At 35.1% G+C, this 141,531-nt stretch overlaps 15 protein-coding genes across 26 annotated transcripts; 6 read left to right on the top strand and 9 right to left on the bottom strand.

Moving 5' to 3' along the window:
- Positions 1-5,941: 5,941 nt before the first annotated feature.
- Positions 5,942-13,547, bottom strand: LOC120333363 (uncharacterized). Of its 2 annotated transcripts, none has more exons than XM_078119353.1 (6): positions 8,845-9,097; positions 8,422-8,541; positions 7,584-7,767; positions 7,052-7,240; positions 6,583-6,693; positions 5,942-6,209 (listed from the first exon to the last, which is right to left on the bottom strand). In XM_078119353.1, the coding sequence occupies exons 1-6, from the start codon at positions 8,991-8,993 to the stop codon at positions 6,183-6,185; spliced, it is 780 nt and encodes a 259-aa protein (XP_077975479.1). In that variant the 5' UTR covers positions 8,994-9,097; the 3' UTR covers positions 5,942-6,182. The 2 variants fall into 2 exon arrangements, with proteins under 2 accessions (XP_077975479.1, XP_039256708.1); XM_039400774.2 differs by lacking the exon at positions 5,942-6,209 and adding an exon at positions 12,800-13,547 and having other exon boundaries at positions 6,260-6,693.
- A 684-nt stretch (positions 13,548-14,231) lies between these two features.
- Positions 14,232-16,437, top strand: LOC144431369 (uncharacterized; the record flags this gene model as incomplete). Its single annotated transcript, XM_078119416.1, has 1 exon — positions 14,232-16,437. A coding segment is annotated over one exon (1,341 nt), but the record flags the coding sequence as incomplete, so codon positions are not given.
- Positions 16,438-23,408: 6,971 nt separating this feature from the next.
- Positions 23,409-29,155, top strand: LOC120333359 (ornithine decarboxylase-like). 4 transcript variants are annotated; one of them, XM_039400766.2, is made up of 11 exons: positions 23,409-23,866; positions 24,647-24,730; positions 24,967-25,140; positions 25,482-25,654; positions 25,727-25,861; positions 26,195-26,354; positions 26,675-26,813; positions 27,262-27,365; positions 27,494-27,617; positions 28,578-28,665; positions 28,782-29,155. In XM_039400766.2, the coding sequence occupies exons 1-11, from the start codon at positions 23,855-23,857 to the stop codon at positions 28,852-28,854; spliced, it is 1,266 nt and encodes a 421-aa protein (XP_039256700.1). In that variant the 5' UTR covers positions 23,409-23,854; the 3' UTR covers positions 28,855-29,155. The 4 variants fall into 4 exon arrangements, with proteins under 4 accessions (XP_039256700.1, XP_039256699.1, XP_039256702.1 ...); XM_039400765.2 differs by having other exon boundaries at positions 23,417-23,866; positions 27,253-27,365; XM_039400768.2 differs by lacking the exon at positions 27,494-27,617 and having other exon boundaries at positions 23,417-23,866.
- Positions 29,156-31,228: 2,073 nt separating this feature from the next.
- LOC120333350 (ornithine decarboxylase-like) lies at positions 31,229-37,299 on the bottom strand. Its single transcript, XM_078119632.1, has 11 exons — positions 37,178-37,299; positions 35,392-35,478; positions 34,988-35,161; positions 33,995-34,167; positions 33,775-33,909; positions 33,308-33,467; positions 32,881-33,019; positions 32,569-32,681; positions 32,083-32,206; positions 31,704-31,791; positions 31,229-31,592 (listed from the first exon to the last, which is right to left on the bottom strand). The coding sequence occupies exons 1-11, from the start codon at positions 37,193-37,195 to the stop codon at positions 31,520-31,522; spliced, it is 1,284 nt and encodes a 427-aa protein (XP_077975758.1). The 5' UTR covers positions 37,196-37,299; the 3' UTR covers positions 31,229-31,519.
- A 1,643-nt stretch (positions 37,300-38,942) lies between these two features.
- On the top strand, positions 38,943-45,905 carry LOC120333369 (ornithine decarboxylase-like). Of its 2 annotated transcripts, XM_039400782.2 has the most exons (11): positions 38,960-39,196; positions 40,482-40,568; positions 40,800-40,973; positions 41,959-42,131; positions 42,205-42,339; positions 42,673-42,832; positions 43,444-43,582; positions 44,020-44,132; positions 44,261-44,384; positions 45,445-45,532; positions 45,649-45,905. In XM_039400782.2, the coding sequence occupies exons 1-11, from the start codon at positions 39,179-39,181 to the stop codon at positions 45,719-45,721; spliced, it is 1,284 nt and encodes a 427-aa protein (XP_039256716.2). In that variant the 5' UTR covers positions 38,960-39,178; the 3' UTR covers positions 45,722-45,905. The 2 variants fall into 2 exon arrangements, with proteins under 2 accessions (XP_077975745.1, XP_039256716.2); XM_078119619.1 differs by lacking the exon at positions 44,261-44,384 and having other exon boundaries at positions 38,943-39,196.
- Positions 45,906-47,461: 1,556 nt separating this feature from the next.
- LOC120333372 (ornithine decarboxylase-like) lies at positions 47,462-55,273 on the bottom strand. Of its 2 annotated transcripts, none has more exons than XM_078119634.1 (10): positions 55,091-55,273; positions 52,011-52,097; positions 50,632-51,780; positions 50,412-50,546; positions 49,945-50,104; positions 49,518-49,656; positions 49,206-49,318; positions 48,720-48,843; positions 48,341-48,428; positions 47,462-48,228 (listed from the first exon to the last, which is right to left on the bottom strand). In XM_078119634.1, the coding sequence occupies exons 3-10, from the start codon at positions 50,751-50,753 to the stop codon at positions 48,156-48,158; spliced, it is 954 nt and encodes a 317-aa protein (XP_077975760.1). In that variant the 5' UTR covers positions 50,754-51,780; positions 52,011-52,097; positions 55,091-55,273; the 3' UTR covers positions 47,462-48,155. The 2 variants fall into 2 exon arrangements, with proteins under 2 accessions (XP_077975760.1, XP_077975759.1); XM_078119633.1 differs by having other exon boundaries at positions 50,632-50,804.
- Positions 55,274-57,341: 2,068 nt separating this feature from the next.
- Positions 57,342-65,081, top strand: LOC120333121 (ornithine decarboxylase-like). 2 transcript variants are annotated; one of them, XM_078119596.1, is made up of 9 exons: positions 57,342-57,374; positions 60,652-60,824; positions 60,898-61,032; positions 61,366-61,525; positions 62,137-62,275; positions 62,713-62,825; positions 62,954-63,077; positions 64,138-64,225; positions 64,342-65,081. In XM_078119596.1, exons 1-9 carry the CDS (start codon positions 57,357-57,359, stop codon positions 64,412-64,414), a joined length of 1,023 nt encoding a protein of 340 aa, XP_077975722.1. In that variant the 5' UTR covers positions 57,342-57,356; the 3' UTR covers positions 64,415-65,081. The 2 variants fall into 2 exon arrangements, with proteins under 2 accessions (XP_077975722.1, XP_077975723.1); XM_078119597.1 differs by lacking the exon at positions 62,954-63,077.
- A 685-nt stretch (positions 65,082-65,766) lies between these two features.
- On the bottom strand, positions 65,767-67,853 carry LOC120333371 (ornithine decarboxylase-like). The gene is made up of 6 exons (XM_039400784.2): positions 67,734-67,853; positions 67,311-67,449; positions 66,998-67,110; positions 66,512-66,635; positions 66,175-66,262; positions 65,767-66,065 (listed from the first exon to the last, which is right to left on the bottom strand). The coding sequence occupies exons 1-6, from the start codon at positions 67,755-67,757 to the stop codon at positions 65,993-65,995; spliced, it is 561 nt and encodes a 186-aa protein (XP_039256718.2). The 5' UTR covers positions 67,758-67,853; the 3' UTR covers positions 65,767-65,992.
- Positions 67,854-68,396: 543 nt separating this feature from the next.
- LOC120333374 (ornithine decarboxylase-like) lies at positions 68,397-70,340 on the bottom strand. The gene is made up of 4 exons (XM_078119415.1): positions 70,245-70,340; positions 69,340-69,423; positions 68,938-69,111; positions 68,397-68,585 (listed from the first exon to the last, which is right to left on the bottom strand). Exons 1-4 carry the CDS (start codon positions 70,254-70,256, stop codon positions 68,397-68,399), a joined length of 459 nt encoding a protein of 152 aa, XP_077975541.1. The 5' UTR covers positions 70,257-70,340.
- Positions 70,341-85,715: 15,375 nt separating this feature from the next.
- LOC120333352 (nuclear pore complex protein Nup54-like) lies at positions 85,716-93,739 on the bottom strand. Of its 3 annotated transcripts, none has more exons than XM_078119293.1 (12): positions 93,676-93,739; positions 92,812-93,029; positions 92,106-92,174; positions 91,103-91,159; positions 90,839-90,892; positions 89,675-89,955; positions 88,859-89,049; positions 88,477-88,679; positions 87,631-87,779; positions 87,386-87,493; positions 86,700-86,819; positions 85,716-86,421 (listed from the first exon to the last, which is right to left on the bottom strand). In XM_078119293.1, the coding sequence occupies exons 2-12, from the start codon at positions 92,879-92,881 to the stop codon at positions 86,101-86,103; spliced, it is 1,623 nt and encodes a 540-aa protein (XP_077975419.1). In that variant the 5' UTR covers positions 92,882-93,029; positions 93,676-93,739; the 3' UTR covers positions 85,716-86,100. The 3 variants fall into 3 exon arrangements, with proteins under 3 accessions (XP_077975419.1, XP_039256690.1, XP_039256691.1); XM_039400756.2 differs by lacking the exon at positions 93,676-93,739 and adding an exon at positions 93,353-93,489; XM_039400757.2 differs by lacking the exon at positions 93,676-93,739 and adding an exon at positions 93,353-93,371 and having other exon boundaries at positions 92,812-92,928.
- Positions 93,740-94,768: 1,029 nt separating this feature from the next.
- On the top strand, positions 94,769-99,647 carry LOC120333356 (F-box and leucine-rich repeat protein 13-like). The gene is made up of 7 exons (XM_039400763.2): positions 94,769-95,368; positions 95,743-95,907; positions 96,626-96,808; positions 97,409-97,561; positions 98,145-98,228; positions 98,736-98,888; positions 99,288-99,647. The coding sequence occupies exons 1-7, from the start codon at positions 94,848-94,850 to the stop codon at positions 99,430-99,432; spliced, it is 1,404 nt and encodes a 467-aa protein (XP_039256697.1). The 5' UTR covers positions 94,769-94,847; the 3' UTR covers positions 99,433-99,647.
- An 849-nt stretch (positions 99,648-100,496) lies between these two features.
- Positions 100,497-108,489, bottom strand: LOC120333354 (lipid scramblase CLPTM1L-like). The gene is made up of 14 exons (XM_039400760.2): positions 108,288-108,489; positions 107,781-107,881; positions 107,168-107,345; positions 106,518-106,639; positions 105,830-105,902; positions 105,181-105,298; positions 104,403-104,497; positions 103,757-103,851; positions 102,815-103,025; positions 102,376-102,458; positions 101,889-101,923; positions 101,613-101,713; positions 101,381-101,496; positions 100,497-100,979 (listed from the first exon to the last, which is right to left on the bottom strand). Exons 1-14 carry the CDS (start codon positions 108,447-108,449, stop codon positions 100,907-100,909), a joined length of 1,563 nt encoding a protein of 520 aa, XP_039256694.1. The 5' UTR covers positions 108,450-108,489; the 3' UTR covers positions 100,497-100,906.
- Positions 108,490-112,243: 3,754 nt separating this feature from the next.
- Positions 112,244-124,020, bottom strand: LOC120333355 (protein disulfide-isomerase 2-like). Of its 3 annotated transcripts, XM_078119563.1 has the most exons (12): positions 123,761-124,020; positions 122,182-122,379; positions 121,477-121,610; positions 120,914-121,051; positions 119,948-120,061; positions 119,158-119,283; positions 118,454-118,654; positions 118,137-118,257; positions 116,935-117,116; positions 116,408-116,476; positions 114,503-114,952; positions 112,590-114,202 (listed from the first exon to the last, which is right to left on the bottom strand). In XM_078119563.1, the coding sequence occupies exons 1-12, from the start codon at positions 123,912-123,914 to the stop codon at positions 114,023-114,025; spliced, it is 2,067 nt and encodes a 688-aa protein (XP_077975689.1). In that variant the 5' UTR covers positions 123,915-124,020; the 3' UTR covers positions 112,590-114,022. The 3 variants fall into 3 exon arrangements, with proteins under 3 accessions (XP_077975690.1, XP_039256695.1, XP_077975689.1); XM_078119564.1 differs by lacking the exon at positions 114,503-114,952 and having other exon boundaries at positions 112,244-112,680; positions 123,761-124,014; XM_039400761.2 differs by lacking the exon at positions 114,503-114,952 and having other exon boundaries at positions 112,244-112,680; positions 116,366-116,476; positions 123,761-124,012.
- A 4,637-nt stretch (positions 124,021-128,657) lies between these two features.
- On the top strand, positions 128,658-133,387 carry LOC120333365 (transmembrane emp24 domain-containing protein 5-like). Its single transcript, XM_039400777.2, has 6 exons — positions 128,658-129,004; positions 129,707-129,867; positions 130,042-130,174; positions 130,829-130,971; positions 131,457-131,624; positions 132,012-133,387. The coding sequence occupies exons 1-6, from the start codon at positions 128,890-128,892 to the stop codon at positions 132,057-132,059; spliced, it is 768 nt and encodes a 255-aa protein (XP_039256711.1). The 5' UTR covers positions 128,658-128,889; the 3' UTR covers positions 132,060-133,387.
- A 4,584-nt stretch (positions 133,388-137,971) lies between these two features.
- Positions 137,972-140,361, bottom strand: LOC120333360 (dynein axonemal assembly factor 10-like). The gene is made up of 2 exons (XM_039400769.2): positions 139,983-140,361; positions 137,972-139,608 (listed from the first exon to the last, which is right to left on the bottom strand). Exons 1-2 carry the CDS (start codon positions 140,208-140,210, stop codon positions 138,778-138,780), a joined length of 1,059 nt encoding a protein of 352 aa, XP_039256703.1. The 5' UTR covers positions 140,211-140,361; the 3' UTR covers positions 137,972-138,777.
- Positions 140,362-141,531: the final 1,170 nt, after the last annotated feature.

Below are 141,531 nucleotides of genomic sequence, written 5' to 3'. Positions count from 1 at the left end.
CTGAATTTCAAAGACGAGTAATTTTCAATCTCTTGTAATATGTCAAGACGTTCAGGTTCCCTGATTCGCCGATACGAACAATATCTAAAATACAGGCGAGTTCTCGTTGGACACGGCCTAGTGCATTTATAGATTGCTCCACTAAATTGCTGATGCTTACAGCTTTCAGGTTGCTGTTATAACACAAATATGAAAAAACATAGAATTTTAGATTTTATTATTCTGATACCGATTCTTTACACTTAACAGTTTGAAATGTTGACTAAAAGTATGAAATTTTGACCCTTGCTTCGACAGATTAAACTGAATGGTTCCGTTTTCATACAATCATGAACGTCTCGATATCTGGACATCAATTTCAAAGGCATGTGCAAAGCATGGGTATCTGGTTTAATGAATCTAGTAATGAGGATTATTTGTACAAAGCCCCCGCCAAAAAAAAAAAAACCTCCGCCGCCGCTCAAAATAAGAAAATTAGTAATCATTCAGGGTTAGGTTTAGAAATGCAGATTGTGCTTGAATTTCAAATTTACAAATCTTACCTAACCCGAAACTTAACCGAACTTGATAAGTACTAAATTGGTATTTTAAAGAGATTCAAAATTACCATATATTTCATATTAATAACGACTAATTCAGGCTCAAAAGTAGAGGTTTAATGACAATATCATAGCAGTTGTTGTAAGCCAGTATTATCCATGGCAATGACGTTTGGGAGAAATACATTGTATTTTTCAAAACCCTTAAAGCACGACAAATTTTTTGGAAACACTCCGCAAGATTTTTCATCGCTATGAATAGCAAAGCGTTCCTATTTTTGAACCAAGCACGTGCGCTATTTCCGATCTAATGGGTGTGTTATGCTTTTTAGTGTTTAGTTGTACCTATACATTCCATATTTATTTAACAAATGAAACGATTTCAAACCACAAACTAAAGTTGTAAATAGTACAATAAAAATGGTTACAATAAAGCGTTAACTAAATTATAAAGATCAATGATAAGAAATTCAGTGCAAGTTCTGAGAAATAATTTGTCTTAGAAATTTCATTGGCGGTCAATTGTACAGAGTATGAATGAGAAGTTTTCAAATAGTTTCATAATGTCTATAAAATCAGCTATTGAGAGCGCAAGGTAAACAAACTGTTGGGAAGTCTGATGAGCAGATTCTTTACAGATTACCAACTTGAGTGTCTTTGTATAAATCCAATGTTTGTGAATGAAGCATAACACATTTAACCTAATGTAAGTCTAACTGTTAACAAAGATCCTTAATACAACCAAATACTCCAATCAGTTAAATAGAAAATAACACAATCATGTATGATACAGGTAGAGACAAATGGCATAGAAACAGGATGGCAGAAATGGCATATCCCAATATCTCCCCTTCGTAAAGGAAAAAGATATTTGTTTTTCAAAATATCACAAAATGACAAAGTGAATAAATAACGAAATAGCAACAGGTAAAGAAACATTTGAACAGCAATAAACAAAGAAATAAAAATTGTTCAGTATTCATTATCAAATGTCTTATTTTATCACATAGAACAGTCAGTATAGTCATGTTCATTCAGACAGCCCTGGCTTGTTGTAAGGCTGTAGGCGGCTCAATGCCAGAGGTAATCTTGGTGGGTGCGTGGCTGGACGAGAAATAGCTGAGGGATTAGTTTGGTTTGACAAAGGGCGAAAAGGTGGGGGCCCCGAATTTGGAGGGTGGTTAGCCCTGGAGATATGGCTAGAATGTGGCAGATTGGGTGATATAGGAATTGTAGCTTGGGGTTCGAACAAAATAGGCTTTAGGAATCTCCGGTTTCGTGTGACTGTTCTCCCAGATCCATCCATTCTAATCAAGTATTTACGGTGTTTGAAGCATTTCACAACTTTTCCTGACCTGTCCCATCTTATGTTGATGGGATTTTGGATTGAACCGTTTGTTCCTTCTTCTAAAAAGGTAGGTCGTGTGCATGTTTGTTGTATTCAGTTTGTAGGTCAATATATTCCTGAGAAAGAGTTTTTTCTCTAGCTTTGGCTGCTTGTGTCCACAGTGGATTGAGCCGTAGGTTTGATGGGTGAATAGGTAAGAAGTCCTTCAGATGCCGAGAAAACAAAAGTTGTGCTGGACTGAGTCCAATATCACGGAGAGGGGTGTTTCGATATTGAAGAAGTGCTTTGCCGAATGAACGACTTTTTGGGGAACCGTCTGGCAGTAAATTGTCCCGGATGAGTCGTTTGGCTGTTTTTACGGCAAGTTCAGCTCGCCCATTTGATTGTGGATAGTGTGCTGACGAGATTCGACCTTTCACACCCCAAATTTCCAGAAATTTCTTGAATTCCTCTGAAGCTCTGAAGTTCTTCAGCACAGCCAAAGCGCGTGAAAAGTTGTTCGAAAACAGGAATGATGCGGTTTGTGGAAGGTGATCGGTGAAAGTGGGCAATTTCAATCCATCCACTGAATCTGTCTGTGATTGCTAAGTAATCGTTACCATTTAGATAAGATAGGGCACAGATTTGTTGAAAAGGCCATTGGGGTGGAGGTGTTGGTATGATAGTTTCTTGAACTTGAGATGGTGCAATATAGGAGCAAGTGGAGCAAGAAGATTTGAAGTTGAGAATGCATTTGTTCATTCCCGGCCAGTACACACAATCTTTTTCCCTAGCGACCATATTTGTGCAGCCCTGGTGGGCACTGTGTAGTGTATGAAGCACAGATGATCTGAGCTGTCGAGGGATAACGAATCTTTTGTTATCTAAAACAATGATCTTGTTGTCGAAACAAGATAGTCTGTTACGTAGTTCCCAATAGGAGCGAACCTCTGGTAAAGTGGCACTTCTTGTGGGAGGGAATCCAGAAGAAATAGTTTCATGTAACAGCTGATGTGATTTGTCAGCTTGACAAGCGTTTTGAAGCCTATCGATAGTTATTGCCCGATCCGTAAGAGGTCCATTCTCGTTTTCAATGTAACAATTTAAGGCTTGTATTGTCTCGTGCATGAGAGACCAAGTGGTGTCGTCCTCTAGTTCAGCAGCAAAGAGGTCTTCATCAGTTGGATTAGAGGCAGAAAGTACTGGATTCCTTGAAAGCGCATCTGGCCCTCTGTGCCTTTTTCCACAACAGTGGTGTATGGAGAAATCGTATTGAGAAACTTTTGATCTGAATCTCAGCACACGTGGGTTGCTGATGTCAGATAGTTGTCGGTTGCTGAACAATGAGATGAGGGGTTTGTGATCGGTTACTACAATGAGATCTTTACAGCCGAGGATGAAAGACTTGGCATGGTCTAAGCTCCAAGCAACCGCAAGCGCTTCGCCTTCGATGGGTGCATAGTTTCTTTCAGCTTGTGAAGTGTGCCGAGAGCCGGCGTATACGAGATGCCAACCATCAGGACAACAATTTGGGGCTTCATTTGTACCGCAGGTACAATATTTCTGTAGAAGTAGGTAGCCAATGCCGTCCTTGCTCCAGTCGCATTGAATCAAAGATGGTCGATGAAGGTCAAATGATTTAATCCCTTCTTCACATAGAGTGATAAGTTTCGCTTTCGATTTCTCAAATATAGATTGAAGAGTGTCGTCCCATATGCATTTGGATCCCTTTTTTATTAGGTCGCGAAATGGGAGCATAATGGGGGAGATGGCGTAAGCCCATGATATTTGGTTTACCAAGCCGTGCCAACTTCGAGCGTCGTGAATGTTTGTCGGAGGTGGAAAGTTTTTGATGGAGTCAAGAAGCGCTGGGGCAGGTGCAATCCCAGCAGGGGTTATTTTAAGGCCAGCAAATATGATGGTATCTTGACAGAATTTGAATTTATCAGGATTGAATACTATCCCCTTTTGAACGCTCAGTGTGAGAAAATCCCAAACTTGATAGAAGGATGATTGAATGTCACTCTCATATAGGCATAGGTCATCCACTACATGCTGTACTTTTTCAATGTTTGACTCTTCTAGAATGAGATCAAGGTTGCGATTGAAAATATCTCCTGCAGATTTAAAACCTTGAATAAGGCGTGTGTTCATAAATCTTCCCCATGGTGTGATGAACGTTGTCAGTGGTTGACTTTCCTCATCTAGTGGAACGCTATGATAGCCATCAGTGAAGTCCAAAATAGACTTTTTCGTGTTAGGAGGAATTTTGCAGGCAGCTTTGAATGGAGATGGATTATAGTGAGCTTCTCGTATGCACTGGGCGTTCAATTTCTGTAAATCAATAGTTCGCCGGATAGATCCATTTTTCTTCAAGAGTGTGTGAACACCCTGGTGTGATCATGCCTGGAGGTACGGGCTTTACCTTTTTCGACATCGTCCAGTAGTTTTTGCTTTGCTGGTTTCTCCATATGTATGGGTATTGGAATCGGTGTGTGGCGTGCATATGGGATAGCCTTCGGTTTGAGGTAGATGTGTGCAGGTGGTCCCTGCATTGTGGGGAATGGTGGAGATCGGTCGAAGGCGGAAGCCTTGAAACTATCCAAAATGTACTGTTTCAGTCTAGTTATGTTGTCCTCAGTCGGAGGAAAAGGAATATACATAGGTCTGGTCGGTAGTGATTGAACCCGTTGATTTGTGATTGAGGGTTTCGAATCGAATATGAAAATATTCGAATCGGTTCAGAGCAAAATTTTGAATCGCCGCCATCTTGTTTTTTTCTCTCCGCCAATGGTCGAGCTAAATTTTTCATTTTTTTGTATTGAAGCCATATTTTTTCAACGCAATTCTGACATATGACTCTTTTCTGTAGCGAGTTATTGATGAAAACGTGTTTTTTATTGTATGTGAACGCTCAGCAATCTGCCTGAGTGATGTATTCTATGTTTTCAGTAATTTATGTGTCTGGGGGCCTAATACAATAAAAAAGTTACATACAATTTTAGGTGCTCCCGAAGTATGCGAACCAAGATGACTGACATCGAAACGTAACATGGGTAACAGGTTAGGGTTAGGCGATAATTTTTTTCCAAGTTTCCTTATTTTAGTCCTATCAGTTTGAAGACTAGCCAAGAGCCTCCCGTAGTATTTATACCTAAAATTATGGCCTAACCCTAACCTAGTACACATATTACATGCCGATGACCGCCATCTTGGTTCGCATACTTCGGGAGCCCCCTCTAAAGTATTCGAGGTTCGATTCGAAAAAATTATTCGATTCGATTCTGAAATCATCAGGTATTCGAAAATGCCCAGCCCTACTTGAGACACTTTAAACCAGTCATATTTATTTATACATACCTCTCTTTATGCTTTCTGAGTGGCATATGGGGTAATATAGGCTAGGGATGGGCAGATGTTGCATATTGCACATACTAGCGAGCAATATCGGAAATTGTTCGCATACTTTTCCTACACACCATTGAAAATCAATAATTTACTGCTTCCCCAGCATTATTCTTTACAATATTATACAAAACATATTGACGCCCAATGATAAGAAGCCGAAGACAAAGAGCTTTTATATTCTGAAAACAGGTTGCCAAACTTTAAATTATGCTTGGTTAAGGTTCTTGTGGGTGACACTTCATATTTTTCCATCTTGTTGTATCGGTTTTCTAATTCAGATATGCTTACAATATGGTTGGTACCGTCGGTTTGAGAGGTTCTTAGGGGCCTGCAAAGATTCTCGATCACAGGTCCAAAAATCGGACTGTTGTACACTACAGGTATACAATTGAAAAATAGTTGCAGTTTATGAACAGAATTGTTTACAATTCTACCTCTGAAGGCAGAAAGCATTAGTCTTTAATTAGATTTACTTTAAATAGTAAGACTGTGTTTTAGCTAAACATTGGAATTCTACGATAGTTTCGATGTTGTATTTAGATTATAAGCGCTTATTTTTAAATTAGTCAAAACAACAGTAATAAATTGTACAAGATGTTGAATCGAGGCGTTTGAGTGTAACAATCAAAATAGCATGATGTAAAGCATTTTTATCACTCATTTTACACACGTTTTATCAATCATTTATAATAGTAACAAGCAATTGCGTAATAAATCATTAAATCTACAGATTGAGTCAATAATAAGTTTCTTTAAAGCGCTTTGCAACAAATTCGTCTGAAGACATTGGTACATCGGTGATTGATATGCTGCCGTCTTCAAATTCTAATTTATCCAACATGACTTCTTTGTCTATTTGAAAGAAAAAGGCCAGCGATCTTCTGGATTGTAACCTTTTATCTCTGTCCTCAGGAATAACGAACGACACGATGCATCTGAAGTGTTTTTTTAATGCTTTCGTTAGAGGAGAAAAAATATGAAAATGCACCGGTAAAATTAGAAAATGCCTGAGATTAGGAAATACAATTGAACAGTGCACATACTATGAATATTCTCTTCTAATATTTGAGTTAAATAATACACACTTAAGTGGTCATCGGATGTGGGATTAACACCATAAATTGTAGCTTTTCACTCAATTGATTAAGAAACATTGGGAATTATTTATCATCAGCAATTTGGTGTGAAATTTTGTCATTGCTTGTTTTGCAGGCAAGAATAAGTATAACTAAACAACCACGTAAGTAAAATCAGATGTAAATATACTGAGTAAATAAATCAGCAGTGATATAAAAACAGGTAAAATACCGTTGATTTAAGTCGTCCACCTGTCCAATATTGCAGTTCATCACCAACGTTGACAAGAATCGAATTCGGAACTTCAGATATATTTTTGTACTCTCCCTCGGAATTCTTTATCTAGTATAGGAATAAGTGACAAGTGAGATAAAATATTACATGTCAATTTCGGCAATACAACGCGAAATAGTCAATTTTTTGAAACGTTCCCACTAATTTTAATGCATTATTATTCTAATACAGTCAACAGTTGGCGCTATACAAAACTGACTGACTACCTATCATTCATTTGTGATTTTTAGCTCGTGGATTCGTATGCTTATAATGCTGCAGTAAAAATATGACTATTCGAATGGATTTGAGAGTTTTGCTGCACACTGCTACAAATGCAATTTTGTTACGTTTCGCTTGATCAAGGTTCCAAATATGTCAAAAATGAATTAATTTTTTCTGATTTATTTGATATATTTATACCAACCTGCAGTCCGCTCAAATCATCGCCGAATAAAAACGTCAAAGATCCAAAATCAGTATGCTCAGGAAACCTAATTTGAACTCCTTCCGATATGACGTCATCATTCACAGGAGGATAATGGAGAAGTTTCAGTATAGACGGATTCTTTTCACAATTAACCGAAAGATGAGATTTGAGGAATTTATCTTTATCCTGTAAAAGGGCAATGCTTGACAAATTTTACGATAAACAATTTTGCCAGGTTTGTGAATAACTGTTAATACGATTCATCAAGTTTATGTATCTTAACATATCGTCTGAGCAATTCAGAGAAAAGAGAATTTAAAAAAAAATTTGTGGTTTGAGATTAAAACGAAAGCACAGTTGGAAGTAATTAGATACATAAAATTAATTTTTAATGAATACACTCTCTTAAAATTTACTCGGTGCAAAAGGATTCATTGGTGCCAAAGCATAGAAAAACTCAGTTAAATGTGTCTCTAAAACAACATATCTATTATCTACAGTTTAAATCTGGAAGTACGCATTCACTTGCCTTTAACTTCATAGCGAGGCCCAGTGACTTGAAAACTTGTAATCCAATAACTTTACATTTTTCTTCAAACTTCTGTATTTTTTCTCGGAATCCAGGTAAATCAGGCCAATACTCGGCTTCGATGAAATATGGAAGCTGCAGACCTTCTACATAATCTGGTTTCTTCACACTTTTCGAATGAGATCTGATTTAATATAAATATGGTGTTCTGTAAATTCATCTTTGAGGGGGTGCAAAACTATTTATGGAAGCTCTGAAATTGTTTTACGTGAACGTAAGTAACTTACCGTGAACGGTATTATATGGCATTTTACGATGTAGTTCTTCTCCGATTAAACTAATCATTCTAAATAATTATTACGGTGATCAAATCAAATTGTCAAAACTTTATGCATTCGAGTTTTTTTAAAACCCGCCAAATTTTTGATTGATTGCCATTGACAGGATTGATTTATTAATGGTCACATGGTACAAGAGGGCAGTTTTTTTACAGCTTGTGTGAAGTAATATAAATTAGAAGCTATCTTTTTGCGGTCAATGCAGATAATTTATTTTTGTTGTTATTTTGTTTTGTTGATTACTTTTTAGTGTGTCGTATTAACCACTATTTCATGAACTGAAACAACTATTTTTGATTACGGCTTGGCATTTATATTGGAACATTTAGGAATGATGTGTGGACCAAATTCAAAATATAAATTCAACTCTATAAAAGAAATCTTATCTGAGGAATCAATCCATCAACCCATGCGCCATTTTATCTATTGTTACTTCTATCCGATCAACGTAACATTTGAATGCAGTTTCTCGCATAATAATAACGCTCGGTAAAAATTACTTCCTCGTTCCAATTGGAACGTAGGTTAATCCAGTGCGTCCGTTGTTGAAAGTCTTCTTCTTTTCTGTCGGCAGTGAGAAAAATTTCTGGGATAAAGTGTCAACTTCCAAAACTTCCTCTCTGTGAATGTAAAAGGGATTCGAGTATTTCAATTATAAACCTCGAAATGGCGATTCATTTTCAAGCAAACTAGCCTACATCTACTTTCAGCACACAGCTTAGCTCTTAAATCATTATGAAACAATGTACATTGTAGTATATTTCGCACTATAAGTTCTAAGGAGATTAAAAAAATTAAACTTTCGATTCATTAGACTCATCAACACGGCAATTGTGCGCTTACCAAAGATGTTCGATATATATAGACTGAACACTTTGAGCTATCGCCCATATGTCAACTGGCATATATACCTGCTTACATACCTCGTTATCACGCTGGTAGTGATGTATGCAAAACCATCTTTGGAGAATGTTTCACATAACTTCGTCCCAGCCTCAGTCAGAGCCGTATCGCCACTTTCATTTTCACCTTTTCTAAAACAATCTTCAAAATCAACAACCTGTATTTCCATATCAATTGCCTTTGCCAAATTACCACATAGCTTGACAATCTATCTTTGCGTACACTGAACGGCCAATGCAAACCTTTCGTAGTATTTAGCGCCGTTCCGCTTTGCTGATAAAGAGTACATATACAAATAAAAAGAACAGGTCAGTTCTCGCTGGATACTGAGTGACGACATTGCAAAATTATAGATGTGCGTAGCTATCCTGTTGCTGCTGGGACGAACTTCGAACTTTGCATAAAATACTGACTCAAATAATTTTAGATTTTTTAGAAACCAAAGAATTATAGTTTTTTTATTCTCCACTTTCAAAAGTATAAAAATTTTGACTATAGCTCTAGGCAGAATTCAATTCTAAAATCATGTGAATAACACGAACTTGTATTTTTGAAATAACTGATAGAACTTGCGATGTATAAATAATACTCACTTGCGCTATAAAAATATTCGAATTACATACTTCACAGTTGATTTGTGGAACTAATTCTGTATCAAAATTCAAAAAGACATTCTAGGCGATATGCATAACAGCTGTTTAGCAGTTTGAGTCAAGGGAACTGTTTTTCGAAGCAATATAATGTTGTAGTCTGAATGGATTTTTGAACTAGGAACATGCCGTATATGCATTACCTAATGTACCTATTCGATGTACCAAGTGAAAATGAAATGTCGTGTAAGACAAAGCATATTTATTTGTGTTTTTCGTGACTGAAGAATTGATCTTTTTACTTGAGCAGAGTATCCAAGGTGCCAAGTAGGAAGTAGTACTGATAAGTGTTGCAAGCTTCCTTCCTAACATAAGCTATATATATATATATATATATATTAATGATTGAATATTGGATGACACGGAAATAGTAACGTCTAAAAAATACTCTGGTGTATAATCAGTGGAAATGGGTTATGGAACACTTTTTCCTAAGTAATGTAGTTGGCAAACAGCAACTTATAATATGCATGGACAAAATTTCGCTAGCCTGTAGCCTTACAGCGTTATACACGTGAGGCAATACTAACACTAATACCCGAGCGTTAACTTATTTACACGAGAGCAGAGAGATTCCACCTTATAGTAAGTAAATAATGAGAATATTGTGAAAACTTTTTTTTTAAATAATACATGCTTATTGGTCCAAAGGCTATATATAACTTCAAATATATACTAAAAAATTGTTAAACCTTGGTAACACCGGTGACGAATTTTAACTCGGTTAGTTAATATTAAGTTTCTATAAAGCGCTTTCAATGAACTGCTCTGACGACATTGGTGTCCAACCATTGGTAGTGACTATGTTTATGCCACGACTGGCTAAAATCCCGCGAATTTGCTATGAATATGGGGTATCTATCGATCTTTTAGAGCAGTGATTCCCAACCACTATGCCGCGGCACATTAGTGTGCCGAGAAGAGATTTGATTTTTGAATTTATTTCATGTAATTCCAATTCCCAATCCCTTGAGTTCCGCAAGAATTACCCCACGGCTCTTGCTAACAAACACAAACGAGAAATTTGAGGAGTCGTATTTGGGTATTGTTTCAATTCTAAGGTTTGCATAAAGCGCGCCAACACCGTTTCGTAAAATTAAAAATGTCAAACAAGGTAACAAATTATTGTGCGAGAATTTCCCCAAATTTTACCAAGGAATTATTATTTGACTAGTAAAATTGCCATCATAGCCGATTTATTAAATCATCATTTGAACTCAAAATAACATTTAGAATTCACACAATGACTTTGCAGTTTTTTTTTACTACTCAATAGGAAAATAAAACAGGCACGAAAGAAAAGTAAAATCATAAGAATGTCAACTATCGTCATAGATATCCGCATTCCGGTGTCAGAAATGGTAATATTGTTAGCTTAAAATTGGGACAGGTAATTTACAAACGGCGGGGAAAAGATCAAAGCCGGCGCATAAGATAGAAATCGGAATAAAATTCCGAATTTACTCCTTATTATATGTCGCCGATATGAACGCATAGTTCTTCCAGGAATATAAAGCCAAACTTCGACGTTCGCCGTTGTGTTATAATTGGTCCTTGTAAAAAAAGAGTACGGGCGGAAATAGCTCACAAACATTAGAATGTCTGTTGTATATATACCAAAAATACCCGATATTCGACAATTCGTTAAAAGTATTCCGAATATTCGATTTGATAAGACGATTCTATTTTACCCTCCCTTGCGACCTTTAATCACGCCAGTAATTTGGCGAAACGCGTGGTAGTCCAAAAACTGTTGCAATCAAACTTCATAAAAACTTCATTTAATTTAGTAAATTGCACTACTTCACAAAAGCGTGGTAGAATTGACGATTATTTCATATCTCGAACACAAAAACGGTTACCTTTTTCGAATAGTTTCTGCGGTCTGAATAGTCGAATAAGCGTTTCGACATAGTAAATGATATGATCATCGCCATCAATATATGCTCGGGCACGAAATTCATAACGTGAAAAGATACGTCCAGCGGTTTATAACAACTTTAAACCAATTTAGTGTTTTTAGCAATAATAATTAATTGTTGTAATAAAATACAGTTTGTTTGCCCTTTTATTTCTCTCGCAAGTGCCGACAATAACACTATTGAATGATTTTGGCAATGGGAGAAACATATCAAACTGTAACAAAAAAAATTTAGGTTTTGCAAAAGGGAGAATAACTGTGATAATAATAAGGCCGAAACTCTATTTGATATCTCGGATAAACATTCCGGGTAAAATCTTATGACTTTTGTGGAGATACGAAAGTCGCGATAAATGTACGCAATAGATGTAAGAGTCAAAATAGGAATTTTTGCTTACATTTTTGAAACTATAATTCCGGCTGCGTGTACAGCTGCCCGAATGCAACGTTTTGGCGTAGTTTCGCGGCGATGCAGGGGGTATTTCAATAAAAAATACAAAAAAAAAATTTGATTCAAAACAAGCCCTTGTTTTAAAACACGATGTTTTTTAGAATTGATAAAAAACAAAACCCCTAAATCAATGTGAACGCTTCACTGACAATATTTCTTTCACAGCGGCGACGCAAGGTTAAGTTAAATATTATTAAACAAAGGATTGATTGTCACGATAAATTGTAGTTACGGCCAATATTCGCTGCAATACTACTTGCTCCCGGCCTATAATATGAAAAGAAAAGGCTCCAATTTTTCCTGCTTGTTCTACGAGGAAATTAAACAATGATACTCCTAACTTGTATAAAAGGACACACGACACCCTAATCCGAAGTAAAGCGATGTTTATCAATAATAAGCACCGCCTTTAATAAAAAAAAGGTTTAACATTTAATTAGTCTTGTCAGAGTTGAGATTAACATGAGGGCGTTATATTACGGCAGTGTTGTCGTGATTAGAAATTACGCTACAATAAGATAATTCTAGTTTTCGCGTGTAGTTGTTAGGTCGGTTTATAGATGTGCTCATAGTCCTAATACAGTAGTTCTTGTCAAGAACCGTTCATTGGATCATCTGGTAAATCAGACATACATAACTTCATAAAAATTTCGAAGACATTGGTTTGTTCTAACAGGAAAGTGGAGAGAGATTCAATTGTGGGATTGACCTAAATCTTGTCAGACTTCAGATCGAGTAAATTGATTTAGCGAGTTTCAATATATAATTGAGTTATTTATATTCTTTGGTAGGAATTCTATTGTCTAAATTTTAAAACGAGTCATCGAAATCGGAAAACATTCGAAAAAGAAACAAATTTTCGAGATGGGTAGAAGCTATTCCTATCAAAGACATTACATCTGAAACGGTAGTTAAAACATTTTTTTTGTTCTGGATTTCTAAATATGGCGTACCTGCAATCATCACCAGTGACCGTGGAGGTTGTTTTCAAAGTGTTCTATGGCAAGAAGCAATGCAATTTCTCGGTTCTCAACACATTTCAACAACTAGCTATCACGCAGCCTCAAACGCAGCTGTTGAAAGACAAATACGACAATTAAAAGCATCTCTGATGACTCACTGCCGGAATACTGCAGATTGGTAGCAAAACTTGGGTTTAGTTCCACTTGGCATGCGAACTGCAATTAAACAGGACTTATGATACAGTAGCGCCGAACTACTTTATGGAACATCATTGAAATTGCCTGGAGAATTTTTCTCGACTAACCAACCGGGTATCAACACTAACCCTCAGGCGTTTATGAAACGCTTGAGCAATTTCATCAATAAGTTGAAACCAATCACACCAAGAACACCTCAAAATAGAAAGACATTCTTATCACCAGAATTGAATACTTGCAGTCACATATTTCTACGTGTTGACGCAGTTAGAAGACCACTGGTACCACCTTATCAAGGACCTTTTCGTGTTATACAAAAATACGACAAGTTTTTTTTAAATTGATTTTGAAGGCAAACCTGCCACTGTTTCTATTGGTAGAGTTAAGCCGGCTCATGAAGAGATTTTTACTCCCGATACTCAGGACATTTCTAATTCAAATACCCCAACTACTGAATCTGACGTACTATATATAGACACAGGTATAACGTACCAATATCAACCGATATTGACGACTCTTTACTTATTACGCAGAACGAGGAAACTAATAGCAATCAACAAGGTTCGAGATCTTTACAATCAAGGACTCGACACGGAAGGACAACTAGACCACCGCAGAGAGACGATTATGTTTACTATTAAATGCCTCGCAATCTGTGTGTATCTTTTTGTTTGTTCGTCTAGTCTGCCATTTAAATGTGCTTTACCCACTCCAACAGTTACAGTAAACCTGTGCCACCCCAATAGACCCAAAGCTGAATACTTTATTCAAAAGCCCAATAATTGGACTAAGCCTAAGGAGACACCCCAAACTATTAAGCAATGCGCTGTTACGGTACATGAATTATCTTCTAGCTATACAAATATTACTTTATATGTGTGTCAGAAGTCTGCTACTAAATGGTCTAGTCATTAATTTTTCTTTGGTGCACATTCGAGTAAACTGACTTCTACCATGATAGAACCACCCACCTCTTTATATTGTGAAGATTGGGTACACACGTTAAAAGCTGGTAATATTGGAGATTTAGAACCCACTTCCCCAAATACCTGGTCCACCCAAAACAAGGCAAAAGTTACTTATAGTTGGCCATCCTCTAGACACGGACAAGTGATCAATGCTCATTTGTCTCGTATTCAAATTTCCTATGATTCTTTCCATGGGGTAATGTTAGGTGCTTTCCCTTCAATTTCCACCTGCTACATATTATTAACTGGGTCATGCACGTCAAACTTTAATTTGGAAACATCACCCTTTAATTGATTGTCCTCAATACCAAACAACTGTTACTGAACTTATTTTACATTATAATTCTTCTAATCAGATTTACCGCTTAGATTTTCCAAGACTCGGGCAATCAATCCATAATTGGGGTTCATGTGGCAAGTTAGTTAAAAGATGTTTTAAGACTGATACTTTTTGTACCAATCATGGTTTGTTATTTGAAACGCAATATTGCATTGCACTTGATGGTTCATCCCTTTTTACTCTTAAATATCCCGCCTTTAATTACGATTATACTGTAAAGAATTTTTCAGAATCTTCTCATCTAGTTGGGTTTATTCAAGAAAGCACTGATAGGGTTTCCGAGGTAATAAACAAATTGACAGCAGATATTAATTATTTGGAATGCCAAATTGAAAGCATTCTAACTAATATTAAACTCCTGTCTAAACAATACCCCGGTAAGATCCTAAGTCAGTTACTAGGTGGGAACAGAACAGCCGTGGGTGATATATTGACCGAAATTGAATGCCAACGTATTAACGTTACCGTTCTTAGGAACCTCTTTTTACATGGTAAATATGCTACCCGACCTTCAGTGCACTTTATTAATAATAGCAATGAAACGATCATTGCACAAATATTCCCTGATTCTAACTCTTATGTGGGTATTCATTTTCTTGAAAACTATATGCCTGGTCGTATATCTACGTTTCAAATTGACGGTCGGTTCTATAACTACGTCAATTATACTTTAAATCATGCGGATATGCATGTAAAATTTCTGAGACCCACATTCAAGCCTTTTGTCGACAATTTTAATCCCATCGATTACAATGAAGCATATAACGAATTACCAAGGGGACACCAGGGTTATGATGATATAAATAATATGTTATTATCAATCATTCACATTATCCTTATTCGAGAACGAATATTAATTGAGCAAACCCTACCTAATGCAGATAGCACATCAGACACTGATACTGATGTTATCTCACATGAAGTGCAAGACACTTTTGTTCATGCCCTCTCCTTCTTTAAGACGTCAATTTTATCGGGTATTTATATGCTCTTATTCCATTTATCTCTCATTTGGGCCACTATTTGGACCGTTTGTTTTATCAAGAAACTTTGCCCGAAACTGAGAGATGAAGGACTTCCTAGAATACAACGGCTTCGGCAATACTTGGCTGCTCGCAGGGAACAAGTGAACCCTGTTGAACCACCCCAACCTCTTGTGCAAAACAATAGACAAGATCAGAGGGGTCAAATCTATCAACCTAGACCAAATCCCAATAATAGATCCAATTCGAATTTATACCCTAGTCTGGCAGACTAGTCGAATAGCAATGCTCATATTGTACATATTATATTTTAATATGATTTCTTTCTAGCATTGTGTTTTACAAAGAATTACTTTGTGCAATTACATCAATACCTATAACACTAAAATATCTCATGTATCACTATCTCAGGAATAACTATATTTACTCTACCTTCATACAGCTTAAAATATTATTCTTTATTTTTAGTTGAATTTCATGAAAACAGCACGTCATTTCCGCCTTCACAGCCCAAATTGCAACCTTAGAATTCTCCGAACTCCTGCGGGGGAGTTATGTAGCCAATTAGTTGTTATATAACTACAAAACTACACCAAATTGGCCCAATTCGTGAGAAACTCAAAAACAGAAACTCAAAAACAGAATTAATTATTCCCGTTATAGCAATTATCAATTTCTCAAAATCCAATTTCAAGTTTTAATAGCTTTTCGGTGGCATCCCATGTAAAAATAAAATTTATTTCCAGTAATATTCCAATAACGTAAATTCGAAATATCATAATTTGGTTAAAACCAAATTATCCACTTGAAAACAACTTTTTACATCTCATAATTGGAGTAAGTACGTGACCAGGAACACGGTGACTTGGCAATAACAAGTTAATTGCTAGTAATGAACTTTAAGAAAACACTTTTTATAATGTTCAATTATAGTGAACCGAAAGCTAACCAGAAACCGGAATGACGCGTGATTCTTTAATTGTTAATTTAAAAATCTGTTTCTTTATTATATTTTAATTGCTTGGTAGAAAGCTATATATTCAGCAATGTGTTTTGTGTTAATCAGACTAGATTTGATCTAATTGTGTGTGCATTGTATTTCTCTATATTTTGTCGGAATCGCAATAAACTCATAAGGTGTTTTCAAACGTCTCTTTACTACAGCCGAAGGCTATCGATAAGGTGTTTTTAAACGTCTCTTTACTACAGCCGAAGGCTATCGACAGATAGACAGTTTGAGTTAATGAACGCAAGACCAAATTATTGTCAATCAATGCTGGGATTATAATATACAAACCAGACCAATCTACAAACAATCTATGTGTAGTGATAACTAATCCCTATAGAGTTACGTTAAATCTATATTAAAAAAAGTTTTCTGCTCATGAGCTCAAAATATATCTGAAAAGACTAAAATGTGCGTGAAAAGGTCCAATTGACTTGAGTTTCTAGTGAAGAACGGCGCAATAAGTACGGTGGGTTTCATTCTGCGACACAGGTATTCAACGAGCAATAAAAATATAATGCATAATTCAAATTGGACCTGTTGATTTACTTTGATTAGTTTTGTGAAAAAAGATTATATGCGATGCGATGTTTGCAGAAATAACTTTTTTCAACTTTTTATAGTAGAACGAATTATATATATATACACTCACGATGTTATATTTTCGCTTTTATTCGGCCTTCTTCCATGCAATATATATTCGATTGTGCCGCTTATCGCTTGTGGATAGTTGTGATAAAAATATAAAACAAAAATGTTGAAACTGAGATAGGTATCCGATATAGATTAGGGGGAATATCATTAAACTTTTGCACTATTTCGATTAACCTTTTCAACTATTGTTGAATGTTTCGAGTTAGGGTTGGTTTTGACTTTTGTATTTGAAGTTGCACACCATCAAGTTTACAGTTTTTTCTTACGTATGAAATGTAGAGTGAATGTAGATTACTATTCCTAAAAAATGTATTTGATTCAAAATTAAATCTTCATTTTTATAGAAAAATTTAGTGCAATTTTAACGACTTTCTTCATTGCTTGTTTTCATTTGTATTCAATTTTGTTTTTCAAAAAAAAAGCGGAAAGACGTTTTTATTTTACACCGTTGCTGAAATAATACCCTGTACAAATAAGTAAAAATAGTTATCAAACAAAACTATAGCGCTTATAGCTACATTGAAAAGATAGACAATAGATTGATAAATGACTTTATTAACTTCATTGAAATAATTACAAATTTTCTTTTGAAATGACATCATAAAATATCATCGCAAATAAAGATGAACTGCATCCAGGTAGACATTATGTCGGTAGTTCCCATGCGATATCAGAACCAACCAACCGTATTGATCATATCAACTTTTGGGTGAAATGCACTTGAGTTTTACTTGTGGTCTTCACTCCCATATGTTCGCTGTGGCGCAAAACCCAGCAAAGGTAAACCGGCGACATGATGAAGATATAACACAAAATAGGTTGCGATTTTTATCAACGATCAATGTAAGTTCTCAGGTAACATGCAATGGTTGCTATTTATGATATACAATGCCAAAAAAAAATTAAGCATTATGAACTAAAACAAACACACTTTGTTTGCTTTATTTAAGAATAGTGTTTACTTTGAAATAATACCCACATAAATAGTAAGTTTTTTCCAATTCCAAGTACAGTATCGTAATAATTCTGATAAAAAAATCGATAAAAAAGGATTCTCAATGATATGATTTGTGCACAGAAAGAATAATATATTGATCACGGTATAAAAATAACACTAGTGTTGAGCACACAGATATATTATTTTATACAACAGAGCAATGTTCGTATATGCACACAATGGCCAAAACTAACTATCAATTTTTTTTACAATACCGGTAGTTCGAATTCAAAGTGAAACACGAACCCCATAGAGTCCACAGAAATTTTGGAAATAAATAAAAGTAATAGCTTTTTAGCGACAACAGCAACCTTCAATCACTATATCGAAGCAATTAGTCAGCAAGCAAATTACGCTCACTTTACCTCGAGGATAGAAAGGGCACAAGCAACTTTAAATTTGATTCTGTAATACGGAAGTTACAGTACGATTTTTCCTCCCGTTTTGCTGACTTTCGTTCTCTTGAAAACGAATTCAGGCTGCTTGATACTCTGTTTGATGTCAACGTGGAGACGGTTGCAGAAAATTTTGTTCGGTTGCAGAAAATGTAGCTTCTTGAGATGCAATACAGTAGGGGAATAAAGTTCAATTTTTATCCGAGAGATGTGCCACCGCTTGATTTTTATAAAAAAGTATCTTCTTTGAAGAAATCTCTATCCAAATTTGACAAACCATGCAAAAAAATTCACATCGATGTTTGTAAGTACATATGCGTGCGAACAATTATTTTCGAAAATGAACATTACTAAGAACGAGCGGAGTACTAAGATTAGTGAAATGTTCTAATCTTGACTTCATTCAGTGTGTCACCTGCGGTTGAAAAGCTATCAAGCGTAATGCAACAACAAGTGTACCACTAAATGTCATCTGCAAATTTTTTGCCTAGTAAGACAACTTGAATCCACGAGTCGTCGCATTGTTCGCTCGCTATTTAAAGTCTAAAATTTCAGCTCCCGATCTGCGTAAAAAATGTGATTCATTAACCACCCGTTCGGTTTTTAACTTTCTTCAAAAAAATATGTGCGGCCCGCCTAGATTTACAGGCCTTAAATTTGGCCCTCGATTGGCAAGAGGTTGCCGAACCTTGCCCTAAATTAATCGCGACGCAAATGTTTCAGTGCAGATAATTTCTTCAGCTTAAAATTTCTAAAAATATATTTTTGTACGCATTGCCCAAACCGACTCTAAACAAGCACTGAAATGAGTATTTTATATTTTATGAATAAAATTCCTTGAAAATAGAAGAATTTCTGCTAATTTTGCCAGGTTTGATATGCAATCTTAAACTCAATAGCAACGAGGTAGAATGGTATTAATGACGATTTCTGGGCGTTGGCACTCTTATGAACTTCTTGTAATACTCGAAGTCGTTAAATTCTAGATGCTCTAAGTCTAAGATATTCATTCTCTACTTGTGACAAACATCTCTGGTCGTTTTTACATAGGGATAATATTATAAAAGTATGCCACGGGTATATCATTTTCGTTTTATTTGTAATTGATATTTACGGAATTTATTCGTTTTGCTCCATTCTAAATATTGTGCACTTTGCTCTATATAAATTGGGCCGATGCTCTTATTCAAAACGCAGAAGCTCCAGTTGCAATGACATTAAATTAACACAGATTTTTTTTGGAATATCATTTCTCATTCACCCCGTGCATTCAGGCAAGAGAAAAAATAGCTTGCTCGTTAAATGTCAAGATACTGAAAGATTGAAGGGTGCATTGAGTATTTTGATAATTGTGCAAATGCATCTATATTGTAATGTAAATAAACGCACCGTACTTTGACAGATGGAATGTTTCAGTACTAGGCAGACAATCCCTAACGTCAAATCAAGTTTATTTATTATTATTGAGCACAAATCACGAGAATGTGGTAATTACCCAGTTTCAATGGGGAAGGGTTGATAGAATCCCAAGACTATCGACCAGCGACATTCAAAAAGTGTATTCATCTACTTCAAAAAGTATATAATTTTTGAGTTTTAAAACGGCGCTCCGGAAGTGTTTGTACCGATATGGGGGTAACTAATTCTTTTCCGCTTATTTACATCAAGTAGTGTGAAGGGCCTGGAACCTATGGCCAGAAGGATATTCACTTGGCTAACACAGACAGTCCCCGAACTCGTAATAGAACTAAAATAAGGAAAATTGGAATAAAATTATACTCTAGCCCCTCCAAGTATTGGAGGTGAGTATCCGTACGAATAATTCAACAAACGGATATACGGGAATTAGTTTGGGGAATTTCGAAGGTGAACTAGCCGTCCACGTAGTTACGATGTGAAGTGTTAGGCCGCGTGCACTGATAAAGCGAGTCAGGTGTAATAAATCAAATTGACACAATAGGTTTCATAATGAAAATAGTTACATTTGACCATTACCGGGAAACGGTAGCCTACCGGTATCTCTTGTACAGGTTACAGTAGATGATACCGTATATAAATATATTTGAACATTAAACAGTGTTTCAGATATAAATTGACCTTTAAGTTTAGTGGCAAGCAGATGTCCGGGATATAAAATAGCATCGGGAGAAATAATTGAAGTGTTCAGTGAAAAAGTGAGGCAGAAAGTACGAAGAACAAATGCATATAAATTAGAAGAAAACAACGAATGAAAAATCTTGACATCAGGTAAAGCGAAATTGTAATAACAAAATCGTATATCAGTGCTTGTTAGAAGAAAACAGCTTTTGAATCTTTTTTAAATGGCTGTATTTTACGAAATCTTCTATGCTTCGTCATCGACCACCAAAGCCTACAAAATAATATTGATATAATTGTGTTTGTATTTTGATGAGTATCATTTTTTGCATGTCGCTGTCTTTGTTGTATTTAAATATATTAGGTATATTTTGGTTGATAATACAAAACTCTGTGTTCTGCCAGTTTCATGTGACTGGTAAATGTGGGTGTCTCAAAAATGCCGTTCTAATTCTATCATCATGCGTAATTAGACGAAGACAAAAGAACAGCAAATTAGATTAAAGATAGTAAATTACATTTTCCGGTACATCAAATTTAAATTCAGCCATCAATAGAGACAATGCCTTTTGTCAAAGTAGCATGCTGGGCCTTTTCTTTCTCATTTTGCTTATCCCACAAAATCGAATATATTCTTCCCTTCACTTACCCCAGGAAACTATATTATTCAATTGTGATTTTAATTCATTTTGGGCAATCCTTGACATGGAAACAATGCTTATCTTTTTACACATTTCTTTCTTTTGGCAAAAATGCAATCATGATAGGTTTTGTTGAAATACTTTTCACTGAGTTTATTTTTCTTTAATTTTTACCACATTTGGCTTTAATTTTTAAATAGAACAAGAATACCTAAGAATTTGATACGCAACACTGCAATATTTAACCAAAACCCGTATGGTTCACATTTTGGCAAAATAAGCCATATTCTATCAAAGACACTATTATCACCCTTGAGTGACACATACCATACAGGCATAAGAACCGCACATTTACCTCTTATATTTCGCCCATTCATATGATATGGTCTCACCACTCAAGGGTGTGCTGTATTTAAGCCTAAATTTTTATTTCTTCAATATGTATATGTGTATTTGGTGTTGTGTTTTTATATATACCGGTATTGTCTTGTCTTATAAACAACTTTGTATACTTCTCCCTTACCACTCTCTCCACACCAACCCATCGCCTCACTTCGCACAACTGTCTGTATAAGGGACCATATGATACGTATTTTTTCTAATAATTTATGTTTTATATTTGTCTCAAGGGGTGCATGCCGCTCGTTTGTGCTTTAGGCCAGCACGGTCTTGTGCGTGCATCCCGTCTCCAATATTATTACTTGTCAATTTATTTATATTGCTCACTATTGCGGGACAAATAAACATACATGGAGTTGATTAATTGTTTAGGAGTGAGCTTAGAGCTTTTTGCCGTGGAACGCGGCGAAGCTATTGCTAAAAGTCAGGTACCGAACATAATTTGTTCACAAAAGCTATTGGCGCCAAATGTGTTCAGATTACACCAAGCTTTTGTTTGCTAATTTACACACGCGGACGAGAATAATTAACCCCAATATTAAATTAATGAGTAGTTACGGCCTTCATTCTAGACGAAGATAACGTATAATTACTGCCGTTTAACTAGGCCCAATTGCTTTCTTTTGTCAGTATTTAAATGATTAAACAAATCGTATTACCCATAATATGGCCGAGTCACTGTTACTTGACTGCAACACGTAGAGTGTATTGTTCGTATATACAGCAGCGCAATAGTCTTCCACGGCAACGAATGGATCAGATATAGTAAAGAGATAAGATAAGTTTATTTCGACTCCATAATCAGCAAAAAGGCGATAAAATGGTTGGTAAAAACAAATAAATAAAAACTGATTATAAAATCAGGAGAGTAATAGACTAGATAGACAGATAGACTATATAGAATAGACAGTGTTATTCAACCGAGTGTATACCAAATCAGATCATGGGTATATAAAAAAAATGGTTCGATTTGGTGAAGGGAAACCAATGACACATGCTCGATACAAAACAATTGGTATACGAGGGTTTACAGCTATGGTCAGGTCGAATAACTCTTCACCACCATCTGAGGTGAGCAAACTGCGGCCCATGGGTCAAGTGCGGTTCGCAAAGAAAAATTGTGCGGCCTGCGGAGACGTGCCAATTTTGAATAATGTGCCTGCGAAACGAGTTTTTCGTTTAGGTAATCTGGTACGCGCGAGCAATTACAATCTCTTTGCGTCTCAAAGCCTATACCAGTCACCCAATGCCACTGTCGTATTAGTTTTGCGATGATTAGCCATTGCTGTGTTCTGTGTTATGTCTTAAAAAAACAAAATAAAATAAAATAACGTCAATGGGTCGCCATAAGCTTTGGTAATAAATAGTGGGTCCCAACTCTAAAAAGTTTGGAAACCACTGATCCGTTCTAAGCCCAGACAAATCTTGGACATAATATTTGTCTAAATTATAATAATGGTTGAAATACCGAATAGAATAATAGATTTCAATTGATTCCAAACCCTAATACTAATTATACGGTTGAAATCCAAATAAGAAATAATGAAAACTATGAAAAACACTATATTATCAACTCTCGGATGTAGGCCGGAAAACACGGCACAGATCGGTCGATACAAGGGAGCATTGCTAAGACTTCATAAACGGGGAAATAGGGCACTGACCTATTTAATTAAGTTACATATTTTTAAACAAGTCAAACAACAATTCAAGTTACGGCCAATATTCGCTACTAGTATTTGCTCCAGGCCTATAATATATATGAAAAGAAAAGGCTCCAATTTTTCCTGCTTCTTCTACAAGGAAATTAAACAATGATACTTCTAACTTGTATAAAAGGACACACGACACCCTAATCCGAAGTAAAGTGATGTTTATCAATAATAAGCACCGCCTTTAATAAAAAAAAAAGGTTTAACATTTAATTAAAGTCTTGTCAGAGTTGAGATTAACATGAGGGCGTTATATTACGGCAGTGTTGTCGTGATTAGAAATTACGCTACAATAAGATAATTCTAGTTTTCGCGTGTAGTTGTTAGGTCGGTTTATAGATGTGCTCATAGTCCTAATACAGTAGTTCTTGTCAAGAACCGTTCATTGGATCATCTGGTAATTCAGACATACATAACTTCAAAAAATTTTCGAAGACATTGGTTTGTTCTAACAAGAAAGTGGAGAGAGATTCAATTGTGGGATTGACCTAAACCTTGTCATACTTCAGATCGAGTAAATTGATTTAGCGAGTTTCAATATATAATTGAGTTATTTATATTTGTATATTTGGTAGGAATTGTCTAACTGTCTTCTATTGTCTAAATCTTAAAACGAGTCATCGAAATCGGAAAACATTAGAAAAAGAAAGGGGATAATGGATTCAAAGGTGGGTGATACTGTGTACTATTGTGACTTTTTATTTCTTAGTTTGACTTTAGTACCAAAGAATGAACTATCAAAGTTGATTAACATATCTTTAAGATATTTGCGCGTTGCACATATTAGATATATCTGAAATACTGTTGATTTTTCGAAATTTTCAGTGCAGTTGTCATCGATACCCCGGATTATTACCGTGATACATTTTTAACTGCTGAATGATAGTCGTTTTTTTGCTGAAATTTGTCATATGATACTCCATGTTAATACCACGATTGTGAATTAGGAGGTTTGCATATTTTCACTGGGATCGGAGCCGGATTCGTATTTTTGAACTTCAACGCATTCAATTAATGATTCAGTCAGATTTCTCACAGAAACTCAAAAGGAAATCCGTTTAATGATCGACTTGCATATGCAAAAAATTTTTTTGTTTTGTATTTGTCGAAGTTGGGAGATATAATCGATTTATCAACCCATATTCGGAGTCAACTCACAGTCCATATAGCCACTACCCGTTTTTTTAGGGAAATAACAAAAAAATATATAATTTGTACACATATATATAAAACAAACCTACCAATTTAGGCGTTCGCGCTTTTGTTTTAAAATTCTTGATTGCAATCATACCAAGACTGCAAAAACGGGATAAGCCGCTACTGTGCTTGCCAAGCCATTTTTTTAGTTTGTTATTAATTCAGCCATGTTGAAGCAACGACCTCGAAATGAACAAGAATCAAATTCAAGACTCCTTTTAGATTATTAATCGTTAGCTCTTTTCATTAAGATTGTTCACATATTTCAAAAAGACAGTGGCTCAACACGTGATGACGTTTGCAGATATTTAACGAAAAATGTAAACGGACGACAGGTCTGTGGGAATTATTGTGTTTGTCCAACAAAACTGAATAGTTTTATGCACATTATACTATACTGTTCTATGTAAGCACTTTTTATAGTAACAGAAAAGGCATATGCTCAAACCTCAATATCCTCAAACTTACAAGCATGATATAAAAGTGGATTTTATCGTAAATGACAACATCAAAAATCCCCAACATAATTTACATATCTCTTGACTACACTGACAGCCAAACTATTTTCCAGAACATTGATGATAGCTTTTACGTATTTGACCTTGGAGAATTAACAAAGCTGTACGCTCTGTTGGTAGAACTGCTTCCCCGAGTAAAACCATTCTATGCAGTAAAAGCTTCTCCTTATGATACAGTGATCAGTGCGTTGATGGAACTAGGTACAGGATTTTATTGTGGAAGCCAGGTAATTAGTGTTTTGTATATAACTTTCTTCAAATATTATTGTTGACGTGGACCCTAAAAAACATTGTTTTTATTAATGCGCTATCTCTAAAGTATACGCTGAGTAGAAGACTGAATCATTTATTTTCGCAATTTCTTTACATCCATATGTGAATTATTGGTGCCGTATTAGGTTGAAAACTTGAAGCAAGAATGATAAGTGTGTTCAGATACAAAGTACTTTGATAAAATATATACTTTAATGAAATTCTAGGAAAATCGTTTCGTTTGGCTCAATCATAATTTTGTGTAAGTGTACTTACCAAGCAATACAACTTTTATCGTTCGCTTCTGTATCTATAGGATGAACTTCTTCAAGCAAAAAGACTTGGTGTGAATTCCAAAAAAATAATCATGGCAAATCCCTGTAAGCAAATTTCACATTTGCAGACAGCAAAGAAACATGGAGTAAAAATGATGGTTTTCGACAACGAAGATGAATTGAAAAAACTGAAAAAATATCATCCAACGTCACGGTATGTACAGCATTAGTGTTATTTTTCTGTATATGTTATTGTATACCTATTACAAGTCTGAGATTTTTTTAGATTGGTTCTGAGAATTCACGTTCAAGAGGATGGCAAGAAAAATTATTTTAGTTTAAAATATGGAGTTACGTCCAAAAAAGCAAGGGATCTTATACTAATGGCGAAAGAATTTCACATGGACGTCGTCGGCATCAGGTTCGTATTTTCACTCAGATTAGATTATTTCTAAATCAGAATGGTCGTTAGTTTTGCAAAAATTGCACTTATAAGATATGTGATAATTAGATGACTATCTCGTTGATTATGTTACAATAATGTTACTATTTTAGCAGTTTAATCATTGATTATGATAATGTCATCACATTGGTATTAATTAAAACCACGAGTTTGATACGGAGTAATACTGCCGACGTTTCGAACATATACCATGCACAATTCTTTATGAAAACAAATAAAAAACGAATGATGAATCGCATCTGGATAACTAATATAAACGTTTACAGAATTATGTACTTTACTTGTTCACAGTTTCCATGTCGGCGCTTTACTGGGAGATAAATCAGATCAGTATAAACGAGCGTTGTTAGACGCAAAAGAGTTATTCGATTTCGCTGAGAAGAATAATATATCGTTCAGTTTGCTTGATATCGGCGGGGGTTTTAGAGTGACGGATCCTTTCTTACAACAGGTATGGTAATGGTTAAGTACGAATAACGATTTATGTAGGAATGTATGCTCACGATAGAAAAGCATTATTCAAAATTTGTCCATAGTTTACAGTATATTCATTTCTATTTCAAAAAACAAATCGTGACATTTTGATGTGGCCGTTTTCCTTGACATTCGTGAATGATTAAGCCTTTATATAACTTTCTTACTCGCATGCGTTTATAAGTTATTTCCATGTTCCCTGACTACGTTGATCTGAATTGTATCTATCGCGGACGTACTGTCGAAACAAACTATACGACTTGATCTATGCGACCAAACAGATGTTTTCTTGTTAAGACTACGTCTTCGATCAACATTATTCTTGAAGAGCTGTTTCCAGTTTCAAAACATCCCGATTTGGAGATAATATCTGAACCAGGAGCTTTTCTTACTGACACTGCTTTCACACTGGCAACGAATGTAATAGGGAGAAGAGGTGAATGCCGTTTTTAAAATTGATTTAGGTTATGCGTTCGCATAAGTGAAATCTACGACTCGAAACGTAACAATTTATCTCCTCATATATGGATATAGACTTCTATTTATACTAAATACGGAGTAAACATTTTTGATTTAAGTTTTGGGGCCTGAGCGCATATTGAATATATGATGCCAAATTCACTTTCAACCTTAATTTTTATTAAGATACAAATGAATACTCATATTACGTTGTACAATTTAGATCCTGTAAAAGAATTGAAATAGCCCAAAATGAAAACTCGTTTAATGAAAATTTAAACGAGTATTGTGCGCTGGTATTAAAAACTACATATTTTCCATCTATTGTTAAAACTTCAATCATTTTTTGTTAATTTCAAATGTATGCTTGGTATTGATTTATTGCACACAAAAAATAGTGTTTTTTTTTTAACCAGAAATTGAAGATCTCGAAAGTACTTACCACTATTATGTGAATGATGGAAAATTTGGATCTTTTCTCAGTCAGTTCATGTTGAATAGAGACATGGGATATTTTTTCATATCTGAGGTAGGCACCCTGTATTTTCAAGTTTTGATAGGATAAATCAACACAGCTGTAATATATACACTGCTATATTCACGATGTACTGTACTGATATAGTCGAATATATCATTTATTTATTATATGTCGTACAGTCAATGAAGCAAAAATCAACATTCAAGTCCAGAGTTTGGGGTCCAGTATTGACATCTATGGATGAAGTGATAGACAATGTTTTTCTTCCCCAACTTGACATAGGAGATTGGATATTCTGGAGAAGTGAGTTTGATGTATTTACTTTAAAGCAGGAGTGAACTGCGGCTCTCACCCGGTGCATTCAATGAGAATGTCATTTGCAGTTGACTTGCTTTCATTTATGTTTACAATTTTTCGGCATTATCCGTTGGATGGGATTAAACCATTATTGTTTTTACAATCCTGGATATACAAGTAATCGCGGTTCTACCTATTATGCATCCGCTGTTAACTGAACATAATTAAACTTGTTACTGGAAATGTAACAGATCTAAGACCTTTACTGACAACATGCGTGAATGGTGATTGATCAGTTGCCAGATTCCTCCAACCGAGTATAGCCACAAACCTTACTTAAATTCATCATTGCTGGTTTTCAATTTATTGTATGTATAGAAAAAAAATTCAACACAAATAAAATATTAAACCTTCCTTGATAGGGTTAATACAAGGTAGAAATAAATCTAAATTTTGCAGATGAGTTACATTAACGATGTAAATTTGACACTTGTTAAACGTATTAATAAAGTAGTGTCAAAAACAAGAAGGGAATCAAATTATAATTGTACTGCATATTCAGTATACAACTATATGATTGAATATGGCATTTTTATCTGTGGGAACTTATAATGTTATATTTAGATTATCGCGTTGTCGACCCTACCGTTATCGAATTTTACTAATGCCGGTATTGCTTTTTTGTACAGTTAAAAAACTTATCAGTCTTTTAAGTACGAATAGCTCACAGAGCTACTAGATTTCACTTACGAAGCTTTGAAGCTCCGTATGAGCCAATTTTTGAAACTTTTCGAAGTTTTTGAAGTATATAGGCTACGGGTCAAGAATAAATAATTTAAACTAACAACAACCATGGTTTTTTATGCTTGTAGTTTCGTAACGTGTCGTTCATTAGATCACTTTTATTATGCAAAAATATCGGATAGTGTATCTGCCAATGATTATATTTTCGTTTTCATTTTTTAGATATGGGAGCATATTCTTTTGCATTCAATTCTAGTTTCAATGGATATAGAACAAAAACATTTTATGATGTCATTTCAAAAGAAGATTTGTGAGTATCATAGTGAAGCCAATACAATTATTTATAAATCTTTCATTTAATTTATCTGTTTAGTAATCATTTCTAGTAATATTTTATTTGCTAATCATTTTTGATTTTTTGTACAGGATACTTTTTCAGCAATTGCGCAAGAAGGAAACGTCTTCCCGTTTTTGTTTCCAAAACTTAGAATATAAATGAAGAAGGAGAGTAACGAGGAACTCGCTCGATTTATTGTTACAAATATATGATCCGCATAGATTTAAAGTGACATATAAGGAAGCTAGAACTCGTTGCAGTAACTTTTGATAAATACATCATTATTTATTTGCAACTGCTTTTTATTATGGAAGAGTTTTAAAAATAATAAATTACACCTACTTAACATTCAGTGCTTTATTGGCTATAGTAATTATGTAGATACGAGTATGTGCATTTCACATTTTCTCGACTGTTCTCGAAAAAAATATAGAAATACAGTTGTTTTGATTTCATCTGCAAATTCTCATCCTTCACTATGTTAATTCAGGCATGAGAAAAAAATAGATGTTTGCTCGTTAAGTTAAGTTGAGTCACGATGTTATAGATCGAAAAGTTCATTGAGTATTATAATAATTGTACAAATGCATTTATATTGTAATGTAATTGAAGGTACCGTACGTTAGCAGCTGGAATGTTTCAGTGCTAGGCAGACAATCCCTAACGTCAAATTAAGTTTATTTTTTGGGCACAAATCACGAGAAAATGACAATTACACAGTTTTACTGTTCTATCCAAGGTTCTAATATCTACTTCAAAAAGTGTAGAATTTTAAAACTGTTGATATTAGCGGTGAGTATCCGTACGAATAATTCAACTAACACTTCTTACCAGATAAGGATAATCAGTAGAGATTATTTTAGAATCATAAGATCAACTGGTGTACTGGGAATTAGTTTGGGAAATTTCGAAGGCGACCTAGCCGGATTTATTGGCAACTCAGCCAGCATACGCCCGAGATCCAAAATAGCATTGGGAAAATAACTGAAGTGTCCAGTGAAAAAACTGAGGCAGAATAACAAAAAAAACAAATGTGTATGCATTACAAGAAAACAATGGATGGAAAATCTTGACATCAGGTAAGGCGAAATTGTAATAACGCAATCCTATATCTGTGCATTATAGAAAAAGGCAGCTTTAGAATTTTTTTAAATTGCTCAATTATATAGAAATCTTCTGTGCTTCGTCATCTAAAAACCGTCATCCAAAACCTGCATAATGAAATTGATGCAATTGTGTGTATTTTGATGAGTATCATTACTCCATGTCGCTGTCTTTGTAATCAATTATATTTGTCTTGGTAGCCAATTATATTTTAGTTGCTAATACAAACTCTGTGTTCTACCTATCTTTTTCATTTGTCTGGTAAAATTAACCGGTTAACCGCAGCGTGACGTTTGACGTAATAATTTTAGTCCATTACGTAATAATGGTTACAAAGCAATTTGCCTGATCTTATTCCGGTATCTCTTAAAATTATTCACGAATTGAGATAGTTTCGAGATAGTTAGTTTCGTGATCGCTCTGCTGCAAGAGATATGCAGCGTTCTTCGGACATATGGAAGTATTTTAGTAAAACCCGATTCCGTTACTAAATGTCAACCATGTGAAAAAAATTTTAGTGCTTGATGTGCAAATTCTACTTCGAGATATCATATAGAAAACAGCATTGACTACGTACATTAAATGGACGATTTTTAAATAAAATCGTGAACAATAATATATTTTTACCGAAAACCGATTCTGAATTCATCATTGTCAAATTTTCATAATCAGCAATTTTGGTACTTCAAATATTTTCCACATTTATTGGGTCCTTAGCAATACAGTTGGTGGTATTCTTTTGGATTAAACGTCACAGGAGATAAATTTGCGATGACGTAATCCTTTTAGAAGAAACGTACATTATAGAGATGATTTGTACCTGAAATGTCAGTCAACGGTTAAAATGAATCGTAATCGTTCACCATCTAAAATCGTTTAACCGATTAACCATTCCCAGCCCTAGTGTCTGGTTAAAGTTGCCACGTCAGAAAGCGCCGACACTATATTTCGTCCATTCCTATTCTAAATTGATTTGCGGCAGTTTTGCCCTTACTAACGCTAAACTGTAACCTGACGACGAAATGACCACTGAGTTCCCTCATTGTCTCGTTTCGTGCAGGTATTCAGTCACTCAATGTCAATCAGTCAATGTCAAAACATATAGTTGCATGAAACGTGACATGACTGAATTATTGTTTTCTGACATGAAGGTTGCAACTTAAATAGATATGTAACAATTGTACAATTAGTATTTCATATGGAGAAAAATAAAAATTCAATAGCGTATTTAGTATTTTTTGTAATCACTCCTAGTGGTTCATCAGTAAACATACTCCATGATGACCTTTTTCACAAAAATAAGTTATTCTCCAAGCCCAAGAGTAGTAAAGGGGTAGGATACATTAAACATAAAAGCCTTTTTTTTAAATACGGAAGGGTAAAGCGTCCCATTATAAAGTACAATAACATTGTAATACATATGTAGACATACATATGTGACATAAAAACAACTCTATTTCCGTATTATTTTCGAGAACAGTCGGATAAATGTGAAATTCACATATCTACATAAATATTATATCCAATAGGGCACAAAATGTAAAGTAGGTGTAATTTAATATTTCTAAATTTCTTCTATAATACAAAGCAATAATAATATTAAATGGTGCATTTATCAAAAGTTACTGCAACTTGTTCTATCTTCCTTATATGTCACTTTAAATCTATGTGAATAATATATTTGTAACAATAAATAGAGCGAGTTCCTCGTTACTCCCCCTTTTCATTTATATTCTAAGTTTTTGAAACAAAAACGGGAAGACGTTTTCTTCTTGCACAATTGCTGAAAAAGTAACCTGTACGAAGAATTAAGAAGAATTACCAAAAAACTATAGCAATGATTACTATACAGACAAATCAAACAAAATATTTATAAATAATTGTATTAGCTTTATTATAATACTCACAAATCTTCTTTTGAAATGACATCATAAAATGTTTTTGTTTTATACCCATTGAAACTAGAATTGAATGCGAAAGAATATGCTCCCATATCTAAAAAATCAAAACACAAAAATAGTCAGTGACATACGATACCTGATGCATAATAGAATGAACTAATAAACGACACGTTAACAAACTACAAGCGAGCAACCATGGTTGTTGTTAGTTTAAATTATTTATTTTTGATGAATCTTTCCTTGGAGACCGGGAGGTCCACACTATCTCAAGACATTCAGTGGTTAGTTTGAGTATAGACAAGTTACTGGATGCATCGACATCTGTTTTCCATATACTTTGAAGTATCAATGCTATTATTGTCCCTCTACAGTAAATAGAACTCACTTCTCCAGAATATCCAATCTCCTATATCAAGTTTGGGAAGAAAAACCTTGTCCATCACTTCATCATCAGATGTCAATACCGGACCCCAAACTCTGGACTTGAATGTTGATTTTTGCTTCATTGACTGTACGACATATGATAAATTAATGATATATTCAACTATATCAGTACAGTACATCCTTAGTATAGGGTTGCTTGATTTTACTAATCATATAAAAACAATTTCGATATCTAGAGAGCACAAAAATAGATGTTTTGGGTAAAGAACGTTTTTTAAATCATTATCCAACCTCGTGAATATAAAAATTTGAAAATTGTTCAGTCTACTATTTGATATTTGGAAATTCTCAAATTTTGCATTAGATTTCATGTAAGTATTGTACATGGTATTCTTCATATCTGATGTTCTGTGACTACGCTTTGCAGTGTATATATTACAGCAGTTTTACATTATCTTACTAAAACTTGAAATTACGTGGTGCCTACCTCAGATATAAAAAAATATCTCATGTCTCTATTCAACGTAAACAGGGAGAAAAAAGATCCAAATTTTCCATCATTCACATAGTAGTCGTATGTACTTTCGGGATTTTTGATTTCTGGTTGAAAAAAACACAATATTTTTTGTGTGCAATAAAGCAATACTGTACCATGTAAAAATTTAAAATCAACAAAAAATGATCGAAGTTTCAACAATGAATGATAAATATATTGTTTCAAATAACAGCGCACAATACTCAAGCCGTTTGTTTCATTTGCGAACGTATCACCTAAGTCAGTTTTAATAACAGAATTCACCTCTTCTTCCTATTACATTCGTCGCCAGTGTAAAAGCAGTGTCAGTCAGAAAAGCTCCTGGTTCAGATATTACTTCCAAGCCGGGATGTTTTGAAACTGGAAATAACTCTTCGAGAATAGTGTTAATCGAAGACATAGTCTTAAAATATGAAAATATCTGTTTAATCACAATGGTTGACGAATTTGAACCTTACGAATTACGTATTTTAGTGTAGGTACAACTTCTGAACGCATGCGAAGGAGACAATAATATAAAGGATTATCTATTTATGGATGTCAAGGTAACGGCCACACCGAAATGACACAATCTGCCCTTTGAAATATTAATGAATAGACTGTAAACAATAGAGATTTGTAAAATAATGCTTTTCAATCGCGAGAATACATTCCTGCATGAATCGTGATCCGTACTTAAACATTACCATACCTGTCGCAAGTAAGGATCCGTCATTCTAAAACCCCCGCCGATATCAAGCAAACTGAACGATATATTATTCTTCTCTGCAAAATCGAATAACCCTTTTGCATCTAACAAGGCTCGTTTAAACTGATCTGATTTATCTCCTGGTAATGCGCCGACATGGAAACTGTAAAATAGTAAAATACGTAATTTTGTAAACGCTTTTATTGTTTATCCTGATGCGATTCATTTTTCGTTTTTTATTTGTTGTCAAAAGACTTGGATAGATATTCAAAACGTTAGCAATATTACTCCGTATTAAACTTGACATCACCATCATCAACGAATAATCTTGCTGAAATGCCAAAATTAATATAACATAAACAAAGAGATATTCATCTAATTATCATCTATCTTATGGTGCATTTTTGCAAAACTTTTGACCATTCTGTTTTACTAACAGAAATAATCCAATCTCAGTAAAAAATTCGAACCTGATGCCGACGACGTCCATGTAGAATTCTTTTGCCATAAGTATAAGATCCCTAGCTTGTTTGGCCGTAGCTCCATACTTTAAACTGTAAACATTTCTCTTACCATCCTCTTGGACATAAATCCTCAAAACCAATCTAAAGAAAATCTCTCTCTTGTAATACAATACCATACAAGTATACAACACCATACACAGCAAAAAAACACTAATGATATACATACCTTGATGTTGGATGATATTTTTTCAGTTTTTTTAATTCATCTTCGTTGTCGAAAACCGTCGTTTTTACGCCATGTTCCTTTGCTGTCTGCAAATGTGAAATTTGCTTACAAGGATTCGCCATGATTATTTCATCCGAATCAACTCCAAGTCGTTTTGCTTGAAGAAGTTCATCCTATAGAAACAGCAGAGAGGAGAAAGACTAATATTGCTTGATAGGGACTCAAGAATACTATTGTGTCGAATGAATTAGAATCAAAAATTTAGAGAATACATTTTTATACTTCTTTCTTATGCAAACACCATACTGTAATCAATAAACACAGTAGCCAATTTACTGATATACCGGTAACGATTTACAGAATCATTTTTTAACAAGTTTGACAAGTCATATAAAATACATGATTTCGATTGACAAATGCAGCGCCGGTGTTGTTGACTGACTTCCATCATAGCATATAGTATAACGAATGTTTGTCCAAATGTGTGGTAGGTACCGCTTCTTCCACTATTTCTAGTTAGGGTGTATTGTGGGGCGAATGGCTAAAAAAAGTGGGATTCATGCAATGACCTGGGTTGGGATAAATATACTACTATGATTAGGTTAGAGCAGCGTATTTTATACAATTCAGACAACAAAAGAAAATTAAACTGTTTCACAGGGATTCCTCGAGATTCTGGAATGATGCATTGGGTTTAATCTCCAACAAAAGGTTGAAAACCACTTGGGTAGAGTAAGCGTTTATGTGAGCATCATGCAAGCAGGTTTTTACAGACATCCGCATTATCTGCTGCAAATTTGTAATCTGATAATCTGTAATAACGCTAACCATTCGCATACCACAGATATATATAGAATGTAAGCGGAAACACGCGATCTACTACCCATCTCGTATATTCGAGGTAACGTATAAACAAGAAAACAAGATTTGTAGCCCTCACGGTTTTACATCAACGATAATAAAATAAATAAAGTTATATAAAGAAATATTTGCCTGGCTTCCACAATAAAAGCCTGTTCCTAGTTCCACCAACGCATTGATTACTTGATCATAAGGAGCAACTTTTACTGCATAGAATGGTTTTACTCGGGGGAGCAGTTCTACCAACAGAGCGTACAACTTTGTCAATTCTCCGAGGTCGAACACGTAAAAGCTGTCATCAATGTTCTGAAAAAGATATCCGGTTTGTCAGAGTATTCAGGACAGTTTTTTTTTCGGAATTTTGTTGGGTACGTTTGTTATCTTTAGTTTTTACTGATTTAAGCTGCCTCAGTTTTGTTATTATGTTTACAAGCTGTTTGGGAATATGCCACTTTTTCTCCATAAAAATCTTGGGCATCCAACAATCAAAGTACTGTTTAACGGCGACACAGAAAATCACAAAAAATTTTACAGACCTGTCGTCCGTTCACGTTTTTCGTAAAGTATCTGCAAACATCATCGCAGGTTGAGTCACTGAATTTTTGAATGGTGTGGTGTACAATCTTAAAAAAAATTAATTCAGCTGGTCTTATATTTGAAGGAAAATCATTCCGGTAATTTTGCTTCATTAGCAGCAGCACATCAACATAACATGATACACTATAAACTGAAACCGCATTTCCAACCCATCCAATGTCGATGATATAATAATTTTACCACTTTCTCGTTGTAATATCTTATATACACCATGTTTCGTTAATCACTCAAAGGTGGAGAAAAGGTACAATCATAGGGTGTGTTATCCAATAATTTTCTTACTCCACTCGGTGGAAAATTGCCTATTCTGAGTATCATAAATTCCCAACCAAACGTTGTTTTTCTTGTTTATTTCCATCTACAGACAGGAAAACGCCAAATCTCAACATATCGATTTATTCATCACAGCGTCGTTTTCGTATATACCCAACCAAAAACTAGGAACATCAATTTTTCACACATGTGAATCCAAAATTGATATAAACAAATATATATCTTACCCATTAGTAATTATGAGATTATTGATTTTTGAAACGGTGAAATTCAGTGTTCAAAAATAAATTGCGCAATTTTGACACCGAAATAATAAAAAAAAGTCACTTTCTGTGCCTGCGACATCTTGTAGGCCTACAGTAACAATGAGCATCTTTCTGATGAACCAATGAGATATTCTGATTGAAAGTAGCGAGAAGAAATCAATGTAGACACGTGTCATGTCACGTGATATCAAAGTAGTTTATGACGTAGAGTTAGCGCTGAACGCAACTGGCTGACACGTTAGACATCGATTAGGCAGGGATGGCGAAGCACTGGCCCGCGGGTCACCAAGTGACCCACTGCATTTTATTCGTGACCTGCCAAGGCACGAATAAAATAAAATGCTAACATATTAGTGATAAAAATTAATAAAACCGTCTTTAAATTATTCTAACGATGACTAACCTATTATATTGTACCGTCATTCATATTCAAATTGTTAATTTATCGTTATCGGCCGGTATGGTAATTTTCAAAACCCATAATCTTGGACGTATGTATGCACCGCTGTGTACCGTTGTTCAGCTATTGGCTCTGACATAGTTTATGACATAACAATGCAACTGAACTGGTCATTTCTCGCAACGTCTTGTCCCTTTCGGAAGTGCGTCTGTGGACTGTTTTTTGGGGTTATACGTGAACTAGGTGCTACTTTGCATTTTATTAGTTTCTCACATACAATGCCGTTAAGAAAACAAAAACTTTGAGACTTGAATTAAAAATCTAGAAATTACAATGGGGCAGTGTGAAAGTGCCTTAATGTGGTTGAAAGCTGATGGAAAAATATCACTTTCAGAGTGGAATTCCCTCCAAACTATTTGGAACTGTAAAATAATTTACCTAAACGTTTCTTTGTAATTTTTGACCCATTCATTGAAAAAGGTTCGCCATCTCTGGCTTAGGGTAACACAAGCCAGATCACAGTACTAATGTGAACTCCTATTGCATTTGTGACTCTGGATCTGCGTTGCGGACAAATCCATCTTATAGATCTTTCCGGCCCAATCCCGAAGCCAACCCTACTATAGGTTACATGCAATACCGGTACTGCGGTTGCCAATCAAAGTCGTGTATTTCATCTGATTTGCCAACTTGTCAAAGGAATTCTGCAAATCGTTACCGGTATATCAACAGTATGATGTTTGCACTATATTCCCGTCATTAGCTCTGTTGCATAGCATAACCCACCTTAGAATCCATTGCCATCACTCTGACTGCTTTAAATATTTATCGATGTGGATATTTCGATAGCTCTAGTTTTTCGATTACTAACGCTAAACTATAATCCTTTCGAAGACAAAATAACCATTGAGTCACGTGTAGGGGGTGGTTGCTACCATCAAAAAGTGCCGTCGCAGAAGTTTTTTTGATTACTAACGCTAAACTACAATCCTTCTGAGACAAAATAATCACTGAGTTCCCTCATTTATACTTCAATTTTGTAAACATAACTAAAAACTGTTGAATAAGATGCCGAATTGGCATAAATATGTCAATGTTTTCACGCAATCGTGGTGAAAAGTGGATGGATGGCGACTTAAATCAGATCATTACCTGGCATTCGTTTTATTAGTGCGATGACTGATCACACACCACATCGTTAACGTCACGTTACGTGCAAGTATTTGTCTTGTCCATCAGTCAATGTCAAGACAAATAGCCTACTCGCATGAAACGTGACATGACTAAATTGTCTGCTGACTTATAGCTGCAATATTAAATAGATATGTAACAATTATATATACATGTGTTATTTCATATAAAGAAAGATTCAAGAGCTCATTAAGTATTTTTTGTAGCCACTTCGAGTTGTTCATCAATATACATACTCCATGACGACCTTTTTCGCAAAAATAAGTTATGCTCCAAGCCTTTGGGTAGTACTAGTAAAGTGATTAGACTGCATTAAACATAAAATTCATACGGTAACAAAATGTGGAAGGGTATTGCGTCTCAGTTCGAAAGGTACAAGAACATATTACTAGATTTGCAAATATAATCAAAACATCTATATTGTCGTACTATTTTCGAGAACAATCGATCGTACGTGAAGCGCAAATATCTACATGAATATTACTTTTTTTAACCTAGCCTTTTTTTTTTTTCGGAATGATTACCGAGTTCGATTTTGTAGACTTCGATTAAGTTCTATCCCGTTGTAATATTTTCTAGCTTCGATGGTTGCAAAAAGGACCTGCTTTTGCAACTTTTTATCGTGCGTATACGGCGATCGATCATGTATATATGTATAGCCAATAAAATACACCAATATAGCCAATACAATATTATTATTTTTACGTTGTTGTGTGAAGGCAGATGGGAGCAGTCCAATTTTAAACTCGATCGTCATTGCACCCGCTTTCCGAGATTACCTGATCTTCGCTTCCAACAACAAATACACAGACCCACCATCACACAATTGGTATATTATTGCCAACTTGATCGACACAATTCTACAGTATCTTAGGAATATATACCCCCCCCCCCCTCCCCCGATTTTTCAATACAAACCGTGACGTGCTTATATATAATAAATTGGGTCCTCATGTTGATATACTATCGAGCACGGCAGGAGATCTAATCTTGATTGTCCGATCAAAACTATCGCATGCGACGAGAATGATGCGCAACAACTATGGTTAGAAAAATGATTAACTTGTTTTGTCCTAATTCGAAGAATCTGAGTTAAACTCGATTTACAACTAATAATAATACTTTTGCTCGAATACCCAAAATTCAAGCGGGTGCAATGACGATCGAGTTAAAGACTGGACTGCTCCCATCTGCCTTTACACAACAACGTAAAAATAATAATATTGTATTGGCTATATTCTTGTATTTTATTGGCTATACATATATACATGATCGATCGCCGTATACGCACGATAAAAAGTTGAAAAAGCAGGTCCTCTTTCCAAGTAATGATCTGGACTTGATATTTAAGTCGTCATCCATTCACTTTTCACCACAATTGTGTGAAAACATTGACTTGTTAATGCTAATTCGGCATTTTATTCAACAGTTTTTAGTTGTGTTTACAAATGCACTTTTTGATGGCAGCAACCACCCCCTAACACGGTGATTCAATGGTTATTTTGTCTTCAAAAGGATTATAGTTGAGCGTTAGTAATCGAAAAACTAGAGTTATCGAAATATTCACATCGATAAATATTTAAAGCAGTCAGAGTGATGGCAATGGATTCAAAGGTGGGTTATGATATGCAACAGTACTAATGACGGGAATTTCAGCTGACTAATTCTTTGTCTACATATGAGTTATTTTCTAATGCTAGAATCAAAAATTTAGAGAATACAGTATATAAATCTTTCTTGTGCAAACACCATACTGTTGATAAAATAGGAAAATGGCCAATTTTATTAATATACCGGTGACGATTTGCAGAATTCTTTTGACAAGTTGGCAAATCAGATGAAATACACGACTTTGATTGACAAACGCAGTACCGGTATTGTATGTAACCTAGTAGCTTAAATTTGGGATTGGGCCGGAAAGATCTATATTCTATAAGATGGATTTGTCCGCAACGCAGATCCAGAGTCACAAATGCAATAAGAGTTCACATTAATACTGTGATCTGGCTTATGTTACCCTAAGCCAGATATGGCGAACCTTTTTCAATGAATGGGTCAAAAATTACAAAGAAACGTTTAGACAAATTATTTTACAGTTCCAAATAGTTTGGAGGAAATTCCACTCTGAAAGTGATATTTTTCCATCAGCTTTCAACCACATTAAGGCACTTTCACACTGCCCCATTGTAATTTCTAGATTTTTAATTCAAGTCTCAAAGTTTTTGTTTTCTTAATGGCATTGTATGTGAGAAACTAATAAAATGCAAAGTATCATTGATGCCTTGCCCAAGGCAAGATGCTTATTGTTGCTGTACAAGATGTCGCAGGCACAGAAATTGACTTCATTTTTATTTCGGTGTCAAAATTGCGCAATTTATTTTTGAACACTGAATTTCACCGTTTCAAAAATCATTAATCTCATAATTACTAATGGGTAAGATATTTGTTTATATCAATTTTGGATTCACATGTGTGAAAAATGAATGTTCCTAGTTTTGGTTGGGTATATACGAAAACGACGCTGTGATGAATAAATCGATATGTTGAGAATTGGCGATTTCATGTCTGTAGATAGAAATAAACAAGAAAAACAACGCTTGGTTGGGAATTTATGATGCTCAGAATAGGCAATTTTCCACCGAGTAGAGTGAGAAAATTATTGGATAACACACCTTATGATTGTATTTACCTTTTCTCCACCTTTGAGTGATTAACGAAACATGGTGTATATAAAATATTACAACGAGAAAGATGGTGAAATTATTATATCATCGACATTGGATGGGGTGGAAATGCGGTTTCAGTTTATGTTATGTTGAGGTGCTGCTGCTAATGAAGCAAAATTACCGGAATGATTTTTCATCAAATATAAGACCAGCTGAATTAATTTTTTTTTAAGATTGTACATCACACCATTCAAAGATTCAGTGACTCAACCTGCGATGATGTTTGCAGATACTTTACGAAAAACGTAAACGGACGACAGGTCTGTAAAAAATTTTGTGGTTCTCTGTGTCGCCGTTAAACAGTATTTTGCTTGTTGGATGCCCAAGATTTTTATGAAGAAAAAATGGCATAATCCCAAACAGCTTGCAAACATAATAACAAAAGTGAAGCAGCTTAAATCAGTAATATCTAAAGATAACAAACGTACCCAACAAAATTCCAAAAAAAAAAGCTATTTTGAATACTCGGACAAACCAGATATCTTTTTCAGAACATTGATGACAGCTTTTACGTGTTCGACCTCGGAGAATTGACAAGGCTGTACGCTCTGTTGGTAGAACTGCTCCCCCGAGTAAAACCATTCTATGCAGTAAAAGTTGCTCCTTATGATCAAGTAATCAATGCGTTGATGGAACTAGGAACAGGCTTTTATTGTGGAAGCCAGGCAAATATTTCTTTATATAACTTTATTTATTTCATTATCGTTGATGTAAAACCGTGAAGGCTACACATCTTGTTTTCTTGTTTATACGTTACCTCGAATATACGAGATGGGTAGTAAATCGCGTGTTTCCGCTTACATTCTATATCTGTGGTATGCGAATGATTGGCGTCGTATCAGATTGCAAATTTGCAGCAGATAATGCGGATGTCATTAAAAACCTGCTAGCATGATGCTCACATAAACGCTTACTCTACCCAAGTGGTTTTCAACCTTTTGTTGGAGCTTAAAAACCCAAGGCATCATTCCAGAATCTCGAGGAATCCCTGTGATAATATCCCAGTTTAATATTTTGTTGTTGTCTGAATTGTATAAAATATATAAATGAACACCCACTACTTGCAAGACAAATTGTAGCAAGTTTAATAATAGTGACAAATCCAAGTTGTATTCTTTTATATTTAAACAATATATACATATATATATAAATATATTCTCGGAGATTCGAATGGACACTTTCACAACCTTAAGGTGCCAGGAATTCCAGTTGGAAGCCGCTGCTCTAACCTAACCATAGTAGTATATTTATCCCAACCCATGAACGAACCCCACTTACTTCAGCCATTCGCCCTACAATACACCCTAACTAGAAATAGTGGAAGAAGCGGTACCACACATTTAGACAAACATTCATTATACTATGATATGATGGAAGTCAGTCAACTATACCGGTACTGCATTTGTCAATAAAAGCCATGTATTTCATCTGGTTTGCCAAACTTGTTAAAAAATGATTCTGTAAATCGTTACCGGTATATCAGTAAATTGGCTACTGTGTTTATTTATTACAGTATGGTGTTTGCACAAGAAAGAAGTATAAAACTGTATTCTCTAAATTTTTTATTTTAATTTTATTCGACACAATAGTATTTATTATTGGGTCCGTATCAAGCAATACTAGTCTTTTCACTCTCTTCTGTTTTCACAGGTTGAACTTCTTCAAGCGAAACAACTTGGAGTGGATTCGGAAGAAATATTCATGGCGAATCCTTGTAAGCAAATTTCACATTTGCAGACAGCAAAGGAACATGGAGTAAAAATGATGGTTTTCGACAACGAAGATGAATTGAAAAAACTGAAAAAATATCATCCAACATCACGGTATGTACAGCATTAGTGTTTGTTTTCTGCATATGTTATTGTATACCTATTACAAGTCTGAGATTTTCTTTAGATTGGTTCTCAGAATTCACGTTCAAGAGGATGGCAAGATAAATTATTTTAGTTTAAAATATGGAGCTACGACCAAAAAAGCAAGGGATCTTATACTAATGGCAAAAGAATTCCACATGGACGTCGTCGGCATCAGGTTCGTATTTTCACTCAGATTAGATTATTTCTAAATCCGAATGGTCGTTAGTTTTGCAAAAATTGCACTTATAAGATATGTGATAATTCAATGACTACCTCGTTGATTATGTTACAATAATGTTAGTATTTTAGCAGTTTAATCATTGATTATGATAATGGCATCACATTGATATTAATTAAAATCACGGGTTTGAAACGGAGTGATACTGCCGACGTTTCGAATATATACCATGCACAATTCCTTATGAAAACAAATAAAATACGAATGATGAATCTCATCTGGATAACTAATATAAACGTTTACAGAATTATGTGTTTTACTTGTTTACAGTTTCCATGTCGGCGCATTACTGGGAGATAAATCAGATCAGTATAAACGAGCGTTGTTAGACGCAAAAGAGTTATTCGATTTCGCTGAGAAGAATAATATATCGTTCAGTTTGCTTGATATCGGAGGGGGTTTTAGAGTGACGGATCCTTTCTTACAACAGGTATGGTAATGGTTAGGTACGAATCACGATTTATGTAGGAATGTATACTCACGATAGAAAAGCATTATTTAAAATTTGTCCACTGTTTACAGTATATTCATTTCTATTTCAAAGAACAAATTGTGACATTTTGATGTGGCCGTTTTCCTCGACATTCGTGAATGGATAAGCCTTTATTACTTATCGATCTTAAGATCGGTGAGAATGTTGATAGGTATTTGTATGTCTGTGTGTTAGATGCACGCAATATCTCACGAAAGCGAGGTTGAATCTGCTCCAAATTTTGCATGTGCATTCATCATAGCTCGGATCAGAAGCCTTTTGATTTTGGATGGATTATGTCTTATAATTAGCGAGTTATTAATTAATTAGCGATGGGACACACGGTGTCACTATGGAGTAAGACCACTGTTTTGGGGATCCCCTAACCTTCGATCGATAAGTCTAGTTTATTCTATATATTCTGGTTTAACTTTCTTACTCGCATGCGTTTATAAGTTGTTTCCCTGTTCCCTGACTACGTTGATCTGAATTGCATCTATCGCGGACGTACTGTCGGAACAAACTATACGATTTGATCTATGCGACCAAACAGATATTTTCTTGTTAAGACTACGTCTTCGATCAACATTATTCTCGAAGAGCTGTTTCCAGTTTTAAAACATCCCGATTTGGAGATAATATCTGAACCAGGAGCTTTTCTTACTGACACTGCTTTCACACTGGCAACGAATGTAATAGGGAGAAGAGGTGAATGCCGTTTCTAAAATTGATTTAGGTTATGCGTTCGTAAGTGAAACCTACTGCGCGAGACGTAACAATTTATCTACTCATATATGGATATAGACATCTATTTATACTAAATACGGAGTTAACAGTTTTGATTTAAGTTTTGGGGCCTGAACACATATTGAATATATGATGCCAAATTTACTTTCAACTTCAATTTTTATCAAGATACAAATGAATACTTGTATTACGTTGTGGAATTTAGATCCTGTGAAAGAATTGAAATAGCCCAAAATGAAAACTCGTTTAATGAAAATTTAAACGAGTATTGTGCGTTGGTATTAGAAACAACATATTTGTCATTTATTGGTAAAACTTTTATCATTTTTTTGATAATTTCAAATGTATGCTTGGTATTGATTTATTGCACACAGAAATTTTTTTTTTCATTTAACCAGAAATTGAAGATTTCGAAAGTACTTACCACTATTATGTGAATGATGGAAAATTTGGATCTTTTTTCATTCAGTTCATGTTGAATAGAGACATGGGATATTTTTTCATATCTGAGGTAGGCACCATGTATTTTCAAGTTTTGATAGGATAAATCAACACAGCTGTAATATATACACTGCTATATTCACGATGTACTGTACTGATATAGTCGAATATATCATTAATTTATTATATGTCGTACAGTCAATGAAGCAAAAATCAACATTCAAGTCCAAAGTTTGGGGTCCAGTATTGACATCCTTGGATGAAGTGATAGACAATGTTTTTCTTCCCCAACTTGACATAGGAGATTGGATATTCTGGAGAAGTGAGTTTGTTGTATTTACTGTGAAGGGACATTTTTAGAATTGATACTTTAAAGCAGGAGTGAACTACGGCTTCTCATCCGGTTTACTAATCCATGTCGGGTATGGGATTTATTCAATGACTCGGATGTATTTGCTGCAAATCAGTTCCGCATTTAGCCGTTTTCTATATTCAGTTTTTGTTTCTGCATTCAATGAGAATGTCATTTGCAGTTGACCTGCTTTCATTTATGTTTACGATGTATGGGATTAAACCATTATTGTTTTTACAATCCTGGAAATACAAGTAATCGCGTTTCTAATAATCATGCCTACGCTGTTAATTAACTAAACATAATTAAACTTGTTACTGGAAATGCAACAGATCTAAGACCTTTACTGACAACATGCGTGAATGGGGATTGATCAGTTGCCAGATTCCTCCAACCGAGAATAGTCACAAACCTTACTTAAATTCATCATTGCTGGTTTTCAATTTATTGTATGTATAAGAAAAAAAGTTCAACACAATTAAAATACTAAACCTTTCTTGATAGGGCTAATACAAGGTAGAAATAAATCTAAATTTTGCAGATAAGTTACATTAACGATGTAAATTTGACACTTGTTAAACGTATTAATAAAGTAGTGTCGAAAACAAGAAGGGAATCAAACTATAATTGTACTGAATATTCAGTACAACTATGATTGAATATGGCATTTTCTATATTTGAATTATCGCCTTATCGACGCTACCGTTGTCGAATTTTACTAATGCCGGTATTGCTTCTTTGCACAGTTACAAAACTAGCCAAGTCAGTATTTTAAGGATTAAACGAATAGCTCACATAGCTACTAGGTTTCACTCACGAAGCCTTGGAGCTCCGTATGAGGCAATTTTTGAACCTTATTGAACTTTTTGAAGTATATAGGCAACGGGTCAAGAATAAATAATTAAAACTAACAACAACCATGGTCTCTTGTTTGTAGTTTTGTAACGTGTCGTTTATTAGATCACTTTTTTATGCAAAAATATCGGATAGTGTATCTGCCAATGATTATATTTGCGTTTTCATTTTTTAGATATGGGAGCATATTCTTTTGCATTCAATTCTAGTTTCAATGGATATAGAACAAAAACATTTTATGATGTCATTTCAAAAGAAGATTTGTGAGTATCATAGTGAAGCCAATACAATTATTTATAAATCTTTCATTTAATTTATCTGTTTAGTAATCATTTCTAGCAATATTTTATTTGCTAATCATTTTTGATTTTTTGTACAGGATACTTTTTCAGCAATTGCGCAAGAAGAAAACGTCTTCCCGTTTTTGTTTCCAAAACTTAGAATATAAATGAAGAAGGAGAGTAACGAGGAACTCGCTCGATTTATTGTTACAAATATATGATCCGCATAGATTTAAAGTGACATATAAGGAAGCTAGAACTCGTTGCAGTAACTTTTGATAAATACATCATTATTTATTTGCATCTGCTTTTTATTATAGAAAAGTTTTAAAAATAATAAATTACACCTACTTAACATTTAGTGCTTTGTTGGCTATAGTAATTATGTAGATACGAGTATGTGCATTTCACATTTTCTCGACTGTTCTCGAAAAAAATATAGAAATACAGTTGTTTTGATTTCATATGCAAATTCTCATCCTTCACTTTGTTAATTCAGGCATGAGAAAAAATAGATGTTTGCTCGTTAAGTTAAGTTGAGTCACGATGCTTATAGATCGAAAAGTTCATTGAGTATTTTAAAAATTTTACAAATGCATTTATATTGTAATGTAATTAAACGCACCGTACGTTAGCAGCTGGAATGTTTCAGTACTAGGCAGACAATCCCTAACGTCAAATCAAGTTTATTTTTTGGGCACAAATCACGAGAAAATGACAATTACACAGATTTACTGGGGAAGGGTTATCTATAAAATCTCAAGACTATCAAGCAGCGCCATCCAAGGTTCTAATATCTACCTCAAAAAGTGTAGAATTTTAGAGTTTTAAAACTATTGGTATTAGCGGTGAGTATCCGTACGAATAATTCAACTAACACTGCTTACCAGATATAGATAATTCGTAGAAAAGATGCATTACAAAAAAACAATGTATGAAAAATCTTGACATCAGGTAAGGCGAAATTGTAATAACGCAATTCTATATCAGTGCATTATAGAGAAAATCAGCTTTAGAATTTTTTTAAATAGCTTAATTATAAAGAAATCTTCTGTGCTTCGTCATCTAAAAACCGTCATCCAAAACCTGCATAATGAAATTTGATGCAATTGTGTGTATTTTGATGAGTATCATTACTCCATGTCGCTGTCTTCGTAATCAATTATATTTGTCTTGGTAGCCAATTATATTTTAGTTGCTAATACAAACTCTGTGTTCTACCTATCTTTTTCATTTGTCTGGTAAAATTAACCGGTTAACCGTAGCGTGACGTTTGACGTAATAATTTTAGTCCATTACGTAATAATGGTTACAAAGCAATTTGCCTGATCTTATTCCGGTGTCTCTTAAAATTATTCACGAATTGAGATAGTTTCGAGATAGTTAGTTTCGTGATCGCTCTGCTGCAAGAGATATGCAGCGTTTTTCGGACATATGGAAGTATTTTAGTAAAACCCGATTCCGTTACTAAATGTCAACCATGTAAAAATAATTTTAGTGCTTGATGTGCAAATTCTACTTCGAGATATCATATAGAAAAACAGCATTGACTACGCACATTGAATGGACGATTTTTAAATAAAATCGTGAACAATAATATATTTTTACCGAAAACCGATTCTGAATTCATCATTGTCAAATTTTCATAATCAGCAATCTTGGTACTTCAAATATTTTCCACATTCATTGGGTCCTTAGCAATACAGTTGGTTGTATTCTTTTGGATTAAACGTGACAGGAGATAAATTTGCGATGACGTAATCCTTTTAGAAGAAACGTACATTATAGAGATGATTTGTACCTGAAATGTCAGTCAACGGGTAAAATAAATCGGAAGCGTTAACCATCTAAAATCGGTTAACCGATTAACCATTCCAAGCCCTACAAATAGTGCAAATAGTGCAAATGGCAAATCACAAATCACGTCGTTAATGTCACGTTTCGTGCAGGTATTCAGTCACTCAATTTCAATCAGTCAATGTCAAAACAAATAGTTGCATGAAACGTGACATGACAGAATTATTGTTTTCTGACATGAAGGTTGCAACTTAAATAGATATGTAACAATTGTACAATTAGTATTTAATATGGAGAAAAATAAAAATTCAATAACTTATTTAGTATTTTTCGTAATCACTCCTAGTGGTTCATCAGCAAACATACTTCATGATGACCTTTTTCACAAAAATAAGTTATTCTCCAAGCCCAAGAGTAGTAAAAGGGTAGTTTACATTAAACATAAAAGCCTTTTGTTAAAAAAATACGGAAGGGTAAAGCGTTCCATTATAAAGTACAATGACATTGTAATACATAGGTAGATGACATAAAAACAACTCTATTTTCGTATTATTTTCGAGAACAGTCGGGTAAATGTGAAATTCGCATATCTACATAAATATTATATCCAATAGGGAACAAAATGTAAAGTAGGTGTAATTTAATATTTCTAAATTTCTTCTATAATACAAAGCAATAATAATATTAAATGGTGCATTTATCAAAAGTTACTGCAACTTGTTCTAGCTTCCTTATGTGTCATTTTAAATCTATGTGAATAATATGTTTGTAACAATAAATCGAGCGAGTTCCTCGTTACTCCTCTTCTTCATTTATATTCTAAGTTTTTGAAACAAAAACGGGAAGACGTTTTCTTCTTGCACAATTGTTGAAAAAGTACCCTGTACGAAGAATTAAAAAGAATTAGCAAATAAACTATAGCAATGATTACTATACAGACAAATCAAACAAAATATTTCTAAATAATTGTATTAGCTTTATTATAATACTCACAAATCTTCTTTTGAAATGACATCATAAAATGTTTTTGTTTTATACCCATTGAAACTAGAATTGAATGCGAAAGAATATGCTCCCATATCTAAAAAATCAAAACACAAAAATAGTCAGTGACATACGATACCTGATGCATAATAGAATGAACTAATAAACGACACGTTAACAAACTACAAGCAAGCAACCATGGTTGTTGTTAGTTTAAATTATTTATTTTTGATGAATCTTTCCTTGGAGACCGGGAGGTCCACACTATCTCAAGACATTCAGTGGTTAGTTTGAGTATAGACAAGTTACTGGATGCATCGAAATCTGTTTTCCATATACTTTGAAGTATCAATGCTATTATTGTCCCTCTACAGTAAATAAAACTCACTTCTCCAGAATATCCAATCTCCTATATCAAGTTTGGGGAGAAAAACCTTGTCCATCACTTCATCATCAGATGTCAATACCGGACCCCAAACTCTGGACTTGAATGTTGATTTTTGCTTCATTGACTGTACGACATATGATAAATTATTGACATATTTGACTATATCAGTGCAGTACATCCTTAGTATAGGGTTGCTTGATTTTACTAATCATATAAAAACGATTTCGATATCTAGAGAGCACAAAAATAGATGTTTTGGGTAAAGAACGTTTTTTAAATCATTATCCAACCTCGTGAATATAAAAATTTGAAAATTGTTTAGTCTACTATTTGATATTTGGAAATTCTCAAATTTTGCATTAGATTTCATGTAAGTATTGTACATGGTATTCTTCATATCTGATGCTCTGTGACTACGCTTTGCAGTGTATATATTACAGCAGTTTTACATTATCTTACTAAAACTTGAAATTACGTGGTGCCTACCTCAGATATAAAAAAATATCTCATGTCTCTATTCAACGTAAACAGGGAGAAAAAAGATCCAAATTTTCCATCATTCACATAGTAGTCGTATGTACTTTCGGGATTTTTGATTTCTGGTTGAAAAAAAGCACAACATTTTTTGTGTGCAATAAAGCAATACTGTACCATGTAAATATTTAAAATCAACAAAAAATGATCGAAGTTTCAACAATGAATGATAAATATATTGTTTAAATAACAGCGCACAATACTCAAGCCGTTTGTTTCATTTGCGAACGTATCACCTAAGTCAGTTTTAATAACAGAATTCACCTCTTCTTCCTATTACATTCGTCGCCAGTGTAAAAGCAGTGTCAGTCAGAAAAGCTCCTGGTTCAGATATTACTTCCAAGCCGGGATGTTTTGAAATAGGAAATAACTCTTCGAGAATAGTGTTAATCGAAGACATAGTCTTAAAATATGAAAATATCTGTTTAATCACAATGGTTGAGGAATTTAAACCTTACGAATTACGTATTTTAGTGTAGGTACAACTTCTGAACGCATGCGAACGAGACAATAATATAAAGGATTATCTATTTATGGATGTCAAGGTAACGGCCACACCGAAATGACACAATCTGCCCTTTGAAATATTAATGAATAGACTGTAAACAATAGAGATTTGTAAAATAATGCTTTTTAATCGCGAGAATACCTTCCTGCATGAATTGTGATCCGTACTTAAACATTACCATACCTGTCGCAAGTAAGGATCCGTCATTCTAAAACCCCCGCCGATATCAAGCAAACTGAACGATATATTATTCTTCTCTGCAAAATCGAATAACCCTTTTGCATCTAACAAGGCTCGTTTAAACTGATCTGATTTATCTCCTGGTAATGCGCCGACATGGAAACTGTAAAATAGTAAAATACGTAATTTTGTAAACGCTTTTATTGTTAATCTTGATGCGATTCATTTTTCGTTTTTTATTTGTTGTCAAAAGACTTGGATAGATATTCAAAACGTTAGCAATATTACTCCGTATTAAACTTGACATCACCATCATCAACGAATAATCTTGCTGAAATGCCAAAATTAATATAACATAAACAAAGAGATATTCATCTAATTATCATCTATCTTATAGTGCATTTTTGCAAAACTTTTGACCATTCTGTTTTACTAACAGAAATAATCCAATCTCAGTAAAAAATTCGAACCTGATGCCGACGACGTCCATGTGGAATTCTTTTGCCATAAGTATAAGATCCCTAGCTTGTTTGGCCGTAGCTCCATACTTTAAACTGTAAACATTTCTCTTACCATCCTCTTGGACATAAATCCTCAAAACCAATCTAGAGAAAATCTCTCTCTTGTAATACAATACCATACAAGTATACAATACCATACACAGCAAAAAAACACTAATGATATACATACCTTGATGTTGGATGATATTTTTTCAGTTTTTTTAATTCATCTTCGTTGTCGAAAACCGTCGTTTTTACGCCATGTTCCTTTGCTGTCTGCAAATGTGAAATTTGCTTACAAGGATTCGCCATGATTATTTCTTCCGAATCCACTCCAAGTCGTTTTGCTTGTAGAAGTTCATCCTATAGAAACAGCAGAGAGTGGAAAGACTAGTATTGCTTGATAGGGACTCAAGAATACTATTGTGTCGAATGAATTTAAAATCAAAAATTTAGAGAATACATTCTTATACTTCTTTCTTATGCAAACACCATACTGTAATTAATAAACACAGTAGTCAATTTACTGATATACCGGTAACGATTTACAGAATCATTTTTTAACAAGTTTGAAAAATCATATAAAATACATTACTTCGATTGACAAATGCAGTACCGGTATTGTTGACTGACTTCCATCATAGCATATAGTATGATGAATGTTCCTCTAAATGTGTGGTACCGCTTCTTCCACTATTTCTAGTTAGGGTGTATTGTGGGGCGAATGGCTGAAGTAAGTGGGATTCATGCAATGACCTGGGTTGAGATAAATATACTACTATGGTTAGGTTAGAGCAGCGTATTTTATACAATTCAGACAACAAAAGAAAATTAAACTGTTTCACAGGGATTTCTCGAGATTCTGGAATGATGCATTGGGTTTAATCTCCAACAAAAGGTTGAAAACCACTTGGGTAGAGTAAGCGTTTATGTGAGCATCATGCAAGCAGGTTTTTACAGACATCCGCATTATCTGCTGCAAATTTGTAATCTGATAATCTGTAATAACGCTAACCACAGATATAGAATGTAGGCGGAAACACGCGATCTACTACCCATCTCGTATATTCGAGGTAACGTATAAACAAGAAAACAAGATTTGTAGCCCTCACGGTTTTACATCAACGATAATAAAATAAATAAAGTTATATAAAGAAATATTTGCCTGGCTTCCACAATAAAAGCCTGTTCCTAGTTCCACCAACGCATTGATTACTTGATCATAAGGAGCAACTTTTACTGCATAGAATGGTTTTACTCGGGGGAGCAGTTCTACCAGCAGAGCGTACAGCTTTGTCAATTCTCCGAGGTCGAACACGTAAAAGCTGTCATCAATGTTCTGAAAAAGATATCTGGTTTGTCAGAGTATTCAGGACAGTTTTTTTTTCGGAATTTTGTTGGGTACGTTTGTTATCTTTAGTTATTACTGATTTAAGCTGCCTCAGTTCTGTTATTATGTTTACAAGCTGTTTGGGAATATGCCACTTTTTCTCCATAAAAATCTTGGGCATCCAACAATCAAAGTACTGTTTAACGGCGACACAGAAAACCACAAAATTTTTTACAGACCTGTCGTCCGTTCACGTTTTTCGTAAAGTATCTGCAAACATCATCGCAGGTTGAGTCACTGAATCTTTGAATGGTGTGATGTACAATCTTAAAAAAAAATAATTCAGCTGGTCTTATATTTGATGGAAAATCATTCCGGTAATTTTGCTTCATTAGCAGCAGCATCTCAACATACCATGATACACTATAAACTGAAACCGCATTTCCACCCCATCCAATGTCGATGATATAATAATTTTACCATCTTTCTCGTTGTAATATCTCATATACACCATGTTTCGTTAATCACTCAGAGGTGGAGAAAAGGTAAATACAATTATAGGGTGTGTTATCCAATAATTTTCTCACTCCACTCGGTGGAAAATTGCCTATTCTGAGCATTATAAATTGCCAACCAAGCGTTGTTTTTCTTGTTTCCATTGTTGTAGGTGATCGTGAAAATTTATTTCCATCTACAGATAGGAAATCGCCAATTCTCAAACCATCGATTTATTCATCACAGCGACGTTTTCGTGTATACCCACCAAAACTAGGAACATTTATTTTTCACACATGTAAATCCAAATTGATATAAACAAATATCTTACTCATTAGTAATTATGAGATTAATGATTTTTGAAACGGTGGAATTCAGTGTTCAAAAATAAATTGCGCAATTTTGACACCGAAATAAAAAAAAGTCAATTTCTGTGCCTGCGACATCTTGTACAGCAATAATGAGCATCTTTCTGATGAACCAATGAGATATTCTGATTGAATGAAGCGAAAGAAAGCAGTGTAAACACGTGTCATGTTACGTGATATCGAAGTAATTTATGACGAAGTATTTATTCACCATGTGACCCACCGCATTTTATTCGTGACTCGCCAAGGCATGAATGAAATAAAATAAAAATGAGTGATAAAAATTGATAAAACCGGCTTTAAATTTATCTAACAATAAGTAAACTATCATATTGTACCACCGTCATTCATATTCAAATTGTTAACTTCTCGTTCTCGGTCGGTATGGTCATTTTCAAAACCCATAATCTTGGACGTATGTATGCACCGCTGTGTACCGTTATTACTTATCGATCTTAAGATCGGTAAGTATATTGATAGGTACTTGTCTGTATGTATGTCTGTCTGTCTGTGTGTCTGTTAGATGCACGCGATTTCACGAAGGCGTGGTTGAATCTGCTCCAAATTTTGCATGTACATTCATCATATCTCGGACCAGAAGCCTATTGATTTTGGATGAATTATGTCGTATAATTAGCGAGTTATTAATTAATTAGTGATGAAGAGATCTGGATTTTCACAAATCGAGAGATTTTCGAGACGCGCTGAATGTGTGTGTGCGTATCAGATGAGCAAGTTTTCACGCTAGTGAGTCAGAGCGAAGGATACACACCGCTAGATCGTATCTCGTGATTAATCTTTGAGCCTTGTCCATATCTCTCTTGTAACTTTGACGTCGTCGCGATGCGCAAGTTTCCTTCGAGAAATTTTCCACACTATTGAGTCAGAGCGAAGGATACACGCCGCGAGATCGTATCTCGTTACTTATAATTACTCCTTAAAGTTTAAGCAATGTCCATATCCCTAAATCAGGTTCGGGGTTGCAGAATTCCCCACCAAAATATCGCTAGGCTGTGTTTGAATAGCCGTCGCAACCTGGGTTAGCGCCGTTGTATTTGACACAAACTATAGGATTGGTAAATACAGAAATAGGCTATTGGCTGGAAACTAATCGAAACAATCCAGTTCGGATTTGCAGAATTCTCCATAAAAGTATTTCCTCGAGTAGTATTTCGACGACATGGGGAGTTGGCTATTGTTTCCTACATTTCTGATATTGGCTGAAAACTAATCAAAACAATCCAGTTCGGGTTTGCAGAATTTTTCGAATCGAAACCGCAGTTTCTGTTTTGGGGGATCACCTAACTTTCGATCGATAAGTCTTCGGTCTCTGACCGATATTCTCGTTCAGCTATTGGCTCTGACATAGTTATGACATAACAATGCATTTGATCTGGTCATTTCTTTCAACGTCTCGTCTCCTTCGGAAGTGATCTGCAGACTGTTTAGTTAGGGGTTATACGTGAACTAGATGCTACTTGGCATTTTATTAGTTTCTCACATACAATGCCGTTAAGAAAACAAAAACTTTGAAACTTGAATTGAAAATCTAGAAATTACAATGCGGCAGTGTGAAAGTGCCTTAATGTGGTTGAAAGCTGATGGAAAAAGATCACTTTTAGAGTGGAATTCTCTTCAAACTCTTTGAAACGGTAAAATAATTTACCGCATCATCCTAAACGTTTTTTGTAATTCATACGCGTGTTTTCGTACTCTAATTTCATAAAATCAAGTTCCATAAAAAGTCCCTGATAGAAGTGCTGCATAAGTAGGCTAAAGCCCAAAACTACACAACACCATCAGAAGATTTTAAGATTTGTTTCAGTTTCTTATAGGTACAAACATTAATTAGATATCTGTTAACAGTGGCGTATATACGTAGAATGGCGCCCATGGCAAAGTCTAAAAATGCGCCCCCATGATAGTTGTTTGAAAATTTATAATGACTCTTATTGAATTGAGGTACTTGTACGTTATTATTTGAGTAAAAATACGAGATTCAATTATTCCCAATCTAGAATTATTTCATTGAAACCTTTCATGATTAATACTTTTTTGCAGTCTTTGCGCCCCTGCTCAAACGGCGCCCATGGCACGAGCCATGGCTGCCACACCCTGGATACGCCACTGTCTGTGACCCACCCTCTTCTGGTGAACTTTCCGGCCCAATCCCAAATTTAGGCTACTAGGTTACATACAATACCGGTACTGCGTTTGCCAAGTCGTGTATTTCATTTGATTTGTCAACGGAATTCTGCAAATCGTTACCGCCTTACCGGTATATTAATAAATTGGCCAGTGTGCTTATTCATTACAGTATGGTGTTTGCTCAAGAAATATTTATATACTGTATTCTCTAACATTTTGATTCTAGCATTAGAAAATAACTCATATGTAGACAAAGAATTAGTCAACTGAAATTCCCGTCATTAGTACTGTTGCATAGCATAACCCACCTTAGAATCCATTGTCATCACTCTGACTGCTTTAAATATTTATCGATGTGGATATTTCGATAGCTCTAGTTTTTTGATTACTAACGCTAAACTATAATCCTACCGAAGACGAAATAACCATTGAGTCATGGTGTAGGAGGGTGGTTGCTGCCATCAAAAAGTGCCGTCGCAGAAGTTTTTTTGATTACTAACGCTAAACTACAATCCTTCTGAGACAAAATAATCACTGAGTTCCCTCATTTATACTTCAATTTTGTAAACATAACTAAAAACTGTCAATGTCAAAAATGTCAATGTTTTCACGCAATCGTGGTGAAAAGTGGATGAATGGCGACATAAATCAGATCATTACCTGGCATTCGTTTTATTAGTGCGATGACTGATCACACACCACATCGTTAACGTCACGTTACGTGCAAGTATTTGTCTTGTCCATCAGTCAATGTCAAGACAAATAGCCTACTCGCATGAAACGTGACATGACTAAATTGTCTGCTGACTTATAGCTGCAAATTTAAATAGATATGTAACAATTATATATACATGTGTTATTTCATATAAAGAAAAATTCAAGAGCTCATTAAGTATTTTTGTAGCCACTTCGAGTTGTTCATCAATAAACATACTCCATGACGACCTTTTTCGCAAAAATAAGTTATGCTCCAAGCCTTTGGGTAGTAAAGTGATTAGACTGCATTAAACATAAAATCCATAAGGTAAAAAAATCTGGAAGGGTATTGCGTCTCAGTTCGAAAGGTACAAGAACATATTACTAGATTTGCAAATATAATCAAAACATCTATATTGTCGTAATATTTTCGAGAACAATCGATCGTACGTGAAGCGCAAATATCTACATGAATTTTACATTTTTTAACCTAGCCTTAGATTTTTTTGGAATGATTACCGAGTTCGATTTTGTAGACTTCGATTAAGTTCTATCCCGTTGTAATATTTTCTAGCTTCGATGGTTGCAAAAAGGACCTGCTTTTTCAACTTTTTATCGTGCGTATACGGCGATCGATCATGTATATATGTATAGCCAATAAAATACACCAATATAGCCAATACAATATTATTATTTTTAAGTTGTTGTGTGAAGGCAGATGGGAGCAGTCCAATCTTAAACTCGAACGTCATTGCACCCGCTTTCCTAGATTACCTGATCTTCAATCCCAACAACAAATATATACACACCACCATCACACAATTGGTATATTATTGCCAACTTGATCGACACAATTCTACAGTATCTTATAGGAATATATACCCCCCCCCCCCCCCCTCCCCCGATTTTTCAATACAAATCGTGACGTGCTTATATATAATAAATTCTCCTCATGTTCATATACTATCGAGCACGGCAGGAGATCTAATCTTGATTGTCCGATCAAAACTATCGCATGCGACGAGAATGATGCGCAACAACTATAGTTAGAAAATGGATTGTTATGATTAACTTGTTTTGTCCTAATTCAAAGAATCTGAGTTAAACTCGATTTACAACTAATAATAATACTTTTGCTCAAATACCCAAAATTCAAGCGGGTGCAATGACGATCGAGTTAAAGACTGGACTGCTCCCATCGGCCTTTACACAACAACGTAAAAATAATAATATTGTATTGGCTATATTGGTGTATTTTATTGGCTATACATATATACATGATCGATCGCCGTATACGCACGATAAAAAGTTGAAAAAGCAGGTTCTCTTTGCAACCATCGAAGCTAGAAAATATTACAACGGAATAGAACTTGATCGAAGTCTACAAAATCAAAGTGGCTACAAAAAATACTTAATGAGCTCTTGAATTTTTCTTTAAATGAAATAACACATGTATATGTAATTGTTACATATCTATTTAAGTTCGCAGCTATAAGTCAGCAGACAATTTAGTCGTGTCATGTTTCATGCGAGTAGGTATTTGTCTTGACATTGACTGATAGACATGACAAATACTTGCACGTAACGTGACGTGTGATCAGTCATCGCACTAAAAAAACGAATTCCAAGTAATGACTGGACTTGATATTTAAGTCGCCATCCAATCACTTTTCACCACGATTGCGTGAAACCATTGACTTATTAATGCTAATTCGGCATTTTATTCAACAGTTTTTAGTTGTGTTTACAAAATTTAAGGAAAATTGAGGGAACTCAGTGGTTATTTTGTCTTAGAAAGATTGTAGTTTAGCGTTAGTAATCGAAAAACTAGAGCTTTCGAAATATTCACATCGATAAATATTTAAAGCAGTCAGAGTGATGGCAATGGATTCTAAGGTGGGTTATGCTATGCAACAGTACTAATGACGGGAATTTCAGTTGACTAATTCTTTGTCTACATATGAGTTATTTTCTAATGCTAGAATCAAAAATTTAGAGAATACAGTATATAAATCTTTCTTGTGCAAACACCATACTGTTGATAAAATAGGAAAATGGCCAATTTATTAATATACCTGTGACGATTTGCAGAATTCTTTTGACAAGTTGGCAAATCAGATGAAATACACGACTTTGATTGACAAACGCAGTACCGGTATTGTATGTAACCTAGTAGCTTAAATTTGGGATTGGGCCGGAAAGATCTATATTCTATAAGATGGATTTGTCCGCAACGCAGATCCAGAGTCACAAATGCAATAAGAGTTCACATTAATACTGTGATCTGGCTTATGTTACCCTAAGCCAGATATGGCGAACCTTTTTCAATGAATGGGTCAAAAATTACAAAGAAACGTTTAGGTAAATTATTTTACAGTTCCAAATAGTTTGGAGGAAATTCCACTCTGAAAGTGATATTTTTCCATCAGCTTTCAACCACATTAAGGCACTTTCACACTGCCCCATTGTAATTTATAGATTTTTAATTCAAGTCTCAAAGTTTTTGTTTTCTTAATGGCATTGTATGTGAGAAACTAATAAAATGCAAAGTAGCATCTAGTTCACGTATAACCCCTAAAAACAGTCCGCAGACGCACTTCCGAAAGGGACGAGACGTTGCGAGAAATGACCAGATCAGTTGCATTGTCTCATAAACTATGTCAGAGCCAATAGCTGAATAACGGTACACAGCGGTGCATACATACGTCCAAGATTATGGGTTTTGAAAATTACCATACCGGCCGAGAACGATAAATTAACAATTTGAATATGAATGACGGTACAATATAATAGTTTAGTCATTGTTAGAAAATTTTAAAGCCGGTTTTATTAATTTTTATCACTAATATGTTAGCATTTTATTTTATTCGTGCCTTGACAGGTCACGAATAAAATGCGGTGGGTCACTTGGTGACCCGCGGGCCAGTGCTTCGCCATCCCTGCCTAATCGATGTCTAACGTGTCAGCCAGTTGCGTTCAGCGCTAACTCTACGATTCTACGTCATAAATTACTTTGATATCACGTGACATGACACGTGTCTACACTGATTTCTTCTCGCTTCATTCAATCAGAATATCTCATTGGTTCATCAGAAAGATGCTTATTGTTGCTGTACAAGATGTCGCAGGCACAGAAATTGACTTCATTTTTATTTCGGTGTCAAAATTGCGCAATTTATTTTTGAACACTGAATTTCACCGTTTCAAAAATCATTAATCTCATAATTACTAATGGGTAAGATATTTGTTTATATCAATTTTGGATTCACATGTGTGAAAAATTAATGTTCCTAGTTTTTGGTGGGTATATACCAAAAGGACGCTGTGATGAATAAATCGATATGTTGAGAATTGGCGATTTCATGTCTGTAGATGGAAATAAACAAGAAAAACAACGCTTGGTTGGGAATTTATGATGCTCAGAATAGGCAATTTTCCACCGAGTAGAGTGAGAAAATTATTGGATAACACACCTTATGATTGTTTTTACCTTTTCTCCACCTTTGAGTGATTATCGAAACATGGTGTATATAAAATATTACAACGAGAAAGATGGTGAAATTATTATATCATCGACATTGGATGGGGTGGAAATGCGGTTTCAGTTTATGTTATGTTGAGGTGCTGCTGCTAATGAAGCAAAATTACCGGAATGATTTTTTATCAAATATAAGACCAGCTGAATTAATTTTTTTTAAGATTGTACATCACACCATTCAAAAATTCAGTGACTCAACCTGCGATGATGTTTGCAGATACTTTACGAAAAACGTGAACGGACGACAGGTCTGTAAAAAATTTTGTGGTTTTCTGTGTCGCCGTTAAACAGTGCTTTGCTTGTTGGATGCCCAAGATTTTTATGAAGAAAAATTGGCATAATCCCAAACAGCTTGCAAACATAATAACAAAAGTGAAGCAGCTTAAATCAGTAATATCTAAAGATAACAAACGTACCCAACAAAATTCCAAAAAAAAAACTATTTTGAATACTCGGACAAACCAGATATCTTTTTCAGAACATTGATGACAGCTTTTACGTGTTCGACCTCGGAGAATTGACAAGGTTGTACGCTCTGTTGGTAGAACTGCTCCCCCGAGTAAAACCATTCTATGCAGTAAAAGTTGCTCCTTATGATCAAGTAATCAATGCGTTGATGGAACTAGGAACAGGCTTTTATTGTGGAAGCCAGGCAAATATTTCTTTATATAACTTTATTTATTTCATTATCGTTGATGTAAAACCGTGAAGGCTACACATCTTGTTTTCTTGTTTATACGTTACCTCGAATATACGAGATGGGTAGTAAATCGCGTGTTTCCGCTTACATTTTATATCTGTGGTATGCGAATGATTGGCGTCGTATCAGATTGCAAATTTGCAGCAGATAATGCGGATGTCTTTAAAAACCTGCTAGCATGATGCTCACATAAACGCTTACTCTACCCAAGTGGTTTTCAACCTTTTGTTGGAGCTTAAAAACCCAAGGCATCATTCCAGATTCTCGAGGAATCCCTGTGATACAGTTTAATATTTTGTTGTTGTCTGAATTGTATAAAATATATAAATGAACACCCACTACTTTCAAGACAAATTGTAGCAAGTTAAATAATAGTGACAAATCCAAGTTGTATTCTTTTATATTTAAACAATATATACATATATTTATAAATGTATTCTCGGAGATTCGAATGGACACTTTCACAACATTAAGGTGCCAGGAATTCCAGTTGGAAGCCGCTGCTCTAACCTAACCATAGTAGTATATTTATCCCAACCCATGAACCCCACTTACTTCAGCCATTCGCCCTACAATACACCCTAACTAGAAATAGTGGAAGAAGCTGTACCACACATTCAGACAAACATTCATTATACTATGATATGATGGAAGTCAGTCAACTATACCGGTACTGCAATTGTCAATAAAAGTCATTTATTCTGTATTTCATCTGGTTTGCCAAACTTGTTAAAAAATGATTCTGTAAATCGTTACCGGTATATCAAGTAAATTGGCTACTGTGTTTATTTATTACAGTATGGTGTTTGCACAAGAAAGAAGTATAAAACTGTATTCTCTAAATTTTTTATTTTAATTTTATTCGACACAATAGTATTTATTATTGGGTCCGTATCAAGCAATACTAGTCTTTTCACTCTCTTCTGTTTTCACAGGTTGAACTTCTTCAAGCGAAACAACTTGGAGTGGATTCGGAAGAAATATTCATGGCGAATCCTTGTAAGCAAATTTCACATTTGCAGACAGCAAAGGAACATGGAGTAAAAATGATGGTTTTCGACAACGAAGATGAATTGAAAAAACTGAAAAAATATCATCCAACATCACGGTATGTACAGCATTAGTGTTTGTTTTCTGCATATGTTATTGTATACCTATTACAAGTCTGAGATTTTCTTTAGATTGGTTCTCAGAATTCACGTTCAAGAGGATGGCAAGATAAATTATTTTAGTTTAAAATATGGAGCTACGACCAAAAAAGCAAGGGATCTTATACTAATGGCAAAAGAATTCCACATGGACGTCGTCGGCATCAGGTTCGTATTTTCACTCAGATTAGATTATTTCTAAATCCGAATGGTCGTTAGTTTTGCAAAAATTGCACTTATAAGATATGTGATAATTCAATGACTACCTCGTTGATTATGTTACAATAATGTTAGTATTTTAGCAGTTTAATCATTGATTATGATAATGGCATCACATTGATATTAATTAAAATCACGGGTTTGAAACGGAGTGATACTGCCGACGTTTCGAATATATACCATGCACAATTCCTTATGAAAACAAATAAAATACGAATGATGAATCTCATCTGGATAACTAATATAAACGTTTACAGAATTATGTGTTTTACTTGTTTACAGTTTCCATGTCGGCGCATTACTGGGAGATAAATCAGATCAGTATAAACGAGCGTTGTTAGACGCAAAAGAGTTATTCGATTTTGCTGAGAAGAATAATATATCGTTCAGTTTGCTTGATATCGGAGGGGGTTTTAGAGTGACGGATCCTTTCTTACAACAGGTATGGTAATGGTTAGGTACGAATCACGATTTATGTAGGAATGTATACTCACGATAGAAAAGCATTATTTAAAATTTGTCCACTGTTTACAGTATATTCATTTCTATTTCAAAGAACAAATTGTGACATTTTGATGTGGCCGTTTTCCTCGACATTCGTGAATGGATAAGCCTTTATTACTTATCGATCTTAAGATCGGTGAGAATGTTGATAGGTATTTGTATGTCTGTGTGTTAGATGCACGCAATATCTCACGAAAGCGAGGTTGAATCTGCTCCAAATTTTGCATGTGCATTCATCATAGCTCGGATCAGAAGCCTATTGATTTTGGATGGATTATGTCTTATAATTAGCGAGTTATTAATTAATTAGCGATGGGACACACGGTGTCACTATGGAGTAAGACCACTGTTTTGGGGATCCCCTAACCTTCGATCGATAAGTCTAGTTTATTCTATATATTCTGGTTTAACTTTCTTACTCGCATGCGTTTATAAGTTGTTTCCCTGTTCCCTGACTACGTTGATCTGAATTGCATCTATCGCGGACGTACTGTCGGAACAAACTATACGATTTGATCTATGCGACCAAACAGATATTTTCTTGTTAAGACTACGTCTTCGATCAACATTATTCTCGAAGAGCTGTTTCCAGTTTTAAAACATCCCGATTTGGAGATAATATCTGAACCAGGAGCTTTTCTTACTGACACTGCTTTCACACTGGCAACGAATGTAATAGGGAGAAGAGGTGAATGCCGTTTCTAAAATTGATTTAGGTTATGCGTTCGTAAGTGAAACCTACTGCGCGAGACGTAACAATTTATCTACTCATATATGGATATAGACATCTATTTATACTAAATACGGAGTTAACAGTTTTGATTTAAGTTTTGGGGCCTGAACACATATTGAATATATGATGCCAAATTTACTTTCAACTTCAATTTTTATCAAGATACAAATGAATACTTGTATTACGTTGTGGAATTTAGATCCTGTGAAAGAATTGAAATAGCCCAAAATGAAAACTCGTTTAATGAAAATTTAAACGAGTATTGTGCGTTGGTATTAGAAACAACATATTTGTCATTTATTGGTAAAACTTTTATCATTTTTTTGATAATTTCAAATGTATGCTTGGTATTGATTTATTGCACACAGAAAATTTTTTTTTTATTTAACCAGAAATTGAAGATTTCGAAAGTACTTACCACTATTATGTGAATGATGGAAAATTTGGATCTTTTTTCATTCAGTTCATGTTGAATAGAGACATGGGATATTTTTTCATATCTGAGGTAGGCACCATGTATTTTCAAGTTTTGATAGGATAAATCAACACAGCTGTAATATATACACTGCTATATTCACGATGTACTGTACTGATATAGTCGAATATATCATTAATTTATTATATGTCGTACAGTCAATGAAGCAAAAATCAACATTCAAGTCCAAAGTTTGGGGTCCAGTATTGACATCCTTGGATGAAGTGATAGACAATGTTTTTCTTCCCCAACTTGACATAGGAGATTGGATATTCTGGAGAAGTGAGTTTGTTGTATTTACTCTGAAGGGACATTTTTAGAATTGATACTTTAAAGCAGGAGTGAACTACGGCTTCTCATCCGGTTTACTAATCCATGTCGGGTATGGGATTTATTCAATGACTCGGATGTATTTGCTGCAAATCAGTTCCGCATTTAGCCGTTTTTTATATTCAGTTTTTGTTTCTGCATTCAATGAGAATGTCATTTGCAGTTGACTTGCTTTCATTTATGTTTACGATGTATGGGATTAAACCATTATTGTTTTTACAATCCTGGAAATACAAGTAATCGCGTTTCTAATAATCATGCCTACGCTGTTAATTAACTAAACATAATTAAACTTGTTACTGGAAATGCAACAGATCTAAGACCTTTACTGACAACATGCGTGAATGGGGATTGATCAGTTGCCAGATTCCTCCAACCGAGAATAGTCACAAACCTTACTTAAATTCATTATTGCTGGTTTTCAATTTATTGTATGTATAAGAAAAAAAGTTCAACACAATTAAAATACTAAACCTTTCTTGATAGGGCTAATACAAGGTAGAAATAAATCTAAATTTTGCAGATAAGTTACATTAACGATGTAAATTTGACACTTGGTAAACGTATTAATAAAGTAGTGTCGAAAACAAGAAGGGAATCAAACTATAATTGTACTGAATATTCAGTACAACTATGATTGAATATGGCATTTTCTATATTTGAATTATCGCCTTATCGACGCCACCGTTGTCGAATTTTACTAATGCCGGTATTGCTTCTTTGCACAGTTACAAAACTAGCCAAGTCAGTATTTTAAGGATTAAACGAATAGCTCACACAGCTACTAGGTTTCACTCACGAAGCCTTGGAGCTCCGTATGAGGCAATTTTTGAACCTTATTGAACTTTTTGAAGTATATAGGCAACGGGTCAAGAATAAATAATTAAAACTAACAACAACCATGGTTTCTTGTTTGTAGTTTTGTAACGTGTCGTTTATTAGATCACTTTTTTATGCAAAAATATCGGATAGTGTATCTGCCAATGATTATATTTGCGTTTTCATTTTTTAGATATGGGAGCATATTCTTTTGCATTCAATTCTAGTTTCAATGGATATAGAACAAAAACATTTTATGATGTCATTTCAAAAGAAGATTTGTGAGTATTATAGTGAATCCAATACAATTATTTATAAATCTTTCATTTAATTTATCTGTTTAGTAATCATTTCTAGCAATATTTTATTTGCTAATCATTTTAGATTTTTTGGACAGGTTACTTTTTCAGCAATTGCGCAAGAAGAAAACGTCTTCCCGTTTTTGTTTCAAAAACTTGGAATATAAATGAAGAAGGAGAGTAACGAGGAACTCGCTCGATTTATAGTTACAAATATATGATCCACATAGATTTAAAGTGACATATAAGGAAGCTAAAACAAGTTGCAGTAACTTTTGATAAATGCACCATTTTTTATTTGCAACTGCTTTTTATTATAGAAAAGTTTTAAAAATAATAAATTACACCTTTAGTGATTTATTGGCTATAGTAATTATGTAGATATGTGCGTTTCACATTTCCTCGACTGCTCTCGAAAAAATACGGAAATACAGTTGTTTTGATTTCATCTGCAAATTCTCATCATTTACTTTGTTCATTCAGGCAAAAGGAAAAATAAATGTTTGCTCGTTAAGTTAAGTTGTGTCATTGAAAAGTTCATTCCTTATTCAATGGCACCGCAAAATTTATCAAATTAAAACGAATGTTTGTGTCCGTCGCATAAGCACATTATATAAAAAAAAAGTATCCGCAAAGTATACCTGAAAAGAAGATTTGAAACGGAAGCACAGTAGGAGAGTCTGAAAAAAATTCAACACCGTAAAAATACTTCATATAAAACAATAATATATAACTAGGATATTTTATGCCTGAAACTATATTCAATTTATTTATATATAAGCAGTCCTTGTGTGGAAGTGCTTCAAGTAGGTACTTCACACACACAACTTTTGTAAAATCAAGAATTCGAGTCGACTTTTTATCCTCAGTTTTATATTTTTGTTTTTAAAAGTTCATTGCAATCCATGTCCATAACGGTTTTACGATATTATGCGTCTTTATCCGAGTTCATTGTTCGTTTTCTTTCTGCTTTGTCAATTTCGTCCCATGGTTTCGTTTGTGAGATAGTTTTTTCTGCTGTGGTAAGTTTTTTTGGCTCGGAAAACGATGCTTGATTTGTCCCTTTATACTCTTGTTATCCGACTCCAATAGAAGGTTGCTATCTTTTGTTCAGGGCACCAATATAGCAAATTTAATAGTATATATGTTTTGGCGTTGTTGTACGAAGGCAGATGGGAACGGTACAGTCTTTAACTCAATCTTTATTGCACCCACTTTCTGAGATTACCTGATCTTCACTCCCAACAACAAATACAAAGACTTCACCAGCACACAATTGATGTATTATTGCCAACTTGATCGACATAATTCTTCAGTATCTTTAGGATACTCGTATATACTGTTACTTTCTGTCCTGTCTCCACCCCCGTCTTTTTATTACGAACCGTGATTTGCTTATATATAATAGATTGAGTCCTTAAGTTAATATATTATCAAACACGGTAGGAGATCTAATCTTGATTGTCCGATCAAATCAATATGTGTTGTCCCCGAGCTATGGCCAACGACGAGAATGCTGCGCAACAACTAACTGCTAGAAAATGGATTGTCAGGATCAACTTGTTTTGTCCTAATTCGAAGAATCTGAGTTGATCCAGATTTACAACTAAAGCTTTGTTTTACAGTCAATAATGATAATTAAAATGTTCTAACTGAGCGTTGACGTGTTATAGCTTTTTTATATCACACGAAATCTATGAGAATCATATATTTGTAACAATAAATCGATGGAGTTCCTCGTCACTCTTATTATTTATATTCTAAATTTGTGAAACAAAAACAGCTAGTTGTTTTCTTCTTGCGCAATTGCTGAAAAAGTAACCTGTACAAAAAATGAAAGATGATTAACAAATAAATTATAGCTAGCAATGATTACTATACAAATAAATTAAATAAGAGATTTCTGTTATTGGCTTCACTATAATACTTACAAATCTTCTTTTGAAATGACATCATAAAATGTTTTTGTTCTATATCCATTAAAACTAGAATTGAGTGCAAAAGAATATGCTCCCATATCTAAACATGAGAACACAAAGATATTCAGTGACAGATAATAAACGACACGTTAACAATCAACCATGGTTGTTGTTATTTTAAATTATTTTATTTTTAATAAATCTTTCCTCGGAGACCGGAAGGTTTGCACTATCTCAAGATGTTCAATGATTTAGGTATGCAAAAATGACCGAATGAATCGAAACACATTCCGATATACTTTAAAGTATCAATGCTAAAGTCCCTTTAGAGTAAATACAACAAACTAACTTCTCCAGAATATCCAATCTCCTATATCAAGTTTGGGGAGAAAAACCTTGTCCATCACTTCATCATGGGATGTCAATACCGGACCCCAAACTCTGGACTTGAATGTTGATTTTTGCTCCATTGACTATACGACATATGATAAATTAATGACATATTTGACTATATCAGTACAGTACATCCTTAGTATGTGGTTGCTTGATTTTACTAATCATATAAAAACAATTTCGACATCTAGAGAGCACAAAAATATATGTTTTGGGTAAATACCGTTTTTTAAATCATTATCTAACCTCGTGAATATAAAAATTTGAAAATTGTTTAGTCTGTTATTTGATATTTGAAACTTCTTAAATTTTGCATTAGATTTCATGTAAGTATTGTACATGTTATTCTTCATATTTGACGCTCTGTGACTACGCTTTGCAGTGTATATATTACAGCAGTTTTACATTATCTTACTAAAACTTGAAATTACGTGGTGCCTACCTCAGATATAAAAAAATATCTCATGTCTCTATTCAACGTAAACAGGGAGAAAAAAGATCCAAATTTTCCATCATTTACATGGTAGTCGTATGTACTTTCGGGATTTTTAATTTCTGGTTGAAAAAAAAACACAATATTTTTTGTGTGCAATAAAGCAATACTGTACGATGAAAATATTTGAAATCAACAGAAATGATCAAAGTTTTAACAATGAATGATAAATATATTATTTCTAATAACAGCGCAAAATACTCAAGCCGTTGGTTTCATTTGAGAACGTATCACCTAAGTCAATTTTAATAACAGTATTCACCTCTTCTTCCTATAACATTCGTCGCCAGTGTGAAAGCAGTGTCAGTAAGAAAAGCTCCTGGTTCAGATATCACTTCCAAGTCGGGATGTTTTGAAACTGGAAACAGCTCTTCGAGAATAATGTTAATCGAAGACATAGTCTTAAAATATGAAAATATCTGTTTAATCACAATGGTTGACAAATTTAAACCTTACGAATCACGAATTTAGTAGGTGCAACTTCTGAACGCATGTGAACGAGACAATATATAAAGGATTATATATTTATGGATGTCAAGATAACGGCCACATCGAAATGACACAATCTGTTCGTTAAAATAGAAAGGAATGAACTGTAAACAAGGGAGATTTGCAAAATAATACTTTTTCATCGCGAGTATACATTCCTACATGAATCGTGATCCGTACTTAACCATTACCATACCTGTCGCAAGTAAGGATCCGTCATTCTAAAACCCCCGCCGATATTAAGCAAACTGAACGATATATTATTATTCTCTGCAAAATCGAATAACCCTTTTGCATCTGACAAAGCTTGTTTATACTGATCTGATTTATTTCCTGGTAATGCGCCGACATGGAAACTGTAAAATGGGGAATAAAAAGTAATTTTGTAAACGCTTTTATTGTATATTCTGATGCGATTCATTTTTCCCTTTTTTCATTTGTTGTCAAAAGACTTGAATAGATATTCAAAACGTTGGCAATATTACTCCGTATTAAACTTGACATTACCATCAGCAACGAATAAGCTGCTGAAATGCCAAAATAAATATAAACATAAACACGAGATATTCATCTAATTATCATCTATCTTATAGTGCATTTTTTGCAAAACTTAGGACCATTCTGCTCTATTAACAGAAATAATCCAATCTCAGTAAAAAATTCGAACCTGATGCCGACGATGTCCATGTGGAATTCTTTTGCCATAAGTATAAGATCCCTAGCTTGTTTGGCCGTAGCTCCATACTTTAAACTGTAAACATTTCTCTTACCATCCTCTTGGACATTAATCCTCAAAACCAATCTAAAGAAAATCTCTCACTTGTCATAAGTATACGATACCAAATGCAGAAAACAAACACTAATGCTGTACGCACTTTGATGTTGGATAATATTTTTTCAGTTTTTTCAATTCATCTTCGTTGTCGATAACAATCATCTTTACTCCATGTTCCTTTGCTGTCTGCAAATGTGAAATTTGCTTACAAGGATTCGACATGATTATTTCTTCCGAATCCACTCCAAGTCGTTTTGCTTGGAGAAGTTCTTCCTACAGATAAGCAGAGAATGATGAAATTTATATTGTTTGGTACGCGTACGTATATATGATTGTGCCGAACGAAACAATTTTCCCTGAGATTAATCGAAGTATATATATATATTTCATCAACTACGATAGTGTGTTAACTCAGTATATGAACACACTAAACAATATTGCGCCAAGTTTTTAACCTAATAGGGCACCAATCATTCACATATATATAGATATGAAGAAATTCTGAAATTAACGATTCAGTACTCAGCGTATACGTTTGAGATGAATAAAAAACAATGTTTTATCGTCCGCGTTTATATCCCCAACAATAATGATTTAAAAAGTTTATAAAAAAAAGACAGATTACCTGGCTTGCACAATCAAATCCTGTGCCTAGTTCCATCAACGCACTGATTACTGGATCATAGGGAGAAGCTTTTACCGCATAGAATGGTTTTATTCGAGGAAGCAGTTCCACCAACAGAGCGTACAGCTTTGTCAACTCTCCAAGGTCAAATACGTAAAAGCTATCATCAATGTTCTGAAAAAGGTTATGACTGTCAGAATAGTCAAGAGATATGTAAATTATGTTGAGGATTTTTGATATTGTAAGTCATTTCTGATAAAAGTCACTTTTATACCATGCTTGTAAGCTGTTTGAGGATATGCCTTTTCTGTTACTATTAAAAATGCTTACATGGAACAGTATAGTATAATGTGAGCAAAACTATTCAGTGTTTTTTGAACAAACACAATAATTCCTACAGACCTGTCGTCCGTTTACATTTTTCGTTAAGTATCTGCAAACGCCATCACGTGCTGAGCCACTGTCTTTTTGAAATATGTGAACAATCTTAATAAAAAGAGTATCGATTAATAACCTAACAGGAGTCTTAAATTTGATCCCTGCTCATTTCGCGGTTGTTGCTGGATGCACAACAGCACCTCAACACGACTGATACTTAATATATATTCAAGAAACTAAAAAAAGGGTTTGGCAAACACGGTATACCGGCCTATTCTGTTTCAGGAACCTTGGTAAGATTGCAATCAAGAATTTTAAAAAAAGAGCACGAACGCCTACAATGATAGGTTTATTTTGTAGGCGTACAAATTATATATATATTGTTTTGGTATCTTCGGAAAAACCAGGGTAATGGCTATGGAGTGTGAGAAAATCTTTTCGTTGACTCCGATTATGGGTTGATAAACCGACCTCGTTTTCCAACTCCGGCAAATACTGTACAACAAATATATTTGCATAATATGCTAGTCGGGTCATTAAACTGATTTCGTTTTGAGTTTTTGAAGGAAATTCTGACTAAATCATTAGTTGAATGTCTGAAAGTTCAAAAATACGAATCCGGCCCCTACCCCAGTGAAAATATGCTCCAAACTCCTGCTTCACAACCGTGGTATAAACATACAGCATCATGGGAGAACTTTCAGCAAAAAACGACTATCACCCAGTGAAAAATGTATCACGCACAATAATCCGGAGGATCGATAACAAAGAAATTGAAAATTTCGAAAAATCAACAGTATTTCAGATAGGTCTAATATGTGCAACGCGCAAATATCTTAAAGATATGTTAATCAACATTGATAGTCCATATTCGGCGTTGAAGTCAAACTAGGAACTAAAAAGACATAATAGCACACGGTATCGCCCACCTTTGAATCCATTATCACCTTTTTTTTATTGTTTTCCGATGTGAAGTCTGACAAGTTTTAGGTCAATTCTACAATTGAATCTCTCTCTATTTTTCTGTTATAACAATACGTTTCCAAAATGTCAAATGTATTCGGAAGAATTTTGTAGTTATGTATGACTAATTCACAAGATCCGATGAAATAGTTAATCACCAAAAACGCTCTGAAGACTACAATGTAGGCTTTGCTTCGGTGATGTAATCAGAACCTTAGCCATTTTGACTCATAAATTTACCTCGCAAAATTTGTGGAAAATTCAAACACTGTACTTGCAAATTCCAATGTCGAACGTGAACTGCATCTGTTTTAAAACACAAAACTGGCAGTAGTGTACAGTATATATATATATTCGACCCAGACCATTAGCTATAAACCCTCGTGTACCATTTGTTTTTGTACATCCGGGATCTGACTTGGCAAACAGTATAGGCTATCCGGTTGAATAACACTGCCCTATACTATATCTGATCCATCCGTTACCGCAGAAGACTATTGTGCTGCTGTATGTACATACAATAAACTCTACGTATTGCAGTCAAGTAACAGTGACTCGGTCATATTGTGAATAATACGATTGGTTAATGATTAAAATACTGACAAAAAAAAAGCAATTGGGCCTAGGTAAACAGCAGTAATTAGGCATTATCTTCGTTCAAGGCCGTACATACTCTGTAATGTAATATTGGGGTTAATTATTCTCTTGTTCCGCGTGTGTAAATTAGGAAACAAACATCTGCCGTGATAGGATTCACATATTTATTCTGGGGAGAAGAAAGGGATAAGACGGCCTCTCGTCCGCGGTTACCAGAGTCCAAGTCGGGCATGGGATTAGTTAGTCGGTTATTTGTTTTCGGAAGCATGGACTCGATGGTGGTGGAAGCCGTAACCGAACAGCGGTAACGTGAACCACCCTACGGCGCGAGCAGCAATCCTCTCGCACATGATCATCCCCGCATGGGATTCGAACCCACGAAGGGTAATCAGAGTTGCGGTGGCGAGCGTATTCCTAACGCTTAGCGCGATGCGCCACACCGCCGAGCCTAATCACATTTGGCGCCAATGGGATCATTCAGGTGTATATAACTAGAAAGCGTATAGGAGCAAAAATTTTGTGCCGAATTGATGGTCGCGTCGGCCATCTTGGTACGCGCGACTTTCTGCTTGCGGATGCAATGAGTAGGTTGGATTTGCCGTGTCAGTGGTGCAAAATGTAAGATAATTTGAGGAAATTCATCGTTCTGCGCGTTGTGGTGGATTTCCACGCTATTGTTGGTGGTTTAGCCATTAACTTGGAAACGGATAACACAAAACGTGTTTGCACATGAGTTGAAGAAGGGACGGACTAAAAGTAGGCACTTGCAAATTAGGCACTTTTTTAGGCACTTATTTAGGCACTTTGGAAAAAAAGTAAAAAGGGCGTAATACCTTTTAAAAACATAATTAATTAGTTAAAAATGGTCAAATTAAATGTTGAAAACGCAATTTTTTTTTTAAGTTCAGGTATAAGTTTACTTCGACTCCATAATCAGCATAACAATACATTTGACAGATAAAAACAAATAAATAAAAACTGATTATGAAATCAGGGGAGCAAACAAAACCTTAGATAAGGTTTATAACGTACAAAATATAAGATGGAAGGTTTTGCCAAGAGGAAGTGGTACGTGTTTACTCACCTAAAATTATTAAGTTATTTCACACACGCTCACATGCACCCACCAGCCACACACACACACACACACACAACCACTGAGAATTTATTTAAGTAAGAATAAGACGCGATAAATTTAGGGTATACTATACAGTAAACAAAAAAAATAAATAAATAAATACAAGAAAAAAAAAAAAAAATTTTCTGCCACACCATATTGATATTTTTGTAATGATTGCCATTGCCAAATTGATCGATCTTCTAATCGTTAATTAAGATATAAAAGGAAGATTCTATTGAAAACATATTGCCAAGCTGATTATAGTTGGAGTCAAATGCCAAGTTGCCCAACCAAAGTTGCCAGAATTGGGTGCATGAACAAAATTGCAACGGACAAACTCTATAACAATATTTAAAACGTAGTATTAAAGGCAGTCGCACGCGCTTGGTCACCACATATGCTAGGCACATATTTAGGCACTTCGAAAAATAAATAAAATGGCAATTATCACTAATAAAAGACAGAGACATAAACATATTACCCACACTGATTAGCCTGCGTAAATATCCAATAGATGCACTTGAGTCTAGTACTGGAATTTAGAAATAATAAATTGTTACCGGTAGGCACTTATTTAGGCACTTCGGAAAAAAAAGATGAAATGGACGTAGTAACTCCTGAAAAGGTAATGAATTAGTTCAAAATATTTAAATTAAATGTTGAACGCGAAAATTGCAACAGTTAAATCCAATAACGATTTTTAAAACGTAGTATTAAAGGGAGACGCACGCGCTCTGTCACCACGTATGCTAGGCACATATTTGGGCACTTCGAAAAATGAAGAAAATGGCAATTATCACTAATAAAAGACAGAGAAATAAAAATATTACCCACACTGATTAGCCTGGGTAAATATCCAATAGATGCACTTGAGTCTAGTACTGGAATTTAGAAATAATAAATTGTTACCGGTAGGCACTTTTTTAGGCACTTCGAAAAAAATGTGAAATGGACGTAGTAACTCCTAGAAAGATAATGAATTAGTTCAAAAAATTTAAATTAAATGTTGAACGCGAAAATTGCAACAGTTAAACCCAATAATGATTTTTAAAACTTAGTACTAAAGGGAGACGCACGCGCTCTGTCACCACATATGCTAGGCACATATTTAGGCACATCGAAAAAAAAAAAAAATGGAAACAATCACCAATAAAAAAAATAAAATAAAAATATTAGTCAAAATGATTAGCCTGGGACTGGGTGAATATCCAATAGATGCACTTGAGTCTAGTAGTGGTATTTGAGAATAATAAATTGTTACCGGTAGACACCTTTTACCGTGTTTCCCCGAAATTAAGACAGTGTCTTATTTTAAATTTCTTCCTAAAATTACCACTAGGGCTTATTTTCGGGGGATGTCTTATATTTTAATTATTCAAATACAAAATTACAAAGTAAAGAATTAAGATATTTTCAAATATGCAAAATATAAAAACCGATATCATTGGGTTTACTTGTTGCAATTTGCATATTAATTTTTTAATATATTTTAAACTAATTCATTATCATTTTAAAAGTTATTAGTATTACGCCCATTTTACGCATTATTAGAAGTGTCTGAATAAGTGACTAAAAAGTGCCTACCGGTAACAATTTATTATTCTCAAATATCACTACTAGACTCAAGTGCATTCATCGGATATTCAAATAGGCTAATTATTTTGACTAATATTTTTATTTTCTGTATTTTTATCCATGATAATTACCATTTTCTTTATATTTCGAAGTGTCTAAATATGTGCCTAGCATATGTGGTGACAGAGCGCGTGCGTCTCCCTTTAATACTATGTTTTAAAAATCGTTATTGGATTTAACTGTTGCAATTTTTGCGTTCAACATTTAATTTAAATATTTTGAACTAATTAATTATCTTTCTAGGAGTTACTACGTCCATTTCACCTTTTTTTCGAAGTGCCTAAAAAAGTGCCTACTGGTAACAATTTATTATTTCTAAATTCCAGTACTAGACTCAAGTGCATCTATTGGATATTTGCCCAGGCTAATCAGTGTGGGTAATATTTTTATTTCTCTGTCTTTCATTAGTGATAATTGCCATTTTCTTTATTTTTCGAAGTGCCCAAATATGTGCCTAGCATATGTGGTGACAGAGCGCGTGCGTCTCCCTTTAATACTACGTTTTAAAAGTCATTATTGGATTTAACTGTTGCAATTTTTGCGTTCAACATTTAATTTAAATATTTTGAACTAATTCATTATTTTTCTAGGAGTTACTACGTCCATTTCACCTTTTTTTCGAAGTGCCTAAAAAAGTGCCTACCGGTAACAATTTATTATTTCTAAATTCCAGTACTAGACTCAAGTGCATCTATTGGATATTTGCCCAGGCTAATCAGTGTGGGTAATATTTTTATTTCTCTGTCTTCTATTGGTGATAATTCCGATTTTCTTCTTTTTTCGAAGTGCCTAAATATGTGTCTAGTATATGTGGTGACCGAGCGCGTGTGACTCTTTTTAATACTACGTTTTAAATATTGTTATTCGGTTTACCCATTGCAATTTGCGTGTTTAATATTTAATTTGACAATTTTCAACTAATTAATTATCATTTTAAAAATTATTACGCCCATTTCACCTTTTTTTTGATGTGCCTAAATAAGTGCCTACCGGTAACAATTTATTATTTCTAAATTCCAGTACTAGACTCAAGTGCATCTATTGGATATTTACCCAGGCTAATCAGTGTGGGTACTATTTTTATTTCTCTGTCTTTTATTAGTGATAATTGCCATTTTCTTTATTTTTCGAAGTGCCCAAATATGTGCCTAGCATACGTGGTGACAGAGCGCGTGCGTCTTCCTTTAATACTACGTTTTAAAAATCGTTATTGGATTTAACTGTTGCAATTTTCGCGTTCAACATTTAATTTAAATATTTTGAACTAATTCATTACCTTTCTAGGAGTTACTACGTCCATTTCATCTTTTTTTTTCGAAGTGCCTAAATAAGTGCCTACCGGTAACAATTTATTATTTCTAAATTCCAGTACTAGACTCAAGTGCATCTATTGGATATTTACCCAGGCCAATCAGTGTGGGTAATATGTTTATGTCTCTGTCTTTTATTAGTGATAATTGCCATTTTATTTATTTTTCGAAGTGCCTAAATATGTGCCTAGCATACGTGGTGACCAAGCGCGTGCGACTGCCTTTAATACTACGTTTTAAATATTGTTATAGAGTTTGTCCGTTGCAATTTGCGTTTTCAACATTTAATTTGACCATTTTTAACTAATTAAATATGTTTTTAAAAGGTATTACGCCCTTTTTACTTTTTTTCCAAAGTACCTAAATAAGTGCCTAAAAAAGTGCCTAATTTGCAAGTGCCTACTTTTAGTCCGTCCCGTTGAAGAATCAAGTTTTGAAAGTCAGGTGGGTACGGTGCCGTACCGCTACAGTTTTTATATGCGATTTGGTATAGATACCGGTGGTAATACCATGACACCTAATATACGGAAGCATGTTCTGTAAATTAAGTCGGCTGAAATGCACGGTTTTGTCAGATTGCTGACATACCGGTTCAGGTACCGGTACCGTATTATTCGCTAACTAGGTTGTGCTTGATTCTGATGTGTTTATACATAATGCAATGGCAGTCTAGGTATGAATCAATGAACAAGCTCAAATTGGAATCTGTTGAATAGCCATTATTTGTTATGACTGATTTTGCTTTTCATTTAAAGCTAAATTTTACCAGAGAAACAACATTCATCTCCAAATTTGAACTATTAGATGGTTCTTGTTGAGTAGGTAATCGCTCTTCTGTTTATCAAGCCTACAGTATCGAACGACTCAAAATTTTCAGAGGAAAAGATTGTTATTGTCGCTAGAAGGCTATTACTTTTACTTAAACAGAGAAAATACAACAAATCTCAATTTAGGATTTCCGTATCAAAATATGTTGATAACAAAAATTCAGTTTTGATATCATATTCATGATTATATCGCATAAAAACAAGTAGTTGTGAGCATAACGCCACTGCATTAAAAATCATTATCCCCTTCGTCTCTGCTTACATATGTGGACATGGGTTTTCTACACATGTTCAAATTAATACGAAAACAAGGAGTGCAAGATCACATGAGATAAATAAGTACATGTACGCTATTTTTGTTGAGTGGCAGTGGCAGCTAATTTAAATGTCGTCTGAATAGCACTATGCTATGTTATTCTAATGTTTTTTTTTCCGGTTTGAAAATTTTGCGGGTTCGCAGATACTTCAGAGCAGCATAGGGGGTCCCCCAGCACATAGAGGTTGAGAACCCACTGGTTTAGTCATCTTGCACTTTGAAGTTTCATCAGTAGCCCATAATATTGCTATATATTACGGCATTATTTTTACTACCTAACACATTTTGCATTATGTTTGAAAACCGCTTAAACACCTATATCGTTTTATATTTCAGTTCACCATTTCACGCAAGCCCCAATCTTGTCGTACCTCATCGTTGAAGCTGATATTCCAAATGAAGTTGAGACTTGTGAACAGAAATATATTTCCCATATCATCCATGACCATTCTTACAGCTGCGGTCTTCACAGGTTTTTTAAAAAATTGGAAATAAAAACAGAACAACTGGAGACTATCAGGAAAAGGCTGAAAGTCCCCAAGCAAAAGTCAGAGCGACTGTAAATAATACTTCAAAACAACAGTGTTATAAAATCAATACAAGAAAAAAATTTAATCACCACTAGATGTGAAGAACTTCTAAGCTGCAGTCCTTCTCACCTGTACCTTCGGCGATTTTTAAGCAAATCCTTGATGGGCCCACCCACAAAAAAAATACCTTCCTGAATTGAAAGCATTTTCCCTTAATTTTAACTTTTATTCTGCTAATTCGTACCTATTTGTAAGGCATACATTTAATCTGGCTTATATCCTCCCATGTCAAATTTGACAGTTGTATTCCGAAATTTCAGCAGAGCCTGGGTTTACTGAGCTTTCATTTAATGCCTATAAGCATATTTGTCTATTTCTCTTTTTACACGTCCTTATAAATTTCAATTTTGCATATTTTTAGTATGCCATTTTTGCTTATTTCTCCTATTACACGTCCCTATAAATTACAATTTCGCATATTCCTAGTATGCCATTTCTGCTTATTTCTCTTTTTACACATCCCTATAAATTACAATTTCGCATATTTTTAGTATTTTCTTATTTCTCTTTTTACGCCCTGGAAAACAAATCTAGCTGCATATTAAATAAACTTGAAAGTTTAGCCAAAATAGTTGAACAAATTAAAGAAAGCGCCACAAAAAACGAAATTGCAATCGATAATTTAGAACAATATGGGAGGAGGAACTGTATCTTACTGCATGGCTGCAAACGAATACCGAAAGCAGGTCATTATGGACAATTTGAAACATATGTGGCTAATACGCTAAACTCGGCCTTGAAATTAGAATGGCCTATACAATATGGAGATATAGACGTTACACATATTCTCCCAGCTGATGGCAAAGGAAACGTTCCTATAATAGTTAAATTTGTGCGTCGCAGCACCAAAAATATGATTTACTCCATGAAAAGAAGACTTAAAAAGACTGGACTATCAATTACCGAATCGCTGACAAAACGTCGAGTCGAACTTCTCACCGAAGCAAGAAGAGTTCTCGGACTTAAGAATGTTTGGACTATGAATGGAGACATATATGGATTTCATAACGGTAAGAAAATAATTATTAGAACCACATCAGATATTATGATATAAGTAAGATACCGTAAAACTACAGACTATGAATTATTGATATGCTAGAACAGCCCAAATTCTCATTGTAAGCACTAAACACAAGAGCAACTTTTGTTTATTTACTTTTGTTTATCTTTTTTGCCCATATGAATGTTAATAAGAGAGATTTACCATGTCATGGATGCCAAAAATCTGTAAACAATAGGGAAAAGGGGATCTACTGTGATAAATGTAATCGTTGGATTCATCTAAAATGTAGTGGTTTAAATTTACAAGAGTTTCGTAAACTATGTAATGAACCAAATGATATACCTTGGTACTGTAGACTTTGCCTACGAAATAGCCTGCCATTCAGCTCGTTATCTAATACAGAAGTAAATGACCTATGCCTGAATAATGACCCTTCCTCGACTCTGACCCCAGAAATTCTTAACGAATTTTTTACTGAGGCTTCGTTACTGAATATTGATAATGATGAAATAAGCGATTCCACAAAAATTTGTATGTCTGATTGTCAATATCTTTCTGCCGCTAATTTAGATATCCTATGCAGTGATAACTTGAACCCACTTGTTACAATGTGTATTAATATGCGTTCCTTGGCCAACCCAAGAAACTTTTCAAAACTTGAAGCTCTTATAGCCTCAATGACAGTCTGCCCAGATTTAATAGCAGTCAATGAAACATGGCTAAAACCAAATCAGATAGGATCCCACATGAACCTGGGTGACTATACTTTTTTATCAAATCCTCGAGTGACTTCGAAAGGTGGGGGTGTTGGCCTATACATCAAAAAAAATATTACCTTCAAGGCTAGACCTGACATTTCAATTATGAATGAGCGAATTTTTGAATCCACTTTCGTAGACATTTATTTAAAGGATAGAATTGTGACGTGTGGAACAATTTACAGATCTCCCTTATCAGATAGTCAAAGCAATAATCAATTTATTAGTATTCTGGAATCGACACTCCAAACCTTATCGAAAAATTGTATTATCATGGGAGACCTCAATTATAATCTTCTGGAAACAAACAAGACTGTAGATGAATTTTGTGAGCTGATGAATTCGGCTTCATTTTACCCTGTGGTGTCAAAGCCAACTCGAATCACTCAAAGCAGCTCTACAATCATTGACCATATTTGGACAAACATCTTTGATTGTAAAGTAAACCCCGCAGTGCAATAATAGTGGATCCTATTTCAGACCACCTGCCAGTCCTGGTTTGCATTCCATTAAGAAAAAAACTTCGCAAGGCAGAAAACGAATACTTCAGGCAATATAATATCTCAAATTTAGATAATTTTAAACTCATGTTAGAACAAAGTGACTTTTCTGCTGTGTTCAGCAAAACGGATCCTGATATAGCCTTCAGAATTTTTAATGAGTATTTTTCTGAATCTTTTAAAACTTGCTTCCCTCTGAAGAAAAGAAATATTAAAAATAATAATAAATGGTTTGACAAGGAACTCTTAAAAATGCAGAAAAAAAAGCATAAACTATACAAAAACTAGAAAAATCAAAGCAGACCAAATTTAAATATTCAGAATGCAAGAAAAAATATGAGAAATTGATAACTGCTAAGAAACAAAATTATTACAAGTCATTACTAGGTAGACATCGTAATGATCTTAAGAAAACTTGGCGTACTATGAACGATCTGCTTGGGCGTTCTAAACCAAATCTAACAAAAGTATTTTCTATTAACGGCCAGGAAACCTCGGATCCTGTCGAAATAGCAGATCATTTTAACTCGCACTTTTCTACAATTGGAAATAAAATGGTCGAACGGTTTACTCATACTAGAAGGGATGACTTTAAGCAATATATGGGGCATCCCAGTAAAACCTCCATGTTTCTTGCCCCGACAACAGCTTTCGAAGTCCAAAATATTCTGAAATCTTTTCGACCCAAAACCAGTTGTGGAATAGATGGAATTCCCTTTAAAGTTATACGAATGATGCCCTGGAATTGTATTTGTGCTCTCGCACATATCTTTAACTGCTCATTACAATCTGGTAAATACATAGACCAGTTCAAATTATCCAAAGTTATGCCATTGTTCAAAAAAGGAAATGCAAAAGATGTAAAAAACTACCGACCGATCAGCTTACTTCCCGCATTTTCAAAAATTCTAGAAAAAATTATGTACAAACGACTCAACCATTTCCTAGACCAAAAAAATTTCTTTTATTCACAACAATTTGGCTTTCGTCAAAATCATTCAACATCTCATGCAACATCCCTGCTTGTCAGTAAAATTCTAGAAGGATTTGATAAGAATGAGTATACTCTCAGTATGTTCTTGGACCTTTCCAAGGCATTTGATAGTATTGACCATGACATATTACTAGCCAAATTGCACCATATTGGCGTTAGAGGTCAGAGTTATAATTGGTTTAAAAGCTACTTATCAGGAAGGAAACAAGTAGTTATATACAATGATGTAGCATCTAGCACATACTGTAATTTGACTGTAGGTACTTTACAAGGTTCTATTTTGGCTCCATTATGTTTTTCAATCATTATTAACGACTTTCCGAATTCTCTTCTTCACTCTGATATCATACTTTTTGCTGATGACTCAACGCCATATCTTCGAGGCAAAAACTTGCCTGAACTTTTGACCAAGGCAAATACCGACTTAGTAAATATTCAAGCTTGGTTGTCTGCGAACAAACTCACTATTAATGTCGATAAAACTAAATATATGATATTTAGCACGCCGAAGCAAAAGTGTCCAACTCTGCAACAAAATTTGGAATTAAATGGAATAAATATAGAAAGAGTTAATCAGACTCGCTTTCTGGGTGTAATGATCGATGATAAATTGTCTTGGAAACAACACACCAATATGGTTCTATCGAAAACAAGGTCGTCTCTTAGTGCCATTACGAAAATAGCCAACTACTTAAATACATCTTGTTTAATATCTCTATACCACTCTCTGATAGAAAGCCATATTCGTTATTGTGCCTCAGCTTATGTTCATCGCCAATCGTCCATTCTCAAAAAAATTCAAAGTGTTTGCAATCGCTTTATTAGAAGAGTTTTTCATAGAGGTAATCGCGAAAAAATTGATGACTTATTTAAAGAGCATAGGCTACTACGAGTTGTGGATTTAGCTAAATTCGAACTATGTAATATGATGTTTTCTTGTCACATTGGAGAGCTTCCGTCCAGCCTGAACAGCCTGTTCCAAGCAAACCCAAATTCAAACAGCAGAAATAAAGATAATTTTTTTATTCCATTTGTCAGTAAAAGTATTTCACAAGAATCAATCGCAGTATGTGGACCAAAAGCTTGGAATTCCCTACCCGATGACATCAAAAATTCAAAATCGAACTCAGAATTTCGTTCCAAACTTAAACAATATATATTATCATCATATTAGCAATTTTCTCTGCTTTGAACATGTTACTGTTTGGAGATTATTTTTTTAAGGTCAGTTCAACACTGAAAGGGAGAGCTGTTGATTATTTGGATTGAATGAACTATCAGGAAACTGTCCTCCTCTTCAGTCACCATAGACCAGCTGACAATTTCAATAACTCCACAGGATACTTCACCCGGATTCAATATAGAACAATGGACTGAATTAATAACTAGCACACCATTCTAATTTCATTATCATGCGTAATAAGACAACAACAAAAGCACAGCAATTTAGGTTATAGATAGAATGCTCAAATAGTAGGGACAATGGTTTTTGTTTGAGTAGCATGCTGTTCAATTTATTTCCATTGTTGCTACCTATCACCGAATCACACTTTTTCTTCTGCTCATCCCAGGATACCATATAATTTTATTATTTTAATTTACATTGGAAAATCCATGACATGGTAAAATGGCTTCTCTTTATAACTTATCATTCCCTATCCCACTGTACCTTTATACCTTTCTGATCTTCTGGCTGAAATGCAACCATAATAGGTTTTGTGGAAATGCTTTTTATTAATTCTTTTTATTTATTTTTTTTTTTTTTTTTTTTTGAAACTCCATTGTTTTTGGCTGAATCCAGAATTTCAAAAAAAACCTTATAATAGTGAGTCATTTGATACATACCTTTTTTATCATATTTCGCCAAAACCTGTAGGGTCACATTTTGGCCAGAACAGCCATAGACCACTTATAACACTGTCGCCCTTGAGTGATGCATACCATATATGTACACACCCTTTAAACTTGACCATTCCCGCGTTTTATAGTATGTGGTATCATCACTCAATGGTATTGTACATTCATCCAAATTCTTAATTTTTTTTTTTAAAAAAAAAAAATTTTATTACTATATTCATATGCATTGTGTTTCATGTTGTGTTGTGTCTCTATTTATAGATGTTGTTTTGTCTAACAAACTCCTTTGTACAAACAGTTTTGTACACTCCACCCATATCCCTGTTACCGCATCCACCCACCCTCCTCGCACAACTGCCTGTATAAAGGACCATATTGTACATATTTGATTTACCCTATTATAATTTATATAAATCAAAGGGGTGTATGCCGCACATCTGTGTTTTAGGCCAATATGGTCTTGTGCATACATCCCGTCTTCAGTATTTATAAGTACTTACTCTTTTATATTGCTTTTACGAGACGAATAAACATACATACATACATACAGTTATTCAACAATTCCCAATTTGGGCTTGTTCATTGATTCAGACCTAGACTGACATGGCATTAGGTATCAGGGTATAGACCCATCAGAATCGAGCAAAACCTAGTTAGCGAAGTCATGATTTGTCTTGTGTGTATACAAAATTTTATCCTAGGTTAAGGTTCTGCTGTGAAGTTAACGTGAAGGCCAACATACAAATGGTTAGTGTGGTTTGAGAGTTCTTGCATAGTTTGCGAAGATTATTTACCCTGTGTCCCAACCAGAATTCAACTCAGGTCTTTCAACTTGCGTTTTAAAGATGAATAACTAATGATCAATATTTACTCAAAATAATAATTTCTTCTCAACAAAAGTGTAGGGTAGAATGAGTGTTATTTCCTAATATGTAACCCTTGAATATTCTACTCGCAGATTTATTTTCTGTTTTTCAGGTCGTTAAGGTTCTGCTGTGAAGTTAACGTGAAGGCCAACATACAAATGGTTAGTGTGGTTTGAGAGTTCTTGCATAGTTTGCGAAGATTATTTACCCTGTGTCCCAACCAGAATTCAACTCAGGTCTTTCAACTTGCGTTTTAAAGATAAATAACTAATGATCAATATTTACTCAAAATAATAATTTCTTCTCAACAAAAGTGTAGGGTAGAGTGAGTGTTATTTCCTAATATGTAACCCTTGAATATTCTACTCGCAGATTTATTTTCTGTTTTTCAGGTCGTTTGTGATGGCCAATTCAATGGCTAGCTTATTGAATATAAAGGGTGTCTACATCATCAAAATTGGCAGTCTGATGTCTATGATAAATTTGAATTGACAACAATTGCGTTACATTAAGTAAACGAAGAAATGATCCTGTGAAATACCAATCCTAATTCCTTTGTCCTTGCAGAAGTCAATATCTAAGATTAAAAAAACCTTAGTTATAAACCTTGGTAACCAACATATTCCTATTCCCCGTTGTCCTACCTTAATTAATTATAATTACTTATATGTTACTTGTACCTTTAAATACTTATTACAATCTGGACTATAATTTGGCAATAATAGGCTCTAGTTTGGGGAATGAAGTGGTCTAGCTAGCCCACCTCTTCATGCACCCAATTCTGGCAACTTTGGTTGGGCATTTTTGGCATTTGACTCCAACTATAATCAGCTTGGCAATATATTTTTCATAAAAGTTTATCTCTACTGTTCACTCCCATTTATAAAATCTATCAATTCGGCAGTGGCAAACGTTATAAATTTATTAATATGGTGTGGCAAGTAATTTTCATTTATTTTTTTTAACTACCCGTATGTAATTTATAACTTCTGTATGGTTGTGTGTGTGTGAGCGTGTGTGAAATATTTCCATTATTTTAGGTGAGTGAACACGTACCACTTCTTCTTGGCAAAACCTTCCATCTTGTATACATTCTGTACGTTTTAAACCGTATCTAAGGTTTTGTTTGCTCTCCTGATTTCATAATCAGTTTTTATTTATTTTTTTTACCAATCATTTTATTGTTATGCTGATTATGGAGTCGAAATAAACTTATACATTAGCTATTGCAGTACTGAGATATATTAGGTACGGTATTTCAATAATCTTGCAAAACCGTTCATTTCAGCCTACTTAATGGACAGAACGTGGTTCCATATAGTAGGTGTCATGGTATTACAACCATTATCTCTACCGATCACATACAAATTTTACTTATTTCACAAGCTAGACCAAAAACGGCACCGTACCCACCTGGCTTCCAAAACTAGATTCTTCAATCTCTATGTATACACGTTTTGTGTTATTCTTTTCCAAGTTAATGGCTAAACGAACAACAGTAGCGTGAAAATCCATTTCAACGCGCAGAACGATGAATTTCTTCAAATTATCTTACATTTTGCACCATTGATTGTAGCGAGTACATTGAGGTAGGTACTGTGTATTTCAATATTTTCACCACTTATTGTTAATAGTGCATGTTATTACCCGTTACTTGGATCAATTGGATTGTGCATCTTTATAACAACATCGGCATTCAATACATTGTGTGCTTATTGACCTCTGAGGGAATTCAGATCGGAGTTACACTCTGTTAACGTGTGTTCAATAACACGGGAGTGTGGACACGCAGAAAGGGTCTATAACCCCTGGCCTATACTACATTGAAACGGCAAATCCAACCTACTCACTACATCCGAACCTGTAACTAATATTAACTTAGATGGCTACGACTTCTATCATACACCATCTAGTACAAATGCTGGTGATGTTGGCTTATATATAAAGACTCATTTCTCTCCTAACTTTATTGAGGATAATTACTTAAATGTTGCTGGATGTGAAGAGCTCTGGGTTGAGGTTGCTATTAGAACAGCCAAACCCTATTCCTTGACTGTGGGTATAATTTATCGCCACCCCAATTCGGACTACCAAGAGTTCTCATACAAGTTACAAAATAGTTTTCATAATTTAACTCATGATAAGAATTTTTTTTTATAGTTGGTGATTTAAACATCAACTTCAATGCAAATACCAATTTTACAAAGCAGTATCTAGAAATGCTTCGATCCCATGTCACAATTCCATTGATTACACTTCCTACCAGAGTGACAAGTACTACTGCTAATTTACTTGATCATATGAACACAAACATAGTAGACAAAAACATTAAACCAATTCTTTTGCATGATAGTCCGTCAGACCATTTTCCTATTTTTTGCCATCTCGAGATGGATTATGTACCCTCCAGGCATGTTCCTGAAATGAAACGGGACATGAGACATTTCAATCTTGATCAGTTTCTGACTGATGCCCAGTTTATTTTCAGCAATGATATGTTGAGTACTGAGATAGGAGCTAAGGATTATGACACAGTTTTTGATGAATTTGTCAGCAGACTAATTTTTTTGTCTAGTATGGTAAATCACCAAAAACGCCCTCAAGACTACAATGTAGGCTACGGCTCGGTGATATAATCAGAACTTTAGCCATATCGAATTTTTGTGTTGCTCAAATTCAAATTTCAGTCTGAAGCGATTCTTTCGGACATCAGAGGTCTTTTTAGGATGTCAAGTTTCTTCTAACTTTATTGTACTATCAAAGCACACGAAGTCTTCAACTGGAATACGCTAACGAACCTCAATTTCGGGCTAACTGACCAATAGTTCTTTAAATCGATTGATTGATGCTATTCAATTATTTTATGCTGAAGAACATTACTTTTTGGCACATCGATTCAATGTTACATTCTCTGAATCTGTTCATCGCTGGTAAAATGTACAGTGTATTTTATTCAGAAGTAAAGTGCTACCAAACTATTTTTGATCGAGTATATATATACCATATTTATTTGTACCATAAGCTATGGTGTGCGCTGTATGGCCACAATGACCCGGACGAGTGCTCCTTGTTAACATTGCCAATATATTAGTTTTAGGTATATCTCAAAGCAGATAGTATTTAAAAAACGCTTCACTCAAGTTCATAATGATGAAAACACCATGTGTGAACCAAATTTTCATTGATTTTTCATCCAGTAAACCCCCAAAACATTACACATTTACCAATAGTTTCAATTTCAACCTGTTTTTGTCCAAACCTTATATATCAATACTGTTCAGGATATCAGACAAATAGCGAAGAAGTATAGAAAGCAATCTTCGCGTTATGGCATTTGCATACCTAATACCAGCACTTTACCATCCGAAATGATGGAATCTGTATCACTTAGCCTCAGCGTGATGGTAGTCATCACAAAACAAATTTGTGACTCGCAATTTCATTCAGATTCATCGATAATATCTATATGCTGAGCCTCTACTACCAACAGTGGGATTCATTCCTGTTTGTCCCATACCAGAAACCAATGCATCTTCATCTGTAAGACCATGTTCCATTAATTTCAAATCCTCAAAATCTTCTCGTAATAGTCCAATAAGTGTATTCAAGCCTTCTTGTTGTTTCTTTAAATGAAGCTTAATCTCCGATAAAGCCTCATCGTCTAAGATGCCTTCTCTGTCGCTTCTATTTTGCCCGGAAGTAAGAGATGATGCCAAAGTATTGTGATGATGTTGCATTCGCATTTGTGATAACATTTCATTTAGTCTTCCCTGTGATATGTAAATTATATATTGAAATTACATCATTGAGGTAGATTACACTCTTGCTTCTAACAGAGCCCGAAACAAGCAGCCCCATAGCACAATAGCAATTTAAGTTCTGCAGAGCCTGCTCATAGCATCATGCCCATTAACTTTATCTTCTTTGTAATATTTGTTAAACTAAGACTCAACTGGAAACGAAATCAAGTGTATAAAGGATAAAACAATAATAGCAGTTACCAGAAAAATTGGCATAGAATCTAAATTTTTTGTAAAAATGAACTCACTCTGCATTGTGTTGGAGCACTCAATTCACTGTATATACTCTCAAGCTGAACTCTTAATTGTTCTTCATCAGGTTGAATAGCGAATCCTGCTTTTCTACAAATCTCTTGTGCAATTATCACCTATAAATTTTGTGTAAATAGAAACCCATTTTTATCTTAATAAGATAGCAATATTACTTGTCGTTTAGCGTCGTATTTATTGCAGTATCGTAGTGAAATGTTTGATAAGGTAATACCAATTTCGCATGTACATTTTCGATTACGAACAAGAATTATTTTTCTACTGTGGTCGGTAGTATCAAGGAATCTCATGTTTATCATTGAAGAAGCTGGTAGGATTATTGTCCATGTTGCATATGGAAATAGATCCCCAGTTATTTGTTTCAGATGCATGGATTGACGAAAGTAGAGGAAGCAAGACCCGAGCCACATCCATATGAAACAGAGGAGTCCAGTAATCCTCATCGCACATAGTAACACCCCATCCGAACCCATGACAAGTGTGTTCCAAACGTATTGCACAATTAGCAATACTCTCAAAACTATCATGTGATCACTACAAATTGAAATATAACTATAAGCTTTTGGCATTCCACGGACTTTTATGCTCATACCAATGCCATTCTATTGCAACAACCCCAACTAGTTGGTACAACAATCCATTAGTTGAGAATAAAAAGACTAACCTTCAGAACTCTGTGTGATAGTTGTAAATATTGTCTTTTATTTTGTTCAATCATTGATTGTGCGTTTACTTGCATTTGTTGAAGATCATGTAATTTGTTGCTTAATATCTGAGAACAAAAAAGGTTCAAGTTTGTACTTCATTACCAGCAATAATAAAAACAAATGATTTGTGATTTCTCTAAATATAGAAAAACTTATGCAATAGAAATTATTATCAGATTAATGGAAAATAAAAGGGGTTTACATCTAAACGTGATTGATGTTGTTTGGCCATCATTTCTTGATGCATGAGACGATTCTGTAATTCACTGAATCCAATCATTGGAACTGGAATTAAGGATGTTGGATCTGGATTATCTGCTTTAGCTTGCTCCCATATTACAGCATCGATTCCTGAAATAAGTAAAGTATTGAGAAATTTTAAAATAAGGCACAAACTATTGTTATAGTTCAGTTGGAGAGGGGGACGTAGCTGTGTGATAAAGTTCATTGAATTTAAACCAATAATCAATTGCTATAGGACGGTGAATCGCAGAATCCCCTCTGATTATTTCAGGTTGGATATGGGAATAGTTATTCTGTCAATCGATACAGATGCACGAACTCTGTGGTTTAGATAATGTCACAACTAGTCGATCAAAAGAGTTACATTTATAACTCCCCAGAGTAAAAATTAGAATTTCCAATCAACAACTTTGACTAGAGGTTAAAGTACCGGTAGTCAAAACTTTCCTCAAAAACAATGAGTTAACAGTTTATCGACGAAAGCTCGCATACACCAAAGTTTTCGTTATCAAAACTTGCTTTCCTATGATTCAAAATTTTTCTTACACCGGAGTCGCTTGTAAATAGTACAGCCGTGAATTGACAGAACATAATTGTCCCCATAGAAATCTTGATTCAAACAAAATGTCTTTAAAGGAGCTATGTCAACAGGCATGATATGCCAACATACATGCTATCAATTTAACTCAAACTTATGGAATAAATATAAAAACCTACCCAAATCCCAATACTTCTAAATCAAACAACAATATGGAAATAGCAAGATATGAAAAAACACAAATAAAGCTAAATTAAAATTATCTACCAGATGGAGGATTTTCCAAAATCTGTTTAATCTGTTCAGGTCTCATAGCCGCTCTGGGCATGCATGATACTGCAGCCATATTTTGTTGCAGTTGCTGTTGTATACGACGTTGGCTGACGAATGCGTGGAGTTCTGATGCTGGTACTCTTTTAATTGTGCCAGTGGCAGCCGACTGCTCCTCTACATAGACTGTTATCTCTGTTCTGTATAGAGACATTTGTTTGCAAAGATAGATAGATAAATAAGTAAAATGGGAAAAAAAACTTACAGATTTTATAAACAACCAATCACATCCAATTGCTGTAATTATTTGCAAAGGCTTATATCTATAATGTGAGAAATATAAATGCTGATCCATTTTTGAAAAACGTATCATACATACCTGTCTCCTGGTAGCGATCTGACGGAATCCACTTTGACTGACAAATTGGGTTTTGATTCTAATATCCCATGAATAACGCTTGATATTTTATCATTTCCGACTGAAGTAATTTCGGATTCTTTTTTATTCACCACGATTGCAAGCAGTCCTTCATCATCTTTCGTTTTTGGAAGACAGCTATATCCCACTGCCTGAGAGAAAATATAATTCAACTCTAATTAAGATTTGTAGAAATTCAAAAAACATCAGTTGTTTACTAGAATTTAACAAACAGGAATGACATAATGATTAAATAAATATCTTGTTGATTGGTCCAAATGAAGGATCCATCGAAATAAGCAGTTGAAAAGCATGTAGATCTCAACATGATAATTTTGATTTCGATATTTATCCCGATGGTTAGTGGTTAAAACGTCTGCATCAACTATATCACAGTCTCACAGGTTAAAAATCCCATGAACACAACCAACCCAGGGTACTAAATTGAGGAGGCAATGCCAAACGGGGAAGATATTGGTCTTTTCATTGTATATTAGCACTTTGCTTAGCACTAGCAGTGGATGCTTATACAGTGCCTTGTTCAGAGTGAAAAACTTTTAAATACGCCATATAAAAAAGATGTTAATTGGTCAATCTAAAAGCAATTACATGTTATTGAAAAATATCACAATCTTATACCATCTTCAACTAAGAACCGGTTAACATTACGGAAATGGCCATTGGCCAAAAACAAGAAATTCGTCATAAGTAAGAAAATGTTCAAATCGTGATACAAAATCTTAAGGACGAATTTCATTCAGCTATTAAATGTTCTACCTTGAAGCGACAGAAATGATTCTCTGGAGTAAAAGTCACATGTGATCCATCTTTTCGATAAAAACCTCTACCAGTTCCCCAGAATGCTTGAATCTGATTCCATTTAGCGAGAATCGCATCTCTCTCATCACCAAACACGATAGGAGCAGACAGCGCTGAAGCTGTATTTAAAAGAAGTGTAGTTCCGGGATCCTGACTGTTTTGAACTTGTTGTTGTTGCTGCTGTTGTTGTTGTTGATTTCCTCCAAATAATCCACCTCCTCCTAAAGTTGAAGTGAATCCTAAAATTCAAATAAATACTCATTAAAAATAATTGAAAAAATACTAGCAGCTCAAACAAAAGTGTATGTCTAACAGTCAAAGTAAAAGGAATCTAAAATCAGGGTGGTCCAAACCCAGGCCCGCGGGCCACATTTGGCCCGCCGCTTCATTATCTGTGGCCCGCGCCGCATTCGAAGAGTAATCAAAATATTGTATTTTAAATTGCTTCTTATAAAATAAATCAGAAAAATCGTTTGACATATTGTTGTTATATTACCACTGTGACTGAATTGACTAGTATGATGGCTAGCTGAAGCAACTAGCAAAGTTGAATGATGTGATGGTCAGTTTAAATTGTTACCTAGATTTCTATCGTTTTGGTTGGGGATATTTGCTAACAATATAGGCATAATAGAAAACTAAAAATCGAATGCGGATTTCATTAGCTTTGGTTGGCAATGCCTGATAACTATGTGTTTACACAATAGAAGTGCTTGTTTTGTACTGCACTATTTACCTATTCTTGATACTATTGTGGCCCGCGACCAATGCCAAAATATTTTTGTGGCCCGCGGAGCCCACGACCTTGGACCACCCTGATCTAAATAACATTTATCGAAAAGAATCATTGGTTCACCACAACAAAACTTAACTTCAGGGCTGAAAAAAACTGAATTATTCACATCTTTGCAAATAGAGGATGTCGACTATATTTACATATGACAGATGATCAGGTCAGGATGACAAATTTTTAAAGGGAATCATTTGTGACATAGATAGGCTACATGTGAAAAAAAACATGATGATATTATACTCTCTAATCGGGCTTCCAGAATAAGAGCATTGCGGTAACACATGAATATGAATGAGTGGAAAAAACACTCTCTGATCAGGTTTGAATACCTGTTGAAAATCCTGTAGAAGCAGTTGTTGTCGTCTTTCCAAATCCACTGAATGCTAGATGTAATAAAAAGATAACGTTAGGTGAAGAAAACTATCCAATTATAACTCACATCAAACATGGGAAGTTAATGAAGACTACATCTATTTTATATTCTTATTTTCATGCGCTATCATTGTGTGCAGTCCCACGATGTCAAGTTTCGATTGTCCTATGTCATTGCCATGCATTATATACTTATATACTAACTTCACATACACACTAACCTGAAGTACCAGTATTTCCTCCCCCAAATATACTAGCGGTAGTCTTGGCTCCAAAACCTTTGAACAAAATTGCAAAAATATGAATACCTTATATTGGGCATTAAGACGGTTACCAACATAGGCTTGGCAAAAGTTGAAATTCATTTTATTTTTAATCACTTGATAATAATACATAAAATTTTGAAAATAACAACATTTTAATTGCATTAACTTTACTGAGATAAAAAAAAATTTTTTAATTCATATTGACAAAATAATTTATATTTTTAATAAATAATTTGATCCAAGCATTGAATATAAAATATGAAATGAAATCAAGAATAAAAAAACTTCAATCTTTTACATCAGGGGTGTGCAACTTTTTTCTCAGGCGGGCCAAATTTCAATAATTTCAATTCAATTTGGGTGGAGCCGCGAGCCACACCACCATTTAACGTAGGCTTTCTATTAGTTGCAGGCACAAAATAGTGTCTTTTTGCTATTGATCTCATGCCATCATTAGAGGTTCCTTGCCGAAATGATGGTTTGAAACGCATGATATTGCCAAAGTTGAAGCCACGACTTTTTTTAAATGTAGAAAGTTATCTTGGTGTTTTCGTTATTCTAGATTAGATTTAGACAAAATCAATTGATACATTGAAACCAGAACTCATTTAGCTCTTGTATATCTATAATATAAATTCTTGCTAAACTGCTTGCCAGTTGCCTAAACTTCAATTGCCTGTTCTTACAAGTTCATTAGCGTCTGCTCCATATTTTTCTTAAATTGTTCGCTGCTCAGCAGGGGACAGCTTTGCGAATCAAGTTGTTTGCCTTGCTGTCAGGACGTTGCAACGTCATAGGCATAGATAATAAATTCGACAGCAAAATTTTCCTTTGCGGGCCTCACTTTGCACACCCCTGTTTTACATCACCACATTCATAGCAAAAAAATAAAACTCATAATATAATGTTTAAAAGTACAAACAAGTACACTAAGATTCAACCATTCAATTTTTCTCACCTGTGACTGAAGAAGATCCTGCTCCGAATGTAAAAGCAGAAGCAGTTGTGGCAGGTTTAGCCCCAAAAGCTGTAAAATAAAAAAATATACCATCAGACCTGAAGAAATGCAAGATAAAGGAAGCGTGATTAAAACACAGTTTTTAGTCCTGGAATAGTAAATGTTTAAATCCCAAGTAACAGCAGGTTTTATGTGGTTCAAAAGCAACATCTTACTATTTAGCTAAACAAAACATTCTTTTTTCATTGATTTTTTTTGACTACTTTAAAATGAAACATGGAAATTGAAAAAGTAAAATTAAGCAAACAAATAAGTAGAGTACTGGAGTAGGTAACCATACTGCCAGAAGGGTAATAAAGTCAAAAATCACAAGAAACTCAGCTCATCCACCAAACGAATGCCAATTTTTGAACTGTTTTAACTTTAACAAATAACACAACACAAAAAATCGCAAATCACAGTACTAACAGTCGGGTATTTAATACAAACATGTAGAATTGTCATCACTGCACTAATTAGTGAATAAATTTCAATTTTGTTCGCAAATTGCAGCCTTGAGGTTACATGAAGTTCTAAATTTCAATGGCAAATACGTATGGCATATGTCTGTATGTGGGCCTACTAAACCGACTGTACTGCTTTCTTTATCAAAACATATTTCTGTATTTAGTTTATTATAGCACCGTAATATGAATCATAAAATTACCTGAAGTTGTGCCGCTTTGCCCGAACAATGATCCAGTTCCAGCAGTTTTATTGCCAAAACTAAACGCCATCTTAAGATCACACAACTGTCTGACTGTAGTTTACCACCGCTGTCAGGCTGTAGTACAGTAGTAGGCTTATGCGTTATGATCAAGGTAAAAGCGAAATGCTCCCCACTTTTTTGTGATGGGTTCACAACATGGATTATTCAAAATAAAGCTGCGGAAAGAACATCAGCATCAGTGTATGAAACAACTTCAGGCAGAATTAGAAGGCAAACATCAGTCACAATACTGCAATTACTGAGTTATGAATACAAGTTATACAACATGCGGACATGGTTTGTGTCAATAATCTGATAATTGACATAAACCAACATGCTGACTTTCTGTAGTAATATCAGACAATTGGGCTTGGACCTAATAAAATTATAATTGAAATTAACCTTAAAATGATTCCGGTAATTACGGTATCTGAGCTTAATTAGGATTTTGTCTAAACAGACGCAATATAGGCCTATTTGGGTAGAGATAATTACCTACCATAGCTGAAGCTAGGATACCATCACCATTGCCTATTCACTCACAGGCTCCTAAACGTGCACAACCTAAACTTCTGATTCACGGCCCCAGGTTTTGCTTTTGAACTCGATATAATAAAAGACAAACAAATGGCAATAGGAAGGGTTTACGTGAAAAATGGCTATCGTGCAGCTCTCGGGCGACGCATATTGATAGATAGATAGATAGATAGTTTATTGAATGAAAGAATAATGAACTTAAATCGTTTCAATCAACAAAAACCTTATCACATAAAATAAATCTAATTGAGTCATTAATCGAGTCAAAACCAACTCCTCACTCACACATAAATCCTTTTCTCCATCGCGGAAAATCCCACTCAAATCATCAATCATGGCTTCCCTGCACAACACGACTTATAGTCACTTTGGACTTGATCTGCTCTGCACTCTACAATCCCGCCAGTGGTCTGGTGTTTGCAGGTTTGTTTAGGTTGGTGAAAATGGTTGATTTATCAATAACTGAATAATATGGATGGTGGGTGGTTTCCTAGTCTTATTGCGCCAATATTATTACAGTATTATGTGTTTTACTGCTGTACTGTTGAAACGTTTATCATTTCATCTTATACATTTCTTAGTAATATAGCCAATACTGCAATGGGCGAACATAGGAAAGTTTGCTGCATGAATAATCGGGTCTAGTATAGTACCACAAGTACTTCCGGTGGGCGTAGCATAACGAATTTTGCATATGCTATTCATAACCCCCACCTGACTATGTCATCCAAAAATGAAGTCACTGTGACGTCACCATCACGTCATAGGGATTGCCAAAGTATAATTACGATCGCCCGAAATGGGCAAATGGCATCCGCGCCGCCGATAACAAACTTGCTAAAGCTGGCGATCTCTCTCCTATCGTGATTGTTGTGACGAGAAAACGGGAGAAATTGATTGCTCGATCTCGGGTGATCGTCTGCGCGTTTGGGCGACCATCTGCACACTTTGTGGTGGGGTTATTACGCCAATGTGACGTCGAAATGACGTAATTTTTCGGTGACGTAGTCAGGTGGGGGTTAAGATTGGCATATGCAAAAATGGTTGAGTCAGGCCAACTAGAAGTGCATGTGGTACTAAACTATACCAGACCCAATAGTCCTAACCCCACCTGAGTACGTCACCCAAAAAGTACTTGCGGCGTGTACTTCAGAAGACCCCTAATACCGGTGCTGTAGTACTTACGTCGTGTTGTGAACATGCCCCAGCAGATCATTCAGGGTTTATTGTTTTGATGAATATTATACTATTTTATTTGGCGCATGTTCACTAACTGCCGTACGTACTTCTAGTTGGCCTGGCTCAACAATTTTTGCTACCTGATAAGCACATGCAGACATGTTAAATCGCTAATTTGTATATTACTTTCCAAAAACTTCTTCTTCTGTATCTTATCACAGAATCTGATAGTCTTTATCTGTTTTGATAACCAATGGACAAAAATAGAAAATTTGAAAATGGGGGATGATTGTAATTTGTCATCAGAGATTGTCTCGTTGATCGACAGCAGATGTGCTGAACAACCTTTTGTGGAGAATGTTGACTGGTTATCATTACCTCAAGAAATATGGTTAAATATATTAAAATATTTACCACAAGCGGAACTGTATTTTAATGTATGCAAAGTTTGCAAAAGATGGAATAATTTATGTCGTGACACTTCACTATGGAGGGACATTGATTTTCATAAAATGCATAAGGATATTCAAGTTATGATTGAAAAACACGGTGATATGGCACCTTCGAATGTGTCTAATTCTGATTTTGAAACAATATTAAGGATATTCCACTCATTTGTATACTCGATAAAGATGAGCAGATTTTTTAATGATTGTGGGCTACAAGACACAACTTTACAGTATTTGTGCATGTGCACAAACTTGCAGGAATTAGATATTGGATTCTGTGATGATGTGGATTTATCAACTATTTGTAAACATTGCACAAATCTTCAATCTCTTTGCTTGGAAGGTTGCAGGTAGGATTTATTTTTAGACTGCCGATTCTAACATACCCTGGTTTCATATTGATTTTCTTTATTTGGCATATGGCCAAGTGATGCTTGTTTATGGTATTGTTGTTGAATAGTACAAGTGGAATGTCCAGACAGCTTGTGTAAAAAAGCGTGATGCCACCAAGCGACAATGCATCATAGAATAGGCGTGGGAAAAACTTCTAAAAAATGCATTATTTTCAAATGATTTTTCTAGTCACTTGCCTCTGATTTTTCTAGCCAATTGTCTGTTTTACTTTGTCCGAGTTGGTGATCTCTTCCAATTGTAAGAAGATTAAACACCATAGCTGGATAATATACTTTTTTCATACCTATTTTCGTTTTCTGTTTCATTTTAGTTGCATCGCAGATGATGATTTTTCTGAAATATTTCTGCTTTCTAAGCTGAAAAAATTGTGTGTATCATACTGTGTCTTATTGACGAACAAATTCTTATTATATTTATATCATCTTCCTAATCTTAAAGAACTTAGTTGCGACGGAGTAATGCGAACTACTGAAAGGTTAGTAAAACTTTGAGTTCGCTTCTACAGGGTGACCCAAAATAAGGGTGATTTACTTTCTAATTGGACTTCTGTTTGTGCATCATTGTACCCAAAAATTCCAGGAATCTAGGACGTTTTACACATAAGTTATGTTCTCTCTAGAAAATGTTCCAATTCACCTCTTAATAAGCATAGGAGACAGACTTGTATTCGCAGACTCAAATTGGCAATCCCCAACTCAGTCAATCCCTCACCTCATTGGACTTGAACACATCATATTTTTTATCTGTGGGGGTATTCGAAGGATGGGGTGTATCAGAACATTCCCCAATCAATTGGTGAACTTAAAACTGCAATTGCAACAAAAATCAGAAAAATCCCCATAGTGATGTGTGTTTGTGATTTGTGACGATTTTGCGCAACGCTTGCAATTGTATCTTTCATGCCTTGAGTTTCGAGATCAGGAAATTTCGGGTACAATCATGCACAAACAGAAGTTGAAGCAAAACAAAATCTAATAAATTTTTTCATTTTTGTAGAAGTTATTAACAAATACCCAATTTATTATACTCTGGGTGAGTGGTGGGCTTGCACCGTGGCTGTTAGACCATAGAACTAAAAAATATTCTTGATTCTTATATTTGAAAATATCTTTGGTATGTATTCCTGTACATATCACTTGCACATGATACTTTTAGTTACTGTCTGTCTGATCTCTTGAATTTTCAATCTACAGTGGTTTGGTCAATTTCATACGTCATCAACCTTCAATGGAAAAGTTAATTCTAGATGGTGAAGAAATGACAGATGACCTTGTTTTATTTGCAACATCACATTTACCAGGATTAATTGTTTTTGAGCTTTCTTTTTGTCAATCACTCTCCGATATCAGTGTTTATTCGTTTCAAGGAAGATATAAGTAAGTTTTCTAGTGAAAATAATAAGGGAGGGATGTTATACATGAAATTGGTTTAAAGTGCAAACAATTGCTCTTATTACCTTGTTTTATGAAACTTATTTATAAATAATTTGCTCAAAGTAGAGACACACCCACCCAGAAGTAAAGGAGTTTTATTACTTTTATATGAGTCATATCTAAGCAAAGTTGTGGGCAACTTTAAGTTAAACTGAGAGCTACTGAATATATGCTATGCATCAGATGCTAGCAAACTTTGATTGATGCAAGATTTGAAGCAGTTTAAGTCAATCCACATGAAGACCTGAAGTGTTTATTTTTTTGGATAGACAAGTTTTGAAACTTGCGAAAAACACAGTTTGTTTAATATCTGTAAAATAAACACAGCAAAGCTGTATTTAGTGACAGTGAAGACTGAAGAGTTCATAGTTCGGCAACTGATTCTAGAAACAATCAAATATAAAAGGAACAGGAAAAAAAACCATATTATGTTTGAATGTTTGAATATTCTTTTTCATCATTTAAATCTTTTGGTTTGATTAAATTAAGAACCCCCTTTTTTATAAATATGCATTAAAATAATTTTACTTCTTATTTTTATAGACTTGAAAGTTTGAAATTCAGGAAAGCTTCAAACCTCACCGGAGCATCAATATGCAAATTATTTCATTCGTCTTCTATATTTAATATTAAAAGTTTTACAATAACAGAATGTGAATACATGGATGATGATGCACTTATTTCTATGTCATACAGGTATTGTTGATAATTAATTATCTGCCTTTTTTTTTTATTAACTGGAATCTTGAACCATCGGCAGTTGGCACATAGTGCTATGTGTTAAGAACACGCTTGTTATTACACCTCTGATTACATTTTGCTGTTTCACACTCAGATCTTATCCTGTGAGGGATAATTATGTAAGAGAGTATCACTGGACTCCTTGCCATCACAGGCTGGTTACGGTAACCACTGGTCGGTCCAGGCTTACTCCATCAAGTCCATGCATCTGGAGCAAGTAACTGGCACGGACTGGTAACCGGTGGTGGTTCACCATATGATTGAGCCAACATAGTATATTCTAGGATAACATTTTCTGATATGGTATACTCTTATAAATATAGTTAGATCTGGGCTTTCCAGATAACCTCAATAAGAGGGAAACAAAATAGCCTAGTAAAACTATTGTTACCTGCCATTGTGGTCAAGCTCGCATAAAACAACAAATGGCAGCTATATAAGCCAGGATAGGAGTTAACACAAGATGTTGCTGCTATAAATGAATGTTGAGTAACCTAATTCAGCCGCTAATGTTATAAATAAAATTTCCTGTTTTAAGCTGCCCACAACTCGAACTTCTCACTATAGATTGGTGCTGGAAGATCACTGATAAAGGAATGTGTGGAGTCGTTGATAACTGCAAGTATGATAGGTTGCGAATGAAATATAAACTAAATTTGTTCATATTTATCTTGAACATCAAATTGCTATCATTATCTCTTAAAGCCCTTATATCACATAGTACTATATAAAATGGAATTTCTAACTTATTTTCAAGTCATCTCTTATTTAATGATATAGTTGTGCGAATAATTGAAGTTGGCTGCATCAGTGTTTTGGGGTGTGTCAAGGGCCAGGCTTAAGCCCTCTTTTCAAATACTTGATTTGATCACCTCACTCATAGATACCTAACCCATTGTTGTTTATAAAATCTACTATGACTCCCAAGGAGTTTATTTTCTATTTATTGGGAGAAGTTGAGGAGACTTGAGTCATTTACTCGATTCGAGACTTGGATGATCAATGACTCGACTTGTCGCACTTTTGCAACCTCTACTCAACACTGATTGAAACCAATTTCCACATCTATAGTTGCATTTAAATGAGAATTTTGGCATTATACACTATATCTATATTCTTCTCTGTTCAGAAAACTGAAACGGATGTCGCTAATTGGTTTATTCGGTATTGAAGGAGATAAATGGTTGAATGATTTGGATAAAACATTACCTAGACTGGAATTTTTAGATTTGACTGATTGTAACAATATGCCTGATGACTGCTTGGTCGACTTGGTTTGCAGGTTGGTACAGTAAGCTATGTTGGTCATGTATAAAATTGTTAACTCTGTGTTTTGTATATGCTTCCCATAATTTTGCTGTTTTGAATTAAAGGGATGAACTTATTATTCTATCATGCTTGTCTTTTCAGCAAACTCAGTGTACTTGAGAATTGCTATGTGTCATAAGATTTCTTTGAAAGGCAAACATGTCTATTGATATTTCCATGAGCCGTTCCCAATTATATGTAAGGAGCTACAGTTCTGGGGATGGCTGGAGTCTACCCACTTTATTGCCACGTAGATGGGGTGACTGGGTTGGGTTGCAAGACATTCATTAAACTATTATGAGAGAGAAGTCTTTTTGAATCACCAGAGAAGATGTCAACTGTAAAATACAAATGAATAATTCTCTGATTTTAGGAAACGGAATCTTGAAGTATATACCTATTATCACGATCGAGTGCTCGTACCAAGTGTTTCACCAGAACCTATTTCATCTAGCATGGAGGAAGAGTTTATTGAATGGGTTTGTCCAGGAGAGAGGGGGGCAAAGGTCATCTTCTGATTCAATCAAACCGGTCATTTTTCAATGTTGAGAATTCCAGTTTCACACTCAGGCATGCACATTATGTATTGATTTGGGTTGATATCTTTCATGTATTCCTGCCTTTCATGGAAATCTTCTTTTACCATGCTCTTCAGTATCTAAATTGCTATGTTTCAATACTTTCCCACTGTGAAGGAATAAAATTTATACGCTGGTGTCCACTTTCAATCAAACTTTAGTCAATGAGGTGTGTTTGTCATTGTGCCAGTGTGGGTAGGTCCAGCTGAATACTAATAAATGCTCTGCCAGGTTCATATACTTTCATAGCGAGTGAGTTGAAATCTTGTTCGGTGTATTGAGATTATTAGATAACTCTGTAGAGTTCGAGGTTCAACAGGTCTTATTTCTGCTTATTGGGCGGTGTTGTCAATCTACTTCCGTAGCTAACCCTCGACACAGTATTACAAGTCACAGTCCAGTAAAATTCCACAGCAAGTATAACTAACGGCAGTGTAGCACAGTGAATAACGAATCTACTGTGTGTATGTATGGCGCGTCCGGTTACAATATATTTGTGTCTCCAGCCCAACAACTCAAATCCTACAATTTGCAAACCAACCGCAGCATCTAACAAAGAAACTTATGTGACCAGGCCTTATTGCACTGTTTCGGACACCAAGTAGAACACTATGATAATACCAAGGGCATGAATATAAAAAAGCTGATATAAGAGTATTGCACCATTATTGCCAAAACTTTGGTTAATTCACGAAAGTAAAATTTCTGCCTGTAACAAACTCTGCAAAGAGAGAAAAAATTTCAGTACACAGGACTTTGGTGTTGTGGTGCAAGACATGGAGATGAGCATGTTTGTACCTATTCATGGAATGGAACCATTTAGCCTCTGATGCAATGGACAATAATCAACCAGCTTATGTGAACCACATAGTCCATTAAATCGATGGCACTTAATAATTATGAACATGGGATTCAAAGCCAAGCCCTTTAATTTGTTCATTGATTGATAATTTTTTCATTCATAAGGTAGGTTAAGGCTACAAATTTCAAAAACGAATCAATCGTATGCTTTTCTTTAATCTGAATTTATTTGGTTAGACAGAGCAGTAAATGTGTCAAAATAATTTATGCAATAAGTATTGGGACAGAAACAAGTCCATATATTGAAATCAACAAGAGCTGATGAGGTATTCGAAAAAGAAGTTCTAAATACTAAAAATTTACTATCTTGTTCAAGCATCCTTGTGGTGAGTACCACATACGGATCCGGAAGAGAAGGTAATCAAGTAGAAAGGACCTGCAGTTCAATACAAATATCCGAGTTCCCCCATTAAAATTTAATTCAGTAACCAAACACGAGTACACGCTTCAAGTCATTTCCTAGACCAAATGGAACAAAATAATATAAATAAGCAGCTTCAAACACTGTTGATGTATAAAACTATTAGGAAAAGCTTCATCGGAACAGTGGAAACTATTTTTCTTTTTTGTCTTCTTCATAAGATATGCCATATTCATTCGCTCTTTTTTTATCCACAGGATATAACCTAATAATACATAAAGAAATAACAAATAATCGTTTCTGTTAACTAAATATAAGCATGATCAAACTATTTCCATTTGGGCGCAAAACAGATATGAAATCCCAAAATATTAACAAGTTTGCTCAAAGCAAATCCTCACTTTAATTCAAAGACAATTCTCAGAAAATGGAAATGACTACAACTACTGACAAGTTAACAGTTGTAAATAGATTTCTTTGGTGGACAATTTGGTAGGACACAAGTCAGAGAAATAAATTCCACAAGCGCAACTCTTTCATCAATATCATTTTACTTTTGGTTTAAAAATACGAACATTTATTTGTACAAAATAAATGATTAAAATTCATGATAAAAGTAGACTGTATCACAAAAAATTGATTAAAAAAAATGAAATACCAACTTACCATCTTTGATACAAGTAACAGAAGAAAACGACATCATCACGAAAACAAGCAATTCTATGACTAGTCGGCATTTTAATAATGAATGCAAAAACATCATCAATAAAGGTGTTGAATGCCTAAAATAAGAACAATTACAGCAAGAGTAAAATCAAATATTTTGTGAATTTTAAATAAATGAAACTGTATTATTAATAGGCGTAGTCAATCCTAAGGAAAAACCAAAGTATCATACCTTATATGTAAATGCCTTCCATGGTAAATGTGCTACCGATTTTAATTTATAATTGATAAAAAGTTGTGGCAACATGAATAGAAATCCAAATGCATATACACCTGTATAAAAAAAGATGTAAGTTTGAGTTTACATACATAGTATCAACAATAACAAAAAAATCTCGAGAAGACTCAGAAAATTGAAATATTAATTCATATTTACGGGTTGCCTATTACCAACTTATATAATTTAATAAAAATTAATATATTTCCAAGGCAATGAGAATATACTCACCATTAACTAAACTATTGATCACCCAAGAGTACCATCTGAAATTAGAATATAATGCATTAGATATGAGGAAGTAACAAATATTTCGCAAAGTACTGAAATCATATAGAAAATATGTATGTCCCTATGACAATATTCAGAAAGTGTGATACTGTAACTTCAATGTATTAAAATCGGCACTTCAGAAGTGTATGTACCAATATGGAGGTAACTAATTTTGTTCGCCTACTTCTCATCAAGTTGTATAAAGAGACTGAAACCTATAAGGGTTTATTCGATCGGCTACACTCGTAATAGAACTAAAATAGTTCCAGTTACACTAGAAAGCGGAAAATCGGAATAAAATGATTGCCTAACCCTAATCTAGTACATATACTAGGGTAACGGGAGTGCCCTAAAATCTCCCCTAGGGACCCATTGTTTATGATATTGTGAGAGGGGGAATATTTTCAATAATGTTTACTTATAAGTTAACTACCATTCTACTCACCCTTTCTGAGGGACATAGAAGAGCGAGTAAATTGCTCCAAACACACTCAATGGATAAAGAATATAGGATAGATATTTGATTGCCTGTATAAAACAGATATTAGAATTTTAAAACAAACTTATCATGTATACTTTCAACAACAAAATTAAAGTTAATCCACTTTTTATCTTGGCCTAAATGTAGTTATATATATATATATATTTTTTTTTTTTCTGGTGATATTATATTAGTCATAATAATATGCAGTTCATGCCATACAACGTTAAGCTAAATTGCATTGATGAAATAGCTGTATACTGGATCTCTATGATAGTATGAAAAAACCCAGCAAAGTTCAGTTTTTCATCCTTTTTTCACATTCTGAGATTTGCAACAATTAGAAATTACATAAATAAGATATAGATATATCCTAGGTTTTACTAAAAAAAATCAAACTTGCCTGGTGATCATAGTTATCAGTAGTTTTCTCCTTTCCAGAAAGTGTGCCAAATTGCACTGAAAACTTCCAACCATTTTTAATGATTTTAACTTTTAATGCCTTCGTTACTTTCCATATTTCAATAATAGATCCTATGCCAGCAGGTACTAAGACAATATAGCTAGTTTGTTCATCCATCAGATATAGAAATATAATGAAGGTGCTCACACACCTAATAGGAAAATAATAATAATAAAAAAGTACACTGCTTACAAAAGCCAATTTATCTCTTCATTTTGGGAAGCACTGTACTAAATCTTCATTTCTTGGAAGTCGTTTAATGAAACAAAAAACACCAACCAGATCATTTGATTTACTTGTTTTGTATCTATACAAAAATGTTATTCAAAATTTGATGGCCAGGATAAATTTTAAGAATACATGTCACACATAAAAGAAATTTTGGGCAAACACAAACAAAATAGTATTGAAGGGTATCATATAGAAATATTATTAACTGGCAATATGTATTGCACATATAAATACCGTATTTCCCGGCAAATAAGTCTACCCGATAATATAACCTCGGAGTAAGTAATAAGTCGGAGTAGTAAAATCGCATCAACATCGGAATCTCAAATTACGTTTTCTTGTAGCGTAATATTCAATCCATAATAACTACGGGGATTCAAACTGTTTTTAAATTTTAATCTAATTGTGTTTGACTCGCAATTGCCTCCACCATAAAAGAACATTACCTAATACATGATAAGGCGACACCAAAAAAATGAAAATTATCATACTCGCCTAATAAGATGACCCCCCCCCCCCCAAAAAAAATCAGGCCATTTGGGGCCCCAATCATTTGGGTCTAGAAGAGCGACTTATTCGCCGGGAAATATGATAATTACTTTACTTGAGAATAGAGATTAAGAAATATACTTTTTAATACAGAAAACTTACCTGTATATAACAGTATTTAATGAAAGACCTTCCATTGTTTTCCTTTCCTTCCAATAATGCACATCATGTTTAAACGCAAGAAATTCAAATAAAAGCTGAAATACAATGAAAATGAATTTGTTCAAACAATATTCGAAAAAATTTCTTTCGAAAGAAATTTCGGTAAAATTTATCATTTTTGAGGATAATCTGATTTTTATTCAAAATAGACTCCTATGTAAAGACGAATTCCAACCCGTACAGAATAATTCTCACTTAAACTAAGTAATAGAACAACCTCAACGATGTGGCTCATCGTGCTAAGCATTGGAAATACGCTAACCCCCGCACCTCTGATTGCCCTGCGTAGGTTCGCAGGTTTAAATCATAGGGGATAATTATGTGGGAGAAGATTGCTGGACTCCTCGTCATCGTAGGGTGGTCCACAGTCGATTACGTATTCTTCCACCATCAAGTCCATGCATCTTGAACAAATGACTGGCTAACTAATCCCATACCCGACACGGACTGTTAACCGGAGTAACGGCCGTGGTTTGCCATATGGTTAAGTCATCTTATTGACTTTCCCTCGTAAAATCCTAATCCTATGTGAATCCTAACAAAAGATATATGCTCATAAAAATGGGTTAAAAACTATAAATCTTACATGAAATGTTGAAACAAAAAAAGTTAAAGCCAAAAACATGATATTTGTATCTGTAAATAAGCCACGGATTTGTTCAGTATCTTCTTCTGTAAATCCTGTTAAAAATGAAAAAATTTTATCTAAAAAATTATAAGTAGTGGAAATTCGTTGCATGATATTATATGAAATTTTGCTCTAAAAGGTCTTGGTTGCGATTTTCCTTGTTTAACATCATACAATGAATAGTAGCAATGATTATGATTGTAGAATGGGTTTTTCATTGGCAGTAGATAACTTGCATGCACAATAGATTTAAGGATGCTTCTAGAAATACTGTCAAATTTAAATTGTTACATTGTTTGCCTCCACAATATGGGTAGCTTCACAAAATAAGCTGTATTGAAAATATTTCATACAGAGTGTATTTGGAATGGTGAATTATTTGACCTTACCTAGTTAAGATGTTCAAAATATGAAAAATCTATTGAAAAGCGCTTTTGGGCTTTCATGCAAATCGGTAATTATAAGTTAACAATGCTAAAATTAAATACAGACACATAGATTAAAAGACCACCGTAAATTGCCTAACGGCTAAAATGACAAAAGTTGGTTGCAGACATAACTGAATCATGGCTGAGCAATGAGTTTCTCGATACGATTGAGGTACAAGTGTGACGCCAAGTGGTGGCGGAAATTATAGAAAACAAGTTAACTCTGGGGTGAAATATCAAGCATTAGACTAATAGATTTCCAAATTCTAATGACTTCTACCATCTTTGGAATAATCTCCAAATTTTACCTAGCTCTCTCATGGATTGCATAGATACAAGTAGATTTGTCCACAATCTTAATTTTCCAATTGATATTGGAGAATATGTGATATCAACACTGATGTTTGTCATGTCTTGCTTGATTTCCTGAAATATAACAATTATTATAAATAACTATTGACTGGGTTAGAAATTATGGAATTATGGAATAACAAAGAGGCATTTTAGAAACTTAGATGAAAAGCTACCTGCAATCAAAGAATGGCTTATGAGAAAGTCTCTGGGATTTAAATTTAATGTATTTAGAAATACAGATATATAAAAACTTATTTTTAGTGATACTATATTTATATGAATTATCACATACGAGTGAACTATTTCAGGTGTAGCCAAAATTGATATTAGCAATTCAAACAATGTTTTTTAGAATAAAAATGCTCTAATTCGGTCAAAGATTCAACACCAATACACAATGGAGACTGTAGTTTGAACGGCTTACAATTTTTTTAAATAAAACTGCTGCTTGAGAAAATCCCTTAATTCATGAAAAAATTAAATACTGAAACAATGCAGAAATATAAAATGAAACAGAGGTTACTTATCGAGCCAAAAAGCTTAATATGGGGACTAACTTGAAGTGTTTGATTATATACTAAAATAAAATACTAAATAGCCTACCTTTAAATCAGACTTCAAATATGCCAGCTCATCTATGAATAAGACTGGAAGATAATTTCCACTTTTTGTTTGCCTTTGAATATAATAAATAATTAAAATAGATTACTAGTTTTAACTTTGCGGCTATCAGTTAACGTTACGCGTACGCCAGACTAACTATATATATGGTACCTCATCTAATAATGCAAGAATGCACTTGCAGGAATAAAGACCAGTCCATGTGATTTAAAAGCCTTGCTGCACACAAAGATATTTTTATGAAGTTTCATCTGATCTCGATCAGCAAGAGTTTTAACTTCCTGACATTATCTTGAGCAATTTACGACTAAATCTTGTTTTGGTACAAATTTGGGAAGGAAACGGATATACAATCTCTATTAATCTACATCCCAGAAGTTCCTCAATTTCATTATATGAGATATATTTATTTAGCTAGAGATTATTTAGAGAGGGTTGCTCAGTTCTTACTCAAAACTATTCTGAATCAATCAAATGCCTCTGACTGTTGGTTATGTATGAGTTCATTCATTCAATTCCTTTAATATAGATGACTCGAGTCTCCTATAAAAGATGACTCGAGTCCCACTCATGTTGAGTCAAAGGTCTGAAAACCCCACACATTGTGACCATGTTTATTAGTTTTATTTCCTTAATCAACACACTCAAAAAAAATTATCTCCCATCTTACTTTATATATTTGAAAATTTCCATAGGAAATTCTGTTCGATCGAAGTTGAAAAACGGATGCATGACATGAACATTCATTTTGGTTCTCCAATGCAATACCTGATCTGTTGAGTTTGATTTTGTCTGTGAATATGAATATTTCATAGTTTAATTATTAAATGTAATGTCTAAATTATAGTATTGAATGATCAATAATGTCATACTAAGATAATAAGATTAAGAGACTCTGTGATTGAAATTCTAAAGCAAGTAATAAAGTGCCTAGCGTGTGTGATAATAAAAAGAACATTTGTGATCTATTCTGAATAAGAGCACAAGGTTTGAATCTATTGACACAAAGTGATAATTTGTACTAAGAATTTATCAATCCTAGTTTTGCACTAAATCATAAAATTTAATGACAGAAAAACCATGTGGTGGCATAGTTATTGATATGGAAAATTGGAACAGCAATTTTTCATCTCAGAAATGACAGCAATTTGGCAAAATGATATCCAAGATAACTTTGTGTGCAAAAATAGTTCATGAACTACTTGTTAGGAAGGACATATAAAATCATTCATCATTTTCCATCTTGTATATGACTGGTCAATCATTGGGGTATAAAAAATAAACACAAATTGAAAAAGGTAAAAAAAAAGAGATAATCACCTCATTTTTGTCATCGACCAATTTAAAATATGTTAATGGCTTGGAATACTTTGTGATATTAGTCGATTGATGAACTGAAAATTCTCCAGTTTTGGATTGTTCGTTCTCATGCACGACTACATGGAAGTAGAGTCGGGTACTTGAATGTTTAGGTAGAGATAAAGGAATTGTGACACTCCTGAAAAAATAGCAAAAATGTTATCTCAGTAATTGCATTAGGTCTCTAAACTCTTAGTAACTTACTAAAGATAGTTTACTATCAGTTAACCAGGTTCTCTACACATCTCAAATATTTCCCAAAAACCAGGATTAGGAAAGATGAAGATGGTAGCCAGAGGTATCAGAAATTATAGTGGCTCCAGTTTAATTTTAAAAACCTCATCATGGTTTGAGTCCTACTGCCGCAAAAATGCGAATGGGCTGATGCTTCATGGCAGCAGAAAAACCAAATGTGTATCATTGGCTATGGGGACCCAGCTGGAGACAAGATGTTGAAGTAGAAACGAGATCAGCTCGAGCTGGAGCTACGATCTGATTATACTGCGGCACTGGGGCTGGGGACATTTTGATTTCAAACAACAGTACCTATCCAGGAATGCGCAGATTAACTTACTCAGTAATTTTTGATTGGAAATCAACATCTTTCAACTCCCATACAAGATCATTCTTCGAATAATTTGAAACCTTTTTCTTCTTTGTGCAATACACTTTCAACTGAAAGAAAAAATGATTTAGTGCCGCAAAAATTTGCTTTATGATTACCGATTGTTTGGAAGCTTTTTGCAGTGATAGTCTTATTAGAATCTCTTTGTGTCGCCTGATTACCAAAACATAATTAGAAATTTTGAATATCGGTATTAATAATAATATGTCATGCAGATGAAAAAATCCCACAAATATCCAAGTACAGAAATACATCACTTATAAATTATTAACTACACAATTTAAAAAAGACTTTTAACAAAAAATTGTTGATGATAATAAGTTCTGGCAGTTATATGATAAGTCCGGATTACTCTTAGTCACTTTGAGCCTTCGTTAAAAGGTGCCTTTCGAAACTGGCTATTGATAATAGTTTAAAATGATGTGTAGGATTTCACTTCCATACTTTAATACTTACATTCCATTTGACTTTATTTGAACCATAAGAGGTCAAACACATTCCCCTGTTTTGTGAAGAGCATTCCTTAGGATTCCATAAAGTATACATCACCCAGACAGTATTGCAAATGTATGCAGTTACAAGCGCAAGTGCGAGTGTTGTCAAAGATAAAAACTTCATGTTACAGTGTATAGTCAATAATGGTTAGAATATCTACTGGCTGACTGGTATGGAATATAAAAGAAAAAATAGTAAAGTAAGTATGCTAAACTTTTATTGTCTGCCTGTGTATCGGTCTTGATAACTAATGTCTGAATGATGAAAGCGGAGAACAGTTGCAACTCACCACTATGATAGTTACGAGCATGAAAATGGAGATTTTGGATTGATTAAACGTGAATGAAGAGAGAGAGGGTCAACATAATTAAAAAGGACTGAAAGACAATATTTTAACAGTAAGAACAGTGATTGATCATTGTTTTGTGCGCATCCATGTGCAGGACCGATAACGGGATACAGGTCCCAAACCAGGGGTCGCGACACCAAATTGGGTCGGAGTGAGAGGTAGGTAGGGTCGCAAACAGGTCATTGGGTCGGTGGGGTCGCAGAGGTATGGTAGAGAATGGATGTACAAAATATCTGAGATTTGACAAACCATGTTAAATTTAGCAGTTTGTACCATGGCTTACTGTAAAACAGGCCAATAGGCATCGCTCTATGCATTTGCTATGGAAAATGTAAGTGCTCATTGCAGTATTGTGACATCACTGTTGACCAAACTCAAAAGTCCAGTAAAAGAAGCTCTAAAGTTCCATGAAAATATATGTATTGAACTGGGGTCGCACTGGACGATTGAAAGTTGTCTTTGGGGTCGTCCTGAAAAGGGCCTGGGAACCCCTGTCCTAGACTATCAATTTAATGTAGTCTAACTCAAATTCACATCTCTGTGATACAGGATAGGTAACTTATATATTCTGACATTTGCGATCACCAAATTAAAGTGAGTGTCCTTGTTTTCAACGTATTCAGGATGTACCGGTAATGTAAAGTTCTGCAGTAATAGAATTAAGGTTAATGCATTTCGAGAACTGAGAACAGAAGATAATTCCAAATCCAAAACCGTTTTTCAACTGGAGCTTGCAGGATGTAGAGATTGCTTACCGTACAGATCGATGACTAACTTGCACACAGCTGAAACAGATTGGTTCTTGCATCCGAACTAGAAAAATGCTATAAAATAGAATTCAAACTCCGAGGACACTTAAGTTACTGTCAGTACACCGACGGTGCAACAAGAGCCAGCCATACCTCTTATTCTTGTTATTCTTCGACCCTTTTCAGCTTTTCAAGAATATTTCATGCGGTGAAAAGTGACTATAAACGATTTATAGTCACTTTGATGCGGTGTTGACCGATAACGGATAAGGTATTTTTCCGCAGCGACATCCTTGTTTACTTCCGCAAAATCGGCTTGTAGTTGTCACTGTCAGGTGCCAGTGGGTGTCAGCACGAATAAACCCATGTAGACCGTGACTTTGCAATTGAAAATTCAGCAGCTGTTGAGAAACTCGAGGCATATTTAAAGGCACGAGGGTGAAGATTAGTTTGTATTTGTAATTTTGACTGCTATTTTTCAATTTCTAGTAACGTCTGCAATATTTTGTACGATTTGAATAACTCAGTGGTGATTTTGACTTCCGAAAACTTTCAGTTTGTTTGCAACAATCAAAAGTTAGTAGTGCGGTTTTGTTTGTTATCCTGATTCTGTTACCTTGTTACCTCGAACATAACACTGGGTCTTATTTTCGAGGGGGGGGTCTTATATTTTTATTTATCAAAAACAAAATTACAAAGTAGAGAATTTCAAATATAGAATATATGAAAACCGATATCTATTTACTTATAAATAACACGTTTTCATTCAAAATAGCATCATTTGAAACGTGTATGAAAGAGGCAAATCATGGGGTTTTAAAATTTCGGGGATGGAAGGGGGAGAAATCACTGGTTTACTTTATAGGCATGCAAACCTGCTTATAAGCGGATATCGAATGAATAGGATAGGATATAAATATCCCGGGGGAGAGGAATGAGATAAAACGACTTAATCATATGGCAAACCACGGCCTCTCGTCGGGTGTGGGATTAGTAACCAGTTATTAGTTTCAGATGCATGTACTTGATGGGGGGGGGGCGGGGGAAACCGTAACCTAAACCACCGAGGCGTCGGTGATGACTCCAGCAATCATTTCGTACATAATTATCGCCACCGGATTCGAATCTGCAAACTTATGCAGGGTTATCAGAATTGCGGTGGCGAGCATATTCCTAACGCTTATCACGATGCGCCACACCATCGACCGTGACTTAATGCTACAATCTCGCAAGTCTAAGCCGATTTTCAATTTTGTCACATCTGCTTTACCCAACATGTCACTCAAATAGCAGTATCAACTCGCTTACTGTAAAAAATCTAATGGATACAATTATTGTGGGCGCGAGATAAAGGGAGGGGATTCTCGCGGTCGTGGTGCCGGTTCAGGTCCAGGACTACTCCTGAACATGCCACCTCAATGACGATAAACAACATGCTCCCTATAAAACAATCAAATGGATAGCTATATTTGCGGCCGGCCCGGCATATTGGAACCATACAGAGATTTATGCGTCGTTAAGCTCGTTGTATCATATCGTCTAATCTAATTCACGGGCATAATGCCGATAATGATTTCAAAATATTCATTACAATAAATTGGCTACGAAGACAATGTTGTAAATTATTATCGTATCATCAAGAGTCGACACAGATGGGAAGTTAAACAATGCAAATCCCCTGTCCATATCAGGATGCAACCTCCGATTTTTTCCACATCAAATCCTAATCCGACAGTTCATGTTTAAAGGGGCGCTCACATGGGTAAAAAATGAATATATTATATATATAATGATGTTTCCTGCTTTTGCAGTGTTAAGTCTTTCGGCGTTTTGCCCTGTGCCTTTATCGTTGGAAGGGTAAGAGATAGCCGCGTTCCCTTCTCATGTCTTTACTGAGGCGCCAGATTGTCGCTACTTTTTCATTCGTTGTATGCATGGGAAAACTATTTTGTTGTGGCCCAGCTATATGGACCACCAACAAAAAATTCTGCACACCCCTGGTTTATACAATGCGATTATAAAAATTAACCTGAAAATTTTGTTTCTAGTCCATATAATTTATTTTAATCGAGTCGATTTACTGAAGCAAAACAATATTACCACAAATTTGTATTTTCTCATGATAATCTTACAGTCAATGAAGCAGAAGAAATATACAACATGTTAACACTTTTCCATAACCCACCTCCGAACTTACTGACTTGTCACTACAAAATGATCGTCATATTTATTATCATATTACCAATCCTTATTTCGAGTTAACATACAATTGCGCCCCATACGACCTCGAAATCCGGCTACTCTTTCGAAGTTCACATCTTAAACCTGCTGTGTTTTTTACCCTTCTTATGGACTAGTTTTTGCATATATTCGGTTTTGTCCAATATATATATGTATTGCCTTTCGTGTAGGCGGATGGGCATGGACGTGCATGCGTAGAGGGTGGGTCCGATTTGTGATTCCACCGTTCTTTGTCCGAGTCTATTCGTTCGGAGGCGATGTATGAAAACGTCGTCGCCGAGTTCGAAGAACTTCTTGGTTCTTGGATACGGACATTGCTGTATCCTGGTCTTATCGAACCGAATTGCACCCTATGTTTGTGAGCAGGTAGTAGTCTTCCCCGCCGTTAACGCAATAGGTGCCCAACATAGAACTCTTCATTCTCTACCACCTGCTCAGACGATCCGACAAGGGATATCCTCTCGAGAGCATTGCCAGGAAGACCAGCTTACAATCAGTCAACCACGCACTAAACACTCCTCACTAGAGCATTAAAGCTGCTAATACATGCTTTTAACAAAAAAAATAACGCGGGAAGATTTCCGAATTCCTCATTTAATCCCCGTCAAAATTTCAAGAAATTAAATGCATAGATGCTGAACAGACACCAAGATAAAGATTTCAAATATTCATGCTGTCAATCGCACATCTTATTAATCTGAAGGGACTCTTTTAAATAAAGTTAACAGAGCAATAGAGCAAATAGCTGGCTTGGCACAAAAAAAAAATTGTAAAACCGAAAAATGGGTCAAGAATTCCTATGGCACACTTCTCAAAACAAAATAGAAATGCCTTCATCTAAATTTACTGCTATTTCATGAGGGGCTTTAACACTCTTTTGCTGCTTCACAGTCCCAGGCGTAACGCTCAAAAAATCGAAACGACTAATAATTTCATTTTATAATTCATCTTTTCCATCGGTTGTTTGCTCAACTTCCTCTTGTTCTTGATCTTCGGCCTCTTCATCAATATCCTCCTGGGAAAAAAGAAAACGTTCGTTAACATAATATGTTAAAGCGCAGAATATCCAAAGATAAGTTTACGAAGATGGAATGAAAAATATAATCAGGATGTGAAACATTATTCTAGAGTAAATGAAAGTAGTTTTGTTAGGATGTTGCTACTATCGTTTTTCGTTTTTATTAGCTGGATGTTTTAGTTGGGAAATTCAAATTATCCTATTAACAAAGCTATGGACAATCACACATAGAACACAAGTATATTCTGGTAAAAAAAAATGGCAGGACTATCTTATTACATTAAGGTCATGCATACCAGGAATGATTTGATTCAAAAAATTAAAAGTTTGCTCTAGTGTTAAGTTTTGCAAAGATGATCTAATGCGACACAAACAACGAAAACAGTCTTGGTTACAATGCAAGTTTTAGCACAATTTCACCCCATGAGACAGGAGGGGACTAGTGAACTGGCACAACACTGGAATTCATATTTTTTGTGATCGTGTTATCCATATTGTCTATAATTTTAACTGGTAATATTGACAAATTAATTTTAGTTTTATTTGGATAATCCAACAAATCGCGCAAGAAATTGGTTATCGTCACCGATTATTGCATTACTGATATCATTGCGCAATATTATCTCTGGCGTACCCCGGAGCTGCGTGTGGCCTCGTCTTGTTAATAAAGATGTTCATATTTGCTCATTGGATAGAATGCAAATTAAATTTCCCTCATCTGTAGTGATCTATTTGGCTGCTCTATTTTATGCAATGTGGTTGCCTAGTTTACTTGTTATTATACTGTGCATCGGGAGATAAGATTTCTCCATCACTTGTTTTACAAGCATGTCATGATTGTGTGTAGTTTGGTTGTTACGAAAACGATTCCATCCTGCATATCATGAAATGTCAATTTTTATCTTACTTTAGACTAAATACTATATATATTAATCTTGTGCAGATTCTTCGCATAATTTAAAACAAAGCCTACAGTACAGAAGAACAGAGTTATGAAAATGCAGCAATTTCATATTCGTATTATGTTTTTTTAATTTACTTTCGAATCGCAATCTGATATTTCTCTGCAATAAGTCTCCTGACCTGGATGTGGAAATCTATCATAAACACCTGGCAAGTCGATTCATTTCAACAATTTCTCATGAGCGCTTTTATATTCCAAGTACTTTTTTTTTTAAAACTTAAATCAACAAGTAAATTTTCCTAATACACCACACAAAGGCTTTCAGTGATTTGTTAAAAACGACCGAAATACAGCAAGCTCAGTTCAACCGACAGCAAGTCCATCAAAATTCACTCTCGCAATCTATTTTTCTATAACAAATTTATCAATTTAATCCTAAAGTTCTTGTTTATCGCCTTTGCTTTTCTCTTTCAACTTTTCTGTCGCTTGCTTTAATGCATCCATATCACTTTTTGATGGCATTTCTTCAGCATGATCATCTGCATCATTTCCAGATGGCATTTCTTTAACGTCACTAGGTGGCATATTTGCTTCCAAATCTTTCATGAACGAACCCTTGAAAGTTCAATTTCCGAAGAATTAGTTGTCAGACAAAATCACTGGTATTTCATGCTTATACTGCAAGACCTAATTCTCCCAACCTTTAATAACTAACGATATTGCTTATCCCAAGCCAGAAACTATATAACCAATTCATAAGAAACGCTAGCCATGAATACCAAATACACCATTACTAAAGAAAAGACAATGTAAGCGGTACCACCTATTCATTACCATGCTTCTAATCTAAATAGTATAAAAACTGTAAATATATAGACTTTCTAATAGAATAGGACGCTAAGACACACAAATTACCGATTCAAAGAATTCTGCCATTTCCTTATCAAACTGTTGATTCATTTCCTCCATCTTATTTTTCAGCTCCGCTAACTTTTCCATTTTTTGTTCTTGAGTTAAATTCTGGTACGGGTCCACAAAATTCTGCGCTGTACTATTGACCTCAGTGGCATTCAAAGTAGCATTGTATAACCCGTCGGGAATTTTCAAACCTTTTTCTTCGGCAATCTCTTTGAATCTTTCTTTAAAATGAGCTGTGATTTCATCTTCCGACATTCCTCCGAATGCACCAGAGAGACCAGCCTGGCCCTTTTTCTGTTGTTTCATATGTTTCTGAGCAGTCAATGCCTCCTGGTATTCAGGCATTTTATCAAGTTTTTCTTGCAATTTGTCTTCTAAATCATCAGGTAACTGATCGTCACCTGGATGGGAGATTCCTTCATCCTCTCCTTTCTTACGTGGAACAATCTGAATCAACATTTTAACTATCACTGGCAATATACAAGGGATAGCAGCAAGACATCATGTACCACATAGATAGACTGCTGAGTTCTCCAACAAATTTCCGATTTGACCAACAATTCTTAACTACGACCATTGAATAAACCCATACCATTAACTCCTCAAACACCTGTAACTTGGTCATGCATTATAATTAGCTTTAAAACTAATGAACACAGGTCGAAATACTAAACCTATTTGCTTCACATGTAATACCTTCGCTTACTCAACATGCAACGTAAAACTAAAATACACAATATTTAATACTACGTCATTTGCCATTTGCTTCTCATTCTCCAGAGTTAATTAACAACAACCAAGTGCACACTGGAGCAACAGAGCGCATTGAATAACATACTACAAAAATCCAAAACCGTTGTGTAATTTCCACAGAATCCACACCATACCTTTATTACTAAGAGCTAATTTCAGATCTACAAAAACCAACAATTCTGATCTATCATAGATAAGCACACAAAGCTTGCATTCCATAGTTTACCAATTAGTATTGAACTATTAAGTTAAAACTATTTTTGCTGGAGATAGCGATGCAGTAGTGATTTACATTTGGAGATATGGGTTGCTTTACTCAAGCAAAATGATAAAGCAAATCGATTTTATATTTAGGAATTTTTAGGCATTTAGTGTTTAATTTTTTTTTCAACATTTTGAAAACTGCAAAAATTCTGTCATTTCATTCTGCGATTACTTTTTGTTAAACTGATCAGGTAGCCGATATAACTACTGCAAAATCGCTAGTAACTATTAAAAAAGGTTGAAAGCAACTACCACAATGCAAACTAAATCACTACTCAACAAATTATGTTTGTGATTCTACTGACTACTGGTTAGTAAGTTTAAGTAAAATTATGTGGTTGAATTTTTCTTGCTAGAAACAAAAAATTAACCCAATTTGATGACTACTGCTACAACTAATGAAGTTCGCCATTCGCGAATTCTCGGAAATTCATTATTGTACCAATTCAATGTTTAAGGGAGATCAAATTCTGTATGAATGTACAAATTCAAAAATTTTGAAAGCTGTTTATATTTATAAAAAATTTCTATAAACCAATTTTAATATCCTGGCAAAAGCAGAGAACTGATTAATAATTCATATTTTTTAACCACACAAATGCATGTATTCATGGCATCATAAACTTACCATATCTACTTCAATATGACTCTCATGAAACCATACATTTGCATAGGCCACAAAATTGAGTGGCATTGGCATAACTTCAACTACATTAGCCAGCAAGGAAATCATTTCCAGATCATGATTCGTTGACGTGTCTCCTGGTTACGTGTGACTACACGTAACCAGGAGACACGTCGACGAATCGAAAGATTTCCTGACTGGAATCTATCACTACACACCTCTTCTAATTCTTCATCCTCTTCATCGCCACCACCACTTACATCTTTTCCGTCGGAATCAATAAACTTTATCATAGCCTCCAGTGTCCTTGCTCCGTTATAATCAACAACCTATATAAAGAAAAAAATCAGTTTATCAAATACTTAAAAAGAATCTTGGCACAAAGATGGAACTCTACCTAAATTGGGTTGATGACAATGTATTCTCATAACTTAAAGCCTCCACGGAGTGAGAATTCAAACTATTCAAACCAAGAACTATTCAAACTGTGCAATAACCGGTGTGCAATTTACACACAACAATAGATAAGGATTTAGCATTGAAATTCCATCTATTTAGAAATAAATGTAGCATATATTGAAGAAAAAGTGGCGCAGTGTCACTGCCTCTCTAAATTTAACGCCGAAGTACGAACCTTGAACAACGATACGATTGTTTTCTGCAAATTCAATGTTCAAAATTTTAGGACATCTAATACCACACTACACATATAATCTGTGATCACTTTAAGATCATCAGAAGTGAGTTATTTACTAAAACTCCATGACGCAGCAATGCACTATCTTACACTAGATTCTTGATCGTCTGGGAAGTATTTGAGGGTGGGGAATCCCGATACTTTGACTTCTTCGACTTCGTTGGCTGTTGAATCCATCTTTGCAATTACGATGTCATCTCTATCGGCGTATTTTTCACCCAATTTATCCCAGATGGGAGCAAGTTGTTTGCAATGACCGCACCATGGAGCATCTAAAGGACAACAACAAAGCTGAATGTCGCATGCATGTTATGTGGTTTAGTTGAAAGAATCTGATTACTAGTAATGACTGGAGAATAGAATTAACATATCAAATGGAAAGATGTTTTATACCAGAAAATATCCAAATGAATTTGGAACATGAAACTAAGTTTATATTCGTTATGCACGAACAATTATTACAATTGTTTTCGAACCTGATTAAAACTTATGTAATATAGATAAACCACATGTAGAAACAGAGACTTGCGTACTAGTCCATCTTAGAATATATATTGCTAAACAATATATACTGGCTACATGACGACAATATTGCACTAAGATCACGATGACTTCTGTATTGTGAACTATAATAGTAGACTATGCACGGTCTGATTAAAATATCGTGCAATCATGTATGAATGAAACTAATAAAACTATTCATGGCGCAACTCGGCACCGGGCTTTGGGAATAGATATTCTCAGCTTGTGGGGAATAGATATTCTCAGCTTGTGCTACGTGGATGATTATCTAATACTGAATACAGTTTTCTAAACATCAACTGCTCATGCTCACTTCTCTCCGGTAAGATTTCGGAAAGTAAAGTAGTGTTGGAAATGACGCTACTCTGATGCCAAACAAGTCATTTTTCGAGCCGTCGATCTTCGCAATGATCACATCGGCAACATTCCGATATTTACGACCCAGAACCTCCCATGTAGGAGCAAACCGTCGACTGTGATCACACCAAGGTGCATCTGGAGGGACGAACAAGCATGAAAATTTTTTGCGTAAGAACAACGATAAGCAATTGCAGTATGAATACTGTTGAGGTAGATTACAAATTAAGAATGGACAACTAAAGTTGTACAAATTCATATGTAAAATTAAGAGAAACGACTATCATCTTGAATTGCTTAATAAAACGTCTACCTAGCCATGGCAAAGCTACCTACCACAGCACAAATCTGTTTTAACATTGAAGTTCACAAACCCAAACGATTTACTTGCTAAAAATATTATCTTCACTTACAAAATTCAACGAAAACTTTCTTCTTAGCATCAAAAGCAACTTCTCTGAAGTTCTTTCCGACGAGAACGTGCACAGGTTTCTTGTTCCAATCTTCTGGAATTTCCTCTGTGTTCATGTGACGCTAAAAATGTTTGAAAATTGTTAGAAATCCGAATGGAGAAAGGTATTTTAGGTATGATGTACCACAAATCCACAATATCGTTAAATATAATAAAACTCAGTGACAGCGACAATAATTCTGTTTTTTGTGTTCGACGCGATCAAGTTTGATCGAATATACAGAGGTATAACTAATTAAATATTATGGAGTTAGTTACCTTGATGTTTCCATCAACAACCTTTTGTGTGAATTCAGTGATAGATTCAGTGGTAAATTCAGTAGATTCTGGCTTGTATTTGGCCATGTCTTCATCCATCTTGATGATACGATAGTCCGGGCAATCTTTTGGTGAGAGACCAAAGAATTCCATAACTCTTGCATTTTCTTCAATATCGGCATCAATGTAAATGAAAAGTACCTAAAAAAAGCACAATTTCAAACCACAATTTGAAATTACTTCAAGTGAAAAGTTGATCCCAAACACTAAAATAAGAAAAATCAATATGAAATTCAAAAATTTATTGAATTCAATACAATAGCCCACTGGTCAGCAACCTTTAGCATTGAAAGAGCTTTCTTTGGCATCCGTTTAGTCAAACTCAAAATCTACTCAGAGCCGCAACATCTACTCTAATTTGAGGGGGTTATTGAACTCCCAGAAAAAAATCACTTATGATGGATTATTCTGGTTCTTACCGAGAAGCCAAATAAGTGACGATTGATGCAACAATTCAGTTTACGACGAAATGAAAAAAACTTTAAAAATGAAAAAAAAACTTTGATCTGACAGATTTGATTCAACTTAATGCGACCTATTTTTACCGCTGACTTATACATGCTGTTGATGTGATTTTTTTTTTTAGAACAGTCTCAGTACATTACAGAGAAGAAATGCTTTTTTACTATATATACTCTACTTACCTTGCCCTTGAAAGATTCTGCAGCTTTTCTGAATTTTTGTAAAAGATCCTTGCTGCCATCGTCAGATTTTTTGATAAAGAGAAGATTGTGTGTTGTGATTGCTCCACCGAAGATTTTAGGAGCAGACTGAGCATATAATATAAGGAAAGGTTATTTATACACCGTAAAATTATATACAGGGTAACGTATTAGGGAAAGGTTATATATACAATGTGAAATTACATACATGGTATTACACACATGGTAACTTGGGATTTACCGGTAATAGGAATGAAATTGGATTAATGGAATAGAATATATAAGAGTAAAGGAGTTTTATTCCATTATAATAATTTGAAAAAATAAACTTTCATTCCGTTAGTGAAAATCATCATACACGTAAAGGTGAAAAAGACTTGAAAAACCTAATTTATAAAAAAAAAAGGTAAACCAGAAAATGGTTCACAAAAATACTAGGTTATAAAATTTAGCAGAGGAAACCACATTCCTTCACTGAATGCTAATATCAAAAAGTAAATGTTCCAAGCACCTAAAATTACTCAACGATTCTTAAATTTTTAAACTTGCATTCAGCAGAGCACTAAGGCACACTAGAATACTCTTTTACCATGAAACACATGCACAACAATGCCATTACCAAATATTTTTTCACCAAAATTCAAAAATTGCAGCTAGATAACATTATATTCCTTTCATCATTGAAAATTAGAGCAGAACCATGGCCTAAAGACCGATGATTTCAACAGAAATCTATTGGACCAATGATATTAAGGTTTATATCCAGTCTTACCTCTTGAGTAAATTCACTAACGAGAGGGAGTTGATTACCCTTGATGAAATCTCTGACGCTATCTGCCTCAGTTCCAGAACCTTCATATTCCATTTTTGGTTCTTCATCTTCAAACTAATAAATCAAACATGCCATTTCTAGCAACTACTCCAACTATGTAAAACACGATAAAAGTAAAACATCTGCTCAACATGCCATGTAGCAACCCAGTACCAAATTTTTAAATTCGCTGACAAGACCAAAAATGCTTTTTAACAGTTATATGTATAAACTTAGGAAACCAAAAATTCGAGTAAAAGCCAAATAGGACCACATAAGCTGCATTCAACTAGATCGGTATATATATATACATCATGTTTTGTTGTAGATATGCAATTACAATATGGTGGCTTGATACATGACATATATCCAGCAGATCCCCAATACCATATATTTAGGCAAACCGACTGATGAACTACAATATGCCACCCTCCAAACTCTTCTAAGAGCTTCTCCACAAAGGAAATACCTGTTCATTCATTTCTTGCAAAAATATCCATGTTTTGTCTAAGAGCCAGGCCCCCAGTTTATCTTTACTGAGAGTGCCTTGGAAGACCTGCCTGGGCTCGTTCTTTGAAATAATGGATGAAATAAACAATGAACTATGCTCAAAATTTTGAATTTCTCAAAGCCAGCCCAAGTTTAATAAAGAAAAGGTTCAATGGTATGCTTTGGTAAGATCAATGAAGCAATTTTAGAATATAGCATAGTACATTTCATGAGACTGACACACAAAAAAATATCAATGTGAACCATGTATTAACAAGTGGCACATTTGACATTTGAAATACATTGAAATACAAACAGCAGTTTGATATTATTTTTTTCATTGAAACGAGGCAAGTTTAAATTCTACGCTTGAAAAGTCTACGACTCATCTGTCATACGGTAAACAGGGAAAATTAAAACTATGGTAATCTAACTAACCTTTCTGAAGACAACAATTTTATTTTCACCGATACCAGCTTCTTTGGCGACTGCAGCATCAGAAATATGAGCAAAGCTAACATCATCCATTCCATCAGCCACTTCTATGTACACTTTAGAATTTGAGCTTTCAGCATCCTATAATATAACACACGTTAGTAAAAATCCATGAAACTTTTTTTTAAACATGTTATTAACAAGGCTCTTAAGTAGTCAGGATATTATTTTTTGAAAGAACTGTAATCCGATGTTGACACTACCCATGTGAGTGCTTTTTTAAACATCAACTGATATCAACATTAACTGTTACACACCCCTGATTTAAAGCGAAACTATTCTGAAAATAAATTGTTGTCTATTGTTTCAACGTTGAGTCAGATGGTGGGCATGGAACATACAATGCTAACTAATTAATTCCGACAAATTTATGAGTACTAGGCCATTGAGCAACTAGAACTTCGTCACATTTCTCAGAACTCCTTGGAACCTAAACCATCAATAATTATATTTTGACCCTAACTTTTGATAAAAACACAGTACAAGTTGCATTTAAAGTCACTTACAGGAAAGAAAGCAACAACACAGACATCATTGTCTCCCTGGAATTTTTCCAATTCCTCTTTAGTTTTAAGTTCTCTGGATGGTGGTCCTGTCTTCTTTTCGAGCCAGGTAACAATTTCATCAGCAGTACGTCCTCCTACATTAAAAATATAACTTGTTGTGGAAAAAGCAATCAGCAAAACAAAAACATAACTACAACTAATCATGCTATAGTCAACTATGTTCAAAGTACCACTAATAAGGAACATTAAACCATAAACACCAAATAAATCAATTTTTCACATTACGAAACTTTTCTATAAAAAAAAGTTGGATACTCGGTACCATATCACATGCTCAATTCAGACATATTTTAGCCAAAAATTCGAATTTATTGCCAGCTATTGCAATTCCTAGTCCTTTTCCAAATTCATGCATTTCTCTAACCCCAGTATTCTAAATCACAATTTCTTGCCATCATATTCCCAAACTTTTTTTTTCTTAAATAGCATAATAGTGGGAAATCCAGTGATCTTCAATTTCTGAAGCACTTCTTTACAATTATCACCATTGACTTTCGCAACCGCAACTTTAGATTTTTTCGCTTTCAGTTTTTTAGCGATCTTTATCCATTCAGGGGCGAGATCACCGCAGTGAACACACCAATCTGTGTCTGGTCAATATAAATCAAAAATGTTAGTAATATATATAAGTATTGAAACACAGACCTTGATATTCTAATGGAACGCCATTTTTGAAAAACTTCAAGGTAGGATATCCTTGGACCTTATATTTTTCTGCTAATGTTTTCTCTACGGTAGCATCAACTTTTCCCAGTTTTGGTGCCATTTCTTTCTCGAGCAATTTCTTGGCAGCTTTGGCATATTCGGGGGCCAGAGCTTTGCAATGTCCACACCATGGAGCATCTTTTAAAACAAGTTTATAGGCTGATGATATTTACTGAAATTAATTTTGGATATTCCTTTGGTTAAGTATAGGATGTCATAGAAACAATACAGCTTAAAACAATAAGGGTTTCTTACGTGTTTACAGACTTTTAAGACAAGGCGGTTTGATTTGACTTGTTTTACATTCACAATGAAAGTGGTTAAAAATACCAACTCTTGATAGTCGTTGTAAAGCCAAAAATGATTATGTCTCATTTTTTTGTTCTACAGCGTGACCCCAAAACATAATAACACTAAAATGTCAGATTTTATGAATTAAACCCATGGTTTGGCGAACAGCATGTTCAGAGCATAGGTAGCTAATATTATTAAACAGTGATAAAAACAACTTTAGGCAAAATATGGAGCAAGAAACAACAACATCACTTTAGCATTTGTGTTGACGATTGCACAGTTGATGATGATTAAGTGGACATGGGACAATAGGCTATTCAGTGACCCTTTGCAATAGGATACAGTTCTGATTCTAAAATGTCCCGACATCCGATTCAATGAAACTATTTGTCTCTGAATGCAGAATGCGCCAGATCGTGCCATGCTCGTCTCTGATAACAATTTAAATAACTACTGACATGCGTCAGGCATCACATCGTCAAAATTGTGTTTTTTGCAAAAAAATCTCAGATGCTGCTATAAAATATTTTTTTCAGGATATCGAATTCGAAGAATCTGTGGCGTTTTCAGATTGGGTTTCCCTTAAGTTTAGCTGTGAAGTGCTGTTTGCTGATTTGTGCAGATATGGTAACTCAAACAGACTCATAATACTGTAATAGAGTTGTGTGCACTCAATGTTATAATGCCGTTCAATGTGGGAGCTAATTTTGGAATCGAGAGTACCCTACCGCACTGAAACGGAGCAGTTTGCAAGAACTGGTACCGGTAATTGATGTCTTTTAATTTGGGGTCTATTCCTGCAAGCGGAGAACTGTGTATGGCGCTGCCGCTATACTTAACGGCATGCCAGGCATGTGCAGATGTGATGCTGATAATAAAGTCTGCTGCAATGCTTCAACCTTCCGGCCATTAATGCATTACAGCATGGGACAATAAAACTAGTGCAATACAATCATGATCTCCACTCTGTCAGCACTTCCAGACTTCATCAACAACTAGCTTAGTTTCAATGCAGAAGCGAGTTTGAATTACTTGAACTGCAGAATTTAAGAATGGACTTTTCACAAATTTCAGGAAGGTCAGACAGTCAGAAGGTGCATCTGCAGATTCAGAGATCTGCACAGCTGTAAGTACTGCAGTACTGAAGTAACTTACATACAGTACATATGCAAATGCGTTATATCTAATTTAAGTAAAATACGGTAAAATGCATAAAGATACTTACAGAATTCAACAAGAACCATACTGTTTTTTTCAATAACGCCATCAAAATTTGAGTCTGTCAGAATTAAAACATCATCTTCAGTCTTCACTTCTTCATCTCCCCGTGCGAACACGAAAAGGGCAACCAAAAATGCAGGTACAATTCGAAATAACATTTTTCCTATTTGTTTAGTCAATCCTAAAACCTTGTTATATCTAAAACGACGACAGATGTCAGTCCAACTACGAAACTAGTAAAAGAAAACTATAGAGCGACCTATGCCTCTTATGGTTATTTTAAGACACTGTCATTTTTACGTGGCGCCGTTAGAGCGAATTGCGCATGCGTTGTGACCTCAAGTTATAACCGTGTGGCAATATGATTGGTTTAAAATCTGTACAAACCAGGAAACTAAACAAATTTGAGTCTTCCCCGTGTCCAAACGGTTTTCGTGTGTAGGAATTAACCGTTTTCTCGTAATTGTAAACATATGGAGATGCTTTCCGCCCCGGGCCATGCTAAAACGCGAATCTTGAGAAGGTTTCATATTACGTAGTATTGTTTCGTTCACGTATGTTTAGAAAGGTAATAATGCTACATTTCAAGCCGGTGAATTCATTGTGTTTGTTCATACAGTCCCACAACATGTCATGTGTCATCGGTCCGACCGGTCCGACACAATGTTTGATACAAATCTGATATACGAACCAAAAATGGACCACGTAGAGATTTAATATTTCGTCAAACATTATAAAACATGCATCACAATGAAAGCATAATAAAGTAACACACGAGTATGGACTGGAGGACGGGACACGTCATCAAAATCGGTTCACGCCATATTCGGACCAGTTGATATTGATTTGTACCAATTCATTAGCTTATTAATTGTAATTTCAGTTTATTTGATATAAAATACAAATCTCAAACTACTGGGTAGTAGCTTATTTCATCAAAAGAAACTAAATGAATATCATTTCGGGTTACGAAATAACTTTACAATAGAAATTGAATTGGCAAAAGTATAAAAATACACAATCAAAACATATGTATGATAGAGAGATAATCGCGGGTTTCATCACGGTATTCGTAGTATTTCCCTGTAATTATTAAATTCCTTTTTGTGTGGAAGATAACAGTTCATTGATGGCATCTCACCACTAAAATACATTAGCTACATTTCAGGAAGATAAGATAAGTTTATTTCGACTCCATAATCAGCAGATAGGCGATAAAACGGTTGATAAAAACAAATAAATAAAAACTGATTATGGTATTTTAGGAAATTTAATTCTCATTGGTACTATGACATTCTTAGTCAGAGCGACGAATATAACAACACTGAAACCATTAGTTTTGTTGCAAAACGAAGCTATTCGTTGCATCGTATTCGCAACAGAGTCTAATACAGTGGTTCCCAACCTTTCTACCCTGGCGTACCGGTAAAATTAAATAAAATGTACCGTACCCGAGGACCGACAAAAAATTGAAATGAGTTGAAAAGAAAGAATAACATATATTTGCGTGATATAATGCAATGTTTTTAGACAAAAAATCACAATTGAAAACATTTTACACGAAGAAAAACTATCAAATAATGTGCCGACCAAAAATTGAAATGGGTGGAACATAAAGTAATACCATATATTTGCGTAATGAAATGCAGTGCGGGGCACCCATTATGCGTAAGAAAGGCACACATAAAACATCTCACATAAAAACATGTACATGCCAAACATAATTAACTCTAGTGAGAATTTCGCTTCTGTTTCGTTTCCAATATAGGATTGCAAACGCCAAACGAGGCCTTAAAGAAGTTTTTGCAACACGTAGCTCTGCAGGGGCGTGCAGCCGATTTTCGTTTCAATTAAAACTAGTGATGAAAATGTTTTTTCGCATAACGCATAAGTAACTGGTTGAAAATACGGACAACAGTTTGATTGCTCGATTACCTAGCGATGGGTATTCGTTATCAAGAGATATATATCCAAAATTGTAATGGTGATTCTTTTTTTGAATCTGGACTGTAAAGTAGAATCACAATTTCCATCAAGCTTTTTTTTTCATCGGGTTCATCATATTGATCATTCTGTAGTTGATCTACGCCCCAAACGAAATGAATTTACATTACAATGACAAAGTCGTCGATAACTTGGCACCTTGCTCAAAATCCTACTATGCCTGCTCAAAATACTGGAAAAGATCTCTGCGGCCCATCCTTTTTTGCGCGTTTCGTGACCACCTGCAGGATCGCAACAAGTTCATATATATCTTACTGGAATATTATACTGTTCTTGGCTGTTTTCTGGTTTAAACTAAGAAATAGGCATAACGTTTTATATGGATGATCATTAGGGTTGCCAACTATGAAAAGTTTCAATAAAGGACATAGATTACTGTCAACATTTATTTTGTAACTTGCAGGAAAGAACACTATACAACAATAAAATAAAAATTATATAAGATAATTATTAAGATAAAAAGATATATTAAAAAAATTTCATGTGTTTTTCATTTAATGTTTGATTAACATTGACCCAAATAAGCTCTAATTTTGCAGTTGCATAAGTTTATAATTCTTAAAGTTATATTTCTTTCGACTCTAGGCTGACTTCAGCAATTGTGGGTCACGTTTTTTTTTCCTGATAATTCACGACACGTGTCTTTCATATTAAAACCTCACTTTTCATTAGTTGTATAGAGCAGGGGTTCTCAAACTTTTGGCGTTGCGGAGCCCTTGAAAAGGTTGACCAATATTCACGGAGCCCCATAATAAATGTTAAAATTGTTACTTTCCGATTAATATTCCTGAGTAAGTTAAACGTACTTTTACTCAATTTAAATACTAAACACTTTTATTAGGGTCAATAGATGTCATAAATAAATCTCGTGGGGAATTATGAGTTCAATGTGAAAAACATGTTACCATATTATAATCATCGGCGACGAAATGCTAAAAATAATAGTTAATAAAGAGGTAAATCCGCAATTCAAATTTCTCGATTAAAAAGCGGCATTCTAAAATATTAGAACTAAAACTTAAAATGGATGATAACACCATAAGTTTTGTTTCAGCAGACTCACGTCAGAATAAAAACGCTGTTATAGACATCGTAAATCATAAATTTGGTGTTATGTTAGGTTTTCGGTTATTCATCGTAGTAACTGCGAAATTGAAACACAGTCAATTAATTATGCGCGTGGTGTACCATTTTTCCTTTCTGAAACTACCGACAGAGCCGCATGCACTAAAATAAATTTCAATCGTTCGTATTTTGCCAAGACCTTGTGATTTTTCAAACGGCGACATTTTGCTTAAAAATAATCTCGAGTGCGAAAGAACAAATCAAGTTTAACAAATCCCAAGATCACAAAAATACGACTCCAATTTATTTATAGTTAGCAGTTTATCACGCAGTTTATATTATTTTAGAATAGTATTTTATCATTTTAGTAATCCTAATAGTAATTTCGAATCGAACGTGAGTAACGATGAGCACAATTAAATTATTACGACAAGACACTTTAGAATTTAGATGCTCGCATCGGTCATGAATTGAATATTTTACGCAACAGAAATCTCGTTATCCGTTTTTTTTTAATTGCCAAAAATGTTGCGCGTAAATTTCCGATTCCACTTTTGAACCTCCTCCCTCTTAAGAATCCTGGCTGCGCTCCTGCCTATAAAAATAATGTCATTTCTTAATTCCGCCCCTTTGCCATATTTCGAGGCTATGTTGTTGTCAAATTTCATCAAAACTGTTATTGCTTCTAGGAACAGTTTTAAATTAGCCAAGTCAGTATTTTGAAAAGTAATCGAATAGCTCGCGGAGCCCCTGGGTTACTCTCGCGGAGCCCTGGGCTCCGTACGGAGCACTTTGAGAACCTATGGAATAGAGCAGGGCTACTCAACTGGCGGACTGCGGTCCGAATCCGACCTTTTGGGTATTTGATTCGGACCGCGCATAATTCTTTATTTTGGATCATTAGCCCCAATTTTGAACTTTCCTTTTATAAAATCACTTTTATAGATTTAAAGGTATATATATATGAAAAGAACTATAACGCCATAACAAACAATCTTGATTATCTAACAATCATTAGTCGGCAGAGGAATTGCTTGTTTAAGGATGCCGAAATATATTTTCTGGAAAGACCGGACCCAGATAACTTTTCAGTTTTGTATGCGGATCTTTGGTAAAATAGTTGAGTAGCCCTGGACCTGGACTATAGAGTAATGAAACTAGGTGATGTTTATATTTCCTCAATTGCCAAATTAACTTTCATCTGTGTAAACTACTTTTTCGCGTGTGTGAGTAAAATAACCATGTTTAGTGTCTATTTATTTTGATATGTAACAGCATCACTAACTCATTTCATAAGATATAATAATAGGAATACAAATAATGTAAAAAGACGATCAAAATAAAATTCATATATGAGCCCAGCATGATCGATGAATTTTATTTTATTCACAGTCGTTTCAACAGCATAATATGCAATGTGAAATATATAAATCTTAACTTTAACTCTAAAATGTAGCATTTTATTTTATTTATTATATATACGTGAAAGAATCCGAGATAGCATCCGACGCCAATCAACGAACTGGAAATAAGTGACTGAAAGCAGCTTGCTGTTGCGGTTGAAAGATGTATGTACGTGTATTCCAAAATGAGTCATGCCTAGGTGAAGATTGCTTAGGTATTAAAACATGTGAAACGATAAGTCCTATTTAAAAAAAAAATTGAGATTCCAAAATTTTGCAATTGAAGCAAACAGATTCAATGTAAAGATATTTGACCTATAGCCGATAACGCTATTTTCTTGCCCAACAATTAAAAAGATTACTCACGTTAAAAAACTTTTTTATAATAATAATAAATAGTTTGCAACAAATTCTTAAGCTTGCTATGTGTGTTGGATATTAGGCTATATACCACGTAGAATTAAACATTGTCAGGAGCAGCCTGCAGTGTCAAAATGATAATCGATACGACTTCCCATCGGCAGGAAGTCATAAATCAGTTCATATTTAAGGATGTATCATCTGTGTATGACTCTACCCGGCAACTCGTTGATATTCCAGCATAAAACTGGATATTAAATAAGCTTCGAGTAAATTCAGTATCAGCTTCGGCACGAACATTATGAAATACACTAAAAGTGCAATTAGAAGCGTTGGCTTTTTGTTGATAGGTCTAAATATTTTTGTTAGTATCCAGATTTGTGAAACGCAGGAACATGAAGTACTGATGATGAAAGGTAGGTCGATTTTTCAAGAAGCCTATTAAACTGACTTTAAAGGTTGCATATTCAAGCTAAATTTCCACCTAAATTAAGTCAAATGTTGATATTGATTTGATGATATGAAATTGCGAAAAGGCAGCAAAAATTATTCGTTCATGATTGTAGTTGTATAAAACTTGTTTGTAAGAATTTCACTGCAATACGCCACAATCTTTACATATGTATATACATATTCTTCCGATTCCTAACCACATGCTTCACAAGATTGACTCAGATAATATATTATTGAATCTAAAGATCACTTAGACTCGACTCAATGACGCCACTCGAATCCGACAAACCGATACAAGAGGACATTGAAAGGCGATGATTACATATTGTGATAGTCCTTGCAATCAATTTTTTAGATAATGCGCTATACGCATCTAAAAAAATAAAGTCCATTAGCATGAGGTCAATAAGCGGGGTTACGTTACGTTAAGTCAAGGTAAACAATCTCAGTACCCGATTGAATCACATTTAAATTTGTAACTCTTTGGTGTCTGTGTGAGCTCTAAAACGATATATACAAAATACGGTACTCCTGAAGTATGCGCACCAAGATGTCGCATAACTTGAACCCTAACCTGGTACACAGCCTGAGTTCAGGTTATGCGCCATCTTAATGCGCATACAACTCAGAATACAAAATACAAATATAATCTATTGTTTTGTCAGAGATGAGAAAAGCATTGCACAGATACACGAACTATATGGAAGAACTCACAGATGACAAACTTCGTTCAATATATGAATTTAAAGTTGTCGTGAAGAGAAAACAAACTCAGTGTTTCATGCAAGAAGTTGAAAGATCAACAGAAATATTATTTGAATATGAGGTATGTCAATCATTTTTATTGCCGAGAATACTTTACTGTTGAAATTCGCACTCGAAGACCAGTTTATTTGTGACACATCATTATTCGGTTCTGTTGTAAACCCGTGCCGTCGGTTACAAACGGAAATAAAGTGACATATTATGATATATATAAAACTATTTATCAATATTTCAGTGTGTTTCTCCCCCAACCTTCCTATCTGATGCTACGATAGCAGCATTCGTTGCACTTGCTGAAAATTCAACGGTAATTCAGAAAAATCGACACTCACGAGGCGGTCATTTTGAAGTTATTGCAAACGAAACAGGTAGTTGTTGACTTTCGAACATAAATTGTAATTGTAAATGCTTTCAAAAGCCTCATTAAAATTGTTTTTGGAAAAGCCTAATACATTCCTAACATAGACCGTGTGTGAATTAGTAAAAGGGGGGAACAGGATTATTTTCTAAATCAGTAATACAAAAATTTTTGAACCGCGTCAGGATGGATGTTTCACCGAACTTTGACTTCAGGTGTATTATTCCTGTTCTTAACCATTGCGACATTTTGAATAATTATTGTGTCGGCGCATGCAATATAGTTTACATTTTCAAAATCACGTTTTTTTCTAAATGTTGAGGCTTCTGCTACCATAAAGTACTGGCTGCTAATTTCAAAAGATTACATACAGTCTATCTTGTATTTCGGTACTGTTTTGGATTACAACAACTAAACTAAAAACGCTTGCGAAGACAAAATGACGGATGAGTTATCTAATTAAACTCAAATTCTGGATACTTAACTGAAAACTAACAAATACTTAATTTGCTGGAATCTGAATCCGTGTATGTGGAGTGTTACATGCTATGCAGAGGAAAGTGCTCTTTTAGGTCCGCCGTTTATAAAAATATAAAATATTTATATAAAATATAAATTTTTTGCTACCTCATTTGCTACAAATCATGAAACGTGATAATTTTAGGAACATTGGTATTCTGTTTGGACAATACACTATCTCGATCAAACCATTTAGTTCAAATATTCATGCAAATATACAGACTAGACAAGGTGGTGGAATTTCACAAGGAAAATAAGCTTGGAAACGGGACCATGTTTCATATTTTGGTAAGACATTAAATTGGCTCTGTAGCTGTGTTTTATTTTTTCAATATGTTTAATATGTGAATGGATCGATGTATTTTTACTATACCAAAATATGTAGCAATGTACAGGATATGCATAATATACAGCTCCAGTTAGCACTGTATAAAAGTATATTATTTATCGGGATGGTTGGCGATTTGAATCTTTTGTATTTTGTGACGATCAACGATGGTGACGATCACTTGAAGCGTTCCTCGATATTGCGTGGTGGTTCACGTAACCGCATGCCGGTAATGCATATTCCTCTATTCGAGTTCATGGTTCTGAAAAGAATGAACAAGTTTGCTTTCCGATACCAGAATATACCTAAGGGTCAACAAGTCGTGGTTCGACTTTCGGGTTATGGCTATGCCTACTATTGGCTTCCTTCTATTGTAGTATAAGTTAAGTATTAATTATCTAATATTGGAAGAAAATATAACAAACATTCATCTGTATCAATGCAGGATGATCTTTTCGTCATTTCAAGAAGAATAGATTACATGCGATCAGCCATGTTGAGTTCAAGATCAACCTTGAAATATGATTATTCAACAACTACGTCCAACTTGAATATGATCAATAATTTTTCTGCTGTCTCAGTGGGACTTATACTGATGCTTTGCGCACTACAGGTGATATACATTTTCGATCAAATGAAACATATATGTATATATTTGTGGATAGACAGACGGGTAGATTGCGACATGTCTGTGTCCTTCGTTAACACAGATGTATGAATGGAACAACATTATTGCTGATGATATCATTGAATCTATCAAAGAATTTCTAATCTCTTCAAATTGAAAAATCATTCACTCAGGCCTTTTCAAATTTTTGCGCGAATATATATATATATATAAATACGGTGTTCCAAACAAGCAAATATTTTATTTGAATTAGTTACTCAGTTATATCAGTTACTAAACGGACACTTTTATTAAATTATTCACAAGATTAGAGAGCGGTTATAATTTCGGTTCCCTATTCCTTCTCAAATTAATAACTGTTTTTTTTTCCAGCTAAGGACACTGAAGAATATGTTTAAAGACAAACAAACAGGGGTGTAACGAAAAATTCGTCATATAAGTCATTCAAATACTGAGTATAAAAATCATTGCTACCACTATTATTAAGTTGACTGTTGAACTATGAATGTGAAAAATCCTATCAGGCTATTTATAAAATTGATCAATCAGGATATGAAATACCATTCACCTGTATATTTTCCATAAATGAGGTTGATGGTTTTTATTTGTTATTCTATCAATTATTGCCTAACGAAGACCAAATGTAAAGGGGATTTTTATGGCACTTGATAAACCGGCCCTGTTTATGCTGGTACTCGTGAAATGAAAGACATTCTTTTGTTGTTCGTACGTCCTCCAGCACACACGTACAAACAAGGTCTGCGCCTGAAATAATTTGTTTAGCATGTAGATCAGGGATCGGCAAACTGCCGCCCGCGAGCTAATTTGTTGCGGCCCCCCAACGACCTAACATTCAATAAATATAACAAAAATTGATCCTAAATTTATTATTGTCTCTAGAAGGATTTATGTAGTGACAAGTGCAGCAGTACGGCGCTTGTTTTGTAATAAGTAGCGTCAGTAATATGTGGTTCAAGATAATTTTGATTTTTAAAATTTTAAAATGTCTTGGAAACGGAGGAAATTTTGGACGAGGGTCGAACATTCCAAAGTGCTTAGACGCGAATTTTTTTTCTTTTTTGCTCATTCCAAAACTACTTTGCTCTATATGCCCGGTCAGCATCGAGGATATCAAGGGATTTAACTCGTTACATAACGTGCCATCGAAAATTCGACCCCGGGACTACGCCACAGCTTATTTGTGCGACAGTGCAAAACGTGTAATCTGCAAGTTCGGAAGTCATATTGCTTTATCTAAAATGCATTACACTTATAAATTTCGTACTGGCTTGTCAGATCGTCATTTGGACGACGGCAACCAAGTTGCCATAAAAACATCATCCGTCACATAGATAATAAGTAAATAAAAACGATGTATTGTTTGATAAGATTATATAAAAGGCCACATACACAACTCATTGTTGCATGCTTTTAACACAGCGAATGTGCGAGTGCGCCATAATTTGAAGTTTAATGTAGCGATTGTTCGAAGGCGGAAATATTGCGGTCCGCGCGCTGCCGGAAATGTGTATATTTGGCCCGCAAGTACATAAAGTTTGCCGACCACTGATGTAGATAAAGCGCATATATTCCTGTTCACCAATTGAATACGGTTTACTAATGGAACTCGATATATTTGTATTTTTTTGTCAAAGACTCGGGGCACGGAGGGTTGAGACTTAAGATGAAGATTGTTGCTAAATTTTGAGAAAACGCATAGATGAGGCTATATAAGTTAGGCCTGGCATATGATTAGACAGTGGCGGCGCGTGGTCATTTTGACAACCGGGGCAAGCTACTGCGGGACCAAGTCACCCCCATCTAAGGGGACAGGATGAGCGCTGTAAGTTCTCCCATCATTTTATGAGTATAAAAACCATTCCATCGGTAACAACCAATCGGCAAAAGCGACAATTCTTAACGATAAGAAAGTGTCTTTAAAACCGGTCCAAATCAAGGGATTGATAAATATAGACAGAGTTTATTTTGAAACCTCTTTCAAAAGGAAAGGCAATATTTACCCAGATAAATACAATGACTTATTAACAGAAACTTCGGGAAAGCAGACAAAACCTAAAATAGGGTTTAAAACGTTACTATGAAGAAAGGAAATGTGAAAATGTGAAGAAAGGTAATGCAAAGATAAGGACATGCGTCGCTCACTCATAGATATATATGCTGCTAGACTTCTACTGCTTGAACATATATGCAACACGCCGCGGTTGGTTTCTTGGAAGCAAAATGCTCGGCGCGGCGATGTGGCTCAACGGGCTAAGCGTTAGGAATACGCTCGCCACCGCACCTCTAATTACTCTGCGTGGGTTCGCAGGTTCGAATCCCATGCAGGGATGGTTATGTGCGAGAGGATTGCTGGACTCCTCGCCGTCGTTGGGTGGTTCACGTAACCGCTGGTCGGTTACGGCTTCCTCCACCACCAAGTCCATGCTTCCGGAAACAAACAATATATAACTAATCCCATACCCGACTCGGAATGGTAACCGGGCGAGAGGCCGTGGTTCGCCATATGGATAAGCCGTCTTATCGGCTTTCCTCTCCCCCGGGATAAATATGTAAATCCTATCCTATCCTAACGCGATGATTAAAGTCATGCATCCCAGATATAACGTCTCTGTGAATGGATAAAACAGCCAAGGAATTTAATCTATCTTGCTTCATTGTGTTTCTGAAATACGTTTTAATACGCTTCAGCGTGCTGAATGTTCGCTCTGCGTCGGCGGAAGAAATAGGCGTCGTCAAAATGATGTCCAGAAATTTTGCAGACGCCGCAAAGGTAGTTAGTTACTAGAGTGTTATCTATGAGGAACCCATAGAGCGCGCAAGTTGATGTGATGTTCAAAAAAGTTTGATTGGTGTATATACATCGCAATTCATTTTCCAATTTACCCACGTTTATCATGGGGTAAAATTTGGAGACAGTAGCCAACAAATGGATGGGAAATTGACGTGCAAATTTTGAAAAATTTTTGGGGTTCATCAAAGAGAACGCGGCAAGGTGTTCAGTGCGCAGACGATCGCCTATTTGATTCACCAGAATGTCACAGCATTCCTTTGCAGACAAAATCAAACGCTGCGTTGTTTGCCCGCGGCGTAAAGAAGCACTCCATGTGTCGTCGTATTTTATTGTTTCCCGGATACGAGATACAGCATCGCAGAAATCTGAAATACACGACTGCACAGACGCTCCATCCATTAGCCTTGACTGCAATGCGCCGTATAATACATCCACGTGATAGAATATTGTGGAGAAAAAATGAAAACTCACCATCTTCTAGCAGACGCTTTAGACCTGCCGCCTCCCTCACAGAGCGTTCGTCCCAAACCGGAGAGCTCTGAATGCTATTGAAACACTCAATGAGCTCAGACCTAATTTCGGACACGCCCTGCACCACGCGTGATTGGAAGTTCCAACGTGTTGGTGCACAAGCTGGGAGACGGTGGCTACATTGATGGCGAAGGAGGTCAGAGCGCTTCGGCGAAACGAAAAAAAAATGAAGAAAACCCCGAAACATTTGCAAAAAATATACGGACGAGAGGGGTATCAAGACACATATTTTTAATAACGAGGTTAAATTGGTGTGCATAAGAATGTAAAAAATGCGCATGAGGAAAATCTTCTTTTATATAAACTTGAACACCATGTTTGTTTCAACCCACTCATGACTGCCGCGCCGTCATAAGTTTGAGCTATCAATTTTGACTTCGCGTTGTGAGGCTGTAACACTTCTTTCAGTACAGCCGATATCCCGCAAGCCGTGCGATCAACGATTGGTACAAAGCTGTGAAATCTCTCGGTAGGTTTACCATCTTTCACAAACCGAAAAATCACAGCCAGTTGGGAAACGCACGTGATGTCAGTTGTCTCGTCAGACTGAATCGAAAGGAACTGGCAATTCTCAATTTCCAGAGCCAAATGTTGTAAATAAATTTTATACATTGAGTCGAGCAAATCATTTTGGATATCCTTAGATGTCCCTTTTGAAACAGTTGCGGCATCAAGATGATCTCTCAATACTGTATCTAGGGATGCGGTGTATTCCACCATATCCAAAAATACCCCTCTATTAGAAGAGCCAGCCCGTTCATCGTGCCCACGGAGGGACAGCTCGTGACAACCAATGAACTTCAAAACATCTATCAATCGACCGAGAACATGGCGGTTTTTCTCGACGTTTTGGTTGTGCCGACGCATAGAAACCGCGCGTCCTTCATCCAACTGTGCTGCAATATTAACATTTCCGAATGTTCGGTATTTTACTGCATTGTCCAGATGCTCCATAGAAGATTGATGATCCCTGGCACGCTCGAAAAGATGTTTAAGATCTCTAAAACCAAATTTACACCAACGTGAGTCACGGGCGGTAGCAAAAAGTAGGCAATAAAAACAAAAAAGTGCATTTTTGTCCTTGCTGTAACACAACCATTCGTGTTTTTTATACCAAGTTTCTGCGCAGAATGTACGCCGACGCTTTCCTCCGTCATGGGATTGTTCCAGTGAACAATTTTTTGGTTGATAAGGCCCAAGACGTTGTACCTCTAATTTTTGTTCCAGCGGCAGCTGCGAAAACGGAGTGCGAAGTAGTGCATCAACCTTATTCATTTTGAGGTCTAAGGCTAAGAAATGCGAAGCCGGAAAGAAGTGAGGAGCTCAAAAGGAATGTGGAAAATCGAAAGCAAATGGACTGAAGGTCTCTAACTGATTCAAATAGCGAAACAAGCGACAAAAACGAAGGCGAGGAAACTATCAACTCTTCAAGCAACCAACGAACGAGAAGGAATGCGTGAATATGTCAACACGTTGTTGTAAGAAACGTCGGCATTGTGTCGTCATAATTTCGGGGCTAGCCCCGATCGGCCCCGTTGATTTAGTAAAAGAAACAGAAAACAAACGAGGCAAACGCGGCGAGTGGAAGATAAAAGAGAGAATACGATATACAATGAGCAACCGGGGCAAAATCGACGTCACCCCGTCGACGTTCGGCGAAGGCTTTGCGAGCGAAAAATGAACCATGTCGGGAGAATATGGCTAGTGTAGACAGTCTGTGCAACCGATATTGAGGTATTTTTCGAATATTTCTTTATTATACCGAAAAAACAACCGGGGCATTGCCCCGGTTGGCCCTATTGGCGCGCCGCCACTGTGATTAGATATATATCATATGGCCCCAATGAATGCCATATGCGAATAAAACGCCCGTCGAATACCTTTCTGATATAGACATGATCGGGGGGGTTTGTGTGGTCTCTGTCGAAAAAGGCTAACTCAGTAACCGGTGACGATCGACAATAATAGGCTACGGATCAGGCTCGATATAATCAAATGAGCAAAGACTTGTTTCTACTTCGCTTCAAATCACCCGGTATGGCAGTTTTATAGTGAGAATTCAAGGTACCCTACGTTCCATAATTTTCCTTCTTTTTGAAAGTGTCAGGTTTTGTTCACTTTACACTGAAATTCAGATCCTATGGATGCTTCCCCGAGCATCGATTTCTTTAAAAATGGCCAATTAGCAAAAAAATCAACGAGGACGCAACAATTGCAATTTTTGCAGACACTCCGTTTGCGCCGACAGATATTCAAGCATGGTTATAATAAACATTGTCTCGTTTTCGCCTGTTATTTGTCAGTTTCCCGGTTGTGTTTCCAAAAATTAGTTGGGAATGTAGTAATTTAATTGTCATGGTGTGTTCCGATGAGCTTTATGTTTAGTTGCAATATTCGAAAATTAGCTAGCAGTACCGGTACCTGTAAGAGGCACGAGGTCGCATTTTATATTGAAAAATGATGGTTTCAGCATGTAAATCAGTTTGTAAGTGCCAGTTATCGAAAATACTTTCAATATGAGCATCCAAAATTTTGCAAATTAAAGTATAGGTAATATTTTTCTGGGGTCAAGGAAAACATCCATTGTTTTAAATCAGGAATGAAGTTCAAATTTTTTTTAACATTGTATTGTTAGATCGCACTGACGGCATCTCTGATTCCTAATCATTTACTATCTTTTTGAAACCTCGATTCGCATATTTTTTGTGCGTTCTCAGCAACATGAAAAATAAACAGCGTATTACTTACTGCCCAGGAGTGAACAATCACTGGATTTCTGTTCTCACGTATGAGTCAATATGAGGGATGACCATAGTCAACTGCTCGCAACATGATTGTAGTTATCAAATATAGTATTCCTAGCCACAAAATAAATTATAAAACATGTTGGCACCTGTATTCATTATCCTACGAGTAGGGCAGTAGGCCTAATTCAACTAAGCTAAGTCACTGATCTCACTTGTCCACCCCAACTCATCAATGATAAGTATCTTATGAAAAATATACTACATAGGTGTGTAAAAACAATAGAACAAATCATTAGGAAAGTATGTACAGATTACAGAAAATAATATTCGTCCAAATACAAACAGTGAGCACAAAGGCATATTTTCTGTGTGGAACATACAATAACTAATCACAGTAAGGAGACAAAGAATAACAAACATTCTAAATCCAATTTTGGCAACTTCTATATGAAAAAACCATCGTCTACAGCTGGGGTGGGAAAGGTTTTTAGACCATGGGGCCAAAAATTTCAGCCATCTAGACTGGTGGGCCATGTAAGTGTGACGTAAAATGTTACATTTTATGCACAATATTTACAGTGTTACAGAAGCAAAAGTGGAAAACAATAGGCCTTGTTCCAAAACTAAATGTAATCGCAACCTCAACAAATTCCTTGAGCTATTTTTAGCTGAAACATCAAGATATGGTTTTAGTTTGATTGCGGCAGCATGAGGCGGGCCAGATTGAATTACCCAACAAGCCGGATTTGGCCCGCGGGCCGTAGCTTGCCCACCTCTGGTCTACAGAGTAATTAGTTGTTATACAAATACTTTAATTTTGGATTACTGTACAAAAAGGTCAATATTTAAGTATAAAGGAAACTACTTGAAACGAAAATATTCTATATTGCTCTCTTCAACTGCAAACATACAATGAAATTGAGAGCTTCAATAAATCAAAAAGTTGGGTTTGTATTATATATTCATCTCAATATTGAAAGCCAAGGATGCAGGATGGGCACTGTTTAAAAATCTATCCCAGTAAAAAAGCATGTGAAGTGCACAGATACTACAAAGAGTTTAGCTTTGTGGTTATAATTACCCTCAGTGATTGATCAAAAGCTGTACAAACTCCTAGGCCTAATTTATCTGGACTCCAGTCAAATCCACAAATAGGTTGCGTTGAAAGCATTGCATTCTGCAGTAGCTGAACATTACCAACAACACCGACTTGTTCATTGTCTTCTGTTTTACATCTCTTGGGAGGATATTCATATTTCCATAGATTTAATGACCCAGCACCTCCAGTTGTCACAAACACGTCTCGGTTTTGCGGTAAATGTTTGCACAGCCACACAGTAGACTTGTGTGCTTTCTCAGTAAGCGAAGCAAAACCCTTAGTACGATGCTGTGTTCGTAAATCAAAAACTTGGAACTTTCCTTCAAGTGAAGCTGCAACTAATTTGTTCATAGCTATGTCCTTCCGATCAAATTCAACTGCACAAACCCCATTTGATAAATTAGTCTCCCAACGAATAGACATTGTTTTCAAATCAAATAATTTGATATCACCATTATCATATCCCGCACATACACATCTATCTTCTGAATTGAAAGCATTTCCGAAAGCAACAGTCCAGCAATCTCTCGTCTCCTGCCCTTCTTCCGGCTCCATGTTGGCCACAGGAACATTTTTCTGGCGAACGTCCCACACTTTTACACAACCATCACGGCTTCCAGTGACAATTTCTGGTGCACCTTCTCCAACACCCAATCCTCCTACACCATCAATTGCATTAATGATTTGATTATGTGCTGGTACTGAATATACATCCTGCATAGTCTCAATATCCCATACTGTCAGGTGCCCTCTAAAGTCCCCAGTTGCTAGATTCCGTGACTGAAAAGTGATTTAAAATTTTTGAAATATTTTGCAATTTCATGTCATATGCTATGATAGAGAGGGAGTCAAACATGACTATTCCTCAACAAATTTCACAAGTAAAACATTATTAAATCATGTGATACAAAAGATCATGCCTTCGTATCTGTCTAGTATTCTTTGAAGTTTGTCAAAAGAGTGGTAGGCCTACCATATAACAAAGGATTTTAGGTAGGCCTATACCATTCGGTGAAAAAAAGATAATAAAAACCGGGAATTTTTTGCCAGTTCATGTCTCTGTGTCTGCAGGTACCGTACCTACGTTCAGACGTTACGGTACCATACAGTACAAATGTTCGCAAAGTCAGAACCTATATCAGTATATGACATACCTGTAATGACGATGCAGCAAACGTTCCACATTTCATAGAGGCTGGTGTTTCTTTGTCATTAATTTTCTTGATTTCTCTATGGGATATTTCATACACCAAAATTGCACCAGTACCGCGCGGATAACTTCCGAGAACAACAAACCTTGCACTCCTGGGTATCCATTTGCAGTCAAATAACGTGAAGTCTAGCGATTTCTCGATATGACTTATTATTTGTGGCTTTTCCATGTCGATACTGGACAGATAACGCTACAAAAAACAGATAGCAAACCTCGAGCGTCAGAGAACGTTGACAAGGTTAGCCGAAATATCTTTGGATTTTCAAAACAAACGGGACGTTGATTCCTCAGCATGCTTGCCAGATTTTCTCTTTATGTCACGAGGAATCAGTTGGTCAATTTGGAATACAAAGCATCGACGTGTTGAAAGAGAAGTTTTATTATTTATCCAACCATCATATAATACAGTTTTTGTTGTTATAGAAAAAAATATATAATTTTTCTTATAGACCTGAGGGAATCAGAGAAACATAAAGCTATCATCAATAAATGGACACACATTCAAACAACTACTGTATGTTGAAATTCTGGGAAAATCCGACACGACTAGTTTCGACTCGTTTTAAATTTTATTAAAATCTTGAATTTCAAGTCGGCAGTTTTTTCTCTTATTGAACACATCTGTTTTTTTTAAACCTTGAGAAAGCTTTCGACACAGTAAATCATTATATTCTATTAGAAAGTCTATATCATTGCGGAATTCGCGGGGAAGCATTTTATCTGATCTCATCATATGTAAATGGTCGGAAACAATATGTTCAAAATGGGGAGAACATCTCAAAAATGGGCCACATCAAAGGCAGAGTCCCATCCCACAAGGCTCATCGTTCTAAGCGCTAGGCATGCGTTCGTCACCTCAAGTATGATTAATCTGCCTGTGTTCGCACGTTCGAATCCCGGAAGATAATTATGTGCAAGAAGGTTACTGGACTCCTACCCGCCTCAGGGTTGTTCACGTAACCGCTAGTCGGTAAAAGCTTCTTCCATCATCAAGTCCATGCATCTGAAACAAATAACTGGCGAACTGATCGCATACCCGACATGCACTGGTGACTGGTGCTCGCAATAGGAGCCGCTTCATAGACCTTGCTCTACTTCGGGATAAATATGTAAATTCTAATCCTTATGTTATATGAACGATTTACTGTCTGCCATCATTTACTATACCAGGGTGGTCCTAGGTTGTCGGCTCCGCGGGCCACAAATTTATTTTTTCATTGTTCACGGGCCACAATAGTGCCAAGAATAGTTGAACAGTGCAATACAAAACAAACACTTTTATTGTGCAAACACATAGTTATCAGACATAGCCATCCCAGGCTAATAGAATCCGCATTCGATTTTTAGTTCTCTATGATGCCTATATTGTTAGCATATATTCCCGACCAAAAAGATAGAAAGCCAGATAATAATTTAGATTGCCAAGCACATCATTCAACTTCGCTAGTTGCCTCAGCTAGCCATAACACTAGTAAATTCATTGACACTAG

This window comes from Styela clava, chromosome 13 (genome assembly GCF_964204865.1).
Source record: "Styela clava chromosome 13, kaStyClav1.hap1.2, whole genome shotgun sequence".
In the NCBI taxonomy this organism is placed as follows: Eukaryota; Metazoa; Chordata; class Ascidiacea; order Stolidobranchia; family Styelidae; genus Styela; species Styela clava.
The sequence above is the reverse complement of the archived record's forward strand: the minus strand, read 5'-3'. Positions and strand labels throughout refer to the sequence as shown.

What these genes read in the sequence shown, in the direction of transcription:
- LOC120333363 (XM_039400774.2), bottom strand. Translation starts at nt 8,993, where the DNA reads ATGGAAATACAGGTTGTTGATTTTGAAGATTGTTTTAGAAAAGGTGAA. An exon ending in GCCTCGCTATGAAGTTAAAG is followed by an intron (nt 7,241 to 7,583) that starts GCAAGTGAATGC and finishes GCCCTTTTACAG; the next exon opens with GATAAAGATAAATTCCTCAA. An exon ending in ATGATTTGAGCGGACTGCAG is followed by an intron (nt 6,694 to 7,051) that starts GTTGGTATAAAT and finishes TTCCTATACTAG; the next exon opens with ATAAAGAATTCCGAGGGAGA.
- LOC120333359 (XM_039400765.2), top strand. An exon ending in GATTTTATTGTGGAAGCCAG is followed by an intron (nt 25,141 to 25,481) that starts GTAATTAGTGTT and finishes CTGTATCTATAG; the next exon opens with GATGAACTTCTTCAAGCAAA. An exon ending in AAATATCATCCAACGTCACG is followed by an intron (nt 25,655 to 25,726) that starts GTATGTACAGCA and finishes AGATTTTTTTAG; the next exon opens with ATTGGTTCTGAGAATTCACG.
- LOC120333350 (XM_078119632.1), bottom strand. An exon ending in GCTTTTATTGTGGAAGCCAG is followed by an intron (nt 34,168 to 34,987) that starts GCAAATATTTCT and finishes CTGTTTCTATAG; the next exon opens with GATGAACTTCTTCAAGCAAA. An exon ending in GTCATTTCAAAAGAAGATTT is followed by an intron (nt 31,593 to 31,703) that starts GTGAGTATTATA and finishes TTCTTCGTACAG; the next exon opens with GTTACTTTTTCAGCAATTGT.
- LOC120333369 (XM_039400782.2), top strand. An exon ending in GCTTTTATTGTGGAAGCCAG is followed by an intron (nt 40,974 to 41,958) that starts GCAAATATTTCT and finishes CTGTTTTCACAG; the next exon opens with GTTGAACTTCTTCAAGCGAA. An exon ending in AGATTGGATATTCTGGAGAA is followed by an intron (nt 44,385 to 45,444) that starts GTGAGTTTGTTG and finishes TTCATTTTTTAG; the next exon opens with ATATGGGAGCATATTCTTTT.
- LOC120333372 (XM_078119633.1), bottom strand. An exon ending in AAAACGTGAACGGACGACAG is followed by an intron (nt 50,805 to 52,010) that starts GTCTGTAAAAAA and finishes CTGTTTCTATAG; the next exon opens with GATGAACTTCTACAAGCAAA. An exon ending in AAATATCATCCAACATCAAG is followed by an intron (nt 50,547 to 50,631) that starts GTATGTATATCA and finishes GATTTTCTCTAG; the next exon opens with ATTGGTTTTGAGGATTTATG.
- LOC120333121 (XM_078119596.1), top strand. An exon ending in AAATATCATCCAACATCACG is followed by an intron (nt 60,825 to 60,897) that starts GTATGTACAGCA and finishes GATTTTCTTTAG; the next exon opens with ATTGGTTCTCAGAATTCACG. An exon ending in GTCATTTCAAAAGAAGATTT is followed by an intron (nt 64,226 to 64,341) that starts GTGAGTATTATA and finishes TTTTTTGGACAG; the next exon opens with GTTACTTTTTCAGCAATTGC.
- LOC120333371 (XM_039400784.2), bottom strand. Translation starts at nt 67,757, where the DNA reads ATGACGGATCCTTACTTGCGACAG. An exon ending in GATATTTTTTTATATCTGAG is followed by an intron (nt 66,636 to 66,997) that starts GTAGGCACCACG and finishes TATGTCGTATAG; the next exon opens with TCAATGGAGCAAAAATCAAC. An exon ending in AGATTGGATATTCTGGAGAA is followed by an intron (nt 66,263 to 66,511) that starts GTTAGTTTGTTG and finishes TCTCATGTTTAG; the next exon opens with ATATGGGAGCATATTCTTTT.
- LOC120333374 (XM_078119415.1), bottom strand. An exon ending in AAAATGTAAACGGACGACAG is followed by an intron (nt 69,112 to 69,339) that starts GTCTGTAGGAAT and finishes AACCTTTTTCAG; the next exon opens with AACATTGATGATAGCTTTTA. An exon ending in GATTTGATTGTGCAAGCCAG is followed by an intron (nt 68,586 to 68,937) that starts GTAATCTGTCTT and finishes GCTTATCTGTAG; the next exon opens with GAAGAACTTCTCCAAGCAAA.
- LOC120333352 (XM_078119293.1), bottom strand. Translation starts at nt 92,881, where the DNA reads ATGGCGTTTAGTTTTGGCAATAAAACTGCTGGAACTGGATCATTGTTC. An exon ending in AGGAAATACTGGTACTTCAG is followed by an intron (nt 90,893 to 91,102) that starts GTTAGTGTGTAT and finishes TATTACATCTAG; the next exon opens with CATTCAGTGGATTTGGAAAG. An exon ending in GTGCTCCAACACAATGCAGA is followed by an intron (nt 86,422 to 86,699) that starts GTGAGTTCATTT and finishes TACATATCACAG; the next exon opens with GGAAGACTAAATGAAATGTT.
- LOC120333356 (XM_039400763.2), top strand. Translation starts at nt 94,848, where the DNA reads ATGGGGGATGATTGTAATTTGTCATCAGAGATTGTCTCGTTGATCGAC. An exon ending in GTAATGCGAACTACTGAAAG is followed by an intron (nt 95,908 to 96,625) that starts GTTAGTAAAACT and finishes TTCAATCTACAG; the next exon opens with TGGTTTGGTCAATTTCATAC. An exon ending in GGAGTCGTTGATAACTGCAA is followed by an intron (nt 98,229 to 98,735) that starts GTATGATAGGTT and finishes TTCTCTGTTCAG; the next exon opens with AAAACTGAAACGGATGTCGC.
- LOC120333354 (XM_039400760.2), bottom strand. Translation starts at nt 108,449, where the DNA reads ATGAAGTTTTTATCTTTGACAACACTCGCACTTGCGCTTGTAACTGCA. An exon ending in CTGATAACTATGATCACCAG is followed by an intron (nt 102,459 to 102,814) that starts GCAAGTTTGATT and finishes TGTTTTATACAG; the next exon opens with GCAATCAAATATCTATCCTA. An exon ending in GGAAGGCATTTACATATAAG is followed by an intron (nt 101,497 to 101,612) that starts GTATGATACTTT and finishes TTCTTATTTTAG; the next exon opens with GCATTCAACACCTTTATTGA.
- LOC120333355 (XM_078119563.1), bottom strand. Translation starts at nt 123,914, where the DNA reads ATGTTATTTCGAATTGTACCTGCATTTTTGGTTGCCCTTTTCGTGTTC. An exon ending in TTAGTGAATTTACTCAAGAG is followed by an intron (nt 119,284 to 119,947) that starts GTAAGACTGGAT and finishes TTATATGCTCAG; the next exon opens with TCTGCTCCTAAAATCTTCGG. An exon ending in GAAAGTTTTCGTTGAATTTT is followed by an intron (nt 117,117 to 118,136) that starts GTAAGTGAAGAT and finishes GTTGTCCTTTAG; the next exon opens with ATGCTCCATGGTGCGGTCAT.
- LOC120333365 (XM_039400777.2), top strand. Translation starts at nt 128,890, where the DNA reads ATGAAATACACTAAAAGTGCAATTAGAAGCGTTGGCTTTTTGTTGATA. An exon ending in AGTTATTGCAAACGAAACAG is followed by an intron (nt 130,175 to 130,828) that starts GTAGTTGTTGAC and finishes TGATAATTTTAG; the next exon opens with GAACATTGGTATTCTGTTTG. An exon ending in TGATGCTTTGCGCACTACAG is followed by an intron (nt 131,625 to 132,011) that starts GTGATATACATT and finishes TTTTTTTTCCAG; the next exon opens with CTAAGGACACTGAAGAATAT.
- LOC120333360 (XM_039400769.2), bottom strand. Translation starts at nt 140,210, where the DNA reads ATGGAAAAGCCACAAATAATAAGTCATATCGAGAAATCGCTAGACTTC. An exon ending in TTGCTGCATCGTCATTACAG is followed by an intron (nt 139,609 to 139,982) that starts GTATGTCATATA and finishes ATCACTTTTCAG; the next exon opens with TCACGGAATCTAGCAACTGG.